The following is a 144,179-nucleotide window of genomic DNA, read 5'->3' as shown; positions in this document are numbered from 1 at the left end:
GTCTCCTCTCCATTCACAGTGATGGGAGACAGGCTCTGTTATTGAGGCTGATCTGAGTCCAAGAGGTGAGATCAGCATCTATCAAACATTTATACTTTGTCTGTGGACAAGTCATAATTGTCTAAGAATGGAATAGCCCTTTAATTGTGGGGTCTGCATTTTGGGGAGATTGTAGATTGGTTATGTTTATTAGTGAACAAGCGTGCGCTGCATTGCTTAGTACTCGATCGAGCATAGGGGTGCTTGGATATTTGCGGTTGCGAAGCTCAGCTGAGTATTGTGGGTTCTCGGATGTGTCATCTGTGAAAAATCGACCATAACGCACAGGCTTGCTTCACTGCATGATATGAGCAGGCACCCCAGGGAGAGCCATTTGCATCTCGGAATGGCCCTCCCGGGGGATAAAACAGCGTTCTTAGATATAGTGTAACCCCACAAAACATCCCAACCTCCCTCCAGCTGGAAATGTTTTTTTTTTGGCTGGCTGTTTATGTCTGTGGAGATCCAAACAGGCCAATCACTGACTTTCCATAATGCTCAATACTCGATACAACGATCTTCTCCGAGCGTCTGACCAGCTGAAATCGACTAACGAGAGTTCAAGCATTTTAGTGCTCGCCCACCACTAGTTATTTTTTATTTCACTTTCAATTTTCTCAAGAAGTAACAGCAAATCATTGTATATTATGGCCAATTTAACCTTCTATTCAATAGTTGGAGCATCTGATGATAAATTGATGATTAGATATCCAAGTGCTGGAGCTCAGTACTCAGGTATGGAGGAACTGCACACCAGGTGTCAAGATCCATGCCTGGCTCAGCCTCTGCTGAGCCTTTGCTTGTTTCCTATTATATGGTTACAGGTCATGGGGTGGGTTAATTCTATTCTGCCTCATTCCGGAGGACAGGCTGCTATATCCTGGCGCTGCTCCTCCGGAACATAGTCAGTAATAGTTCCTGCTCTGCAGCATGCATGCCTGGCTCCCGTGAGTTAACCTTGATCCGTCCTGCCTCCCTGCTACCTTGTCCTGACCAGCGTCTTCCTCTCTGTTTGTCCGTCCCATCCCCTGACTCTCCGGTCCTGTCTTTTGTTTACCCAAGTCCTGTCTGTCTGACCCCAGTCAGGACACGTTACTCGTCCACCTTTGTACGTTACTTTGATTTCCCAGCCTCTGACCTATAGCACTGTCTCTCTCTGTCTCTCTCTTCTGCTGTTTACGTGACCTCCCGGGTTCTGACCCCTGTCTATCACCTGACTGCGTCCTGCTTTTTCCTGTACTATTGACGAGACCTCCTGTTGCATACCAGGCTTGATGACTACTCATTCGCCCTCTAGTGGTTTGTCTGCTAACTGCTTTCTCCAGCTAACTTCAGTGTATCCTCAGTACAGCGTGACATCAGCAGGTGTTCATATCCTCTGTACCACCAACCTATGAGAGAAGAAGCATTACACAATTCCAGATGAAACCTTATGGGTTGTCCATGTAAAGTGCAGCCAAAATCAATTTATCCTCTACTCTGTCTAATGCATGGGGGGTCTAAACAGGGAACTCCCTCTATGTAAAGCAAACAAGCTTCTTAACTCCTGGAAATTAGGAAATTTCAGAAGACAGGTGCTCAAGTCAAAATGTCGGTTTGAGATTGATTTTCCTTCATAGCAGACCAGGTCTAAACATGGATGTTACCAGTTTATCATCTCCTAATGTCCATGCAGTTTGATGGTTTATTGGTATTGGTTACACATATCTAATGACAATGGTGACTCTACCTTATCTTACACATAATAGTAACTATGTGATAGAATTTCCTCTGCGAATCGTGTATCCTGAGCCATCGGGAACAGGTATATGCATGTTACACATCTGACAATTAGTATGGTTTGTACAGGGAAAGGAACACAATGAAAAATTGTCTGTCACCTGGAGGATTAGAGGAAACATCTCCAACAGACGCCCAGCAGAGCGGCTTGTAGTTGTAAACGCCAAGTCCAGATGATGGACCCAGCCCAGTGCAAAGAGAACAAATTGTCACAAACCATTCTTAGAACTTGCAAGAATTATCCATCCAAGAACATAACCCTGGGCAATGTACACTACGTGCACTATTATTAGGCCATTTGTATTTTTGATGATTAATTTTATTACTGAACAATTACAAAGTTGTCAGACAATCCAAAAGGTTAATATACCTGAATATTTAAGAAAGTGAGATTTTGTCTTTCTTAGGCCTCCGACACACATCCATGAAAAAACTCGCACATGTGTTACGTCCGTTTTTTCGGGTCCGTGTCCCGTTTTTGTGTCCGTTTTTTATGGTCATCTGTGTGAAGTGCGTATGCTAGCCATGTGTGCGCGTGGAATGTCCATGTGTGTGTGTGAAACTTAACTGACGTGTGTACGTGGAATGTCCGTGTGAAATGTCCGTGTGTGATGTAAAATGTAGTTGCTACATGTCGGCAGACAGCGACACGCGCTGAGAATGAACTCGGGTGAGCTTCACCTGACTTCATTGTCATCCCACGGCTCTGTCTGTGTTGCGTACTGATTAGCGGTCACCCGTGAAGGACTCACCGGTGACCGCTAATCCCCTGAGTGACTGAATTGAGCAGCGCGATTAGCGCTGCCGTCACTCAGGTTACCCGCGGCTAGCTGAATCCTCCACCCGTGACCGCAACTCACCTGTGACTTCATCGCAGTCACTCAGGCGACTTGCTGTCACAGTTGGTCGATCCAGCGGTGGCCGCGAGTAACCTCAGTGACAGCACAGCTGATCGTGCGGCTCACCTCAGTTGCTGCATGGAGCTGACAGGAGCGGTGGTATTCTTCTGCAGCTCCTGTCACCTTCATGTAGCAGAGCAGAGAGCATCGCGGGACCTCTGTGGATTACACCGGACATGGATGGGTATTTGGGGCATAATAAATTGGTGAACGAGGTTTTTTTTAGTGTTTATTATTTCAAATATAGGATTTTTCGTTGTGTGTGTTTATTTACTGTCACATACAGATTAATCATGGAAGGTATCTCGGGGAGACGCCTGCCATGATTAATATAGGACTTATTGGCAGCTATGGGCTGCTGCCATTAACTCCTTATTACCCCGATTGCCAACGCACTAGGGTAAATCGGGAAGAGCCGGGTACTGTCCCAGAACTGTCGCATCTAATGGATGCGGCAATTCTGTGCGGCTGCTGGCTGATATTGTTAGGCTGGGGCCTCCCCATAACGTGGAGCTCCCCATCCTGAGAATACCAGCCTTCAGCCATGTGACTTTACCCTGGCTGGTATCAAAATGGGGGGACCGCACGTCGATATTTTTTTAATTATTTGTTTATTTTTTTTACTGCACAGTATAGACCTGCCCACCGGCGGCTGTGATTGGCTGCAGTGAGACAGTTGTCACTCAGCGTGGGGGCGTGTCACTGCAACCAACCATATGCGCCGGTGGGCGGGGAAAGCAGGGAATACGAGTGATTGATGAGCGGCCGGCTTTTTCAAAAGAGGAAAAGCCGCTGGAGTTTAGTGAACAGCTGTGCAGCCCCCCGCCGCGTCGGGGATCGGTAAGTATGAGAGAGGGGAGAGACTGACTGAAAGACAAAGAGAGAGACAGACAGACAGAGAGAGACCGACCGACGGACTGAGGGAGATTGACCGACATACACAGGAAAAGAAAGAATGACCGACATCGCAAGAAAAAAGCACAAAACGTACACGGAGCATACAGAGATGCATCCGTGTCACGTTATTGTGCGCACATACCCATTGACTTTCATAGGGTCCGTGTGTGCATGTTCCGTGCAAAAAACGGATATGCTTCCGTGCAAATTGGAAACACATACGGATCACGGACACACAGACCTTATGGAATAACGCACGTGTGACCTCAAACATAGATTAACATTGGTGCATGTTAGTCCGTGTCTCCGGTACATACGGAAACGGGACAAACACGCACGTGTTTCACGGATGTGTGTTTCAGGCCTAAGGAGAATATCTATCTGTGCAGAATTATTATACAAATATATGTCAAACGTAAATTTTCTATCTCAATGATAACCAAACAACTCAAAATGTACAAAAATATGTTTCAGTCGTAAGCTCCATCTGTGACGCCCATGAATCTATCAGGGTGTCACAGGGTACCTGCACTTCTTTCTCCTCTGGTGTAAAGCTCAACCCCCCATGGTTCTGGGATCCTAACTGTCGGTATTGCTTCCATCAGCATCCAAATCCTAGCCACACCTCACACCACACCCTGTCAGGCACACCAGTGGGTGGTCTAGCTGGAAAAGGGGCACCTGCTTAGGGGTCAGGTAGACTGGTGGGAGGGACATAGAACAGAGTAGCCCTAAGCTAGGGGAGTTGGAGCTCCCTGGGAGACTTTGGCTAGGTCGCAGATGGTGGTCTGGGACCGGAGGAGTGGGAGACCCGGTCGCATGGTATTAGAGAAGGGTGCCCAGACTTAGTTTTAGAGAACGGTCGGCATCGGAAAATCTAGTAACCAAACTGGTACCCAGCATGGCGGGGTACTGGACCCTAGACCAGGGAGTAGCTTCACGCAACCTGATAATTAACCTGTGGAGGATAGTCTCTTTATGAACTTTCCCCAAGAGCTTAGAGATCGAAGGCACCAACATAACAAAGGGGGTAGGGCTTTCCAGCTTATGCGGCCCACTGAAATCCCAAGTGTCAGCCATCAAGAGCACAGCTCCTCTAACTAATCGTAGGGAGCGGGACCCTGAAAGCCTCAGGCTGAGGGGTCACTCAGAAAAGTCTAAACATAGTGCATGGAGGCAGGCCGAGAACCATCAGCAATGCCAATGGGGACGGATTCCCGGACGAACTTCCCCCGAGTGGCACCCAGAGACTTGATTTACTCCTGTGTCAGAGTCTGCTTAATGGTCGCACCAACATCCACACGGCCTGAGTGAGAACGCTGCGCTCCCCTGAGTCTGCCCGCCTGACCTGCACCACACTCCCCTACGCCTCCATCATCTAGAGTCCCGGGGCCTACCCTACCCATGGAGGGAACGTCATCTGGCTGCCCCGCTCCATCTCCCCTGGGTACTCACATCGGCAGCGGCGGTATTCCCCTTACCGCGAGCCACGGGTGGCGTCACGAACACTAATCCCCTGTAAATAGCCCCTTTTCATTTTCGAGTGACTGCAAGCCCCCGGGTCCGGAGAACCTGGAGCCACAGGAACCCCAGATATGAGCAGTCCGACTGCTGCAGGGGCGGTACACATCCATGGATTCTGGTCTGTTTCTCAAAAAATATATTGATGCTCTATCTTTGACATTTCCCAAGGATTGAGCATCAATATCAGCAGGGCTGATGTCAGCACCCGTAACACCCAGGCAAGTAGCCGGGAACTTGGACAACCAGGAGGCCCACTCATTGTGGTCAGGGGCGGTGATCAGTTCTGCGGTCCCCAGGCCAAGTTCCGGGAACCGCAATTCTCTGGACCGCAGCTGCACTTTCCTGGCTGCCGGCTCTGCACTTGCTCCCAGCGTTCACTGCTGAATGCTGAAGTGCATGTGTACAGAAAGGGTGCGGGTGCAGCAACTGCATGACATGCTGTGCTCATGATCCACAGAAAACAAGATAAGAATATCCAGTCATCTACCGCTCAGGAAGTAGACGGGATCTGTCTACCAGAGATGAACGTGTTTTGGTCAGACATGTGCATGTCAACTCAAGAACAAATGCAAAAGAAGTTGTGAAGATGCTGGTGAAAGCTGGTAAGATTGTGTCATTATTTGCAGTGAAACGAGTACTGTATCAACATGGGCTGAAAGGCCACTCTGCCAGAAAGAAAGTATTGCTCCAAAAGAAACAGAGAAAAAGCCATATTAATGTTTGCAAATGCACACAGGAACAAAGACATTAATTTCTGGAGACATGTCCTATGGTCTGACAAAACTAATATTGAACGGTTTGGCCATAATGACCATTATTACGTTTGGAGGAAAAAGGGAGAAGCTTTGAAGCCTAAGAACACCATCCCAACTGTAACACACAGGGGTGGCATCATCATGTTGTGGGGTTGTTTTGCTGTAGGAGGGACTGGTGCACTTCATAAAATAGATGGCATCATGAGGAAAGAAGATTATGTGGCAATATTGAAGCAACATCTCAAGACATCACCCAATAACTTAAAGCTTGGACAGAAATGGGTCTTCCAAATGGACAGTGACCCAAAGCATACTGCCAAACTGGTTACAAAGTGGCTTAAGGATAAGAAAGGCAATATTTTGGAGTGGCCATCACAAAGCCCTGATCTCAATCCTATTGAAAATGTATGAGCAAAGCTGTAAAGGCTGATGTGAGCAAGACAACCTACAAACATGGCTCAGTTACACTAGTTCTGTCAGGAGGAATGGGCCCAAATTCCTACCAGCTATTGTGAGAAGCTTGTGGAAGGAGATCCAAAACATTTGACCCAAGTCATACAGTTTAAGGGCAATGGTACCAAATACTAATGAAGTGTATGCAAACTTTTGACTTTGCAGAAAGTAAAAAAAATGTCTTAAAACATTCTCTCTCTCTTATTATTCTGGCATTTGACAAATATAAGTAATTTTAATTCCTAATTGACCTAAAACAGGAAAGGTTTATTCTGATTTCATGTCAGATAGTGAGAAAAACCTACAGATGTGTCTTTATACATAGTGGATGTAAACTTCTGGTTTCAACTATAGATAGATAGAAAGATAGATAGATGGATTGATAGATAGAGAGGTAGATAATAGATAAAAAACAATGTAGGTATCAATATGGGGAGCAGCTTGAGCTTCTGTGGAATTGATGACAAAACTGGTGGTCATTTAGGGAAAGGAGGGACAGGAGGCGCAGATTAGGATGCCCATCGGACCGGACCAAAGCAGGGTCACGTCCTGTTGTTGCACAATGGACCTTACTGGTCCGTGTCCAGTTCTGGGCCACTTTACTCACCAGAGATAGACTATAAGGCCACCACCCTTACCTTTTCTCAACAATGTGTCAAGATCATATAATGTCAACTTACAAGTAATAGTCTAGTTTTGTGATTTGTTACAAGCCTTTTGTTATCCATCTTTTGTAATTTGCAGTGTCATGTTATCCCCAATCTGTCCTCCATTCTGGTACTTGCATTTACATGTAACAAGAAGATGGAGGAACAGACACAAAATGGACAAAGGAAGGGAAATTGTGACATTACAGAGCTACAGGGAGTGAGTAGGGACAAAAAAAGGGAAAGGCAAACCTTCTATCTAACAACGGAAAACAATACAGGGTAATGCAAACAATGAATGATGTGCAGCATACCACGGGGCCTTAGGGTACTTGTCACCGGGCCAGTGGTTCCTTGGGGTAGCTGTGACTGGACTGACCCGGTTCCGTGACCCTGTCGGCTACATGAAAAACAAACAACAAAGTGTCCAGTACAAATGGGGATGGAAGGAGGGTGAAGGGCCCCTGGGAAGCGTGTCACTGGTTGCAGCGGTGACTGGGGTCTCGGCCTCCTCCGCCGCTGACCCTTCCTGTAACTAGTCCTCTCCCAGGGGCAGTACTGGATGGGGAGTGGGGATGCTTCACAGCACCACCCGTGGTATGTGGCCAGTAATTAGCCGGCGCTGCACAGTCTCTCTCCGGGGCAGGTGTTAGGTGCAGCCGGGATGGTGTTGATCCCCACGGGCAGAGTGGGGAACCCCGGGAGGTTGGTGAGAACGGGGATGGCAGTCCATGGGAGAATCAGAGTACAGGGTGGTCGCAGTTACAGAGTCACCAGGTGTGGGTTTCAGTCACTTTATTTACTAGCTCAGGTGGTATTGTGACGCCCTGGGCAAGCCAGGGGTCACAGGTCATCACACCACCACACCCTACATCCCAGTTAGGAACACCAAAGCTAACCAGAAATCCTTGTTGCCTTCCTCCAGAGGCTGATGTTCACACCAGGGGGTGGGCCAGGCGGTTGGCTCCGCCCACCGAGGAGGACACAGCTCTGGAGGCGGGAGAAACCAGTCAGTCCAGTGAGGGACATGAAGGAGTAAACAACAGAGTTTAGCCCAGGCAGGGCTTCAGTGAGGAGTAACAAGTAGAAGTGAAGGAAGTAAAGTGGTAAAGGAGGACAGCAAGAGTGGTGACAGGAAAGAAAGAGAGTGGAAAGCCTGAAGTGAGTCCAGCTGTGTGCAGGACAGGTCAGCAAGGTCAGCAACGACGGTGACTGTCCAGAGGGGTGACTGTTCGGGAGTTCCTGGAAGGACCGCGGACGGGTGGTGACCCGGCGGTCTGGAGCAGCGTGCAAAGGACAGTCAGCACCAGGGCAGGGGCCTCTCGGACCCCGGCAAGGCTAGGAGTCGCCATAATTTGCCGAATCCGTCAGTGAAGGGGACGTAGATCCCCCAACAACCAAGTCCCGATTGAAGGCAACAGTCCAACCATTAAGGAGGAACACCGCCACCGCCAAGGCACCAGTTCCTCAGGGCCAGCGTCTGCGGGCAAAGTAGAGCTCCTCCGGTCCAGCTTGAAGCCGGGGAGCGGGTTACCGGTGGGGACCCATCGCTACCAACTTAGAAACATCAGGTGCAGGTCAGAGGGACATCACCTTCACCTACTGGGAGAGCAAGTGCAGCCATCCGTGGGAACCGTCTTTCCAGCCGTGTGGTTTACCGTAAAACTGTGTCAACGTTTCAGGCTGAGTGAGTACCACAGTGCCGCAAGGCACAGCGCTGCCCCCGCGTCCCTGCGCCCACCAGGCCCTGCATCTCCCATCTCATCACCGGGCCCCGGGATCACCAACACCTACCCACGGAGGGGCAACACAACACCTGGCTGCTCCGCATCACCATCCCCGGGATCCCCCTATTGAGCAGCGGTGGTGAAATCACCACAACCGTGGGTGGCGTCACGGACAATAAACAATCCCCACACCCAACAAACCCCTTTCACTCACGGGCGAGGAGTGCCGCTCGAGAACCCCCGGGATCCGGCCTACAGCTCGAGCCACCACTGAGCAGCAACCGCCGGACCCGAGCAGAAGGGGGTGAGCGTAGTGTGCTGACACCCTCCTCCTCGCCCGCGACAACTTGGCGTCACGAACAGGATCTTACCGCTCTGCCGTTTGGTAGAGGTGCGCCTTGTTACCGCCGGAGATATCCGGCAGAAAAATTTCAGAAGCCGCCATCTTTGGCGCGAAAAGTTCCCGCTCGAGCGTCTTCTCGAGTAGCAGAGGCGCGAAGGCCAGAACCCCGCCCCGAGAGAGGAGGGGCCGGAAAGAGCTAAGGGGGACGGAAACAAGATGTCTGCGCCCGACGGAGCCGCTGGAGGAGCGGTGGTCGCAGCCGCAGCGGCACCCGCGGATGGGAATGGGCCTGCCCAGGTCCCGGCCGTACCGGCGGGAGGTGCCGCGGCCCCCACGCTCGCTCAGGTCATGCCGTTCTCCTTGCCCTATGCGCCCGGAGCTGCCTGGCTACCGCAGTATGACGGGAAACCGGATGCCTTACAGGCCTTCCGGAAAAAGCTTAACCCGTTGCTAGAGCTGTACCCCCTGACTGATAAGCAACGTGCAGCGATAGTGCTAGGCCAGTTAACCGGTGCGGCTGAGCAGGAAGCGGAGACCTGGGCCGAGGGGGACCGGCTCTCTGTAGCCACCATCTTTGAGAAGCTACAGACTGCCTTCGAGACCCGGACTGAAGCTGAGCTGAGGATGCAGTTTTACCAGTGCCGGCAACGAGCTGGGGATAGCATTCGGGACTATGCTTTACGTCTGCAGACCGCCCTCCGCACGCTGAAGCGGGTGAATCCTATTAATGAGGCGGATAGCAACAAGATGTTAGTGGAGCAATTTGTGCAGGGGATGAGGTCCCCTGAGGATCGTAAATAACTCCGGCTGTGGGCCCTGGAACACCCTGATGTGGCCTTTGCTGTGTTAAAGGAGCGGGCCATTAAAGCACTACAGCCCCCAGCTGCAGAAGTTCTGGAACCCACCCCGTGGCCCGTCGAGACGGCTCCCGTTGTGGCGGCCTCTGCCATACCAACCTCTCCAATACCTACAGCCCCGAGCAGCACAGTGGAAGAACTGGCAGCCCAGGTCCGTCGCATGGACGGAGACCTCGCCAAGATTCTTGCTGCACTACAACCTCTGACCAGATCTCAGCCTCCAGCACAGATACAGCTTGCTGACAGTCCCGAGGATGTTCCCTGGATGCAGCGGAAAAGTGCTAACAACCCGCGGAGCAGACCTCCAATCTGCTACAAGTGCCGTAAGCCGGGTCATTACTTCCGACAGTGCCCGTTAAACGAGCAACCCCTGGGGCCCCGGGCCAATCCTCAGGAGTAGAACATCGTGGTCCCCCGGACTGGCGGGACCGATATATCGGGGCCCGCCCCTTCATCTCCGTGGCTGTGGACGGCATACCAGTGATGGCTCTCTTGGACACTGGATCACAGGTAACCACCATACCGTACACGTTGTACCAGCGGTATTGGGCAATAGACGAGCTGGCACCCCCAGATAATAGTATAACGCTAATTGCCGCTAATGGACTTCCATTGACCCAGGTGGGGTATAAACAAGTAGCTATGACAGTGGGGCAAGCTGAACTGCAACACCAGGGTATGATTGTGATCATGAATGAACCCAGTGATCATAACCCGAAAATAGTGCTGTGAACTAATGTGATGGAGCACTGCATGGCTGATGTGTTGACCCTGTTGCAACAGCTAGCCGCCACAGCGGCAGGGAGCCGGCAGAGGGCTGTGCAGCGTGAGATCCGAGCCCTGATGTACCGCCAGCATGTAAGCTCAACAGGAGGGGAGATTGGTGGAGTGAGAGTGATGGATGTTGCTCCATTGACTGTGCCCCCTAGGAGTGAGATGATGATTTGGTGTAGGGCAGCAGTAGGGCCTCAGGGGCGTGACTACCCTGCTATGATGGAGCCCATGCCCTCCGAGCACTGGCCCACTGTAATGGCCGCCAGAGGGGTGGTGGATGTACAGAAGGGGAGAGTGCCTGTGAGAGTGTTGAACTGTGGGGAGGAAGAAGTCAGGCTTCCCCGGTATGCCACTATTGCCAAGCTGCTCACCCTGGATCCCCACACCATCCACAAAGCCAGTCCCTCAGTCTCCTCACCTAACACCAGCACTTCCCCGCCTCAAGGGGTGGTAAAGGAGTGGCACCAACAGCTACACGTGGGTACTGACGATACTCCTACACATCACAAAGCAGGGGTGTACAGGGTGGTGCAGGAGTATGAACAGGTTTTCAGTAAACATCCACTAGACTTTGGGCGGATCAAAGGGGTCCAACACCACATCCCCACTGGCGAACACCCCCCTATCAAAGAGAGGTACAGGCCTATTCCCCCGGCGCATTACCAGTGTGCCAAAGACATGTTGAGGAATATGAAGGAGGCAGGGGTTATTCAGGACAGTTGTAGTCCCTGGGCCGCTCCGTTGGTACTGGTTAAAAAGAAGGATGGTACCATGCGGATGTGTGTGGACTACCGGAAGATTAATCAGATAACCCATAAAGATGCCTACCCACTGCCTCGTATTAAAGAGTCTTTGGCCGCACTGAGAACTGCAAATTACTTCTCTACCCTTGACCTCACCAGCGGATATTGGCAAGTGGCAGTAGCACCGGAGGACCGGGAGAAAACCGCCTTCACCACTCCGATGGGGCTCTGTGAATTCAATAGTATGCCGTTCGGGCTGTGCAACGCGCCAGGAACCTTCCAACGGCTGATGGAGTGCTGTCTGGGACACCTAAACTTCGAGACCGTCCTATTGTATTTGGATGATGTGATTGTTTACTCCCAGACGTATGAAGCCCATCTGGAGCACCTGGCCAAGGTGTTCGCGTCCCTTGCCAAATACGGGATGAAATTGAAGCCTTCTAAGTGTCACCTGCTGAAACCCAGGGTGCAATACCTGGGGCACGTGGTAAGTGCAGAGGGTGTCGCCCCCGACCCTGAGAAGATCACTGCCATCCAAGGCTGGCCGAGACCAACCACCGTGAGGGAAGTAAGGCAGTTTCTGGGCCTGGTGGGGTACTACCGGCGCTTTATCAAAGGGTATACGAAGATGGCTGCTCCCATGCAAGATCTCCTCGTGGGACAGACCAAAGGTGGTAGACCCCTAGGGACCCCACTGGTGTGGGAGGAAACGCATGAAGAATCCTTCTGCCAGCTGAAGGCGGCCTTGACTGGGGAAGAAGTCTTAGCATATCCTGATTATGGCTGCCCATTCATCCTTTATACTGACGCCAGCAATGTGGGACTGGGAGCAGTCCTGTCCCAGGTCCAGGATGGGAAGGAGAAAGTGATAGCCTATGCTAGCCGGAAGCTTAGGCCAACTGAAAGGAACCCCGAGAACTACAGCTCCTTCAAGCTCGAGCTCCTGGCGTTGGTGTGGGCTATCACCGAGCGGTTCCGCCACTACTTGGCTGCCGCAAAATTCACCGCTTTCACGGACAACAATCCGTTGACCCACCTGGACACAGCTAAGCTGGGCGCATTGGAGCAGCGGTGGTTGGCCGGCTAGCCAACTACGACTTCACCATCAAGTACCGAGCTGGTCGTGTCAACATTAACGCTGATGCACTCTCCCGAATGCCCCATTTGTCAGAAGAAGGGGGTGAGGATGATGACCTCGAGGAGATTGAGCTGCCTGCATTTCACCAGCCACCAACTGAGAAGGTACAAATATACCAACAACGGGTGGATCTGGACCCCCGACCCAGTCAGGAATGGCAAGAAGCTCAAAACCAGGCGCCGGTTGTCCGCCTCGTCAAGACTCTGGTGGAACAAGGTGCTGTAGGAATAGACCCCGCTGCTCCAGCTGAAGCCCAACGCTTGTGGAAGGAACGGAAACGGCTTTATCTGCATCAAGGGAAGCTGTACCGGGAGCTGATCAACCCAAAGACCCATGAGAAAATTTGCCAGTTGGTTATTCCCCAAGCTGATGTGGCTACTGTTCTACGGGCATACCATGATGGTGCCGGACACTTCGGGTGGAAGAAGCTGGAGATGCTGTTGAGAGAGCGGTTCTACTGGAGTGGGATGCGGGAGTCGGTAGAAGCCTGGTGCCGAGAGTGTGGTCCTTGCACGCTGAGAAGGAAGGACGAGACCAGCCAGAGGGCGCCCCTACACCCAATCATCACACATCAACCACTGGAGCTGGTCGCCCTAGACCATGTCAAGCTCACCCCCAGCAGAAGTGGGTATGCCTACGCGTTGACCATCGTAGACCACTATTCAAGATTCATGGTGGTTGTCCCTGTCAAGGACCTAACTGGACGAACTGCTGCTCGAGCGTTCCAAGCGTATTTCTGCCGTCCACATGGGTATCCAGAAAAAGTGCTTACTGACCAAGGCCCGGCTTTTGAAGCTGAGGTGTTCCATGAGTTCTGCCAGTTGTACGGCTGTAAGAAGATCCGGACCACCCCTTACCATGCCCAGACCAACGGCATGTGTGAGAAGATGAACCACTTGGTCCTGGGACTCCTCAAGACGTTACCGCTGGAAGAGCGGAACCTGTGGCCGGAGAAGCTACCCGACTTGGTCGATATGTACAATAATATCCCGTCAAGCTCGACAAAGTGCACCCCAGCATACCTGATGAGGGCTCGTCCCGGCCGTTTGCCGGTGGACCTAGAAATCGGGTTGGAGTCCCCAGAAGCACTCCCTTCGACAGCTGAATGGGAAACTCGGCGGAGAGCACAATACCGGCAGATCCAGGAGTATGTGGAGAAGAATCTAAGTCGAAGCCGAGAACAGCAGGAGCAGCGATTCAACCAGAAAGCGTCTGCGGGCCCTTTCCAGCCAGGAGATGTGGTGTTAAAACGGAAGAGGAAGACCCACAAGCTGGATGATCAATGGGAACCAATCCCATACGTCATACAACCCACAGGGTGGGAAGATGGGAAGGCCTACCAGATCAGTCGTGACCAAGGGGGCACTTTGGCCACAGTTTCCCGGGACCATCTGAAAAGGTGCCCACCAGCATTGAGGACAACGGCTGAAGTACCAGTTCCTCCACCAGCGGAGAAGGCAAAAGAGGTGATCCACACTGTGATGGGTGACTTCCCAGCAGACTGGCCTACACAGAACGGCGCGGTGATTCTTCCAGTGATACTGTTCCCACAACCCGTGGATGAAGAAGTGGTGGAAGCGGTCGACCGTGAGCCAGAACCATTGCCAGTGCCCAGGGATGAACCTGTATCCAGCTCCCCTATGCCTCCGCCTGCCCCACACGATAGAAGGGAGGAGGAACCGGTTGTTCCCTCTGCCCCATTGCATAGCCCCACTGACCCCGGGCCCCGGAGGTTCACCCGTCCCAACCTAGGTAGACCCCCACTTAGGTACAGGGAGACTGTCCTTTAAAGAAGGGGGGTCAGGAAGTCTGTGTGAAGTGTTGTTTGTTTGAAAGTTTACAGAAAATGATAAGAAAATGATTACCGAACAGTAACCTGATTGTCTGCTTGATTTGCAACCGGCCGGAGCCGGCACCGTTGTCCCTGTGGGGACCGTTTGAAAAGTTTGCATGAGGAACTGCTCATGGACAAGCCCGTGAACTTGCAGGGCAACCACAAACGTTAAGTGGCTTGTAAATAAGTTGTTTGCCGTTACCGTTTTCCGCAATGCCGCCTCCGGAGAGGCAGGTTGGAGGGAGGGCCCTCAGCGGAGCAGGCTGGGGCCCAGCCACCAAAGGAACCGGTGGCTACCCTCTGGAGGGGAAGGACAGATCCCGCTCGGGTACCGTGTGCTGGACTGTGGGTCAAGGGGTGCTGCCTGGGCTTTAGGGGCAGCATCAGGGCCAGGTTGCTTGGGTGGGAGAGAGCGGAAACCGTAACCGTAAACCGTTATGCAACGTTTAAGAAAAGTGCCTCCCGTTATGGGAAGATTCATTAAAAATATTTTACCATGTTATACCTTTTTATGCTTTACAGAAAATAAAACCGGTGTTGGACGGGCAGCCTGCGGACGGTCTGCATTTTGCTAAGGGGGAATGTGACGCCCTGGGCAAGCCAGGGGTCACAGGTCATCACACCACCACACCCTACATCCCAGTTAGGAACACCAAAGTTAACCAGAAATCCTTGTTGCCTTCCTCCAGAGGCTGATGTTCACACCAGGGGGTGGGCCAGGCGGTTGGCTCCGCCCACCGAGGAGGACACAGCTCTGGAGGCGGGAGAAACCAGTCAGTCCAGTGAGGGACATGAAGGAGTAAACAACAGAGTTTAGCCCAGGCAGGGCTTGAGTGAGGAGTAACAAGTAGAAGTGAAGGAAGTAAAGTGGTAAAGGAGGACAGCAAGAGTGGTGACAGGAAAGAAAGAGAGTGGAAAGCCTGAAGTGAGTCCAGCTGTGTGCAGGACAGGTCAGCAAGGTCAGCAACGACGGTGACTGTCCAGAGGGGTGACTGTTCGGGAGTTCCTGGAAGGACCGCAGACGGGTGGTGACCCGGCGGTCTGGAGCAGCGTGCAAAGGACAGTCAGCACCAGGGCAGGGGCCTCTCGGACCCCGGCAAGGCTAGGAGTCGCCATAATTTGCCGAATCCGTCAGTGAAGGGGACGTAGATCCCCCAACAACCAAGTCCCGATTGAAGGCAACAGTCCAACCATTAAGGAGGAACACCGCCACCGCCAAGGCACCAGTTCCTCAGGGCCAGCGTCTGCGGGCAAAGTAGAGCTCCTCCGGTCCAGCTTGAAGCCGGGGAGCGGGTTACCGGTGGGGACCCATCGCTACCAACTTAGAAACATCAGGTGCAGGTCAGAGGGACATCACCGTCACCTACTGGGAGAGCAAGTGTAGCCGTCCGTGGGAACCGTCTTTCCAGCCGTGTGGTTTACCGTAAAACTGTGTCAACGTTTCAGGCTGAGTGAGTACCACAGTGCCGCAAGGCACAGCGCTGCCCCCGCGTCCCTGCGCCCACCAGGCCCTGCATCTCCCATCTCATCACCGGGCCCCGGGATCACCAACCCCTACCCACGGAGGGGCAACACAACACCTGGCTGCTCCGCATCACCATCCCTGGAATCCCCCTATTGAACAGCGGTGGTGAAATCACCACAACCGTGGGTGGCGTCACGGACAATAAACAATCCCCACACCCAACAAACCCCTTTCACTCACGGACGAGGAGTGCCACTCGAGAACCCCCGGGATCCGGCCTACAGCTCGAGCCACCACTGAGCAGCAACCGCCGGACCCGAGCAGAAGGGGGTGAGCGTAGTGTGCTGACACCCTCCTCCTCGCCCGCGACAACTTGGCGTCACGAACAGGATCTTACCGCTCTGCCTGGGGTGCTGGTCCTCGCCATCAGAGACTCCGGTCGCTTCCCGGGCAGGTCAGAGGCTGGATCCGGTTGGTAATCTGTGGCCTTTCTCCTCCATGCACAACTCTGTACTATCCCCGGTCCTGGCCCATACAGGCCGGTAGCCTGGGCCTCTCATGGGTCGGACCTCTGTCCCATCTCCCAGGCTCTCTCTCTGCTGCTGTGCCGCGGCCAACCTAACTGGGGTTCTGTACCTCTCTTGTGCTCAGTCCCATGCTCTGGCGACTACAGTCTTTAAGTCCACGATTACAGGTACCGGGTCCCGTCTCTCTAGGTGTTACTGGCCCCAACTTGATTGTGATGTCTGTATGGTGTTACATCCAGACAGCTCTGCCCTGCCTCCCTGAGGGCCTGGCAGCAGCCCCCAGTGAGCTACACTCCGTGCGTCTGCTCTGTCTCGTGCCCAAGCTGTTCTCCCTGGCTAAAAGTGAAACTGCAATGTTCTCTACTCCTAACTGCCCATGCCCCCACCTTTGCAAGTTGTTATGGCAACCTGGGTCTGCTAGGAATTGGCTGAGTCACTTCCTGACTGTGTTTTTAAACATTGTTAACCCTTTTCTAGTGACTGCTTCTCCCTGCTGTATGGTGGTGTGAGATGTGTGTAGAAGTTACCAGATTAACATCTTCACCTGCCTGGGGAGGATATAATGATATACCTGTAGTGACCAGTCTCAAGGGCCCTACAGATTCCCGAGTCATGGGACATGACACTTCCATTGCTGCTCTCCTGTTTCTATGTGATACATGTTAAGAAGCAGCAGTAGCACTGGGGACGTTATATAGCAGTACTGAGCAGTGTTGCTGTAAATCCAGCACTAGAGTGAAACAAACACTAGAAATATGCAAATTTTTCATTCTGCCCAATCTTTCATGCTATTCCCTCTTTTATCTCCGTAGACTTAAATAGACAGCGGTAATGACACCTCAGCCTGTTGTTTTCGCCAAGATGGATTTTAACTGTTTTGTGAGATCAGAAGGCACTGGGAGGGGAAGATGTGGAGGAAAAAAAGCAGATTTCTCTGACAAGATATAATACAAAGTTTCTTATATTCTCTTGTATTAATGATCTAAGTTTATATGAAGTACATTGCACATTTAATAATTGTCAGTGCCATATAGGAAAGAATCCGGGAATTCTGCTTTAGGTTTTGAATCAAAGTTTTGCATTAATGGACGCGGCGGTACAATGCACCTGTATGGAGTTTCCCCTGGCGGTAAACAACCACCCACTGAGCAGGTAAACCGTCCGTCACATGTTTACAGCAGCAAATGTTCAGGTAGAGAATGCAGCCTTTTTCCAAGTATGTAATTTGCTGGCAGAATCCAAGCCCAGAGGAGACAGTGGCATAATTCATCATTCTATGTCAGCGTTACTGTCATAAAGGGCGGAAGTCTCGCCGCTGCCAGTTCGCCTTAGGTTCCCCACACTGAACAGGATATGTTCTGTACAAGATCTGAAGGCAGCATTATTAACCTGGATAAAAGCGGAGCTGGAACTCACCGGCCTCTGCTATAATAGCACATTGTACTGTGCACTGCTCGGGAAAAATTCACTGTTTGGAAATACAACATTCATGCCTTAGTCAGCCAAAAATATAATGATCCAGGTGAGTTTTCAGTATCTCTGCCTGCTGTCATTGAACAGAAACCTTTTATTGTTTAATTGCAAGGGATATAAATCTGTTCTGGTTATTTTCCCCTTAAAGGGAACCTGTCACAGGTTTTTTGCCCTATAAGCTGCGGCCACCACCCGTGACCTCTTATATACAACATTCTAACATGCTGTATATAAGAGCCCAGACCGCTGTGTACAACATAAAAATGACTCGCCCGCCCCAGGGCCTTAGGTGACTCAGTGTCGGGCCGGACTAGTCCGGGGTAGTCAGCGGTGGCGGGGCCCGACTCCGTGACCCTGGCGGAGTTAATTAATGTGGCGATATGGAAGATGGTAATAAAGTTTATATAAGATTCGTGACGCCACCTGTGTATTGCGGCTTTGGAGCCGCAGCTGCTGGACGGGGCCTCCGGAGCTGGTGTTATGGCAGCTGAGGTGTTTCTTGCTCCCCACAGGTGGAGGGGGTACCCCGGGGCAACCGTTTGTAAAGTCTATGGTGGATGTTGATGGGATGCAGGATAAAGCAGACGATACGGGGCTTTGCAGTTCAGATGTTTTTACTCACAGTTGGGTCCAATACTGCAGCTGACCGGTTACCCCGTGGTGTGCCAGGATTCACTGTTCAGGGCCTCCGCCGATCCCGAATAGTTCAAGGGTCAGTACCGGTGCATCCCTCAATGTGCCTTCCCTGGCCGTCTCACTAGCGCCGACCTTCACTAGACTGTCCTGCGCCTCCGCCACTGAGCCTGTCCAAAGGGTGGCTGACCTCAGTCTTTTTATTGCTCCCCCTTGCAGGTGATGGGTGGCAGGTTGTGGCCTTGGGTGCCTGAAGCAATCTCCCAAGCCTTCGGATTAACAATTGGTGTGTGCAGGTTTTGTCTGTGAATCGGTAGATGACCCCCTTCCTACTCAGGATGGGATACCACACCTCTGGCTGAGGTGCAGTACCTCTGTGGCAACAAAAACCTCAGGGGCGCCACAAAAACACTTTATAATACTCACGGAGAAGGTCTCTCCTGTGCACAACGGTTGGATGGCTGTCTCCGTTCTCCGGGACCGGCGCCTCCCCTTTCGGCCATCTTGGTCTTCCTTATTCTGAAGTCGCGGTGCATGACGCGTCTATGTCATACACATGGGCTGGCATTGAGGTCCTGCGCAGTTGCACTACAATACTTTGATCTGCCCTGAGCAGGGCAGATCAAATTGCGCCTGAACAGGACCTTAATGCCAGCGCGTGTGTATGACGTAGGACGCGTCATGCACAGCGGCTTCAGAATAAGGAAAACCAAGATGGCCGAAAGGGGAGGCGCCGGTCTCGGAGAACGGAGACAGCCATCCGACCGTTGTGCATCGGAGTGACCTTCTAGGTGAGTATTATATGCGGTATATAAGAGCCCACTGGTGGTGGCCGCAGCTTATAGTCACCAAATCTGGTGACTGGTTTCCTTTAAAGCAGAGGTGTGCAAAGTGTGGCCCGCATGCCACAACTGGTTCTTTGGCTGTTCCTGCTTCACATTTTGATTTCATAAGGATCTAAATCCCCAAATACCTGTGAATCCAATGGCAGAAAAGGGGGCTAAGTCCATCTTATTCCACCATTCATCCTGCACATCCAAGTCCCAGCACAACAGGTGCGATGAAAACACAGCCACAGTCCACAAGCGGCTCAGAGTGGAGCAATACATTGGGGAAATTCGGCAAGGTAAGTATCTCTATTTTATATCATACTGTGTGTGGGGACCTGTGGGGGAATCACACTGTATTGGGAGCTGTGTGGTCCAGAACTGTGGGGCATCATACTGCGTGGGATGCTGTGGGTTCCATCATAGTGTGTAGGGAGCTATGTGGTCTATCATACTATGTGGTGGGCTGTCGCCATTCGTCAAACTGTGTGGGGGCTGTGGGGACATCATACTGTGTGTGGGAAGTTTTGGGGACATCATACTGCATTGGCAGCTTTGTGGTCATTCATATTGTGTGGGAGCTGTGGTGCCTATCATACTATATGGAGGGGTTTTGTGGCAATCATACTGTACGTGGGGAGCTCTGGGGCATTATACTGTGTAGGATGCTGCTGTGGTGTTAACCATAGTGTGTTGGGAGCTATGGGGGTCCATCATACTATGTGGAGGGCTGTGGGGTTCATCAGACTGTGTGGGAACTGTGGGGACATCACACTGTGTGTGGAGAGTTTTGGGCAGGACTGTGGAGTCAGAGTCGGAGTCGTGGAGTCGGTATAAAATGGACCGACTCCAACTCCTAAAATCTAATATATAAAGCTGAATGTGTGTATGTGTGTGTGTATATATATATATATATATATATATATGTGTGTATATATATGTATGTGTGTGTGTGTGTGTCCGGGATTGGCATCTGCACCGTCGCAGCTACAGCCACAAAATTTTGCACACTCACACTTCTAGACCACAAGAGCGTCATAGGCTATGTTTTGAGGGGAAATTTTAACCCCGCTCTTTACAGTTATTCACCAAAAAACTTGCCTCCATTAAAGCGAATGGACCTGGGAGCCACAGTGCAGCCAGAACTTCAGAAGAATGCGCAGCCACGCCCTTATATGGAATGTTGGCGTGTCACAAGGGAAAGAGACAGACACAGACAGGGAAAGAGGCAGACACCTACAGGGTAAGAAACAGACATAGACAGAGACAGACAGACAAAGAGATAGAGAGAGAGACAGAGAGATAAATACAGGAGGGGGAAACAGACAGAGAATAGGAGAGAAACAGAGAGACAGTTACTATCCCGGGTGTTAATAGATTCTATTTATACATTCTATCCCGGGAATGTTAATACAGTCTATTTAGTTAACAACAGTTATTAACCCGGGCGAAGCCGGGTAGTACAGCTAGTGTATAATAAATTTGGTACAGTAGTGCAATGCAATATGTACTGAATATTTTTTCATAGGAATTTGGGAAAGATATGAAATGTCCTATAAATGGCTGTTTTATTCCTGATGTAAGGCTACATTCACTCACAGTGTTTTTGCTGCGTTTTTTGAGGATACATTTTTTTAAAAAAACGCATCACCTGAAAGGTTTTTGAGCTCATAAATAATGCTTTCAATAGCAAAAGCAGGTTAGAAAAACGCCACACAAACTGATATGCTAATTCTTTGTGAGGATCCGTTTTTTAACCAAAAAAAAAAAAATCCTCACAAAACGCTGTGTCAGAATGTCATATCTTGAAACTCATTGACTTTGCTGGGATGCCCAGAGTCACTGCATTTCACTGCAAAAAAACGGATACGCAAAACGCTGTGAGTGAATGTATGTAGCCTGAGGATCTAGGCTTTGTCTGAGCTGAGAAGTCTGTGCTGCACTTGAGCACCAGTGAAGCTCCTCCTCTACAGGCAAGGGTAAAAAGTAACCACACTCCGAAAGAAGGAAGGCCGCACTCATCTCAGAATTGCTAGAGTGAACAGGACACAAGATTAAGGTCATTACTTCTTAAAGCATATTTAAACTTTCAATAAACTGTGCATAAATCATAGTACAATATAGTCCAGTATACTGTATGTTCTCTGTATGCTTGGTGCTTGTTTGTTTTTTCTTTGAGCGCATGTACTTTTGGGAGGATAGCTTCTATACAATATTTGTACAATATACAAGGAAACTTTGGGGACCATCATACAGTATGTAAGGAGTTGTTGAGTCCATCATCATGTTTCAGAGTGGTAGGGACATCATACTGTGTGGTGGGGCCCGTTTTGGACATCCTACTGTATATAGGGAGCTGTATGGACATCATATTCTGTGTGGAGCTGTGGGGACCATCGAACTGTGAGAGGGGCAGTGGGATTCAACATACTGTGGGGGTTGTATAGTCTTTCATAGTGTGTGGGGAGCTATGGGGTCCATCATTCTATGTGAGGGGCTGTGGGGTTTCATCAGATCACAAGGAGCATCATAGTGTGTGTGGGGAGTTTTGGGGACTATCATACAGTATATAGGGAGCTCATGGGTCCATCATAATGTAGCGCCCCTGAACCCCTCAGGGTGCTACAAGGTTCTGCATCCCCACCAGGATGCAGAGCCTACCCCCCTTAGGGACCCAGAACCCCAGTGCCGGTAACACCAAAAACCCAGGTAATCCCAGTTTTCCCCAACAATCCCCCATACAATGGTACCTAGCTAGGGTGGGACCATGGATGGCCACCTAGAGGTGGAGCCACTCCAGTCCACTAGTTGACCAGGTGGGAGGGGCAGACTGTGGAGAGAAGTCAGTAGTCTGAAGGAGAACGGCAGTGACAGTGGAGAGTTGAGTAGTGACTGTAAACGTGTAAAGGTATGACTGAGGAGACGTCCTGACTCGGGTTGACGGGGACCTGGTACCCAGGAGAGGTGGTTGCTGGTGGAGTACAGTGGAGTAGTCCTGGAACTACGCACCGATGGGGTACTGGACCCTAGGCCAGGAAAGAGCTTCAAGCCAACCTGTTAACACCTGCATAGCAAAGGGGACCATCAAGGACCTTGCTGACCCTAAAGAATCCGAAGAGTCAGTAGCAAAGAGAGAACCGGGGACAGGACCAGAGACGCCAACCCCACAGGGTTGACGCTACCGTCAGGCGGACAGAAGAGGACAAACCACAGACCGGGGACCCCCAGTGTTCCATACCACGGGGACCCACTTACCAGAGACAGGTGCAGGGGAAGAAGGTACCAGAAAACCAGACTGGCACTGGGACGAAGGGGACCTGGAGGCGAAACCAGCCGGCCTCGGGCAACCAGTTAACATTTCAGCAGTGAGTAAACCAGTTGCACTGAATATCTGTCTGGACTACTTCCTCCGACGCCCACTGCACCATACGCTCGCTGGGGCAATAGCCTACTTGTGGAGGGATTACCATACTAGCTGCTAATACAATCAGCCCCAGTAGAGATATTTTGCAGCGGCGGCTCCCTACATATAGCCGCAACACCGCAAGTGGCGTCACGTATAAACTCCCAGCGGGTGTATGGTGCAGTGGGCATCAGAAGAAGGGAGTCCACACAGGTATTCAGTGCAAGTGGTTTACTCACTTTTCTTGAGATGGTAACTGGGGACCCGAGGCCGGCTGGTTTCGATTCCAGGTCCCCTTCGTCCAAGTGCCAGTTTGGTTTCTCTGGTACCTTCTTCCCCTGCACCTGTCTCTGGTAAGTGGGTCCCTGTGGTATAGAACACTGGGGGTCCCCATTCTGTGGTTTGTCCACTTCTATCCGCCTCACGGTAGCGTGAACCTTGTGGGGTTGGAGTCTCTGGTCCTGTCTCCGATTCTCCCTTTGCTACTGAGTCTTCGGATTCTTTAGGGTCAGCAAGGTCATTGATTGTCCCCTTGCTGTGCAAGTGTTAACAGGTCAGCTTGAAGCCCTTTCCTGTCCTAGGGTCCTGTACCCCGTCGGTGCGTAGTTCCAGGAGTACTCCACCGGCAACTACTTCTCCTGGGTACCAGGTCACCGTTAACACAAGTCAGGATGTCTCCTCCGTCAACTCTCTCCTTTAGACTGACTACTGACTTCCTCTGTCCACAGTCTGCCCCTCCAAACTGGTCAACTAGTGGACTGGAGTGGCTCCACCTCTACGCGGCCATCCATGGTCCCACCCTAGCTGGGTACCATTGTATGGGGGATTGTCGGGGAAAACTGGGATTACCTGGGTTTTTGTTGTTACCGGCCCTTGGGGTCTGGGTCCCTAAGGGGGTAGGCCCTGCATTCTTATGGGGATGCAGAACCTTGTATCACACTGATGGTTTCAGGGGCGCTACACACCCCCATTTTACCCCAGTTTAAGGGGGGAAAAAGTGTGTCTTACATAGCGAAAAATACAGTAACTTTTTTGGACTTTTTTTTTTTTTACCGGAATGCTCCTTTAAATCAGATCCAGCAACTTTCCTTGTCTCCATTTTCCTAATTCTGGGTCATTACCTCACCGTTCTTGTGCGTTAAATCCATACGACAAGTAAGTGCTAACTCGGAGACAGGCATCAATTCGTAGAAACGAGACCAGTTATGGCCACGGTCGGATCCACACGTAGGTGCGCCTGTCCGGCTCGGTGTCCATGTTGGTGACCATACGCGGCATTTACAGCTGTTGTGTCACAAGTCACTGCCCATTTCCCATATCATACATCGTCCATAACAAATAATACCGGTAATAGAGGGAGATTCTAGTAAGATGACTTTGGGGGGTTGTATGTTGTAGGTAATAATTCACTAAGAATATTTCGGGTAGATACAGCATCGCCTTACAGAATTTCACACATAGATGTGGATCTGTATGGAGATGAAAGACGCTTTGAGGGAGTCGGAGGTAATAGTCAATGTGTTCTCTGGTAAATACCGATCCATAATGGTCGTGGTCAGTTCCATAACTAGAATAAACAGGGTGTATTTTTGTATCCCTTGCTGATGTTTGTGGCTGGGAACATAACGTTTGGCCACCACAAGAGCTCTTTATGTAGAAGTCGTAGACTTTTCACAACATTAAAGAGCAGCTTTCATGTTTATGTGTGAAGGGACCTGGAAGGGTTGAGGAGTTTGCTTGCTACACTTGGATTTGCTGGGAACTGAAGCCAATTCATTAAGTGAAGTTTAAAAGAAAAAAAGGACTTATTTTAACTGTAGGATTAAAGTGTTTGTAGGTAACGAAATCAAAAAGACCACGAGCCTGGAAGAGGGGCATTTCCTCCATTAGTCACCGACCAAAACAGACCCAAGAATTTGTGTTGGTTCTCAAAATTCCTACAACTATGTTATGAGACACGCAGATCCAATATGGTCTTAGGGGTACTTTGCACACTACGACATCGCAAGCCGATGGTAGCGATGCCGAGCGCGATAGTCCCCGCCCCCGTCGCAGCTGCGATATCTTGTGATAGCTGGCATGATAGCGAACATTATCGCTACGGCAGCTTCACATGCACTTACCTGCCCTGCGACGTCACTCTGGCCGGCGAACCGCCTCCTTCCTAATAGAATAGAAGCCAATAGAAGCAGGGGGGCGGAGATGAGCGGAACGTAAACATCCCGCCCACCTGCTTCCTTCCTCATTGCAGGTGGGACGCAGGTAAGGCGATGTTCCTCGCTCCTGCGGCTTCACACACAGCGATGTGTGCTGCCGCAGGAACGAGGAACAACATCGTAACATCGGTCCTTCCGAAATTATGGAAATGACCGACGCTACACCAATGATACGATTACGACGCTTTTGCGCTCGTTAATCGTAGTAAAAAGGATTCACATACTCCGATGTCAACAGCGACACCGGATGTGCGTCACTTTCGATTTGACCCCACCGACATCGCACCTGCGATGTCGTAGTATGCAAAGTACCCCTTAGGTTGTTTCCCCTTTCAGAATGCAGCTAATGACCCTATAGCAGAGGGGGTACATGACCTCAGCTCCCTACCCCCATCCTAAGGTTGGTCTGAATCTCACTTCACACATACATTAACCCCATATATTTTCTCCAATTGGGAAATCCAATGTCAGGGGGTGCTACAATGGCCCTGCCACTGTGGGCCCTGCACTTACCCTGACCCTCGAGGTGCCCTTAATGATAGGGAGGTCCAGATCACCACCGTAAGCCCTGCCTCCTGTTCGGCCCTGTCCTTATAACACCAACCCCGGGATGGGCAGGACCCCAGGTAACAACCTCCCAAAGGCACAGACAAGGAGTTAAAACTGAAACACACTCACACCGTAAATGACGACAGATGAGAGACAAAATGACACCAAAGGGAATAAATCAAAAGGGGTAGTAGTAATTCACACCAGGGAACTCACAAACAGAGCAGACAATAATTAGCCGGACAACAAATAGAGGCATGCCACAGATGCCGGGATTTCACCACTGGAAGCAGACACTATTTTCGGTGGAAGGAAATTAGCAACCTGGCTCTCAGCCCGCTGCTCCACAAGGATTAACTCCTGCATGACTGGGAGCAGTGAAACAACTGAGCCGACACCCAGCCGAGCTGAGCACTTAAGAAAAACCAGGTTGTCTGTCGGACTATGCAATGTGAACAAAATTTGACGCAGTAGAAGTAATCTGTGTGCATGGATACGGATGGCGCATGACACCCAAAGAGATATTAGTGTCACGGGTGTGTCACGGTTGACAGACAGTCGTGTGGTGTCCAGCAATAGAAAGTCACAGCGTTTGGCTGCACAAACCGCTCCCTAACCTTCTATTATTCCTGCTTGGTTTTTAACCCTTTCCATTTAGGATCCTGTGGCGTTGTTCAGACTCTCAGGTGCTGTTCTTCAGTACTTTCCTTGTTATCGCTTCCTATTCCTCGGTGCTGGTGAAATATGATACATCTTTATCAAGTCTTCAGTGCAAGCAGGCAGCTTGCATACATCAGGAGAATCTTGGTGGTTGTTGCAGCCTCTTTCCCTGAGACAACTGGAGATAAGTTGTTTGTGGTTTTCCCTTGTTTGTTATCCCTTGTGTCCTTTAGCACTTAGTGGGGTTGACAAAGTGCTTATCCCATCCACTCCCTACCTAGGACCCAGATCAGGGTCAGGTATTCAGCTCAGCGCATAGGTGCGGAACCTATCTAGAGCTGTGAGGGAACCCAGGGCTCAGCAGTAGGCTTGGTCAAGGGTCACCATCTTCCCCTTCCCTAAACACAGTTTCCCTTCCCTTTCGCCGTTCGCTTGGTATGTCCCCGTACCTAGCGTGACAATTAGGACGACATGATTGTTTGGGAGCATATTTCAGCCACATAGGTGACTCACAGTAGCACCAGCATTATATGGCCTGGAGTTGTCATGTTTAAAAATGGCTACTGGGAAACTTAAATGGCAGCACCAATTATCTACAATTTAACCATTCTGTATTGCAAGTGAAATTGAACGTCACATATCAAGTCTAAAGGCTGCCTCACACGCAGCGACATCGCTAGCGATGTCGCTGGTGAAAGCACCCGCCTCCGTCGGTTGTGCGTCACGGGAAAATCGCTGCCCGTGGCGCACAATATCGCTAGTACCCGTCACACATACTTACCTGCCTAGCAACGTCACTGTGGCCAGCGAACCGCCTCCTTTCTAAGGGGGCGGTTCATGCGGCGTCACAGCGACGTCATACGGCAGCCGTCCAATAGAAGCAGAGGGGCAGAGAGCAGCCGAATTACAGTCTTGCCCACCTCATTGCCGGAGGATGCAGGTAAGTTGTTGTTCGTCGTTCCCGGGGTGTCACGCATAGCGATGTGTGCTGCCTCAGGAACGATGAACAACATGCGTCCAGCATCATCAATGATATTTGGGAAAGGAACAACATGTCAACGATCAACGATTAGGTGAGTATTTTTGATCGATAATGGTCGTTCCTAGCTGTCACATGCAACGACGTCGCTAACGAGGCCGGATGTGCGTCACGAATTCCGTGACCCTGACGACATATCGTTAGCTATATCGTTACGTGTAAAGCCCCCTTAAGTGTCTACACAAATTATGAGAAGACGTGTTAATGACGTTGGGCTACGAGCCAGACATCCAGCTACATGTGTCCATTGACTTCATGGCACCCCAACTGCGGTTCTCAGAAAATAAGACAGGGCCTTATATTATTTTTTCTTCCGAAAGATTGGTTAGAGCTTATTTTCAGGGGATGTCTTTTTTTTTCCATGAACAACAATCCATATTTATTCTTGAACAAAAAAAATTCAACATTTATTCAAATATAATCATATTTTGTAACAGCAACTCTCCAAAATCTGTGTGTAACGTGTATCATATACTGTATATTTCTGTAGGGCTTATTTTCAGGGTAGGTCTTATTTTCTGGGAAACACGGTATCATGGTCAAGATGACAATTGAGGCTGGAATGGAGGTCTATCCTTTTCAGCGATAAGTGCAGCTTTTGTTTTGGACACACTGATAACCGTGAATAGGTCTGAACACCACGTGGGCAACGTCACGAAGATGCCATCATGAATGAACGTGACACCAGTCCATTCCCAGGATTATGGGGAGGAGGGCATAATGTACAGTGGCTGAACCCCTCTACTCTTTATTCCAGGTACACTAACAGCTTAGCATTACACGGATTTGTTGTGGGAACCAGTGGTGCAGCCATTTCTACAAAGTGTCCCAGGAGATGTTTTTCAACAGGTCAACGCCAGGCCGCATGTTCCTCTTGATACTGTGAGCAATCTGTGGGACCTAAACATGGCCTGCAGTGACTCTGGACTTGTCTTTCATTGAACACATTAATGCTAATCCATCAATACTTTTGTTGCTGAATTTCTGTATAATCAGATTTTAAATTCATATGCAAATTAGGTAAAAATTCCAACTTTTGCCTAGCTCCACCACTACTTAAGCTCCTCTATATGCCTGGGGGATGTCATGGGGAGTTTTTTCCTGACCTGGTGAATCATCTTGATTGCCAGAAGTGAAGCCGGGATTGCCAATGCGCATGCGTCAAATCTGGAATGTTACTAAACCCCTTGCGTTATGGAGCATATATAAGGTTATTTTTCCACACAGTGTGTCACAGCCCTCTGAGGAAGTCGTACGCGAAATGTGCGTTGGGGCCGGTGGCACACCAACCGGTACAGGGAGCACTATGGTTAAGCTTGAATTCATTGTATACTTTGCATAATTGTCTGCCTCACCTTTTCTTAGAGACATAGGAGATCCATTGAGCTTTTTTTGTCCATATTGGATCACTCTTACTAGGTGGCAGCATATATTGATATAGTTAATAGGTTATATTCTGACACTATGTGGTCCTAGCTTACCAACTCCCATTATATATATTTGCATATGTGTCGTGCGATTCATCCTTCGTGTACCACACCTGTACCTCCATATGTATTTGTATGTCATTTTAGCGATTTTTTTTTTTTTAATTAAATTGTTTAATAAAGTAATACATTTTTGATACAGAATTTGGAGCTTGAACTCTTTTTCTTTATTGGATTTCTAATCATTTTTAACTAAGATACTTGTAGATTTTTAGTACATAATAAATAATTTCCAGGGTTAGAAAAAGAAGAGCGGCTGGAGAGACAAGAATGTACGGTACATAAAAACTGTTTGACAGTGGGTGAAAAATTCCTTTAATGTATGTTCATCAAGATATCTACAAATGAGAGGAGCAAAATGACCAGTTTTGCAAAAAAAAAAAAGTGTTCACATTACTCACAATTCCGGGTATTGTAAAGTAATATTTATTTTTTTCTTTCTACACCTGGTCATCTTGCACCATTGATCTCAAGATAACTTGAGCCCAAAAATATCGAAGAATGTCCGGGAGCAAGGTACTCCCAATCTCCCAGGTGCTGGTGAAAGTCCCGGATATCAGTGCTTTTGGGATTAATCTTGCGCCAATTACTTATCTGGAAGACAGAGAATAAGACTTGGCTATGGGCAAAAATTTTCAAGCCTCTGCCTCCTGGATCACAGCTTAGGCTAAGTTCACATTTCCGTTGATTTGTATCAGTCACATGCGTCGCTTGACGCATGTGACTGATGCGCTGTTCAACGCTGTACAACGGATGACAAAGAATCTTTGTCGGATTCCGTTGTGTGCGGGGGGCGGAGTTCGGGGGCAGAGCCGAGCGGGGGGCGGGGCCAGGCGCTGAGGATGTCAGTGGAAGTGCTGCGGTCTGCATGGCTGGGGACAGGTGAGTGTATCTGTGAGTGAGTGAGTGTGTGTATGTGCATGTATGTATGTATGTATGTGTGTGTGTATGTATGTATGTGTGTGCACATGCAAAGTGCGGGAGGGGGCGGAGCCGAGCGGGGGGCGGGGCCAGGCGCTGAGGATGTCAGTAGAAGTGCTGCGGTCTGCATGGCTGGGGACAGGTGAGTGTATGTGTGAGTGAGTGTGTGTATGTGCATGTATGTATGTATGTATGTATGTATGTGTGTGTGTGCACATGCAAAGTGCGGGAGGGGGCGGAGCCGAGCAGGGGGCGGGGCCAGACGAGGGTGTCAGTGGCAGTGCTTGTCTGCATGGCTGGGGACAGGTGTGTGTAAGGCTAAGTTCACATTTCCGCTAAAATCTATCAGTCACAATCCGCTGCTCTTGTAAACAGCGGAATCCGTTTAGCGGATTCCGCTGCTCCCATAGACTTGTATGAGCAGCGGATTGTGACTGATGATGCTGCGTTGCACCCTCCGCCCGACTGATCAGTCGTGGAACGACTGACCGCCGGGCGGGAGGAACGCAGCATGTAACGTTTTTTGAGCAGCGAGATCCGTCGGATTTCGCTGCGCATGCTCTCTGGCTCCCTGCACACGTCACCAGCTTTGGTTGGTTACCCGATATTTACCCTGGTTACGGTGCAAGGAGCCAGCGCTAAGCGGTGTAGGCCCGTAACCAAGGTAAATATCGGGTAACCAAGGTAAACATCGGGTGCTTTGCTGTTACCCGATATTTAGGCTGGTTACGTGTGCAGGGAGGCCGACACTTCCCCGCTCGGCCCCGCCCCCTCCCGCACTCCGCACATGTATGTACACACACACACACCTGTCCCCAGCCATGCAGACAAGCACTGCCACTGACACCCTCGTCTGGCCCCGCCCCCTGCTCGGCTCCGCCCCCTCCCGCACTTTGCATGTGCACACACACACATACATACATACATGCACATACACACACTCACTCACACATACACTCACCTGTCCCCAGCCATGCAGACCGCAGCACTTCTACTGACATCCTCAGCGCCTGGCCCCGCCCCCCGCTCGGCTCCGCCCCCTCCCGCACTTTGCATGTGCACACACATACATACATACACACACACATACATACATACATACATACATGCACATACACACACTCACTCACTCACAGATACACTCACCTGTCCCCAGCCATGCAGACCGCAGCACTTCCACTGACATCCTCAGCGCCTGGCCCCGCCCCTCGCTCGGCTCTGCCCCCGAACTCCGCCCCCCGCACACAACGGAATCCGACAAAGAATCCTGTTCTTTGTCATCCGTTGTACAGCGTTGAACAGCGCATCAGTCACATGCGTCAAGCGACGCATGTGACTGATACAAATCAACGGAAATGTGAACTTAGCCTATGTGTGTGTGTGTACATACATGTGCGGAGTGCGGGAGGGGGCGGGGCCGAGCGTGGAAGTGTCGGCCTCCCTGCACACGTAACCAGCCTAAATATCGGGTAACAGCAAAGCACCCGATGTTTACCTTGGTTACCCGATATTTACCTTGGTTACGGGCCTACACCGCTTAGCGCTGGCTCCTTGCACCGTAACCAGGGTAAATATCGGGTAACCAACCAAAGCTGGTGACGTGTGCAGGGAGCCAGAGAGCATGCGCAGCGAAATCCGACGGATCTCGCTGCTCAAAAAACGTTACATGCTGCGTTCCTCCCGCCCGGCGGTCAGTCGTTCCACGACTGATCAGTCGGGCGGAGGGTGCAACGCAGCATCATCAGTCACAATCCGCTGCTCATACAAGTCTATGGGAGCAGCGGAATCCGCTAAACGGATTCCGCTGTTTACAAGAGCAGCGGATTGTGACTGATAGATTTTAGCGGAAATGTGAACTTAGCCTTAGAAAGTTGGCTAGTATATGTTTTGACAACAAACTATATCCACACGGTCTTAAGAAAGGATCCTGTGAAGGTTACCAAAACAAGACCAACTTACAGTGCTTGTCTTCAGATTCATTGAAGCTGTTCCCCCAACACCCCCTTGTTACTGTTTGTGTCTGGTTTAATGTTTTCAGTTTATACTTCCACTGACAGACATAGACATAAAAGGGCCCCTGTGCAAGAACAATATTAGGGCCCTTTTCAGGCCAAAAGCTCATCAAAATTCACAAGTCCACATGCTTTGGAGGTGGTAATGGCCACCCTTACCTCTGGTGCTTCTGTGCTGCTGCACAAGGTACACCAATGATATGTCTGCACCTGTTTACTTCAAAATTATTTGTTACTGCTCAATAGTGGTGTGACGCCTCTACGTTAACCAGGTGTCACAAAAATAAGGTAACAACAAGGTAACAGCTCGGATCCTACAAGACTGTGCCAGTCACTACCACACACACTAGCACACCAGGACATTTAGGGTATGTGCGCACGTTGCTTTTTACCTGCTTTTTACCTGCTTTTTTGCTGCTTTTTCTTCTGCGCTGTTTAATGCCAAAATGGATGTGTTCTTCTATTCAAGCAAAGTCTATGGGAATTTGGGTTTCTTGTTCACACTATGTTGTTCAAAATGCTGCCTTTTTGTGGCAGAACTTTGGTCAAAAACTCAGCTTTGCAGTGCAAAACCCAAATGGCAAAAACAATTGACATGTTGCTTCTTTGAAAAGCTGAGTTTTTGACCAAAGTTCTGCCACAAAAAGGCAGCATTTTGAACAACATAGTGTGAACAAGAAACCCAAATTCCCATAGACTTTGCTTGAATAGAAGAACACATCCATTTTGGCATTAAACAGCGCAGAAGAAAAAGCAGCAAAAAAGCAGGTAAAAAGCAGGTAAAAAGCAACGTGCGCACATACCCTTACACTCGCTGTGTGACGCCCTGGACCCAGGGGTCACAGAATAACACCATACGCACACACATCCCCCCTCCCCTGGTCAGGTACACCAGTCAAACAAAACCCTTGTTGCTTCCCTCCAGGGGCTGATGTCCACACCAGGTGGGGCGGAGCCATGCGGTTGGCCCCACCCACCGAGGAGTTCAAAGGCCTGGAGGCAGGAAAAAGTCAGTGAGTTGAGGACAGAGTTGAAGTTGAGAGCTGGACGTGAGAGGAGCAAAGACTGTGTGTGTCTGGATCAGAGCCCAGGCACAATCAGCAAGGTTGGCAGACAGTGGTGGCCTTCTGCAGCAGTTGGTGGAGGTCCGCGGAACCGTAGGACCGGGGTCGGGCGGTGGCCCACCGGTACCGAACCGGGGAGCAGATTGAAGCCAAGCACCAAGGCAGGGTACTCAGACCTCGACTAGGCTCGGAAGCCGCCGTAAAGGTCAAATTCTCTGATTGCGGTCTGGACCTCAGGGGTTCATTCCCAACCAAGTCCCATCAGAAGGCAACAGCCCAACCCGTCCAGATAAGAGCCACCGCCAAGGGCCAGAGATCCAAGGGCCAGCGCCTGCGGGCAAAACGGGCTCTCCTGACACGTACACGCCGGGGAGCGGACTACCCGTGGGAAGCCATAGGAGTCAAACACACACACATAGGTGCAGGAAACGACAGCCACCATCAACCCGTCCGGGGAGAGTGAAAACACCGCAGCCGACTGTGGGCCCCGTCCATCCAGCCGTTTGGTTTACCAGAGACTCTGTCCTTTTCTGCCTGAGTGAGTACAACAGTGCCATCCGGCACCGCGCTGCACCGCGCTGCACCGCAACGTTGCACCCGCACCCATGCTGCCTCCCCGCATCGGCAAATGCACCTCTACCTTCTCCCTACTCCCTAACCGGGGCCCCGGGACCAACAGCCCCTACCCACGGAGGGGTCAACACCTTAGCTGCTCTCCGCCATCGCTCCGGGGATCCCCCGTCACCAGCAGCGGTGGTGCTCACCATCACCACAACCCCGTGGGTGGCGTCACGACCGACATCCCACCACAAACCTCCCCTTTTCACTCGTGGGCGAGGAGGCGCTGCTCGAGCGCCCCGGGTCCGGCCCCGTGCTTGAGCCACCAAGGAGCAGAAGCACCGGACCCAAGCGCCAGCGGTTCCCAGGCGAGCGGCGTTCCCAACCCCTCTGCCCGCGACAGCTGTACCCGGCTGGGAGCCTCACCTAGCCAGATGACAGGGCTGGGCACTGTGAGATAACAGGCAACCAACTGGGAGGAAGAAACCAGACCTGGGGGAGGAGAAAGGGACCTGGGGAGTGTGGGTAGTGAGCAGTCGGAGAAAGGAAGTGAAAGAGGAAGGTTGTGAGTTGAGGAGAGTAGTAGTAAGAAAGGTGTCAAGACAGACCAGAGACTCTTGAGACACAGAGAGAAAGTGGAAGGAACCAGAAAGGAAAGTGAGGAGTAAGAAAGTCGGCGGAGTGGTAGTAAATACACTGCAAAGACCTAAGGAGAAAGATCAGCCACTCAGAGGAGGAAAGTAACTGCAAAGTGAGAGAGCAAGCTCCAAGGACCGAGGGATCCTGTGGGGTGGACATCTGAGTCGCCCACCTGCAGCGGTCGCCGTAGGGACACCGTTCCACCTCCAGGGATGCCGCAGGGACTTCTCTTAGGGATCTTCTCTGGTAACAGGTATGTCAGGTTATGTAGTTCTGAGTTGTGACGCCACTCTCAGTTTGCGGTCAGGGTTCGAGGTGACCACCACTGCAGTTTTAACGAGCGTCTGGGGCTGATGGGATCTGCAGTTAGGTGGTGTGGCCTCCCGAGAGTGAAGCTGGCCCCAGGGGCTCGGGTGTGTGTGTGGAACAACAGGTCGCAGAATAATTCAGTCTCAGTCTGGCAATATCTTGCAAATGGTTTACTCACTTTCAAGTGTTTCAAGCGATACCCGAGCGATGCTGAGATACACTAAGAAAAGAACCAGGTTTCCTTCAGGCTTGAATAAGGGCAACTGTTAGGTCGCCTTCCTAGCACTTCTTGTTTCGGATAACCCTCGACTTGAAGTATAATGGGGTTCATCCAGGGAAGTCGCAACTGCCTTTTCTCCCCTTTCTGGCCCGTTTGCTGGCAGCGTGGACCAAGGTGAATAGCTCAGGCTCAATTCTCCTTATGGGCCCCCTCGTTGCTGCTGATGCTCGGGCTCTGTTTTGGTTGGTGTGTGTCTTGTTGTCCACCCTACCGGCAGGTTTAGCAGACCACTAAATGGATGTCTGGCTCTAGAGGCCTGTTTCCCGTGCGTGCCTAGCCTTCCAGAAGTCTCCGTACACAACCAACTGACTTCCCTTCTTTAGCGTCTTTCTGTCCAACTTCTGGTGACCGTTCTTCCCCGCCAACAGCCACTACACATGCAGGGTCTGACTAGTGTGTCCACTTTCCTGTGTCTTCACTTCAGACTCGGCTTGCTCCTCTCCTACTCCTTCCTCTGACTGACTGCCACTGAAGACTAGCTTCCAGCATCTCTACCGCATCCCTTGATTGGATGTGGAGGCACGCCCCCTCCTGGGTCTGTCCAGGGGTCCACTCAATGGTGTGTGAGACCTGGTAACTATGTGTCTGTGCATACACACCCTATTCCAGCCTTTAGGATTACCTGTTTGCACTCATCCAGCAGAGGTGCAGTACTCAGTGGTGCCTGACCAGGTCAGGGGCGCCACACATCCAAGGCTCACAGTACTTTGCACGCAGAGGTTGCAGATCCCAGAACAGACCACGACTTCAAGCCACCTGTTAACTCTGCCAGGTGGGTGGGTTTCCAGGACTCATCTGCCACCACTAACGTCCGAGGCATCAGCAGCAAAGTGGGGACTGGGACATATTCCCTTAAATAGTCCAAGAGGCCTGCGGCAGGACCCAGACACCTGGAGGATCTGCAAGTGCTCCACATCAGGGAGGACCCACATACACCAGAGTGCAAAGGTGGAGAGCGGCACCAGGTCGGAAGGCACAGTCATCAAGGACACAGGCGCACTTGGGATCCAGTACGTCCCCAGGGCGTGAATCCAGTGAGTAAAAACCATCAAACTGCCCTCCTTGTCTGAACTGCGTTATTGCCGCACGCCTCGACCTTAACCCTTCACCTACCCCTAGGGAAAAACCCTGCTCACGGACGGCTCCACCATCCACACTGCCCCCATCCATTATCCCCAGTGGGAACCCGCAGCGGGGGCCCTACTATCCCTGGCCGCAAACCGCGAATGGTGTAGTTGGACTTTATTTTTTTATTTCTATTTTTCATTTAAAAACTGTTCGACAGTGCCCTTGGGTCCGGGACCCCTCGAGCCACGGACCGCTCGGCTGCCCCAGGGCGCGACAGTAGTTTCATGTATAGTTGGGAAGGCACTGGTTGTCATGTTACCAAGTTTTCTACAGATGTAGGTCTGAAAGACGAAGTATCCCTCAAAGAAAGGATCTGGCGCTGCAGAAGCCTGAGTGCAGTCTGTTAGGAGTTAGATATAGAACAGGTGAACTGGTTGCATCAGGCCCTAACCAAAATCAAAATTATCAAATAGGTGTTGCATTTTGGGAGCCATTGCTGGGCATGAAGGTTGTGGCAGCACCAGCTACCAGCTTAGAGGTAGAGAAGATTGCGAGTAGTGAGAAATAGGCTGCCTGTCATGATTCATGCATGGCTCTGCCGTTCCTGAGCTGGTGCATGTGTCCTGCCTCTTGGGTTTAGGTCTCTTGGGAGAGGCCTGTTTGTTCTGGCCTCATTCCGGGGGTCATGCTACAATATCTTTGTGCTGCTGCCTCTGAGATGCCGCCAGTGATATTTCTAGCTCTGCTGTGTGCTCCTTTCCTGTGAGAAGTTCTTTGTTTCTTGTCCTGCTACCTGGTACTGTTTGTCCTGACCTCCATTCCCCTTGCCTGACCTGACTTCCGTCCCTCTTGCCTGACCTGACCTCTGTCCCCCGACCTGTCCTGATCTCTGTTCCTCATGCCCGTCCGTACCTCTGTCCCTCCTACCTGACCTTTCCTCCATACCTCCCTGTTCTCCGGTCTCCAGTCCTGTCCCGTGTTTCCCTCATCTTCCCCTGTGCTTAATTGCTCTCCCGGTATTCAACCTCAGCTCTGTTCTTTGACTTTGGCTTGTTTTCTACTTGGTACAGATGTGACATACCGGCATAGACCCTGACTGATCAACTATCCCTGCTCTTGTGTTAGCGACCTCTAGTGGACTTCTGTCTTACTGCACTTAGAAGTTCTCTTTCAACCTGAGTCCCAGCACCCTCTAGTGGTAGTGTACCATCCCGCTCTCAGCAGTCGACACTGCTCGGATCCGGACCTTCGGTGGGTGGCTCGAGGGTCTCCGGACCCTAGGGGTCTCGCGGTCACTTTAATTGAAAAGGGGGTTATGGTGTATGGTATTTTGGAAAGTTTGTACGTGACGCCACCCGTGGTATGTGGTAAATGGGGTACCACCGCTGCCGTTGAGGGGACTCCCGGGGGCGTTGGGCTGGCAGCTGGATGTTATTAACCCTCTGTGGGTAGGGATGGATGCCCCGGTGCCCAGTGGGAGTTGTGGTGGTGGCAGGGATTGCAGGGAGCAGGAAACTCACAGTTAGGTTGTCCTGGTGTTGGATGAGGCTGCTTTCATGTGTAGGGTCAGGAAACACAGAGTCCAGTACTTAACCAGAAATTGCCGGTGTTTGTAGGCCTTTGATACAGGGGTGTTCGGATCCCACACCTGGTACAAGAAGCAGGGCCCTCTCTCTCTCTCCTGCATTCCAGCTAAGAGTCACCTTCTCTGTTTCGGACGGGGGAAGTCCTCTCTTTGCACAAGTTGTTAAGGAAAAAGTTAGAACCAGAGTCAGTCGAGTCCGGGATGGGAGAGAAGAAGCAGAAGGGGCAGAGTGTGGGAGCTGGGTGAAAAGGAAAGCGAGAGAAAAGAAGAGAAGAAGTGTCCTCAAGTGTGAAGCAGTATTGGTGTGGGTCCAGTCTGTGTTAGCCGGAGTGGGAGCCAGGTGAAGTGGAGTAGCCGGGCACATCCCCACTAGAGGAGACGTCCAGAACAGGTTTCCCCCTAGCAAAAGTGTGAAGTCATCTGATGTGTTTTGCCTCCGTGATGAAGAAGTGTTCAATAAACATGCCTGCTGGTTCAATCGACCTACGTCTGCAAAGTGTTTGTACATCTGACGGCGTTATCTGCACCACCACACTCTGCCCCACCAAGCCATCTCCTGTCCCAAAAGTGACGGCGGAGCCGGGGGTAAGCCTGCTAGAAAAAGGGGCCACGACTACAATCCCCGAGGCACCCCTGGCACCCCGTTACATGTGGCGTAGTCGGCAGGATCCGGATTATATGCAAGGGGTCCCGATCCAAGAAGATGGAGACCAAGTGGTGCCTAGGGCACAGGATCCGGATTATTGGCGAAGGGTCCCGATTCCATGGTGGGAAGAACAAGTGGTGCCTAAGGCGTTGGACCGGGCACAAGATGGCGGCAAGATGGCCGCCGTCTTCATGAACACAGTGAGCGCGCGAAGAATTGGCGCCAAAAGAAGAGCCTGGGGCTGGCCGGCGAAGAAAAAGAAGTACAGAGTACGCCGCCCAAAGAGGGGAGGTGCTGGCCCCAGGATGCTGATGAAGATATGTGAAGTGGGCGGCGTTACAGGAAAAAAGAAGAGCCGCCTTGGCCGGGTCGATGTGATGTGTGAGACTGGGGGTGGAGTATACCCAAGAGCGGGAAAAGAAGGCCCGCCTCCACCTTCTCCAGTATCTCCACTGTTCTCGGCGCCATTGCAAAAAACGCCAACGCAGAGACTGACTCCGAGCAAAATGGAGACTCCGAGAAAACAGCATGCTGCAGTGGGCGCGCTGGTAGCAATCAGCCTGGGCAGAGGACGCCCGAAGCAGACTGCGGACGCGGAAGGACTTGCCCTTGCTTTACCGGCTGTGCCCGAAGGACCGGAGCGGCCTACAAAAGTAACCTGGGTCACTACCTGGGATGCCGCGACCGGTGAGACCTCGACTGAAGTCCGGGCCACCTACAAGGCACAGCTACATCCGGGAAACAAAGTCCTGGGAACTCCACACCAGTGTCCGGAGGTATTCCCGCCAGTCGAGGTGGGATCTCCAACCCACGCAGCAGTTCCGGCCCCGGAAGAGTGACATGCCCGGGAGCTAGAAGAGGACGAGTGGGGATTCTTTTGGGAGCCGGTGAAGCCGATGCCCCTGACTCAGCGAAAGTCCCCATCGCCTGAACCCGATCCGGTGCAGGAGAGATTACTGACCGAGACCGTGGCTCGCGAAATGATGGCTGGTCCCCTTAGCGAAGAGTTTGAACGGCAGTGCACCGTCGGCATCGTAGTTAAATTTAACCAGAAGGAGGGCTATGGATTCATTGAGGATGAAGAGACCGGTGACCATTTCTTCTACAACCGGGTAAACCTGGACACTGAGGGCTTACCACAACGCCTTCATACCTTGTACCCGGGAGAAAAAGTGAAATTCCGGAGAGAAGTGGGATGCCGGGGCCTATTTGCAGTAGGGATGACCCGGATGCCCACTACACAAGAGGCCGCGCAGTGGCAGCAGGAAATCGAATGGGAAGAGTGCCAATACCGGAGGCGTACCCAACAGCGACCGGTACTAGCTGAGATTTCCCGGCCGAGAAGCACACTGGCGGTATCGCCCGAAGTCGTGACAGGACTGAGTGCTGACCCGGAGAAGGGGACCCCGGCGGTGTTGGCAATTCACCAGAGCCTGGTCACACACCCGGTGATCGTCATGGGCAGCCCACAGCCATCCCGTTCAGCGACCCCGTCACCCCCGTCGGGGGTTGAAGAGGAAAAACCGGAGACGGAGGCGCCAGCACCACCAGTCAACTACGAACCGTTCCGGAGATTGCGCCGCTTGCCAGGTCAGTCCCTTTCTGATTACGTGAGGGCTCAGCGGGCCGAATGGCAGCGTGCTTACCATCCCGAGTGACCCGTAATGACCGGAGGTAATGGACATGTTCATGTTGAATACCGGCATTGTTAAAGAGCCGGAGAAGTTCTACAGTTTGCAACCCTGTTTAAGCTACCGAGCCCGGAAGGAGCCTGATGCTGGACTGAGCCAGGGGCTCCTTCTGTGTTGTTAAAGAAGACTTTGTTGTTTTATGATCCTGCCTTCAAAGACCGGGAGTGCCTGCTGAAGGCCTCCGGGCACACTATCTACCAAGACCGGGAGCTCCCAGGAGGGACTCCGGGCGCCGGACTTGTGCGCCCTTGAGTGTGCCTTGATGTGGACATGTTGGAGTTTTATAAAAATTATTTTGCTGCTAACTTGTGTTTTTCAGGGTCATGCCTTGCCGGGAGGCTTAGGCAGAAAGAGGGGAGGAATGTAGGGGGTGGGCAGACCCCTTACAGGGAGGTGCAGTTTCCCCTGAAAGTAGTTAATACTGATGTTATTTAATAAAAATGTTTTACTGTTTTTAGTGGGTTCCCCTAGTGGCCGGGTGGGACGGCTGTCCCCATAGGAACAGGGTAGAGGAAAGGAGGAGCCGGCAGAAGAAAGGGGAGGGAGGAAAAGAGTTGTTAAGGAAAAAGTTAGAACCAGAGTCAGTCGAGTCCGAGACGGGAGAGAAGAAGCAGAAGGGGCAGAGTGTGGGAGCTGGGTGAACAGGAAAGCGACAGAAAAGAAGAGAAGAAGTGTCCTCAAGTGTGAAACAGTATTGGTGTGGGTCCAGTCTGTGTTAGCCGGAGTGGGAGCCAGGTGAAGTGGAGTAGCCGGGCACATCCCCACTAGAGGAGACGTCCAGAACAGGTTTCCCCCTAGCAAAAGTGTGAAGTCATCTGATGTGTTTTGCCTCTGTGATGAAGAAGTGTTCAATAAACATGCCTGCTGGTTCAATCGACCTACGTCTGCAAAGTGTTTGTACATCTGACGGCGTTATCTGCACCACCACACTCTGCCCCACCAAGCCATCTCCTGTCCCAAAAGTGACGGCGGAGCCGGGGGTAAGCCTGCTAGAAAAAGGGGCCATGACTACAATCCCCGAGGCACCCCTGGCACCCCGTTACACTGTCACCAGGTTTTTCCCCTATAAGCTGCAGCCAGCACCAGTAAGCTTTTATATACAGCATTCTAGAATACTATATATAAGAGCCGAGGCCGCTGTGTAGAACGTAAAAAATAGTTATTATACTCACCTGGGGGGCGGTTGGGTCCGATGGGCATTGCTGGTCTTGGTCCAGCACCTCCTCTTTTCCTCTATCACCATACTACTTCCCAGCTCCGTTTGGATGACGCATCCTATGTCATCCACACAGAGGCTTTCATCGTGCTCCTCCACATGCGCACTTTGATCTGTCCTGCTAAGGGCAGCGCAAAGTACTGTAATGTACTGGGGCAGGGAAAGGTCAAAGACTGTCCGCACAAGCGTACTACAATACTTTGATCTGCCCAGAGCAGGACAGATCAAACTGTGCTTGTGCAGGAGTGCAATGGAAGCCTTTGTGTGGATTACATAGGACGCATCATCCACATGGAGCTTTGAAGGAGCACGGCAACTGCACAGGGTAGATGAGGCGCCGGACTCAAGACCAGTGACATCCATTGGACCCAACCATCCCGCTGGTGAGTATAATAAAAATCTTTTTAATGTTATACAGAGCAGCCTGGGCTCTTATATACAGTATACTAGAATACGGTATAAACAGAGCTTACTCCTGGTGGGAAGTCGTGGTGACAGGTTCCCTTCAAACGCAGATATTTATGTATCATAGTATCATAGTATCATAGTTTTTAAGGTTGAAGGGAGACTCTAAGGGGTACTTTGTACGCTGCGACATCGCTGGCCGATGCTGCGATGCCGAGCGCGATAGTCCCCGCCCCGTCGCAGCAGCGATATCCTTGTGATAGCTGCCGTAGCGAACATTATCGCTACGGCAGCTTCACATGGACTCACCTGTCCTGCGACCGTCGCTCTGGCCGGCGACCCGCCTCCTTGTTAAGGGGGGCGGGTCGTGCGGCGTCACTGCGACGTCACACGGCAGGCGGCCAATAGGAGCGGAGATGAGCAGGATATAAACATCCCGCCCACCTCCTTCCTTCCGCATATCCTACGGAAGCCGCAGTGACGCCGGTAGGAGATGTTCCTCGCTCCTGCGGCTTCACACACAGCGATGTGTGCTGCCACAGGAGCGAGGAACAACATCGGACTGTCGCGTCAGCGTAATTATGGATTACGCCGACGCTGCACCGATGATACGATTACGACGCTTTTGCGCTCGTTAATCGTATCATCGAGCCTTTACACACTACGATGTCGCATGCGATGCCAGAAGTGCGTCATTTTCAATTTGACCCCACCGACATCGCACCTGCGATGTCGTAGTGTGCAAAGCCCGCCTTAGTCCATCTAGTTCAACCCGTAGCCTAACATGTTGATCCAGAGGAAGGCAAAAAAAAAACCCCAATGTGACAAACAAGTTCCAATGGGGAAAAAAATTCCTTCCTGACTCCACATCCGGCAATCAGACTAGTTCCCTGGATCAATACCCTGTCATAAAATCTAATATACATAACTGGTAATATTAAATTTTTCAAGAAAGGCATCCAGGCTCTGCTTAAATGTTAGTAGTGAATCACTCATTACAACATCATGCGGCAGAGAGTTCCATAGTCTCACTGCTCGTACAGTAAAGAATCCTCGTCTGTGGTTATGATTAAACCTTCTTTCCTCAAGACGTAGCGGATGCCCCCGTGTTCCAGTCGCAGGCCTAGGTGTAAAAAGATCTTTGGAAAGGTCTCTGTACTGTCCCCTCATGTATTTATACATTGTGATTAGATCCCCCCTAAACCTTCGTTTTTCCAAACTAAATAACCCCAAGTTTAATAACCTGTCTTGGTATTGCAGCCCACCCATTCCTCTAATAATCTTGGTGGCTCTTCTCTGCACCCTCTCCAGTTCAGCTATGTCCTTCTTATATATCGGTGACCAGAATTGTACACAGTATTCTAAGTGCGGTCGCACTAGTGACTTGTACAGAGGTAGAACTATATTTTTTTCATGAACACTTATACCTCTTTTAATACATCCCATTATTTTATTAGCCCTGGCAGCAGTTGCCTGACACTGTCCACTAAAGTGAAGTTTACCATCCACCCATACACCCAAGTCTTTTTCTGTGTCTGTTTTACCCAGTGTTCTACAATTAAGTACATAATCATACATTTTATTTCCTCTACCCAAGTGCATGACCTTACATTTATCTACATTAAACTTCAATTGCCACTTCTCAGCCCAATTCTCCAATTTACATAAATCTCCCTGTAATATAAACTTATCCTCCTCTGTATTGATTACCCTGCAGAGTTTAGTATCATCTGCAAATATTGAAATTCTACTCCGCATGCCCCCAACAAGGTCATTAATAAATATGTTGAAAAGAAGCGGGCCCAATACTGACCCCTGTGGTACCCCACTATGAACTGAGACCCAGTCCGAGTACGTACCATTAATAACCACCCTTTGTTTCCTATCACTGAGCCAGTTTTTAACCCAGTTACACATATTTTCCCCTATCCCCATTATTCTCATTTTATGTACCAACCTTTTGTGTGGCACCGTATCAAAAGCTTTTGAAAAGTCCATATACACAACATCCACTGCATTTCCCTGGTCCAGGCTTGAATTTACCTCTTCATAGAAGCTGATCAAATTAGTTTGACAGGATCGATCCCTCATAAACCCATGTTGATACTCTGTCATAAGGTTATTTTTCTTGAGATACTCCAGTATAGCATCTCTCAAGAAACCCTCAAGGATTTTACCAACCGTAGAGGTTAAACTTACCGGCCTATAATTTCCCGGCTCAGGTTTTGTCCCCTTTTTGAATATTGGCACCACATTTGCTATGCGCCAGTCCTGCGTTACCGACCCTGTTATTAAGGAATCTGTGAAGATCAAAAATAATGGTCTATCTATCACAGAACTCAATTCCTGTAGTACTCTGGGGTGTATGCCATCCGGGCCCGGAGATTTGTCAACCTTAGTGATTTCGAGGCGGCGGCGTACTTCCTGCTGGGTTAAGCAGGTAATATTCAAGGGTGAATTTATGGCATCACTGGTCATGTCATCTGCCATGGCATTTTCTTGTATAAAAACCGTAGAAAAAAATTCATTCAGCAGGTTGGCTTTACCCTCATCCCCTTCCACCATTTCACCAAGACTATTTTTAAGGGGGCCAACACTATCGCTTTTCAGTTTTTTACTGTTTATGTAGTTAAAGAATATTTTAGGATTATTTTTACTTTCTCTCGCAATGAGTCTCTCTGTCTCAAACTTAGCTAACTTAATTTGCTTTTTACATATTTTATTTAATTTTCTATAATTATATAATGCCTCATCACTACCTACCCTCTTTAATTCTTTTAAGGCTTTCTGTTTTTCTTTTATTGCTTCCCTTACAGCTCTATTTAGCCATAGGGGTTTCCTCCTATTTCTAGCATGTTTGTTCCCATAGGGTATATTTTCTGCACAAGCCCTATTCAGGATGCTCATAAAAGTCTCCCATTTGCTTTGTGTACTTTTATTACTTAGTACATCATCCCAGTTTATTGCACTAAGATCATCTCTCAACCGTTTAAAATTTGCTTTCCTGAAGTTTAGTGTCCTTGTAGCCCCTCTACTAGACATCTTACTAAAGAATACATGAAAACTTATTATTTTGTGATCACTATTCCCCAAGTAACCCCCAACTTGTATATTTGATATGCGGTCTGGCCTATTGGTTAGTACAAGGCCTAGTAGTGCTCCCCGTCTTGTGGGGTCCTGTACCATTTGTGAAAGGTAATTATCTTTCATTGTTATCAAAAATCTATTTCCTTTGCTGGAACTGCAAGTTTCTGTTCCCCAATTTATATCAGGATAGTTAAAGTCCCCCATAATAATTACCTCTCCGAGACTCGCTGCTTTATCAATTTGCTTTATGAGGAGATTCTCTACCTCTTCCATAATATTCGGCGTCTTATAATACACCCCTATCAGTATTTTATTATTCATTCTCTCCCCCCTTATCTCCACCCATAGGGACTCTACATTCTCAGTACCCTCACATATGTTGTCACGCAGGATGGGTTTTAAGGATGATTTTACATATAGACATACACCTCCCCCTCGCTTATTTGTACGGTCATTCCTGAATAGGCTATAACCCTGTAAATTAACAGCCCAGTCATAGCTCTCATCCAGCCATGTCTCTGATATCCCCACTATATCATAATTTTCTTCCAACAATATTAATTCTAATTCCTCCACCTTATTTGTGAGGCTTCGGGCATTAGTGTACATGCACGTTACGTATGACTCTGTACCTGTATTCCTGCTTACTGTATTAACTGTCCTAACCCTTCCCCCCGTATCACCCCCAATTTCATTACTTGTGCCCTGGTCACTATCTGCACTACATTCCCCTTCTATAAAGTGAATACCCTCGCCCCCCATTCCTAGTTTAAACACTCCTCCAACCTTCTAGCCATTTTCTGCCCCAGCAGAGCTGCACCTTCCCCATTAAGATGCAGCCCATCCCTAGCATAGAATCTGTAGCCAACTGAAAAGTCGGCCCAATTCTCCAGGAACCCAAAACCCTCTTTCCTACACCAATTCCTGAGCCACCTGTTAACCTCCCTGATCTCTCTTTGCCTCTCTGGTGTGGCTCGTGGCACAGGTAGTATTTCCGAAAATACCACCTTTGAGGTCCATGCTTTAAGCTTACAACCTAATTCCCTGAAATCATCTTTAAGGACCTTCCACCTACCTCTAACTTTGTCATTTGTGCCAATGTGTACAATGACCGCTGGGTCCTCCCCAGCCCCTCCCAGTAATCTGTCAACCCGATCAGCGATGTGCCGAACTCGAGCGCCAGGAAGACAACACACTGTTCGGCGATCCCTGTCTTTGTGACAGATTGCCCTATCTGTCCCCCTAATAATTGAGTCCCCCACTACCAGTACCTGTCTTGCCTGCCCTGCACTCCTATTCCCCCCCTTACTGGAGCAGACACTCCTCTGGCGTTCAGAGGTCATGCCTTGCTGCAGCAATGCTACCCCTGTAATGACATCCCCCTCATCTGCCAAGTTTGCAAACCTATTGGGGTGTGTCAGTTCAGGACTAGTCTTCCTAGCACTTTTCCCTTTACCCCCCTTTCTAACTGTCACCCAGCTACCTACCTCACCGTCCTGCCGCTCCCTACTACGATCCTCCCCCACATCTGACCCAGCAAGCTGCTGCTCAGTGAGCAGCACACTCCTTTCCATATTGCTAATGCATCTCAGAGTTGCCAGCTGCTCATTTAGATCCAGTATCTGGGCTTCCAAATGTGCAACTTGCTCACATCTCGAACAACAGTATGCACCCTCGAACGGCTTTTCAGGGACTGCATACATGAGACAAGATGTACACTGGATCGCATTAGCAATAGTGGAGCACATTTTCTAATGGGGATAGCACTAAACAAATGTTAAGTAATTAAACAACTAAATACAAACAATTCTACTCACACTTACTTTTGCTCACACTTTGCTCACTCACACTCACAACGAAGAAGACAGATGTTGCACAGAGTGATAGTGCCTTGAGTATGCGATCAGAGAATGGTATAAATGGTGGCAATTAGGACATTTATTACAATAAGAGATTCCATAATGCAGATTTACAGGGTATGCACACAAAATTATTTACATTTTATCACTACATAACAGGTATCGTCAAAGTTATCTTAATTCTAATCTCTCTATCAGGGTGGTGTCAGTGTCACCCCTCTTTCCGTCACTATCACCAACTATCTAAGTAATGTACAAAACAGCACACAGGCCCCAACAGGGGTAATGACACCACCTACTAGGCTGCAAATCCAATTTAGTTGGTAACTTCTCTCACTTAGCCCGCTGACAGGCTTCATTCACTGAAGCGTGGCACCATTCCCCACTCAGTACCATAAATCTGCACAGGAAGCAATGTCACCACACCAGATCTTCTCTTGTTTCTGGTATCTTGGAAGTATTCCCCTGAATCGAATATTAAGGGGGACTTCTCCTGGATCAGATACCATGGTGGTCTTCTCCTGGATCTGATATCACGATGGTCTTCTCCTGGCTGTATGTCTGCTCCACCTGTCCTGGTACAGGTTCCAGCACCAACTCCGCCCCTTCTTTGGGTGACCGAGCCTTTTATATTTAGAAGCTGTGCCATAATTGTCCCCTGACCTGGTGTCTTTTCTTATCTGCTCCCTATGGGACGTATACTCCACTCTTCAGTTCCTACTGTGTCATTCAAGTCCTAACAACTTTGGTCATCAGATAGTGACATGCAGAAACTGGGTTTAAGCACTACTGTGTGCGTCTCTTCACTCCTATATCCTTTTACAGATGAAAAATCTGTAGAAAGATCAATCTTGTGCAAGTCTAGATAGGTCAACCAAGGTCTTCACCACTGTTACATTGATTGTTTCAAACCATCAAGTTGCTGGACTAAAGCAGGCTTTACACGCAACGACATCGCTAATGAGATGTCGTTGGGGTCATGGAATTCGTGACGCACATCCGGCCTCGTTAGCGACGTCGTTGCATGTGACACCGCAGGAACGACTGTTAACAATCAAAAATACTCACCATATCGTTGATCGTTGTCCAGTCGTTCTTATCCCGATTATCGTTGCTGTTGCAGGTACAATGTTGTTCGTCGTTCCTGCGGCAGCACACATCGCTATGTGTGACACCGCAGGAACGAGGAACAACATCGTACCTGTGGCTGCACACAATGCGGAAGGAAGGAGGTGGGTGGGATGTTCGTCCCGCTCATCTCCGACCCTCTGCTTTTATTGGGCGGTTGCTTAGTGACGCCACTGTGACGCCGCTCGAACCTCCCCCTTAGAAAGGAGGCGGTTTGCCGGCCACAACGATGTCACTAGGCAGGTAAGTATGTGTGACGGTTGTAAGCGATGTTGTGTGCCACGGGCAGCGATTTGCCATGACGCACAACCGGCGGGGGCAAGTACGCTCGCTAGCGATATCGCAGCATGTAAAGCCCTCTTTACTCTTTGCCTTGTTCCTTCTATTCTACCGACCATAATGTCCTTCTCCAGTGATTTCTCAATTCATATGATGTGTCCAAAGTAGGCAGTTGGTGACTTGGTGATCCTCGCTTCGAGTCACATGTCTGGCTTCATTTTTTAAAAAATTGATTTGTTTGTTCTTTTTTGCCATCCATGGTATTGCTAACACCCTTCACTTAGTACCACAATGTCAAGGTGTTGATTATTCTTCTGTCTTATTCTTTATTGTTCAGGTTTCACATCCATACGATAAAACAGAAAGCACCAAATGATCTATGAGCCTCGTCTTCATTGCTAGAGATATTACGGGGAAAAAAAATAAAAAAAAAGAGTCAAAATGATGTCAAAATACAAAAATATTTCAACAATTTGATTGAAAATTAATTTTTTGTGTCATTAAATTTAAGAAACTGTCCACTTGGAACAAGTCACTCTCCGAAGGCGGCTGGTGATCCAATCTAGCTTCATCGTCATTAGTTTTAGAGAGAATAAGGAGCAAAAGCAAATCATTTTATATTAGATACTTTACAATTGTTTGATCAATTGATATCTCAACTTTATAAATAAGGGTCCAACAAATATTAGGTTATGTATGAGTCACTTCGTTATCTGCATTAATGAGTCGAGCAGGAAGGTACCTGTAATGGAAAAACTAATAAAGCCATTGCTACAGCAACCTAACAACAAAGCTATCACATAATACAGCCAATGCTCCAAGTTTTTTTGTGAATACACTTTGTTTTTATCCTAAGATTAATGGTATTTTCATTAGCTAGCTCAGCACATGGACACAATAGAAGGAGCAGAAGTTCCTGAAACGTTGACAATCATGCTGTATTATGAATGTATTTTCTCCTTGAAGCAACATGGGAGAATTAGATGCCATACCAATGCAAAAGATGTTGCCTTGCAATGGCAGATGGCCTCACACATTGATCAATATGTCCCTTTTTACGTGTGTCTTGACGCACCCCAGGGCTTTGGGGTACTCGGTCCCGGGCAGTATATTTACTGGGACAGTTCACTGGGTGGCTGTTGCCCAGTTCCGTGACCCTGGGGGCTGCTTGAAAGGGGTTATGTACAGGGGAATAGTAATAAAGGTTTTGTCGTGACGCCAATTGAGGGTTGCGGCTATTTGGATGGAGCCGCCACTGCACAGTCTTTTACTGCTGGGGCTGATGTTAATGGCAGCCTGGATGTTGTGGCCCTCAGCAAGTAGGGCTAGGCCCCAGGGGATGAATAATGGTATTTGATGTTTAAGTCCATTAACAGTACCAGGGAACAGAAAGAAGGTAGACCAGACGAGGGATTGCAGTGTAACTGGTTCTTACTCACGCTAGTGATGCTTGCAACCCGATGGAGGCTGGTTCTCACCACTTAGTTCCAGTGCCGGTGTGGTGACCTGGTGGCTTCTTTCCCCTGCACCTGTCTCTGGTTGGTGGGTCCCCGTGGCTTAGAGCGTCTGGGGGGTCCCCTCCTGGTAGTCTTTCAGTCTTAGTCCATACGGCGGGTAGTTTGAACCCTGTAGGGTCGGTACTCTGTTTCGGTCCCTAGTTCTCCCGTCACTGCTGGTTCCCCGAACTTTATGGTCGGTGAGGTCCTGGATGGTTCCCTCACCGTGTAGATTTTATCAGGTCTGCCTGGAACGTTTGCCTGACCTAGGGCTCTGCACCCCGTTGGTGCTATGATTCCGAGAGCACTCCACCATACTTCTTCGAAAACCACACAACTGAGCCTGACAGGTCACTGTTACACTCTCTCGTCAGTACGGTTATGTCTGTCTCCTTTCACTTCCACTTCCTGACTGTCTCACCCCTCCTCCCTAGTTGTCATCTAGTGGACTGGATCGGTTCCACCCCTAGGTATCCATCCATTGGGTCCAACCCTAGCCTGTCACCAGTCCTTGGGCAAGGGAAAAAGAGGGAATATTTTCATATTACCGGCACTGGTCTTCTGGGTCCCTGTGGGGTAGAGAAAAAAGGTATTCAGCTCACCCATGTAAGGTCCTCCAGTCTGCGGTTGATGCACGTAGTCCTGCGGACAGGCAGGTCCAGCTTCAGAGTAAACGGTAATAGAAAATGAGTGGGACTCAGCACCAATATGGATGAATAAAAATCTTCATGCTTTATTTGAGAAGTTTAAAAATAAAGAAAAGGGTCACAAATCATCCAAAATCGCCATGCGACTTGCCGTGCGGCTTGACGCGTTTCGGACACAAAAGGGGGAATTTAAAAACAGTCCTTAATCATAACCCCTCCTCCCTAGTTGTCATCTAGTGGACTGGATCGGTTCCACCCCTTGGTATCCATCCATTGGGTCCAACCCTAGCCTGTCACCAGTCCTTGGGCAAGGGAAAAAGAGGGAATATTTTCATATTACCGGCACTGGTCTTCTGGGTCCCTGTGGGGTAGGCCCTGCATGTTTGACAGGATGCAGTTCCTTGGAGCTCCTGATGGCTTCAGGGGCGCTATATGTAGCAATAGTAGAATCCATGTATATGATTACAGGGTACTTTTGCATAGCGTTGATATACAGTTGTGCTCAAAAGTTTACATACACCAGCAGATTTTTTCTTGGCCTTTTTTTCCAAGAATATTAATGATAACACAAAATCTTCTTTTTCACTCATGGTTAGTGGTTGGGTGAAACCATTTATTGTCAAACTGCTGTGTTTTCTCTTTTTAAATCATAATGACAACCAAAAACATCCAAATGACCCTAATCAAAAGTTCACATACCTCAGTTCTTCATACCGTGTATTGCCCCCTCTAACAGCAATGGCAACTTGAAGTCTTTTTTGATAGTTGTGGATGAGGCTCTTTATTTTCTCAGATGGTAAAGTTGCCCATTCTTCTTGGCAAAAAGCCTCCAGTTCATGTAAATTCCTGGGCTTTCTTACATGAACCATGCGCTTGAGTTCTCCCCAGAGTGGCTCAATGATATTGAGGTCAGGAGACTGAGATGGCCACTCCAGACCCTTCACTTTATTCTGCTGTAGCCAATGACAGGTCGATTTGGCCTTGTGTTTTGGATAGTTGTCATGTTGGAATGTCCAAGTACGTCCCATGCGCAGCTTTCGGGCTGATGAATGCAAATTTACCTCCAGTATTTGCTGACAACATGCTGCATTCATCTTTCCTTCAAGTTTGACCAAGTTTCCTGTGCTTTTGTAGCTCACATATCTCCACATCATCAGCGATCCACCTCCGTGCCTTACAGTAGGAATGGTGTTCCTTTCATAATAGGCCTTGTTGACACCTCTCCAAATGTAACGTTTATGGTTGTGGCCAAAAAGTTTGATTTTGGTTTCATCACTCCAGTCACTCCTCACGCCTTGTTCCAGGAGTTCGGAGGCTTGTCTCTGTGTTGCTTTGTATTGTAAGAGAGATACTTTGTGGCATTTACGCAGTAATGGCTTTCTTCTGGCGACTCGACCATGCACCCGATTTTTCTTCAAGTGCCTCCTTATTGTGCATCTTAAAACAGCCACACCGCTAGGTTTCAGTGAGTCCTGTATTTCAGCTGAAGTTATTTGTGGGTTTTTCTTTGCATCCCGAACAATTTTCCTGGCAGTTGTGGACTAAATTTTTGTTGGTCTACCTGATCGTGGTTTATTTTTTTACAGAGCCCCTGAATTTTCATTTACTAATCACAGTTTGAACACTGCTGACTGGCATTATCAATTCCTTGGATATCTCTTTGTATCCCTTTCCTGTTTTATACAGTTCAACTATCTTTTTCCCATAGATCCGTTGACAGTTCTTTTGCTTTCCCCATAATTCACAATCCAGAAACATCAGTGGGTAGATGAAAGATGCAAGAGTCTGTCTGCATCCCAAAAACTTGCTCAGCTTTTATGTACACACACTGATTACAAGCAAGGACAGGCATCTTGATAATAATTTAAGCTATATATCAATGAGAAAATTAGAAGAGATATCTGAAGTGGAGACTAGAAGATTGCAAATAGATGAGTTGGAGCGATGAGATGAAAGTCAATAGACTAAGCTCTGATGGGTGCAAATGCGTCGAGGAAGTAAAGGAACTGTTAAGCTCAGTCAAGGAAGCCTAAGGATATGGGGTTGTCTGACAGCCAAAGGTGTTGGAGACCTGACCATAATTGATGGTGGTGTCAAAGCTGAGCTATATGTGAGTATCCTGCAAAACAAAGTTTCTTCACACATTCGAGTGACCAGAAGCATACGTTGAGATTGGTGAATCAAATGATGGCGCTAGATTGGCCCCACAATTCCAGGACCATGACCCATGCTGGAAGGAGGATCGTGCGAAATGCCTAACAAGGATAGTGACCTGTGTTTCTCTTTTCTTGATAAATCTTCTTCATGGCTGCTCCTCAATTTGAACCAGTGACCTTTCGCTTGGGAGTCAACCTAATAACACACTGAGTTATTAGGGAATGTAAGAACAGGTTGTAATTTGTAGTATACAGGAAGAAAAAGATTTTTCCACCACCAGAAGCAAAACAGTAACAATGCTGTAACATGATGTCTTGGTTGTGACAGGGTAATATGGAGCATGATGCAAGATACAACACAACACAAGTGGTACACTTTAACAACAGAGGGCCCTAGTACCATTGAGAGGGAAGATGGACACCTCTTCCACTTACCTGCCGCCGTACCCTGCACTCCTAGCCAGTCCCTATGCAGGCTCCTCACCTGTCACCAAGCAGGAACCTAAAGCCCTGAAAGACAGTACAATAGTCACTGGCTAAGGAGTGGGCAGGTAAGGGATGCTAGGTCCCCCCCCCCACTGCATAGAAGCAACACACCAGGAAAGGAAGACAGACAAGGGGGAAACACACCAATAGACACCAAGACTGCAGCCTACACACCAACTTGAAGAGAGGGTAATGAAAATGCTTGCTGGCAAAGAATACTGACATCAACCCTCTCCTACACCCAAACAAGGAAAGGAAACTACCTTTAAATACAGAAATGAACACGGCAATGGCTTTCTAGTCCTGAATCTGTAACAAGTCTCAAATGCAAGGAGACAGCCGTGACACATAACAAGAATCGGCATAACTAATCTTATGCTAAATTGTTGCAAGTCAAATTTATGAATCAGATAGCCAAGATGATTATCTATAAAATGAAGGTAGTCTCACACTCCAAGATGTAGTGGAGGGTGAGATATGGAGCCTGAAAGTCAAAAGTTCAAAACATTGTTACCCTTTTGCTTGTAGGTGTAAGGCGTTTTTGCAGGCTTTTTGCAGTGTTTTATGTCATGAGTTTTATGTAAATTAAAAGCTGGGGTTTTTTTCAGTACAAGCAAAAGCGATGAGATGTCATAAGTGTAATGCACACTGTCACGAACCACCGGGGGGGTCACTCAGAAATCCCCCGCGCTGGCTACCAGTACGTCACGATCGGGGGGGTAACAAGCAGGAGTCAACCCTCCTTTATACCTCCCGACCGACAGACAGAGCACGTGACGCGCTCTCTAGCGCCCCTCTTATAGTCAGGCCAATTATGGAATTGCCCGACAATAAGCAAGGGGGCCGCTATACTACTTATGCCGATTATTGAAGGGTCCCCGGTGAGAGTAGGGTATATATTCCCCCGACCTCCGCGGGCGGAATATATAAAACCTCCCCGAATCTCACTGGCCTCCCCACAATAATCCTTGGCACAACTCGCTGCCACCAACCGCTTCACGGTAACTATTAGCCGAACACACAGACGTGGGATTCAAGATCGAGATAACAGAACAGCCCAAGATTAATTATATAATTTAATCAGCCTAAAGCACACTAGAAACTACAATATATACAATAGGGAATCTACAGAATATACAGTTATGTCAGAGTACAGTTACAGATAAAGCATGGTTTACAAACAGGCATACACAGTTCCAGCAGTTACCTTGTGCGTCTGGCCACAGGGGGGCGCTGTAGACCAGGTTTCTAGGATCCTTCCCACAGATGTTTCCTACACGTGACCCCCGGCGAAAGAACCCTGGAAAATGGCCGAAGTAGGGTTATCAACCTGGGCAAATCCAGGTCCCCTCCTACCTTAGTGACCTCAGAGGGAGCACTGCTCCACCCCTGGCATGGAGTCACAGTAATATCCCAAAAGGGGCTATTACCTGCAACTCCGGACTGGGAGGTCCGATCGGGATGGTTCTGGTGCCATCAGATCCGCCCGGGTCCCCTCTGCATTTTGAGTCCAAGCACGACTCATTTACCGGACTCCTACTAGCAGTTCTCTATATCTCGCCGCCCCAGGGTGCCATATACACTCCGATGATATGCCCAGATTCGGCTCGAAGTCCCGATTCTAACGATGTAGGGGGTGTATGGCTGAGACGCACGGTAATATCATAACTGGGTATGATATTACGGAGCCAGCAGTATGCTCTCCTGTGGTGATTAGTTTCCCTTTGGTTTTGCCAGGTCACTGTCCACTTTCTTTGATGAGCGGACACAGCTCCCAGGGGCTCTTCCTCTCTCTCTTTGGTTTAGAGGCCTGAGGGAACACTAATCTCCATATCACAGGACATGGCCATGGATTTGTTGCTAAACCAGTTGTGTGAAGGGAAGGGGGTAGTGACACCAGGAGAGGGCTTCCTGACATGACTTGAATGTCATGATTTATCGTCATATCTCCGGATTTACCTCACACCTCCCCCCTTTTGAGGGCGCTAGGGGGCAGCACACTCCGGTGTTCCCCCGTGCGCCCGTCCGCGACCTCTCCTTGTCGGGACAGCCCGTCTGCGTTACCGTGGTCACGGCCCCTTTTGTGGCGAATGGTGAAGTTGTATTGCTGGAGCGCAAGGCTCCATCGCAACAATCGCCCATTCGTCCCAGAGACGGTGTGCAACCAGCTGAGGGGATTGTGGTCCGTCTCCACGATGAAGTGGCGCCCGTATAGATAGGGTTGCAGACGCTGCAGGGCCCACACTATGGCCAGGCACTCCTTCTCCATTGTAGAATAGGCCACTTCCCTTGGTAACAGCTTCCTGCTCAGGTACAAGACTGGGTGCTCTTGGCTCGCAGAGTCCACCTGGCTGAGCACCGCACCGAGGCCGAAGTCACTGGCGTCGGTCTGTACTACAAACGGCCGCGTGAAGTCGGCTGCCTGTAGCACGGGCGGGCTGGACAGGGCGTCCTTTAGGGCCCGGAAGGCTGTCTCGCAGTCCATTGTCCAATCGACTGCAGAGGGCAGCTTCTTCTTGGTGAGGTCCGTCAAGGGCTTTGCCAGGCTACTATAGCATGGAACAAACCTCCTATAGTACCCAGCGGTCCCCAAGAAGGACATCACCTGCTTCTTGGTCCTGGGGGTGGGCCAGGATGCGATGGCCTCCACTTTCTCAGGCTCGGGCTTCAGCGTTCCCCCACCTACCCGGTGACCGAGGTACTGGACCTCGCTCATGGCCAGCTGACACTTTCCCGGCTTGATGGTCAAACCTGCCCGGTGGATCCGCCTGAGCACCTGTGCTAGATGCTCTAGGTGATCTTCCCAGGTGGGACTGAAGACGGCAATGTCATCCAGGTACGCGGCCGCGTACCCTTCAAGTCCCTTGAGCAGGGTGTTGACCATCCGCTGGAAAGTGGCAGGGGCATTCCTCATCCCGAATGGCATCACCGTGGACTCGTACAGTCCAAATGGGGTAATAAAGGCAGAGCGTTCCCTGGCCTTGCGAGTCAGGGGGATCTGCCAATATCCCCGGCTCAGGTCCATGATGGTCAGGTACTGAGCCCCGGCCAACTGATCGAGCAGGTCATCGATGCGTGGCATTGGGTACGCATCGGCGACCGTGACCGCATTGAGCCCCCTGTAGTCCACGCAGAACCGAGTGGTTCGGTCCTTCTTAGGGACGAGGACTACAGGCGAGGCCCAAGCGCTGTTGGATGCCTGGATCACCCCCAGCTCCAGCATCTCGTCAATCTCCTGGCGCATGTGTTGCTGCACCTCCAGGGAGACCCGATATGCTGAACGCCGGATCGGGGGATGATCCCCAGTGTCCACGTGATGGACAGCCAAGTCAGTCCTTCCGGGCTGGTTGGTAAACAACCCCCGGAAGGGGTGTAGGGTGGCCCACAGCTGGGACCGTTGGTCCTCCAAGAGCTGGTGGCCAACCTCCACATCCTCAATGGATCCGCCTGCCCTAACCTGGGCTAGCATATCCAAGAGGGTTTCCGCTTCTCCCTCCTCGGGCAGGTTGCACACGGGGAGCGCACATGCCTCCCGCTCATGATGTGCCTTCATCATGTTCACATGGAAGGGCTTCCGCCTTCCACGGGCAGGGTCCAGGGTGACCAGGTACGTCACAGGGTTGAGCTGCTGGTACACGAGGTATGGGCCTTCCCAGGCTGCCTGAAGCTTGTCCTGTGGTACGGGGACCAGTACCCACACCTCTTGACCCACTTGGTAGGTCCTCTCACAAGCGTTCTGGTCGTACCAACGCTTCTGATCGGCCTGGGCTTGAGCCATATTGTCGTGTACCAGTTGCGTCAAGGCCTGCATTTTGTCCCGGAAGCGCATGACATACTCGATAACCGACACTCCAGGGGTGGCCAAATCCCCTTCCCAAGCCTCTTTCACCAGAGCCAGGGGGCCCCGCACACGTCGCCCGTACAGGAGCTCAAACGGTGAGAATCCTGTTGAGGCCTGTGGAACCTCCCGGTAAGCAAATAACAGGTGTGGGAGATACCGCTCCCAGTCACGCCCATGGGAGTCGACCAACATCTTAAGCATCTGCTTTAAGGTGCCATTGAACCGCTCGCACAGGCCATTAGTCTGTGGATGGTACGGGCTGGCCACCAGATGTCGCACCTGGACTTGCTTACAGAGGGTCTCCATCAGCTGGGACATGAATTGGGTCCCCCGGTCAGTGAGCATTTCCTGGGGAAAACCCACTCGGGAGAAAATCTCCAGCAATGCGGTGGCCACCTTGTCAGCCCGAATGGACGACAAGGCCACTGCTTCTGGGTACCGGGTGGCATAGTCCACTACCGTCAGTATGAAGCGTTTCCCGGAGCTGCTGGGGATGGCCAGCGGGCCGACCAGATCCACAGCCACCCTCCTGAAAGGCTCATCGATGATTGGCAGAGATACTAGTGGGGCTTTGGGGTGTGGCCCCGCCTTCCCCACTCTCTGACAGGTTTCACACGAACGGCAGTAGGCAGCCACATCGGCCCCCATTTTTGGCCAGTAGAAATGCTGGTTTAACCTGGCCTTGGTCTTAGCGATCCCTAGGTGTCCGGCCATCGGAATCTCATGTGCGATCCGCAACAACTCCGTCCGGAACGGATAGGGTACCACCAACTGTCGGTCCCTGGGCCACGCCTCCGGTGAACCCTGCTGGACCGTGGCCCGGTACAGCCGTCCTTGGTCCCAGACCACTCGCTCCGGGTCCGAGTCCGAGGGAGGCTGTGCCGCCTGCTCCTTTAGAGCTTTCAGGCTGTCGTCAGCTTCTAACGCTGCCTGAAACCCCTGACCAGATGTGGCCAGAATCGACGAGACTGTCACATCTTCGGTCAGTACCCCGGGACCTGTGTCCTGGCCTCCACCTGACTCGGCTGCCACTTGGTCAGAAGGGGAAGAGCTATCGGACCTCCGGGAGGCCCCTTGGCTTCCAGCACTCCCACTGCGGGTGACAGCGGCCACAGCCGCTGCGACCGTGGGTCGTGCCTGCTCCTCCTCCGTTCCTGACCAAGTCGCCGGTTCAGGCAGACCTACCTGGCTTCCTGACACCCCGGTTGTGGGGGAACCATGCACCGAGATCTTACCTGGGAGCACTTCCGCTCCTGGACCGGCCCCAATCTCACCTGCCTGTTCCCCTCCTGCAGCAACAGAACCCCGCTGTGAAATCTCTGGGGACCCCACATTTGCTGTGGTAGCCCCCACCCCACACACTGGTCCTCCCCCTGCAGCACCCTGCTCTCTGCTTATCCCTGCAGAGGGCAACAGATCCCAGATCACTGGCTGATTACTTGTAGAGGCATTGTCACACCTTTCTCTGACCCCCTCCCCTGTCACAGCTGCAGCTGAGTGTGTGTCTATGGTGTCTATGCAAGCAGAAATATCAGAGTTCACTCCCCCCTCTCTCACATCATTCATAGATAACACATTAACATTGTCCGGAGGCCTGTCAGTACTGGCTGAAGGTTCAGCCCTTGGGGGGGGCCCAAACTGGGAGGTTATTTGCCCCAAATCTGTCCCAAGTAGCACGTTTGCAGGGATCCGATCAGTTACCCCCACCTCCCTCACCCCTCGCCCTGCGCCCCAGTCCACATAAATGTCAGCAACAGGCAGCGCCGGGTCAATGCCTCCAATCCCGGAGACAGCGAGGGTTTTTCCAGGGATCAAGTCTTGGGGGGACACCATCTCAGGCCGCACCAGAGTCACCTCCGAGGCGCTGTCTCGCAGTCCTATGGTCACAGACTGGCCGACGGTGACAGGTTGGAAGCTGTCCAGGGACCTACCACCACCCCCACCCACACAATACACCTTGGGCGGCCCTTGGGACGGGGACGGAGCCGGGGCCTTGGGACGCTGAGGGCACATGGCCTTGAAGTGTCCAGGTAGGTTGCACTGGTGGCACCGTCTTGGTTCTGCCACGGGCCTGGAGAGGGGAGTTGAGGGGGACACCCCCTGCAGTCTAGGGGCAGGTGGGGCAGTCGCAGAGTTCATCTTACCCCCTCTCCAGGTGCTGCTGGTGGCTGCTCTCCTGGCTTCAGGAGCCCGATTGTTGGTGTAGTCATCTGCCAGGGCAGCTGTAGCCGTGGATCCCTTTGGCTTCTGGTCTCGGATGAACTGGCGGAGATCCTCAGGGCAGTTCCACAAGAGTTGCTCCGTGATGAACAAGTCCAGGATCTCCGGTCCGGTGGAAAGCTGCAGGCCTTGGGTCCAGTGGTCGGCAGCTCGGGCAAGTGCCCGCCGGTGGTCAGCCCAGGAGTCCTTTGGTCCCTTCTGCAGCGTCCGGAACTTCTTGCGGTAGGACTCCGGGGTGAGGTTGTACTGTTGGATCAGGGCCCGCTTGATGGTGTCGTAGCCCTGATCCGCCTCAGCAGGCAAGTCCCCAAGGATATCCAGGGCCTTACCCCTTAAACGGGGGGTCAGGTATTTGGCCCACTGGTCCTTGTTCAGATGATGCTGCAAGCAAGTCCGTTCAAAAGCAGTCAAGAAAGAGTCCAAGTCTCCATCCTTCTCCAGCACTGGGAAGTCCTCAACACGGACCTTTGGAAGTTTGGTGTCTTGAAGGTCACGTGCGGCTGATGAGGGCCGGAGCTGAGCTAGCTGCAGCTGGTAGTCACGCTCTGCCTGGCGCTCTTCACGCGCTGCCTGCCGCTCTGCCCTGCGCTCTGCCATGAGTATCTCGTAGGTATCCCGGTCTCCAGCCTGGAGAAGGGCCATAGCCATTTGAAGAAGGCTATCCGAGCCTCCCAGGCTCGGTGGAATGGCACGTGGTGATCTGCGGCCCGCTGCGGAGCCTGGTGCTTCACTGTCCACTGCAGAGCGGAGGGCTGGCATCTGGCTCGTTGAGGAACCTTGGGCGAGCTCCTCCTCATCTTGTCCAGCAGTGCAAGGTTGTGCGATGTCCTCTGCAGAGCTGTTCTCTGGCGTCGGGCTCCTGGAGGACTCGTGGACAACCTCCTCATCGTCTCTGGCCTGAGCATCGGCCATTCCTTTGGCTTTGCTCCTGGTGCTCTCAGCCATTCTTGCAGACTTTTGGTCACTGACACAGAACTGACACCTGATGCCTCCACACACCTTACAGTATCTGCACTCTGACACTCTAGTGTTGAGCTAGTCTGAAGACCCCAGCAGCCACAGCTGCTGCAGGCAGTCTTTAGTGTCTGGGAGTATGGGTCTCACACTCACACACACTATTATCTCGATCCCACCGCTTGCCACCAATATGTCACAAACCACCGGGGGGGTCACTCAGAAATCCCCCGCGCTGGCTACCAGTACGTCACGATCGGGGGGGTAACAAGCAGGAGTCAACCCTCCTTTATACCTCCCGACCGACAGACAGAGCACGTGACGCGCTCTCTAGCGCCCCTCTTATAGTCAGGCCAATTATGGAATTGCCCGACAATAAGCAAGGGGGCCGCTATACTACTTATGCCGATTATTGAAGGGTCCCCGGTGAGAGTAGGGTATATATTCCCCCGACCTCCGCGGGCGGAATATATAAAACCTCCCCGAATCTCACTGGCCTCCCCACAATAATCCTTGGCACAACTCGCTGCCACCAACCGCTTCACGGTAACTATTAGCCGAACACACAGACGTGGGATTCAAGATCGAGATAACAGAACAGCCCAAGATTAATTATATAATTTAATCAGCCTAAAGCACACTAGAAACTACAATATATACAATAGGGAATCTACAGAATATACAGTTATGTCAGAGTACAGTTACAGATAAAGCATGGTTTACAAACAGGCATACACAGTTCCAGCAGTTACCTTGTGCGTCTGGCCACAGGGGGGCGCTGTAGACCAGGTTTCTAGGATCCTTCCCACAGATGTTTCCTACACGTGACCCCCGGCGAAAGAACCCTGGAAAATGGCCGAAGTAGGGTTATCAACCTGGGCAAATCCAGGTCCCCTCCTACCTTAGTGACCTCAGAGGGAGCACTGCTCCACCCCTGGCATGGAGTCACAGTAATATCCCAAAAGGGGCTATTACCTGCAACTCCGGACTGGGAGGTCCGATCGGGATGGTTCTGGTGCCATCAGATCCGCCCGGGTCCCCTCTGCATTTTGAGTCCAAGCACGACTCATTTACCGGACTCCTACTAGCAGTTCTCTATATCTCGCCGCCCCAGGGTGCCATATACACTCCGATGATATGCCCAGATTCGGCTCGAAGTCCCGATTCTAACGATGTAGGGGGTGTATGGCTGAGACGCACGGTAATATCATAACTGGGTATGATATTACGGAGCCAGCAGTATGCTCTCCTGTGGTGATTAGTTTCCCTTTGGTTTTGCCAGGTCACTGTCCACTTTCTTTGATGAGCGGACACAGCTCCCAGGGGCTCTTCCTCTCTCTCTTTGGTTTAGAGGCCTGAGGGAACACTAATCTCCATATCACAGGACATGGCCATGGATTTGTTGCTAAACCAGTTGTGTGAAGGGAAGGGGGTAGTGACACCAGGAGAGGGCTTCCTGACATGACTTGAATGTCATGATTTATCGTCATATCTCCGGATTTACCTCACACACACCATTGCTGTTTTTGGGTGGGGGGCACTGACAATGGTGCTTAGTATAAACATAAAAAGGAGTAAATTTTTTTTTTACAAAAGATGATAAAATTATGAATATTGTAAACTATTTGCTGTTATGTTTATTATTCATGATTAAGATAATGAATGTGACCATTCAGGACAAACTAAAAATATAAGATGGCATAGATGAACTTGACATTCTTGAAATGCCTGTGTACACTAAAATAGTTACACTTTGACTTCTTGTAGAAAAATGGTGTGTTCAGAAAAAGAGAATTCACATAACAGGATATAAATGAATTCTACACTGATAGACTGTAGCTACTTTATTGCTACTTGTTTACAAAAATATCACTAAAATAATGTTACCTCTTATGTACCAGTATAAATACTTTAATACTGCCTCCTATGTACAAGAAAATAACTACTATAATACTGCCTCCTACATACAAGAATATAACTACTATAATACTGCCCCTATATTCAAGAATATAACTACTATAATAATGACTCCTATATACAAGAATATAACTACTATAATACTGCCCCTCTGTACAAGAATATAACTACTATCATGCTGTCTTAGTTTCATAGTTTCATAGTTTTTAAGGTTGAAGGGAGACTCTAAGTCCATCTAGTTCAACCCGTAGCCTAACATGTTGATCCAGAGGAAGGCAAAAAAACCCCAATGTGTCAAATAAGCTCCAATGGGGAAAAAAATTCCTTCCTGACTCCACATACGGCAATCAGACTAGTTCCCTGGATCAACACCCTGTCATAAAATCCAATATACATAACTGGTAATATTATATTTTTCAATTAATGCGATCAGGCTCTGCTGAAATTTTACTTGTGAATCCCTCAATACAACATCATACGGCAGAGAGCTCCATAGTCTCACTGCTCGTACAGTAAAGAGTCCTCATCTGTGATTATGATTAAACATTCTTTCCTCAAGACGTAGCGGATGCCCCCGTGTTCCAGTCGCAGGCCTAGGTGTAAAGAGATCTTTGGAAAGGTCTCTGTACTGTCCCCTCATATATTTATACATTGTGATTAGATCCCCCTAAGCCTTTGTTTTTCCTAACTAACTAACCCCAAGTTTAATAACCTGTCTTGGTATTGCAGCCCACCCATTCCTCTAATAATCTTGGTCGCTCTTCTATCTACCTGTAAGATTATGCTATTTATAACCTTCTATACTTTTGCTAACAAGAAATGCATCCATTCCTCTCTTAAATTCATTCAGTGAGTTGGCCATCACCACTTCCTCAGGAAGAGAGTTCCAGAGCCTCACTGCTCTTACCGTGAAGAACCCTCTTCTATGCTGATGTAGGAATTTTCTTTCCTCCAATCGAAAAGAATGCCCCCTTGTTCTTGTCATAGTCCTTGGTACAAACAGATCATGGGAGAGATCTCTATATGGCCCTCTGATATATTTGTACATATTTATTAGGTCTCCCCTAAGTCTTCTCTTTTCTAGAGTAAATAGACCTAATTTTGATAACCTTTCCGTGTATTGTAATGCACCCATTCCATTTATTATTTTAGTAGCCCGCCTCTGAACCCTTTCAAGTTCAGTAATGTCTTTCTTCAGCACCGGCGCCCAAAATTGCACACAATACTCCAAGTGTGGTCTGACTAGTGATTTGTACAGAGGGAGAATGATGTTTTCATCTCGTGCCCCCAGACCTCTTCTAATGCATCCCATCACCCTATTTGCTTTGGTGGCTGCTGCCTGACACTGGGCACTCCAATTTAGATTCTTATTCACTAAGATGCCTAAGTCTTTTTCCATGTCTGATTTCCCCAGCAGTTTCCCATTTAGTAAGTAATCGTAGCATCTGTTTCTCCTTCCCATGTGCATAACCTTACACTTATCTGTGTTAAACCTCATTTGCCATTTTTCAGCCCAATTCTCCAATTTACTCAAGTCCATCTGTAGTTGCAAACTGTCCTCCTTTGTGTTAACTACCTTACATAGTTTTGTATCATCTGCAAATACTGATATTTTACTCTGTAAACCATCCACCAGATCATTAATAAATATATTAAATAGTAGGGGGCCCAATACAGACCCCTGTGGCACCCCACTAGTAACCCTGGCCCAATCTGAGTATGCACCATTAATAACCACTCTTTGTTTTCTACCACTAAGCCAGCTACCTACCCATCTACACACATTTTCCCCGAGCCCAAGCTTTCTCATTTTACTTAGCAGTCTTTTATGTGGGACAGTGTCAAATGCTTTACCGAAGTCGAGATAAATGACATCCAATGATTCTCCTCGGTCCATTTGAGAGCTTGCATCCTCATAGAAGCTGATCAGGTTAGTTTGACAGGAGCGATCCTTCATAAATCCATGTTGATATGGAGTTAAACAGTTATTAACATTGAGACATTCCATAATAGTATCCCTTAAAAACCCTTCAAACATTTTACCCACAACAGATGTTAAGCTTACCGGCCTATAGTTTCCAGGTTCCCTTTTGCACCCTTTTTTGAATATTGGTACCACATTTGCTAGCCGCCAATCCAGTGGAACAGACCCAGTTTCTATAGAGTCTTTAAATAAAAGGAATAGAGGCCTGTCTATCACATTACTTAACTCCCTTAATACCCGAGGGTGAATGCCATCAGGGCCTGGTGATTTGTCAATTTTAATGTTACTAAGTCGGTTCTGCACTTCTTCCTGGGTTAGGCAGGTCATACTTAATGGGGCATTTACATGATCACTCTGCATTTCCCCTGGCATATGCTTTTCCTGTGTGAACACAGTTGAGAAAAAAGTATTTAAAACATTTGCTTTTCCCACATCGCTTTCTATGATTTTACCCTCATTATTCTTTAAAGGGCCAACACCATCAATTTTAATCTTTTTTCTGTTTATATAATTAAAGAATAGTTTGGGATTTGTTTTGCTTTCCTTATATACAAGAATATAATTACTATAATACTGCCTCCTATGTACAAGAAAATAACTACTATAATACTGCCTCCTACATACAAGAATATAACTACTATAATACTGCCCCTATATTCAAGAATATAACTACTATAATACTGCCCCCTATGTACAAGAATATAACTACTATAATACTGCCCCTATGTACAAGAATATAACTACTATAATGCTGTTTGTTATATACAAGAATATAACTACTATAATACTGCCCCTATATTCAAGAATATAACTACTATAATAATGACTCCTATATACAAGAATATAACTACTATAATACTGCCCCTATGTACAAGAATATAACTACTATAATGCTGTCTGTTATATACAAGAATATAATTACTATAATACTGCCTCCTATGTACAAGAAAATAACTACTATAATACTGCCTCCTACATACAAGAATATAACTACTATAATACTGCCCCTATATTCAAGAATATAACTACTATAATACTGCCCCCTATGTACAAGAATATAACTACTATAATACTGCCCCTATGTACAAGAATATAACTACTATAATGCTGTCTGTTATATACAAGAATATAATTACTATAATACTGTCCCCTATGTTCAAAAATATAACTATTATAATACTGCCTCCTATGTGCAAAAACATAACTACTATAATACTCCCCTCTATGTATAAAAATATAACTACTATAATACTGCCTCCTATATACAAGAACATAATTTCTATAATACTGCCTCCTACATACAAGAATATAACTACTATAAAACTGCCTCCTATGTACAATAATATAACCACTATAGTACTGCCACCATGTATAAGAATATAACTACTATAATACTGCTCGTATTTACAAGAATATAAGTATTATAATACTACCCCTATTTGTAAGAATATAACTACTATAATATTGCTCCTATGTACAAGAATAAAACTACTATAATACTGACCTTATGTATAAGAATATAACTACTATAATACTGCTCCCTACGGTATGTGCAAGAATATAACTACTATAATACTGCCCTGCATGTACAAGACTATAGCTACTATAATACTGCCCCTATTTACAAGAATATAACTACTATAATACTGTTCCTATGTACAAAAATATAATTAGTATAATACTGTCCCCATTTGTAAGAATGTAACTACTATAATACTGCCTTTTATATACAAGAATATAACTACTATAATACTGCCTTGTATAAACAAGAATATAACTACTATAATAGTGCCTTCTATGTACAAGAATAAAACCACTATAATACTGTCCCTATGCACAAGACTATAACTACTATAATACTGCCCATATTATACAAGAATGTAACTATTACAATACGGCCTCCTTTGTACAAGAATATAAATAATATAATACTGCTCCTATGTTCAAGAATATAACTATTATAATACTGGTCCATTTTACAACAATATGATTAGTATAATTCTGTTCCTAAGTACAAACATATAACTACTATAATACTGCTCCTATGTACAAGAATATAACTACCATAATACTGCCCCTATGTATAAGAATATAACTACTATAATACTGCCTCTATGCACAAGAATATAACTATTATAATACTGCCCCTATGTACAAGAATATAACTACTATAATACTGCTCCCTATGTACAAGAATATAACTACTATAATACTGCTCCCTATGTACAAGACTATAACTACTATAATACTGCCCCTATGCACAGGACTATAACTACTATAATACTGCCCCCTATGTACAAAAATATAACTACTATAATACTGCCCCTATGCACAAGACTATAACTACTATAATACTGCCCTTCATGTACAAGAATATAACTACTATAATACTGCCCCTATATATAAGAATTTAACTACTATAATACTGCCCCTATGTACAAGACTATAACTACTATAATACTGCCCCTATGTACAAGACTATAACTACTATAATACTGCCCCTATGCACAAGACTATAACTACTATAATACTGCCCCTATGCACAAGACTATAACTACTATAATACTGCCCCTATGCACAAGACTATAACTACTATAATACTGCCCCTATGCACAAGACTATAACTACTATAATACTGCCCCCTATGTACAAAAATATAACTACTATAATACTGCCCCTATGCACAAGACTATAACTACTATAATACTGCCCTTCATGTACAAGAATATAACTACTATAATACTGCCCCTATGTACAAGAATATAACTACTATAATACTGCCCAATATGTACAAGAATATAACTACTATAATACTGCCCCTACATACAAGAATATAATTACTATAATACTGCTCCTATGTACAAGAATATAACTACTATAATACTGCCCCTACATACAAGAATATCACTACTATAATACTGCTCCTATATATAAGAATATAACTGCTATAATACTGCCCCATGTATAAGAAACAACTATTATAATACTGCCCCTATATACAAGAATATAGCTGCTATAATACTGCCCTCTATGTGCGGGAATATAACTACTATAATACTGCCCGTATGTAAGACTATAAATAGGCTGATACCATTCCTGTGTTATCCCACTGAAATAAAGAAGGAAGCGTCCGGCACCAGGTGTGAGTTCGCACCTTCCTGACTCAGCATTTTTGCTTTTCATCTCTGTACATTGTTTTCTGACATCTCAAGTCCAAGAAGCCCCAGGGAAGGTCGCACAGGGAGGGAGTCACATCATTTTATGTTACACCATATGAGCTATACGTCAGACAACATGCGGCAATTATCCACAAACATTGCACACATCACGGCTCTATTCTCAGTAAAAGATCCCATACTGCCCATAATGTATACTCCTATACCGTCTGGTGCACGGTATGTAATGTTTAATGTATCCAAGATGCCATTAGGAAATAACAGGTTCGGTGATGGCAATCCAGTCTTGAACAAATAAACTTTCCCCCTTCTTTTATAGGGAGAGATACGCTGCAGGCGAATATTGTAGCCATGCATCTGATTTAATTAACTAACATTTACTGGGATTGGAACCAGTTCAAGCGCACAGTTTGGGAAACAAAAGCCTCAGTTTTCCGGCAAACAAAAGCATCAGCACTTTTCATGTGTGAGGCGGTAATAAAGCAGATAGGCCATCTATACATATACAGTATATGCTCTGCATATTGCGCTGGCACGGATCCTGGCCGCAGTGAACGTTTCTTATTACAACTAAACATATCTGGGCCACATCTGATGAAGTCATGGAATATCTTCTAATTTTAAGAAGTACAACAATGCCATTAACATTTACATAGAACAATGGATTTCCACACACAAAAAAAGACACATTGAGAAGAAAATGTACTGAGACTAGCTTTTAAGCTTAAAGAGAATGTGTCATCAGGAAATCACGACCTATTGTTTAAATCAGGTTTCTGTGTTGCTTGTATTTAAAGCATCACTCAAACGGAGAGGGGGGAAGGTTTCAGCGCTGGAGTGGCGCTGTCACGGGTATGGGATGAAAACCAGGAGTTTGGGTGCCTAGACTGGCCCTCAGACTAGGGATACTACACTGACTCTCCTCCCAGAGGTAGGCCTGATGGTGGTGAGGTCTGGACCCCCAACGTAGCCCTAACTTGTCTGTAGCCCTGTGCTAATACCCCCTCCCCCAGGGGACAGGGAAAAACCAAAGCTCAAACTCACTGCTTGCACACACAGGGTAGAAGACAATAAATATTCAAGGAGAAAGAAAGTACAGAGAGGAAAGGTTATTTCCACCACACACCCAATAGCATACAACTGTTCACCCCAAAGGATCACCACACAGAAGGGCCAGTATTGGTGGAGCAAAAGCTAGAGCTATAATCGGCATGTGAGGCTGAGTTTCACCATCTTTTATTTGGCGGTTGCGGCTGTGATAGGAGATCAGCAGCCTGTGACCCCAGCAGCAATTCACCAGCCAGCAAGTATTAACTCCTGGTATACCGATGACCAGTGAGCAGTAAACAATCCGAGTCTGCTGCTGAGCAACTAAGAAACATCAGAGTTTGAAGTTGCTATGACACCTAGTAGGTGGGAAGCAAAACACTGCATGACAAGCGCTTTAAATCTAAAGGCCGCTTTACGCCGCTAACGAGATATCGCTGGGGTCACGGAATTCGTGATGCACATCCGGCCTCGTTAGCGACGTCGTTGCGTGTGACACTTACGAGCGACCGCTAACGATCCCAAATACTCACCAAATCGTTGATTGTTGACACGTCGTTCATTTTCAAAATATCGTTGCTCGTTTGGGAAGCAGGTTGTTTGTTGTTCCTGAGGCAGCACACATCGCTACGTGTGACACCCCGGGAACGACGAACAGTAGCGTTCCTGCGTCCTCCAGCAACGAGGTGGGAGTGACATTCATGCGGCTGCTCTCCGCCCCTCCGCTTCTATTGGTGGCCTGCTCTGTGACGTCGCTGTGACGCCGCACGAACCTCCCCCTTAAAAAAGAGGTGACGCTTACCTGCGATATTGTTCGCCACGGGCAGCGATTTGCCCTTGACACACAAACGACGGGGGCGGGTGAGATCGCTAGCGACATCGCTAGCGATGTTGCTGCGTGTAAAGTGGCCTTTAGTCCCCTTGCCAATTTCGGCATCATCACCTTTTCCCAACGCCGCTCTGGTCCTGCGGTGCCATATTGAGACAGTAATTTCCGATTGGCCTGAAGTCAGAAGTTACGCCACAAGTTCCCAATCCAAGTCTGTGAGAGCCAAAAGAGCCTGGACCAGGCATTTCATGTAGTGTGCTGGATTGTCCAGAGTCAATCCCTCGCCTGCTCCGCTTTACACCTTAACAAAAAGTGAGCTACCTGTCGCTGTTGTCTATTGATTTTACAGGCTTTAGATAAGGTCTACTGATTCTCAAAGTTACAAAACCATAAATCTTTCTCTATAATAGATAGACTGTAATTGACATCCTGGAGGGAGGAGGCCTTGACAAAGAGGATCAGTATGTGTTGAGGTCTGGATAATGAGAGAGACTGACACTCTCTTTGTATAAAGAGACAGCTTGATATGGTGTCATAACAGCAAACCCGTGATTGATCTCCTAGGAGCCTGGGCCTGGTGATCAAAGGTTAGTTCCTTCTCTTCCTGAGGGTCTGCAACTCATCAGCATCAGCTAATGTGCAGGCATGGCATTTATATCAAGGTCTTAACTACTTCCTGTGAAAGGATTGAGACATTTCAAGCTACTTCTAGACAAGACCATGTTGTAGGCTGATCGTGATCAGTGGCATTTACAACGTGATGAATGTTCTACAAATGTGGATGAAATCAAAACACACACACATGTTAGGACATAGTATGAGATATGTGTGATTCAGGAGGTGTAGGTACGGGGGAGGGAATATGCCGTTGGTGCTAGATACCGATGGGGCACCAAGAAGGTTCTCTATGCTCCAACTCTACTTTCCTATTGAACACAGTTAATGACCTTCTGTAGTTTCTGATTCCCAATACACTTTTGATAGCTGAAAACCTGTTTACCCACCAGCTATCTATTCCTTGTTTGGCCAAGTATCCATGTTTTCTGGATGAAAAGATGCGTTTTTAAGGAAATTCATCGAACTGTCTGAAGTAGTGCATTCCAAAGAACTGATGCAGCATGAGAGACGTTTTGGAGGTGCGAGTGGGAAGTTCAATGTGACATCTGCCCGGGACCACAGACTCAGGATGGCTGTCATGGACAGACTAGAGACTAGCCACCCACCCAGCAGGATAACGAGAACCCCAGAACCCTTTAACCCCTGTACAGGGATCAGGAATTACTACAGGGTCCAGGAGGTTGCTGCCTATGGAAAGCTGAAATCCAGAGAAGAGTAGTCATCAGGCAGGGTCAAAACCAGGGCATACAAAAAGGGGCAAAATCGGCAGACAAGAGCATAGTCAGGAAATCAGGCTGAGGTCAAAACCAAAGATGGCAGCGAGGTACAAAAAAGGCAGGCAGGAGAGTCGTCAGTAAACAGGCAGAGGTCAATAGTACAGAGCAGGATGTGAACCAGTGACACAGAGAGACTAAATCTGGGAGCAACCAGCAGACAGGAGGGGGAATAAGAAGGGTGTGGTGCCTTCCCATTGGCCATGGCTGAAAGGTGGTAACTTCAGCAGGAAGATGCACGCCACCACATTCAGCCAGTGGTACTGAAGGTCCAAGTGAAACCCAGCTTAGTGGATGGTCAGAGCCTGCGCCCACCAGATCTACTGGTACTGACTCCTCCCCTATCACCAGCACCGCATACGGCGGGAATACGACAGTGCCTGGTGAGCGATGCAGAAGTCACAAGAGCGGACTCTGGTGGAGACATGATATTTAAATTATAGAGGATTACAGAGTATTAGATCATTAGCAGAAAAACAACAAGGGTAGTGTGGCAGACAGCGATGATAAGGAAGTCAGCAGGGTGTACTTTGGTCTTTATGTCCATTTATAATATCTACAGTAAGGTCAGCTTTACTGTACTCTGTTCTGGCTGTATTGATTCCCCCAATAATGGGCATATTAAGTTATTTCTTTGACTCCATTTGTTTCCCAGTAATCTAATAGAAGACCTATCAAAGAACAGATTGCATATGATCAGCCTAGGATGAACATCCACCGGACCCTGTAGGCACGCATAGGCACTGGTGTGTACGGCTGTCTTTAATCTGCTAGCATGGGAAACTACTATGATGTCAGCTGCAGTTAATTGGAGGTTAGGGGGATAATGGGTAGGGTCTTCTACTCATGACCTCCTACCTAACCCCATCTATTAAGTAAACATTTGAGAAGAGGTAGTCTAAAAGGAGTATGTAAAAAATTCTGTAAGGGTCAAAAAGAAAATGATAACACACAGCGGTATAGACTATAACATTTAGACCTAGTGCAAATGTAACCAGCTGTCTGGATCAAGCTAAGGGTCAAGGGGAAGTGATTAAAAACCAGTGTCTGCCAATGAAATGTTAAGGAAGTCATACTAAGGCAGGCTTTGCACACTACGACATCGCAGGTGCGATGTCGGTGGGGTCAAATTGAAAGTGACGCACATCCGGCGTCTCAGGCGATATCGTAGTGTGTAAATCCTAGATGATACGATTAACGATCGCAAAAGCGTCGTAATCGTATCATCGGTGTAGCGTCGGCGAATTCCATAATTACGCTGACGCAATGGTCCGATGTTGTTCCTCATTCCTGCGGCAGCACACATCGCTGTGTGTGAAGTCGCAGGAGCGAGGAACATCTCCTACCTGCGTCACCGCGGCTACCGTCGGCTATGCGGAAGGAAGAAGGTGGGCGGTATGTTTACATTACGCTCATCTCCGCCCCTCCACTCATATTGGCCTCCTGCCGTGTGACGTCGCAGTGACGCCGCACGACCCGCCCCCTTAATAAGGAGGCGGTTCGCCGGCCAGAGTGACGTCGCAGGTCAGGTAAGTGCATGTGAAGCTGCCGTAGCGATAATGTTCACTACGGCAGCTATCACAATGATATTGCAGCTGCGACGGGGACTATCGCGCTCGGCATCGCAGCATCGGCTAGCGATGTCGCAGCGTACAAAGTACCCCTAACATTTATAAAGTCTCCATGCATTCACTGCAGTAGCACTGGGCCCACTCTAGTGTAGTTCATGCTGGGGTTGCCAAGTTACCCAGTAAAATCCTTCATCACCCAAGGACTTGTAAAGTCCCCTTTACACACTGCAACATCGCTAGCGATATCGCTGTATCGTCACCGGTTTTGTGACGTAATAGCGACCTCCCCAGCGACATTGCAGTGTGTGACACGCATCAGTGACCTGGCCCCTACTGTGAGGTCGCTGGTCGCTACAAGTCGTTCAGGACCATTTTTTGGTCCTTTGTTTCCCACTGCGCAGCATGCATCGGTGTGTTTGACACCGTTACAAAGACATCGTTAGTGACTTAGAACCCAGCCCGTAGGCGTGCTATAGCATTCCCTTTCCCGCCCCCTTACCTCCGATTGGTGGTCGCTGTTGCTTTCTGATTGGGCGGCTTTCACTGAAAAGAAGGCAACTTAGCGCTTCCGTCCTTTGTTGCAAAGCTACCTTGCTCCTGAGCGTGCTGGTTTGCGGATCATTAGAGAGTTCTCCAGTCTGCAATACTATAAAGCTCAGGAACAAGGCTCAGAAGCTCAGGAACAAAGGATATACAAGCGCGACTTTTGCCAATCTTTCCAAGCTCGGGGTCGCCAATAAGAATGCACTAGCGTTCACCAATCGGAGCTGAGGGGGCGTGTAAAAAGGACACTGAGGTGGCTTCAGCGCCAAACACCAGGCCCCTAACATAGGCCAGGTCGGGATCGCTGGTGGGATTGTTAGAAAGTCTCAGTGTGTAAAGGGGTCTTAAGACTGAGTAATACTTTGCATTCAATAATTATGGGTAATTCTGGAGTTTGTTTTAAAATCCATTTCTATCACTGGCTAATCATCTCTTCAGTCAACTCCTGCTCTTTACTATTTATTTGCGTTTGTTTTCTGGTTCAGACTTGTGGTTGGCCATTCGTCTGCTGTAAGCAAAGTGCTCTTGTTTGATATCCTGGTACTGCTCACATAACAATGCTGCTGTAACAGTGTGTAATCTTTTCTGCATGCAATTACCCATTTTACCTGTTCATTGATACTGTTAGGCCCTGTGCGCACACTGCGTTTTTACCTGCGGTTTTACCCGTGGTTTTGCTGCAGAAATTTCTTGAGAAATGTTTGTAATCTTTCTGCAGACATTTCCCAACAAAACCTATGGGAAAAAAAATAGCTGTGCGCACACTGCATTTTTTTCTGAAAAAAATCCTTTCTGCAGAACTTCTTGAGAACATTTCTTGAGAAAATGTGCATGTCACTTCTTTTCCGCAGGTACCTGCGGTATTTCACTCCATTCACTGTAATGCAATCGCGAAATACCGCGGATATACCCCAGGTAGCAAATGATGTGCGATATACCCTCGGTATAGCCGCGGTTTACCTGCGGTAATGTTCATCATTGCCTGCGTTTTGCAGGGAAGTGATGTCATTATGCCAGGAAGAGGAAGCCGTGCAGAGAGTAAACACACACACATTACACTCCCTAGACACCGCACGGAAGCACTTCCGTGTGACCTCCGTCGGGTGCCCTTGCAGTCTGTGTCCCGCTCCAGCCCCGCGGCTGCCCGCACTGCAGTATCAGCAGCTTCTCACGCTGCAGTGCTGTACCCTTTAGTGACTTTCATGTGGCACTAAAGGGTGCTTAGCCTATGTATGTAGCCAAAAAATTAATAAATAATTAAAAAAAAACGACATGAGGTCCCCCATATCTTTTGTAGCCAGCTAGGGTAAAGCAGATGGCTGCAGCCTGCAGACCACAGATGGCAGCTTTACCTTGGCTGCTAATCCAAAAAAGAGGGCACCCCATGCTGTTATTTTACATTAAATAAATAATTTAAAACAAAAAACGTGGGGTCCCCCCCAAATTGGATCACCAGCCAAGTTAAAGCAGACAGCTGTGGTCTGGTATTCTTAGACTACGGAGGTCCACCATTATTGGACACTCCCCAACCGAAAAATAGCAGGCCATAGCCACCCCAGAAGTGGCGCATCCATTAGACGTGCCAATCCTGGCGCTTTTCCCCAACTCATCCCATTGCCCTGGTGCGGTGGCAAATGGGGTAATTTATGGGGTTGATGCCAGATGTGTAATGTCACCTTGCATCAGGCCCTGGGGTTAGTGATGTCAAGCGTCTATCAGATACCCGACATCACGAACCCAGTCAGTAAGAAATAAAAAATAGACAACAAAAAAAGTTTGATTTGAAAAAACACTTCCCAAAACATTCCCTCATTCACCAATTTATTGAAAAGAACAATCAATTCCAGGTCCGGCGTAATCCAATAAGGGGGTCCCATGACGATCCATACCATAGTCACTGTCCCAGTCAATGAAAAACAAAATGTTCCCCATTGACTGGGAGAGCAGTGCAGTGACCTGAGCTAACATCAATAGGTCAGCCCAGGTCACTGCAGGGGATGAAGAGCGGTGCTGTGAGGAGGTTAGATGAGATCTGTCACTGACTTCTATGCCCGCCGCGTTCACAGCAAAGAATCGCGGGAGCCCGTGACATCAGCGCTACTCACAGTCTCGGGCTGCATTGGAGACGGGCATAGAAGGCAGTGACAGCACTGACGTCAGGAGAGCAGGAGATCGTCACAGCAGGTAATGATCTCCTCCTGCTCTCCTCCATACAGATAGGCAGCAGACAGCAGCTGCAGAACTACAAGGCTCAGCATACTCCATCCAGGACTGTATGCAGGAGTTTTTTGCTCCCCAAAAAATTACGTGGGCTTCGCCATGTTTTTGTATGCTAGCCAGGTACAGCAGGCAGCTACGGGCTGCTCACAACCCCCATCTGCCTAGTTGTACCTGGCTGGGAACCAAAAATATAGGGAAGCCCTTTTTTTTTTAATTATTTCATGAATTTCATAAAATAATTTAAAAAAAAAATGACATGGGCTTCGGCCAATTTTTGTGTCCAGCTAGGTAGAACTAGGCAGCTGGTGATTGGAATCCGCAGCTCAGGGTGCCCAAGCTTTCTGGGCACCCCTGCTGCGAATTGCAGTTCGCAGCCGCCCCAGAAAATGGCGCTTTCATAGAAGCGCCATCTTCTGGCGCTGTATCCAACTCTTCCAGCTTCCCTGGTGACAGGTGGCTTGCTGGATAATAATGGGGTTAGGGCTAGCTTTTTATTATCAACTGGCCCTAAGCCCGAAATTCATGGTGTCACGCCAATATTAGACATGGCCACCATGAATTTCTAGTACAGATAAAAAAAAACACAACACACAGAAAAATATTTTTATTAGAAATAAAACACAACACAATTAGTGACTCCATCTTTATTGAAATAAAGAACCCCCCTCTGCAGTAATCCTTGGTCAAGGGTCCCGTGCCGTCCAATCCGGATCCAATATCATCTGATCGGTTTGCTGGAAGGCAAAGCGATCAGATGATGTGTCAGGTTCAAGGGCTTGAATCACATGACACAGCAGCTGATTGTATAAACGGCTTTTATACAATCATCTGATGCATCAGTGGAAAAAAAAAAAAACAAACAAACTACACACTTCAGTGCAGACTCCTGTCCGACAGCAGCAGCTGATAGTTTAGCCGGCCGGTAAAAAGCCGGCCTCGCCGCTCGACTTATAGTGTCAGCTGATGCCGCCAGGTGACCGCATCAGCTGATCATCGCCAGGTCTGAGAGAGAGAGAGAAAGAAGAGAGAAAGAAGATAGAGAAAAGAGAAAGAGAAAAGAGAGAGAGAAAAGAGAAGAGAGAGAGGGAGAGAGAGAGAAGAGAGAGAGAAGAGGAGAGAAGAGAGGGAGAGAGAGAAGAGAGAGAAGAGAGAGAAGAGAGAGAAGAGAGAGGGGGGAGAGAGAGGAGAGAGAAGGGAGAGAGAGAGAGGAGAGAGAATAGGAGAGAAGAGAGAGAGAGAGGAGAGAGAGAGAGAGAAGAGACAGAGAAGAGAGAGAAGAGAGGGAGAGAGAGAGGGAAAAAGAGAGACTGAGAAAAAGAGAGAGAGAGAAAAAGAGAGAAAAAGAAAGAGGGGAAGAGAGAGAGGGAGAGAGAAAAAAAGAGAGAAAAAAGAGAGAGAGAGAGAATGAGAGAAAGAGAGAGAGAGAGAAAGAGAGAAAGAGAGAGAAAGAGAGAGAGAGAGAAAGAGAGAGAGAAAAAGAGAGAAAAGGAGAGAGAGGGAGAGAGAGAAGAGAGAGAGGAGAGAGCAATGCAGCCTCATTCCATGAACTGCTCTGATTTTAGAGGTGTGTCCCGTGGCTCACAGTTGATGTCTGGCTCCTCCCCTCAGTGCATAATTAAATTAAATTATAAATAAATAATAATTCTAATTTAAAATTAAAAATAAATTAAATTCTTTACTGGGGCGGCCGGGACTTGAACTCGTGAACTAATGCTTCTTAGGCCAGAGTCACACTTGGGCGTGCCTCGCGTGTAACTCGTGCGAGTCTCTCACTGAATCACCTGGCACTTACTGGCACTCTCCTGACAGGAGCGGGTTGGTTGCATGTATGTCTATGCAGCTGAGACGCTCCTGTCCGCAGAGTGTGAGTCCATGCCGGATGATTCAAAGAGAGACTCACGCGAGTTACACGCGAGGCACTTGCAAGTGTGACTCTGGCCTTAGGCAAAAGCTCTAACCATTGAGACACTGGCTCTAATAAGAAACATAGGCAGATTTGGTAATCATTAGCTCTATACTGCAGTAGAGAATCTAGAGCAGATTGTTCAGCTGCAAGGATGGATGGATGGATGGGCGGATGGTCGCATGGATGGATGGCTGGGCGGATGATCGGATGGATGGCTGGGCGGATGGTCGCATGGATGGATGGATGGGTGGATGGTCGGATGGATGGGCAGGCAGATGGATGGATGGATGGGCGGGCGGATGGATGGATGGGCGGACGGATTGGCGGACAAACACCGGCAGTACCGCACTCCTCACCGAACACACGCAGGCACTACAACCCCTATCATCCTCCCCTCAGTGCATAATTAAATTAAATTATAATTATAAATGAATAATAATAATTTAAAGTAAATTAAATTTTTTACCGGGACGGACGAGACGTGAACTAATGCTTCTTAGACGAGAGCTCTAACCATTCAGCCACTGGTTCTAATGAGAAACATAGGCAGATTTGGTAATCTTGACGTCTGCATTGCAGACTGAAGTCTCTGGTGACAGTGCGATTCACTTCAGGTGCTACGTGGAGATGACACAGCGCTCGTGTTCTACGGTGCTCCCTGTTATCTACATGTAGCAAAGCTGACATTGTCGTGTGGATTGCTTTGGACCTGGAGGGGTATTTGGGGATTTTAATAAAATGGTGAAAGAGGGGGGGTTTTTTTGTCTTTTATTCCAAATAAAGGATTTTTCGTTGTGTGTGTTTATTTTCTTTCACTTACAGTTTAATCATGGAAGGTATCTCGAGGAGACGCCTGCCATGATTAACTCCTAATTACCCCGATTTCCACCGCACCAGGGTAATTCGGGATGAGCTAGGTAGAGTCCCGGGACTGGCAATTCCGGGCGACTGCTGGGTGATATTTTTAGGGTGGTGGGCTCCCCAAGACGTGGCGCTCTCCATCCTGACAATACCAGCCTCCAGCCGTGTGGCTTTATCCTGGCTAGTATCAAATATGGGGGGAACCGCATTTTTTTTTATTATTATTTATTTATTTTACTGCGCGATATAGACCCGCCCACCAGCGGCTGTGATTGGTTGCAGTGAGACAGCTGTCACTCATCATGGGGGCGTGTCTGACTGCAATCAATCATGGGCGCCGGTGGGCGGGGAAAGCACGGAATAACTAATTGAATAATGAAGCGGCAGCCATTTTCAAAAGAGGGAATGCCACTGGAGATTTGTGACAGCCGTGCAGTGAGGCGCCCGTGATCGGTGAGTAGGAAAGAGAGAGGGATGGGGACGCAGGACGCATGCAGATACAAAAGGTGCGAACATACTTACTGTGAAAAGCCACGCTTTTGGTGCTCGAACCGTTCTCGAACTGCCGAACTTTTACCAAATCGTTTGAGTTTGTCGAACGACTCGAACACCCCCCAAAATCACTCTAACATGAAATTGGCAAACCTCGAACATCGCTCATCTCTACACAGCACTGGATCAACTTCCATAGTAGTGGACTTCTTTATCTTCCCGCACAGTGGGCACCTGAGGATATAGAAGTCATCTGGTGTAGTTGGTGCTCTTGGATTTGTGAACCAAGTACGTTATGGTAGCTGTATCTCAGATCTGTACAGCGTGGCTTGTGCATTAAAATGTACAATCTTGACCATCACTTAGGATTCGTGGGTGGAAAGAATAAAAAAAACATTATAAAAGCAGAAATTTGATATAATAGACAAGGTCTTAGTGACAGGCTATGAACAAGCCAAGGGCGGCCAAATAGATGGAAGTGATTACATATTCAGGAACATGATACAATACATCAGTAAATACATCATAAATAATCTAAACCTTTAGCCTTGAGCAAACAGCGTCTACGCTAATTTCGTATTATATATATGTCTATATGCCAGAACTCTATCAAATAAGAAAACATCATATATATATATGCAATTTCATCCTTAATTCATCTCATAATGGCACAGAAAGGAAACTTGACAATGTATATGAGACGTGACCCTCGCAGTCAGGTCACACCTGGCTCTAGTTTATTTGTCCATTTAAATGGATGTAATTTGCAGACTGCCCCCAGTATAAAGGCCGCTTCAATGGTTTGTGGAACTAGACAAAAAATTCTAAAGGAAAGCAAAGGAAAAAAATAAAATGAGGGTAGAAGCAAGTTCCAGTTTTCTCACACACGCTCATTCATGCTGTGCTCATAAAGTGACATGTAAAAGTTTGGGCACCCTTGGTCAAAATTACTGTTATTGTCAACAGTTAACCAAGTTGATGATGAAATGCTCTCTAAAAGGCATAGAGTTAAAGATTACATATTTCCTTTGTATTTTAGCCAAAAAATTTTTTTTAAATTTTTTTAACCCCTTAACGACCACGGGCCGTAATGGTATGTCCTAACCTACATAGGTGTAATCACCAGTGGCTGCTGCGGGAAGATGCCGACGATCCACGCACATGTCAGTAGATTTGACATGTGTGCTTCACAGGCACAAATGGATCTATGATCCATCCGCGCCTGTTAACCCCTTAGCTATTGGATTTTTCATGTCAGTATTCACACAGCAGTTTCTGCTTTTCATATATTCCCCTTACATAGTCACTAGTGTGTATACCTTCTCTCCATATAGTGTAGATGTTTTAGGTTTTTTGCACCCAGTTCAGACGTTTCTTAATTGTTAACCCCTTAAATCATGATGTCAAAATGTGACATTGCAATTTAAATCCCCGCCGCGGTAAATCTTCACTTACCTAGCACCATCAGTGGCGTTGTGACGTGATCACTATGAGCCAATGATTGTCATGGTTGCACAGGGTCATGTGATGACTCCTATAGTTATCATGACTCACTTCCGGTTTCACCCGGCCGAGTACTGTCTGCTACAAAAGATGAGCATTTCTGGTGATCACAGCTGTGTAGCTGTGATCAACAGAAATGAATGAGCGATCAGACAGCTGATCCTTATAGTCCTCTAGGGGGACTGGTAACATAAAAAGTAAAAAAAAAAAGTTTTAAAAAATAAAAACAAATACAAAAATACTAAAAGTTCAAATGACCCCCATTCTCCCCTTTGAAAATTAAACAGTTTAAAAAATAATATATATATAAATGCATTTGATATTGCTGTGTTCAGAAATGCCCGATCAATCAAAATATAAAATCAATTAATCTGATCGGTAAATGGCATAGCAGCCAAAAAAATCCAAATGTCAAAAGTACATTTTTTGGTCGCTGCAAATTTTGCACAAAATGCAAGAACAGGCAATCAAAACGTAGCATCTGCGCAAAAACGGTACCATTAAAAAATTCGGCTCGAGACACAAAAAATAAGCTGTCACTGAGCCCCATATCCGAACAATGAAAACGCTACGTGTTGTGGAAAATGGTACAAAAAGTGTGCCACTTTTTTTGGACAAACTTCTGATTTTTTTTAACCCCTTAGATAAAAGTAAACTAATACATGTTTGGTATCTATAAACTTGTACCGAATCATAACGATACATCAGTTTGACCATATAGTGAACACGGTGAATAAAATATCCCAAAAACAATTTATGCAATTGCACCTTTTTTTTTGCAATTTTTCTGCAGTTGTAATTTTTTTGCAGTTTTCCAGTACACTATATGGTAAAACTTATGGTTTTATTTTAAAAAAATGACTCGTCCCACAAAAAACAAGCCCTCATATGTAAGATTGGCAGAAAAATAAAAAAAATGACAGCTCTCGGAAGAAGGGGAGAAAAAACAAAAGAAAAACAGAAAATCGTCTGGGATTGAAGCGGTTAATGTTAACAAAAAGGGAAAATAGGCCGATGCAAAACTTTGGGCATCCTGCATGGTTTTTCCTTAGTAACATTTGGCAAGTATCACAGCTTGTAAACATTTTTTATAGCAGCCAATTGTCTTTCTACTCTTGTTTGAGGGATTTTCATCCATTCTTCCTTGGGAAAGTCTTCCAGTTCTGTGAGATTCCTGGCTCGTCTTCCAGTTCTGTGAGATTCCTGGCTCGTCTTGCATGCATGGCTCTTTTGAGGTCTAGCCACCGATTTTCAGTGATGTTCAGATCAAGGGACTGTGAGGGCCATTGTAAAATATTCTGCTAGCTGATTACAGAAATATATAAAATTCCTGATTTCTGTCTATAAATATATTATAAATTAATAAATAAATATTATAAATATAAATTATAACAGAAAATAGTATTTTATTTATTTTGGTTTATAACATTTATTTTGGTTTATATATATATAATTATATTTACTAACACTAGCATAATGTTGACAATTACATTTTATTCTGAACAATAATACGAAAGCCCTTAAATTTTATCAACGCAGGTGCTCAAACTGTTTCCATTACAATTTGCACAGCTTTGAAGCCTCTTATGCTTCGACAAACATATTTGCACAAGTCTCTTTGGGTATTAATTTCTTGAAATGCATCTCTTATGTAATTTTTCAAATCACTGACACTTTTTGGTTTTCGACTATAAACTTTGTTCTTGAGTATTCCCCAAAAGAAAAAATCCATTGGGGTCAAGTCTGGTGAACAAGCCGGCCAATCAAGTGGACCTCTTCGGCCAATCCATTTGGTAGGAAATGTTTCTTCAAGATATTCGCGGACTAATCTTGAATAATATGGAGGGGTCCCATCTTGTTAAAAATAAAGGTCATTTGAATTAGGCTGTAGCTGTAAGCAGCCACCACGGGGAGATAGGAGCCAACACAACAGCTAGAGAGTTCTCCAGTAGGAGAGGAAGGGAGCAGACGGGTTTTACTGGTGGCTCTGGTGGTATGCAGGAGTTGATACAGTCGCCGAGGGGAGAGCTTCATTGCTCCCTCGGGACCGGCGCAGTGCAGGGTGCAGAATCCTAGGGTGGAACAAACTTCAAGCTGTATCACCAAAATCTGCAGAAGAGGGGGATTTTAAGTCCCTCTGGCGACCACAGTTCCTGGAGCACAGTGCTGCATAGGGTCTTGAGTCGTGATTTAAATCAGGCCCCACCACGGACCCGCGGCACCTGCATACGGAACAGGAGTTCACTTTTCAAAAACCGGGGTCCCCAAGTAGCTTCAGGCCATGGGGATCCAACTCTAAAGGTGCAAGGAGGAAGGGCCCACCATCCACCGTAGCGGATCTGATCTCCAACGGATCCGGGATCGACTGGGGCTCATCACAGCGGTGACCGGTGTCTCCCAGGCAATCTAGAACTGTGAGTACAGACACCTTGACCCACAGAGACTATGTCCGCCTTTCCTTGCCGGCTCTGGCACCCCGAGCTTCGGCGCCAGCGGCCACTACTCCCCTCATCATCCTCCCCAGGGCCCGATCCACCTGTGGGGAGCAGAAACATATTAGCTACTACAACAATCAGCCGTGGAGGACAGCGATAGCAGCGGCGGCTAATCCCTGGCCGCATACTGCAGGTGGCATCACGAGACAAACTATCCCCATCATCATCTCCACCACCATCATCCCTCCCTTCTCTTTTATTGTACGCCTCGGGGCCACGAAGTCAGGCAGGGCCACCTGTGACATCCCCAGACCCGACATCACCCGGCCAGGCGACGAGTAAATGTTTAACCCCTTGCCACATGGGTGCTACAGGTACACTTTCATACCTGGTTCCCTATCTGTTTAGATCTGACCGCTGGCAATTTTTTGATGGTCCCCCAACAGCAGTCTTCATACATTGGAGTTTATACAAATTTTGATATAGTAGGTATCTTGGAGATTGTAGGATTGCCGCTCTAAAATCCGAAATGCTTATTTACGTGTAAATAAAAGCTCCGTCTGTTTCCCATGGAACAGCAGCCGCGCGGCCCAGACACAGCTGCAGTGTTTCTGATTAATATCCAGTGAATACAATGTGTAAATGAATGTGATATTCCTCATTTATGGCAGTTCAGAGACCTGTGCGAGCGCTGACCCCGCGGTAATAATATTCTCACACCGTGTATACTGTGCAAACACCAATAATACAGAGACATGGCACTATGTGAAGCTAATTCACAACAGTTTTCTGACAGCTATAAAACTGTGGAGCTGAAGTTTTAAGAAAATAAGTAATGAAGCTATAAAAGAGGTGTTAGCGAGCAAAGTGATGATGGAAAACAGCGGATCCAGTACACAGGAATTATTATTATGCAAAGTCAACAATGTGACAGCATCTATTAGTGTAATAATTAAAGCAATATTGAGGGGTTCAGTATTAATAATCAGTCCTTAGGATCAGCCACCAGCATTTGATTAATGGAGATCCAACACCATGATCGGAGCTACCTCTGATTCTGGCCAGTTAGCGCCTTATAATAGTGACTGTGGCTCCTGTACAATTACGCAGGTTGCTGTGGCAGCCAGAAGCATTTAATGACCTTCAGATCTATTATGAATAGCAGCACCTAAAAGGCTGCATGTCAGGAAAACAGTACAGAAAACTAACAGGTAGGCATAATACATCATATTACGGTGTTAAAGAAAGAGAAAAAGACATAAAACTGATTTTTAAGAAAAAATACATTATTATTAGTGATGAGCAGACACTTCCATGCTTTGGTGCTCAGTACTAGTAATGGGCGAACCCCTCGATGTTTGGGATCGGGAGACTCGCCCACGCTTTTTGTAAAGTTCAAGTTCGGAGCCAGAGATAATGTGAACTTGAGTCCGAACCCCGAGCTTGGACTTTACAGTTTTGGGATGGGGCGGGGGGGGGGGGCTGTAAAATAAAGAATAAAGATAATAATAAACATTGTCATTATTCTTACAGGTCCCGCGACGTGTCCTGCAGACCCGCTATCTCCTGGTCGCTTCTGCTTCCGGGTCTGATCAGTAACTTCCGGAGGTATTCACAGCACTGCTCGTCACGCAGCAATCTTCGGCTTTTTTTCGCCGTGTTCGCGGTGACGTCAGGGTTCACCCGAGACCATGGCTTAGCCATGGACTCAATTGAACTTTGACTATCACTGCCAGTGTCAGCCTGCTTCTCACTCTGTAGAGACGCTTGTCTGTACAGAGCAATGAAGCAGAACTGACATTGCTCTCCCTGTGGACTATGTTGGACTAAGGATTTTTTTTATAATAAAGATGGAGTCTCTAAATGTTTTTTTTTGTTTTATTTCTAATAAAAAAAAATTCTATGTGTTTTTTTTTTTTACTGTTTACTATAAATTTATGGTGGCCATGTCTAATTTGGCGTGACACCATGAATTTCAGTCTTAGTACCAGCTGAGAATACAAAACTGGTATTAACCCCTTTATTAGCCAGCGTGCCACCGCCATCAGGGCCACTGGACGAGCCGGGTAAAGCGCCTTGAAATGGCACTAAGAAACAATGCGCCATTTCCATAGGCAACACTATTCAAAATTGATTTATTTTCATCAATAACATCTTTTTTTATCAAATTTTATTCCATTTAAAAAAATAAAAAAGAGAAAGAAAAACAACCTCAGAATTGCTGCTTTTGTGCATCAAAAAAAATGGAATAAAAAAAAAAGCAAAAATAGCTAAAAGTTACACACAGGTGCATCAACAGAAAATAAAAATAACGGGTGTCAGAATAAGGCTATGAAAAAATAAATTCTTTTGAAAAAGCAATGTTATCATGCAAAATTATTAAAAGAGAAACTATACAAAACTTGGTACCACTATCACTTAACCGTGCAGTAAAATTAGGTTAACATCAATTATATTGCAGTAAATGCTGTAAAAAAATCACAAAAAAGAAAAACAGTGCCAGAATTGCTATTTTATTGTTTAATAATAAATGGTACATAAAGTCAAATTTATATCATGTCTCAATTTTATTTTGTGCAAAATTTGTAAAACATAACAAAATAATGGCATTAGGGTAAAATGCTGAATAAAGCCAACAAATTTCTCCGCACGAGGAATAGTGAGATATTTAAAAAGAATGACCAAATTCCTTTTTTTTCTGTACCCCCAGAAAGAGTTTTTAAAAGTTAATCATTAAGTTATACATACACTAAAATGGTGGCAATGAAAAATACCATAACGTCGTGTCAGGCCTATTAATCAGATAAGGCAGGTATAAGGAGTTGCCGGCAGGTACAAGGAGGGTCGCAGTGATGTGGCTGCAGGACAAGGCTCCTGTAAATCATTTTTCTGAGGTTTAATATATAGTATTACATAAATTATGTGAATGAATATGAAATATTTATTTGAATAGTTAGAAGGTTAAGTGGCCGATAGACACGTCCCCCAGTCCCATCCTGGCTGATGACCCTAAAGCGGGCTTTACATGCTACGATATATCTAACAAGATGTCGGCGGGGTCACGTCGTAAGTGACGCACATCCGGCATCGTTAGTGATATCGTAGCGTGTGACAGCTATGAACGAGCAGAAATACTCACCTTCTCGTTCATTGTTGACATGTCGCTCATTTTCAAAAAATCGAATGTCCGGTTGTTCATTGTTCCCGAGGCAGTACACATCGCTCCGTGTGACACCCCGGGAAAAATGAACTGCAGCTTACCTGCGGCCACCAGCAATGCGGAAGGAAGGAGGTGGGCGGGATGTTTACGTCCCGCTCATCTCGGCCCCTCCGCTTCTATTGGCCGGCCGCTGTGTGACGTCGCTGTGACGCCGAACGTCCCTCCCCCTACAGGAAGTGGATGTTCGCCGCCCACAGCAAGGTCGTTTGGAAGGTAAGTCCGTGTGACGGGGGGGTTAACGACTTTGTGCGACACGGGCAACAAATTGCCTGTAACGCACAAACGATGGGGGCGGGTGCGATCGCACAAGAAATCGACAAATGTAAAGCAGCCTTTAGGGTATCCGTACATGTTAGACTAAGATTGACCAATTTCAACCCTAGCATACTTTCATTGAAGGCTGTTTAACGAAGGAGAATTGTAGAGCCTGGGGTGTGGTAGTCGAGGGCAAGGATTGATTCCAGACACCCCGGTACACTACATGAAATTTCTGGTTCTGGCCGGGTGGGTGGACTTTGGCTGGCCGGCTGGGAACCCATATAGGCTGTCTACTGCTGATGGATTCGGCTGGATATGATCAGCTGACAACTCACGCACACAAGGACCAGTAAGTCCCAGTGGGCCAGTTAGGACCCATTGAAGCACAGTGTCATGTAAAACGGCGGTCGTCCACAGCGCTGTTCTCATTCTCCTGCATCCATGGTGTTTAAGCAAACAAAATAAAGCTCTTTTATGGATTGGTGAGAGACAGCTATTGCTTCTACACTCGGCTCAGCTATACAGTCAATTTGATGGTTGAGCACCTCTTTCTCCTGGTGGCCAGTTAGTGCACATTGTACACCTTTTTTGTCATATGAAGAGTATGCTGGTTTAATAGTGCTAGATCTGTTTCAGTGTTTTTCTGTGGTTATTGTAAAACCGACATCCCCTGCACTAATTGGTAGGGACGTGGAAGTACTCACCGCACTGCTCTCCACCCACTCCAGCTACTCATCCCGCCGTAGCTCCCAGCTTCCAGGACCTGCACTCACTATGTGGGTTTCCTGGTTATGTGCTTATGTCACGCACACGCGCTCCCCCCTTCTTAAAGGGCACCTGATGTGTTCCCAGCTTAATGTTGATTGAAATACTATGTCCCAAGAATGACAAAAGTATATTAGGAGTGATACCTTTATATAGGCTAACCAGAAAAATTATATTAGCAAGCTTTCAGAGCACAAAGGCTCCTTCTTGTTGGAAAGTACCAGGTAAGTCCATGATTGTGTTCCCTGCATATTGTTGTGGAGTACCAGATATTTAATGCACCCTGCCCTATTGGGAGTGGCCTGTGCAACATTGTTTCCTGTAGATAGTGTGCCCTGTGGATGCAAGTTCCGTTGTCTGGTCCCTGGATCCTGTTCCAGATTTGGTACTTGCCCGTCTGCCCGATTATGTTTGTGATTCCATACCCAAACCTAATCAGAGTGTCTGAACCTGCTCCATTGTTCCAGTTCCTTCCTGAGTTCCTGATTCTGTTTCTGGTTCCCGATTCCAGCCCAAAGCCTGAGTTCCTAATTCAGGTCCTGGTTCCCAGTTCCAGCCTGAGTTCCTGATCCGTGAGCGTATCCTGATGCCAATGTGGCGCCCCTGAGTGTCAGGTGCCACAGGGTACTACATCTAACTCTAGATTCCTGAATTACCAGTGACGGTAACCACCACAACACACACAAATCCACGCACTTTTCCCCAGACTGGCTAACAGGCTAGCGATGGAACTGATGGATGGCCACTTATTGGTGGGGACTCATCCAATCCACTAGTCAGAAACCAGGGAGGAGGGGCTAGTCAGTGAAGTGGACAAACGACGGATATCTTGTCAAATAGTGAAAAGTCAAACAAACAGTCAGTCAGAAGTTGACGTACTGACGGAAAGTGTGAAGTGACTTACTGAGTAAAAAGGAATATAGTTGCCTGGGAGAGTACGGTGTGAGTACTCACTGGTCCGAGCACCAACGGGGTACAGAGCCCTAGTTCAGGAAGATGCTTCAGGCTCACCTGATAACAATCTGTACGGTGAGGGGACCATCAGGGACCTTACCGGCGTTAGTATCCGGGCACAGCAGCAAAGAGGAAACCTGGTAATGGAGACAGAGGTCCGACCAAAGAGAGGTTCAAGCTGCATGCCATACGAGCCAAGACAGTAATGAGAGGAGTGGACCCCAAAACGCTCCAAGCCTTGGGGACCCACCAACTACAGACGGGTGCATGGGAGTAAAGCTCACCAGGTCACTACACCGGCACTGGGACCAAAGAAATACTGGATTGGTAGAGACCAGCACCAGCCGGGTTGCAGCAACTCCAAACCAATGAGTAAAGCACAAGTTAAAAAGCAGCCCATGTATTGTCTGAATTCTTCCTGCACATCTGCATCAGTATACTACTACCACCATCATCCTCTCCTGGGGCCTATCTCTACTTGCGGAGAGTCATCACATCTAAGCTGCCTAATACCACCAGCCCCCGCAGTGAGAGACTTTGCAGTGGTGGCTTTTCCCATACAGCCACATACCGCAAGTGGCGTCACGAAGAACACTTCATTTTTATCTTCACTTGTACAAAATCCCCTTTTAAGTGACCCCCAGGGTCACGGAACCGGGCAACAGCCACCCAGTGAAATATCCCAGTAATATACAGCCCAGGACAGAGTATCCCAAAGCCCTGGGGTGCGTCACCATTCTGTGTTCCTGTATTCTGAATTTTTGCCTGTGTCCTGGTGCCAGTGTGACGCCCTGGCACAGCCAGGTTGTCACATAAAGAGTTAATCCTCCTTGGTAATATGATCTCACACTGGTGCAGCCAAACAAGCACAGCCCCCAGTGTAAGGGAAAAGCAGAGGAGAGGGGAGGGGCTGGAGCAGAGAGTGTGAGGAGAGCAGACAGGACAGAGGTCTGAAGTGGTGGCTCCCAGTCTGGGAGGGAAGCGTGCTCTGAGAGGGCCGGGACAGGCCGTAGTGAGGAAGGGGCCAGAACAGGTAGCCGGAGCTGGGCGGTGGCCCCTCGGTACCTGGGTACCCGGATCACTACAGGGGAGAGGATTCCCCGTTCCCGGCTGAGGAGACAGAGGAAGAGAGAGGAGAGAAAGGCACCTGGCTGCAGGGAGAGAACAAGGGCTGCTGCACCGTGTGTGGGACACTAACACCCCCGTACCGGAGGCCTCGGACACCGGCAATTCTTAGTTCACCAGTGACTCCGTGTGACTTTCTTGTGAGTACACCCGTGCCCTCGGGCACCGCACTGCAGCGACTGCGCCCTGTTCCCTGCTTACCCCATCACCGGGCCCCGGGACAACCAACCCCCCTACCCACGGAGGGGACATAACAACTACGCTGCTCCCTGTCATCGCTCCCGGGATCCCCATCCAAAGCAGCGGTGGTGTTCCAACATCACCACAACCGTGGGTGGCGTCACGGACAATCTCCCTTACCCAAATCCCCTTTTACTGTGGAGCCTGGGATCACAGACCGGGTCACGCCATCGTGATACCCACAGAAGTGACTCTGTGGCCCGGATCTGAGTACCCCCTGGTCCCCGGGCGAAACACCAGCCTACAGTATGTTCCTGTGTCCGTGCCCGTGTTCTGGTACAAGCCTGTGTTGCTGTATCCTGAATCTGTGTCCTGGTGCCAGCCTGTGTTCCTCCATGCTGTTTCCGTGCCCGTGTCCTGCCTATGTTCCTGAATCCAGTTCTGTTTGTACCTGTACCAGGTTCTACGCTGCCAGTTTTTCTGATCCTGTCCCGACAGATGCTCTACTAGTAGAGAGTCTACTCCATCAATTCGGAGACTGCATTGGAGTGGTGCCTGGCGGCTAACTGCAGCACAAACCTAACCTCACCACCAGAGGCTCTAGAAAAGATCAGGTAGCCACTTAGTCACACCCCTCCAGGGTAAGCCATCAACCCACGATCCAGGGGATCCACATCCTCGTCCACGCCAGATAGGTCATTACCGTTCCGCCCGCAACAGTTAGTCTCAAACAGATCTTTTGTTCTATGTTTGTGTCATTAATAATGTATTGCTGAGTGCTAACAATATGGACCAAAATACGTAATCTGAAATGATTGTTATTTAACCATCAATCAACTTCTAATGCATATGGCCGCCTTTACGTTAAGGCTGCTGCAGCTCAGAGACTGTAGAAAGTGTCATTCGCACATTTAGACATTTGTTCACCCATCAGGTTACTGGTGCTGAGAAAATCTGTAAAAGGTGAGTGGCAGAAGGAAACAGAAGAAATGAGGCGTGCAGAGCTATGTGGAGAGATTAGTAATGCTATCCATGGGTGGAGCAGCGCGTACAATGACTGAGTGCTTTATAATATCACTTTGATATAGTAATCGGCGGCGGGAGCTGGAACACCACACACTTTTATGCCATGTAATTAGTGGATACAAGGTACTTTATGAGCAATTGACAATGTGTTAATTAATTGAGGCATTATGCCAGTATTTGATGTTAAAACATACAGGAAGTGGTGTAGCTAAAGGCTAGTGGGCCCCAGTGCAAAACTTGGACCTGGGTCCCATCTGCATGTTGGTCAGGTGTATGGGCCCTTGTAGCATTATAGATCCTATAAAGACATATGTGCTCGCCCACCACATAAGAATGTCCCCCATCCAGGCACTTTCTCCTAAGTGTCCCCCATTCTGGTCCCCTTTTGCTATAATTTTCCCCATTCTGGGCCCCTAGCGATGTCGCAACGTGTAAAGTACTCCTTAGTCTTTGTATTGACTAGTTCAGTTCCCAATCCTTGGTGTCCACCATTGTAAGATGGTGTTCTGTGCTGTAGATGTTATCCCTGGAGTCTCATTGTTACCAGTCTCACTCTTATCTTTGGATTTCAGTTTTCTTCACTTCCTGAGATTTCCATTTCTTACAGATTGAAGTAGTTGACATTACCTTCATTTTCCGTTTTTTACGCTATCGTTTTTTATCGTTATCGTTTATCGTTATTTTTTTCACTCAATATACTGTAGATATATGAGGGCCTATTTTTTTGTGGGATGAGTTGTGGTTTTGCTCTACTGAAAAACATTACAAGGTAGGTGAAATGGGGAAAAAGGGATGCAATTCTGAATTAATTTTTGTGGAGACACGGGGATCAGTAGGTGCTCTTGTCCATTGGCCCGGCCGCCTTTAGAAAGTAGAATAGGGTTTATGGCACACTTGGAGATATGGGCGCTCAAGAAGGGTTCAAACTCATCATAAAATGTAGAAAAAACTTGGCACACCAAAATTAATATGTCTTTATTATACAGGCAGTCAAAAAATCCAAAATGTAACATTTCGACTTGTATATTTGGGTCTTCATCAGACACAATAGATTCTTGATTAGGAATATGCCTTTATGATTGTAACACAAGCAAAATTTCGTAAGATCTTTTGAAAAATCAGATTGCTGTTCTGTATAGATATAACGGTGCCATTATATCTATACAGAACAGCAATTTGATTTTTCAATAGATCTCACGGTGATTTTGACTGTGTCACCATTATAAAGGCATATTCCTAATCAAGAATCTATTGTATCTGATGAAGACCCAAATATAGGGGGCGAAACGTTACATTTTGGATTTTTTGAGATTGCCTGTATAATAAAGTCCTTATATTCATTTTGGTATGCCAAGTTTTTCCTTTATAAAGACAGCATGGACCTGGGCTCATCCCAACTGAATGCCTGAACTCCTTACCCGTGGGCAGAACACTACTCAGACAACACAGGGTGCGGGAACCACAATAATTAGACTTCATTGGATCCCCAACAGTCATAGGCATATAACACAAAACCATGAAAACCACACAATGTAACAGGCAATAGAGTCTCACCCTTCCGCTGGTTCACCAGAGATTAGAATATTCATGCCTTCGGAGCTTCCAGGGCCACATACCCCAAACCAGCAGCACCCTGCTTTTGGCAGGCACCCTCCGAGAATAGAATAGTGACAAGCGTAGGAAGCTTCATGAGCACAGAAATGTCCATAGTCAGGTATCCAAATCATCCCAATCTGGGTTTCTTCCAGCTAAATCCTAGAATCCTCGACGGTTCTGCTGCACAATATAATCCAGTTTCTGATCCCCTAACCGGCGCAGAAGTGCCTAGGCTGGGCAAAGGACTTCTAACCAGGACCAAAACCCCTAGATTGAAGCCATCTAGCAATAGAACACCCTTTTTAGATCTGCCGGGCACTCATCCCAGGGTATTGTGGTCTTACCGGATTGGTGGAATAAGAGTGTGATCCTGAGTGGCATTCCAATCTTCATAGTTAATTCTATTGTATAATTCTCCTCTGAGTGAGGTAGACAGAGAGGCTGAGGGGATTTAAAGTAAATTAGTAATACACAACCTCAGACAATGGGAGGCTCTGATGAGTCCTGTGAAAAAAACAATGACTTAACAAACACAAGATACCACATAAAAGGGACCCATGTCGGGCCAAATTAAGAACATTAACCCCTGACAGATATTGAACAGGGCTGTGTTGTCACAGTTTTCTAGGTTTTGTTTTTTATATCGTTCAAAATGCAATAAAAATTACTTGGAAATAGGATTCTCCATATCAGAATATCTTGTAAAGCTTTTGGCTTGTTTCGCCTTATCCCGAAAACCATATCATTTTAATTTTTCTGTTGATAGGGCTATATGAGTAGGGGGGTTTTGAGTGTTGAGCTGATTTTTTTATCGGTACCATTTTTAGCTAAATACGACTCTTACTTTTAAATTGGAAAAAGGAAGATGATTCAAACATTTACCGTATTTTTCATTTTATAGGTCACACTGGATTATAAGATGCACCCCAAATTTAGAGGAGGAAAATAGGAAAAAAATAATTTTTACTGTTAAAATGAGGGTCCGTCTTATAATACTAGTGCCTCTTATATTAGCTCACCAGGGTGGAGCGGCTCAGCTAGGTCAAAGCTCACCAGGGTTTCGAGGCTCAAGAGAGTCAGTCTGCGGAGGGTCGCCAATACTGCGGGCTCATGGGGTATCACGGCGGTGGGCACCATTGATCTGCTGGGGGGGGTCGGAGGAGGGAGTGTTGCAGTTCAAGAGGGTCAGTATGCAGCAGGGGAGGATCGGCGATACTGTGGGCTCGTGGGGTGACGCGTCTGCGAGGGCCATTGATCTTCCGGTGGACTGTGGACTCCATTGAATCGTCGCCGGTTGATGTGATGGACTTCAAGAAAATGGTGCGCGTGCGCAGAATGGCCTCCCACTGCTATTTTCTTGAAGTCCATCGCATCAACCACCGGTGATTCAAAGCAGCCCGCATTCCGCCGGCAGATCAATGGCGCCCGTCTCTGAGACACCCCACAATTCTGCAATATCGCCAACCCTCCAGTGCTGCACACTGACCCTCTTGAGCTGCGACACCTCCTCTGAGCCTGCCGTCAGATAAATGGCTCCCGCTTCCTTGTCACCCCATGAGCCTGCACTATCGTTGACCCTCCGCTGCTGCACACTGACCCTCCTGAGCTGCTCCACTGCAGTGCTCCCCCCACCTAGCCCCCCATATCACCGACCCTGCGTCACCATTGCCGCCCTGGTAAGCCATATGCAGTTTATAAGATGCACCCCCATTTTCCCCCCAGTTTTGGGGGAAAAAAGTGCGTCTTACAAACCAGAAAATACAACACTTTTTTTCTGCTTAAAAGCTTAATTTTTCTTACTTTATTTTTTAGATCCCTTGAGGGGCTTGAACCTGCAACCACACAGTGTACTGTAGCATATAGAGAAACTGATGGTTTACTATGGGCTTCACAGGAGTATCAAAATGGTGGCCTTGTACTACTGAACCTGTTTAATACACCCACCCCCGATGTCATGAAGTGGTTAATAATGCGCTAATTACCTGATCTTGTGCTATATGTGTTGGAACAATGCACAATATATCACAGTAACAATGCAGTATTCATATAGAAAAGGTTAATTAACTAATTAACGCACTTTTTTTTTCTAAAAACAGCGCCCCAACTGTCCGCAGGTTGCATTTGGTATTGCGGCTCAGCCTCATTCCACTTCAATGGAACTAAGTTGCAATTCCAGACTGAACCACAGACATGAGTGGCGCTGTTTTTAGAAGAAAGAAGCTCTGTTGCTCTAATCCTGGACAACGCCTTGAAAGCCGATCCCTTGTACACAGCTCAGCTATAAACTCTTCATTGTTTGCAGTTTCTCGAGACCTCAAATCATTGAAAACATTTGTTATTTTGGAACATTTTACATTTCTCAAAGCTCAAAATAAAGTCAATAAATCAACAGACCTGTCTCCTCTGCCAACCATACCGCGGGCACCGCTCCGTGAACATAACCATAATGAGCAGTCAGGGATATTCTAGGATTTGGAGGTTTTTCACTAATTAATGCTTTCAACTTTAGAGTTTCTGTTAAAAACAACAGTTTGGCTATGACCAGGAGAAAGTGGTATTCTGCAAAGCAAATAGCAGATAAAAGGAAAACAGCAATTCTGATACTGAAAGAATTTTTTTACACCTCGTTTGTATAAGTTTGGCATATCAATTGGAAAATTTCCCGATGTAGAAGTCAAAAAAGATTTCACACTATGTACTGTATATGCGAGGGGCTGCTGATAAGTCTTTGGCTTTACCCAGAAAGAAATGAGATAGGATGATGAAGCTTTACATTTATTCCACATACTCTCCACTGATGTCAGCACACTTCTTACATTTGTATTCCAAGTTCTGTAAGCCTAGCAAAAAGAAGGATTTCGGTTGTGCCTCAAACCAGGCCTTCGGAGCATCCATGTCATCAGAAATTTGGTACCCTTGAGGTGTTTCTTCAGGCTTTGAAACAGATGATAGTCGGAGGGAGCTAGATCTGGTGAATAAGGTGGGTGGTCAATCAGCTAGAAGTCCAGCTCTGCCACTTTTGCCGTGGTCGCTTGTTCAGTGTGAGCGGAGGAGTTGTCCTGTAGGAAGAAGATTCCTTTGCTTGCCGCACCTTTTGGCCTTCAGAGCTGCCTTCAATTGGTCCAAAAGTTCAATGTAATACCTTGCATTAATGGTGGAATCCTTTTGAAGGTAGTCCACTAGCAGCATGCCCTCCTTATCCCAGAACACTTAAGCTGATTTTTGCACCTTGAACTTCTTTGGAAGAGGAGAACCGCTGTGCCTCCACTCTTTTGACTACGCCTTGTTTTCAGGGTCATACAAATAAATCCAGGTCTCATCCATAGTGACCAGTCAATCCAGGAAGTTCTTATCAGTCTGGAAACGCTGACAATGGAGCGGGAGGTTTTCACACTCATGCTTCTCTGATCTGTTGTCAAACATTTGGGGACCCACTTTGCAGATCGCTTTCCCATGTTCATGGATAATGACACAAACACGTTCACGGGAAATCCCCATGATGTCTGCTATTGCTTTAGCTGAAATTCCTTTATTCTCCAATATGAGGTTGTGCACAGCATCGACGATCTCCGAGACAACAACCACTCTCGGTCGTCCAGTATGTTCCTCATCATTGATGGTGAAGGGGCCCATTTTAAATTTGGCAACCCAGTTCTTAACTATGGGATATGAAGGGCATTGATCCCCCAATGTCTGCGATATATCACTATGAATATCCTTCGCAGATTTTCCTTGCAGAAACAATAATTTTATCACTCCACTGCTCTCAGTTGCTGTGAATATCAAATTAGACTCCGCCATTGTGTTTTCCCGCATGCATAGAACATTGTTGGTTAACACTTTCTCTTGAGCCTACGTCATACAGGCCTTAAGGCCCCGTCACACTAAGCAACATCGCTAGCAACATCGCTGCTAACGAACAACTTTTGTGACGTTGCTAGCGATGTTGCTGTGTGTGACATCCAACAACAACCTGGCCCCTGCTGTGAGGTCGTTGGTTGTTGCTGAATGTCCTGGGCCATTTTTTAGTTGTTGCTGTCCCGCTGTGCAGCACAGATCGCTGTGTGTGACAGCGAGACAGCAACAACTAATGTGCAGGAAGCAGGAGCCGGCTTCTGCGGAGGCTGGTAACCACAGTAAACATCGGGTAACCAAGAAGCCCTGTCCTTGGTTACCCGATATTTACCTTTGTTACCAGCCTCCGCCGCTCTCACTGTCAGTGCCGGCTCCTGCTCTGTGCACATGTAGCTGCAGGACACATCGGGTAATTAACCCGATGTGTGCTGTAACTAGGAGAGCAGGGAGCCAGCGCTCAGTGTGCGCTGCTCCCTGCACGTGTAGCTCCGTGCGCTGGTAACCAAGGTAAATATCGGGTTGGTTACCCGATATTTACCTTAGTTACCAAGCGCAGCATCTTCCACGCGGCGCTGGGGGCTGGTCACTGGTTGCTGGTGAGCTCACCAGCAACTCGTGTAGCGACGCTCCAGTGATCCCTGCCAGGTCAGGTTGCTGGTGGGATCGCTGGAGCATCGCTTAGTGTGACATCTCACCAGCAACCTCCTAGCAACTTACCAGCGATCCCTATCGTTGTTGGGATCGCTGGTAAGTTCCTTAGTGTGACTGGACCTTTAGTGTCCTACCGTATGATAAAAAAATGTATATCATACGTCGTTAAGGGGTTAAATAGATCGCTTAGACCTTATGAGGCTTGTGTATATACTTTGAAAATCCACATTAGAATGGTTGTGTGTTTCTAATTTTAAGTTGAGCATTTTATCATCCGATTTGTGAGCTCACGCTCATGAGTCCGTGGAGGAAAGACATTAAGGAACTGTCCATCAAACCTGGGGTCATGACTGAGCAGCAGCAGGGAAAGGGACATTGAGTTGTCGATCAGGCTTGGTGGACAGAGATTCAGCAATGGAGGGGGGCAAAGAAAACTATGGATATAGCCTGAGTTTAAACTTCAAAAAATTAATACATTGCCATTCTGAGCTGGATTTTTAGTTAGCACTCCAGCTTCATCTGGTCTAAGCTATCTTTATAATAATATACAGTTAGGTCCAGAAATATTTGGACAGTGACACAATTTTCGCGAGTTGGGCTCTGCATGCCACCACATTGGATTTGAAATGAAACCTCTACAACAGAATTCAAGTGCAGATTGTAACGTTTAATTTGAAGGTTTGAACAAAAAAATCTGATAGAAATTGTAGGAATTGTACACATTTCTTTACAAACGCTCCACATTTTAGGAGGTCAAAAGTAATTGGACAAATAAACCAAACCCAAACAAAATATTTTTATTTTCAATATTTTGTTGCGAATCCTTTGGAGGCAATCACTGCCTTAAGTCTGGAACCCATGGACATCACCAAACGCTGGGTTTCCTCCTTCTTAATGCTTTGCCAGGCCTTTACAGCCGCAGCCTTCAGGTCTTGCTTGTTTGTGGGTCTTTCCGTCTTAAGTCTGGATTTGAGCAAGTGAAATGCATGCTCAATTGGGTTAAGATCTGGTGATTGACTTGGCCATTGCCGAATGTTCCACTTTTTTGCACTCATGAACTCCTGGGTAGCTTTGGCTGTATGCTTGGGGTCATTGTCCATCTGTACTAAGAAGCGCCGTCCGATCAACTTTGCGGCATTTGGCTGAATCTGGGCTGAAAGTATATCCCGGTACACTTCAGAATTCATCCGGCTACTCTTGTCTGCTGTTATGTCATCAATAAACACAAGTGACCCAGTGCCATTGAAAGCCATGCATGCCCATGCCATCACGTTGCCTCCACCATGTTTTACAGAGGATGTGGTGTGCCTTGGATCATGTGCCGTTCCCTTTCTTCTCCAAACTTTTTTCTTCCCATCATTCTGGTACAGGTGGATCTTTGTCTCATCTGTCCATAGAATACTTTTCCAGAACTGAGGTGGCTTCATGAGGTGTTTTTCAGCAAATTTAACTCTGGCCTGTCTATTTTTGGAATTGATGAATGGTTTGCATCTAGATGTGAACCCTTTGTATTTACTTTCATGGAGTCTTCTCTTTACAGTTGACTTAGAGACAGATACACCTACTTCACTGAGAGTGTTCTGGACTTCAGTTGATGTTGTGAACGGGTTCTTCCTCACCAAAGAAAGTATGCGGCGATCATCCACCACTGTTGTCATCTGTGGACGCCCAGGCCTTTTTGAGTTCCCAAGCTCACCAGTCAATTCCTTTTTCTCAGAATGTACCCGACTGTTGATTTTGCTACTCCAAGCATGTCTGCTATCTCTCTGATGGATTTTTTCTTTTTTTTCAGCCTCAGGATGTTCTGCTTCACCTCAATTGAGAGTTCCTTAGACCGCATGTTGTCTGGTCACAGCAACAGCTTCCAAATGCAAAACCACACACCTGTAATCAACCCCAGACCTTTTAACTACTTCATTGATTACAGGTTAACGAGGGAGACGCCTTCAGAGTTAATTGCAGCCCTTAGAGTCCCTTGTCCAATTACTTTTGGTCCCTTGAAAAAGAGGAGGCTATGCATTACAGAGCTATGATTCCTAAACCCTTTCTCCGATTTGGATGTGAAAACTCTCATATTGCAGCTGGGAGTGTGCACTTTCAGCCCATATTATATATATAATTGTATTTCTGAACATGTTTTTGTAAACAGCTAAAATAACAAAACTTGTGTCACTGTCCAAATATTTCTGGACCTAACTGTATGTAGTTTATGTAGTGAAATCTGATGACACATCCGCTTTAGCAGATTATGAGGTTACTATATGCTATACAGTTTTATGTGTCAGCCATTGTAAAAAAAAATGGTGCAGGATCCCCAATAAGAAAAAGAGTATTCCTACTCATAAGGGGGCTTTACACGCTACGATATCGTTAATGTTTTATCGTCGGGGTCACGTCGTTAGTGACGCACATCCGGCGTCATTAACGGTATCGCAGCGTGTAACACTTACCAGCGACCTTAAACATCCTCCAAAGTGGTGAAAATCGTTCCTCCTAAAAAAGAGGTCGTCCTAAAACCAAAAATTGTTAATGGTTGTTTATAGATGTTGTTCCTCGTTCCTGTGGCACCACACATCGCTCCGTGTGACACCGCAGGAGCGAGGAACCTCACCTCCTGCGTCCCACCCACAATGAGGAAGGAAGGAGGTGGGCGGAATGTTCGTGCCGCTCATCTCCGTTCCCTCCGCTTTGATTGGTCGGCCGCTTAGTGACGCCGCGGTGACGTCACCGTGATGCCGAACGCACTTCCCCCTTGAGGGAGGGATTGTTCGGCAGTCACAGCGATGACGCCGACCAGGTAAGTGCGTGTGACGCTGCCATAGCGATAATGTTCGCTGTGGCAGCGATCACACGATATCGCATACACGACGGGGGCTGGTGCTTTTGCGTACGATATCGCTGGCAATTGCTAGAAATATTGTAGCGTGTAAAGCCCACTATAATGTCGGCATGAGCATCAAAAGAAAATTTGTTAGGTCCATTATAAACTATGGATACAGTCCACATTCACAAGAACACTCATAAAGATGAGGCCTAAAGGCCCTGTTACACACAGAGATAAATCTTTGGCAGATCTGTGGTTGCAGTGAAATCATGGACATATTGTTCCATTTGTACACAGCCACAAACCTGGCACTGATTGTCCACAATTTCACTGCAACCACAGATCTGCCGCAGATTTATCTCTGTGTGTGACAGGGCCTTAATAAATCATATGACAATATTATATTTAGCTTTTATCCCTGTATGTGATGTACAGTTAGGTCCAGAAATATTTGGACAGTGACACAATTTTCGCGAGTTGGGCTCTGCATGCCACCACATTGGATTTGAAATGAAACCTCTACAACAGAATTCAAGTGCAGATTGTAATGTTTTATTTGAAGGTTTGAACAAAAATATCTGATAGAAATTGTAGGAATTGTACACATTTCTTACAAACACTCCACATTTTAGGAGGTCAAAAGTAATTGGACAAATAAACCAAACCCAAACAAAATATTTTTATTTTCAATATTTTGTTGCGAATCCTTTGGAGGCAATCACTGCCTTAAGTCTGGAACCCATGGACATCACCAAACGCTGGGTTTCCTCCTTCTTAATGCTTTGCCAGGCCTTTACAGCCGCAGCCTTCAGGTCTTGCTTGTTTGTGGGTCTTTCCGTCTTAAGTCTGGATTTGAGCAAGTGAAATGCATGCTCAATTGGGTTAAGATCTGGTGATTGACTTGGCCATTGCAGAATGTTCCACTTTTTTGCACTCATGAACTCCTGGGTAGCTTTGGCTGTATGCTTGGGGTCATTGTCCATCTGTACTATGAAGCGCCGTCCGATCAACTTTGCGGCATTTGGCTGAATCTGGGCTGAAAGTATATCCCGGTACACTTCAGAATTCATCCGGCTACTCTTGTCTGCTGTTATGTCATCAATAAACACAAGTGAACCAGTGCCATTGAAAGCCATGCATGCCCATGCCATCACGTTGCCTCCACCATGTTTTACAGAGGATGTGGTGTGCCTTGGATCATGTGCCGTTCCCTTTCTTCTCCAAACTTTTTTCTTCCCATCATTCTGGTACAGGTTGATCTTTGTCTCATCTGTCCATAGAATACTTTTCCAGAACTGAGCTGGCTTCATGAGGTGTTTTTCAGCAAATTTAACTCTGGCCTGTCTATTTTTGGAATTGATGAATGGTTTGCATGTAGATGTGAACCCTTTGTATTTACTTTCATGGAGTCTTCTCTTTACTGTTGACTTAGAGACAGATACACCTACTTCACTGAGAGTGTTCTGGACTTCAGTTGATGTTGTGAACAGGTTCTTCTTCACCAAAGAAAGTATGCGGCGATCATCCACCACTGTTGTCATCCGTGGACGCCCAGGCCTTTTTGAGTTCCCAAGCTCACAGTCAATTCCTTTTTTCTCAGAATGTACCCGACTGTTGATTTTGCTACTCCAAGCATGTCTGCTATCTCTCTGATGGATTTTTTCTTTTTTTCAGCCTCAGGATGTTCTGCTTCACCTCAATTGAGAGTTCCTTAGACCGCATGTTGTCTGGTCACAGCAACAGCTTCCAAATGCAAAACCACACACCTGTAATCAACCCCAGACCTTTTAACTGCTTCATTGATTACAGGTTAACGAGGGAGACGCCTTCAGAGTTAATTGCAGCCCTTAGAGTCCCTTGTCCAATTACTTTTGGTCCCTTTAAAAAGAGGAGGATATGCATTACAGAGCTATGATTCCTAAACCCTTTCTCCGATTTGGATGTGAAAACTCTCATATTGCAGCTGGGAGTGTGCACTTTCAGCCCATATTATATATATAATTGTATTTCTGAACATGTTTTTGTAAACAGCTAAAATAACAAAACTTGTGTCACTGTCCAAATATTTCTGGACCTAACTGTACATGTATGATCAATATTGGATAAAGTGGGCTCCGGAGCCCAGACTGCCCCATATACGCCTCACAGATAGAAATGAGGAAATCTACCATGCCTCAGAAAAGTCCCCAAAGAAGTAGACAGCCTCCGACATATAAAGATTACGGTGATAAAGGAAAACACGATGCACAGGAAAAATAGATTTGGCAAAAGCGAGGCCCGACTAACTAGATACAAAGCAAAGGAAAGGAAACTGATTGTGGTCAGTAAAAAATCCCTGCATAAAAAAATACCAATCTCCTGATAGTAAAAATGGCCCTGGAGGTCAAACGACCTCACCCCACTATATCAGGTACTCTTGTAAATAATGGGAGAACAAAATACCAAAAAGAACACAAAATACAAAAGTGCAAATAATCAAGTTAGACAGTGAAAATCTCCCTTTTCTTGCAGCAGAGCTAGCAAAGGGGGAACCCCCATGCTCACCACACAAGAGAAACAAAACTTCACCTGCAAGAAAACAGATACAAAAAAAACCCAAGAAAAACAAACACCCTAAGGTGTAAACCAGGAAGCAAGGAAAAAACTAACAAACTTATCTGCAGCAGTCTTGCTCGGGGAAACAGGGAAGGACAGAACTCAAAGCCAGGTTCAGAGACTGAGGAAAATTCAATTATAACCGGCACCAGCAAGGTAAAAAGTGCCCTCCTATATACACCAGGCTTGTGTGCATTAGGACTTCCTTATTTTTCAATTAATGCTGACACCTGTCTGAGTCACAGACTCAGACTCAGCTCCACTACTAATATTAAGGATGACAGCGTTCCTCTGGGTGAAAAAACATGCAATTCTTTATTCCATCAGTTATGTAACAGCAACGTTTCGACCTGGTGGTCTTTGTCATGCTTGACAAAGGCCACCAGGTCAAAACGTTGCTGTTACACAACTGATGGAATAAAGAATTGCAAGTTTTTTCACCCGGAGGAACGCTATCATTCTTAATATTGGTATGTTATTTCAAATGATCCCTTGATCTTGGCGTGCGCTCCTGAGGTGCTGATTGTGCTGTTGCACAGGCACATAAGTTTTTTTTAACCAAGGTGATGTGGACTTTTCTTCTTTGGGTCAGCTCCACTACTATTGCTGGCCACCAGAGGGAGCTCCAAAACAGCACCCACACAGACGACATTCACAACACCCCCGGCCTTAAGCGGGCTTTACACGCTACGAGATCGCCACAGCGATCTCGTTGGGGTCACGGAGTTTGTGACACACATCTGGCCGCTGTAGCGATCTCGTTGTGTGTGACTCCTAGGAGCGATTTTGGATCATTGCAAAAACGTCCAAAATCGCTCCTTGTTGACATGGGGGTCCTCTCCCAATTATCGCTGCTGTCGCTGGGGCGAAGTTGTTCCTCGTCCCTGCGGCAGCACGCATCGCTAAGTGTGACGCTGCAGGAACCAGGAACCTCTCCTTACCTGCCACACGCCAGCAATGAGGAAGGAAGGAGGTGGGCAGGATGTTCGTCCCGCTCATCTCCGCCCCTCCGCTTTGATTGGGCGGCCGCTTAGTGACGTCGCTGTGACGCCGAATGAACCGCCCCCTTAGAAAGGAGGCGGTTCGCCGGTCACAGCGACGTTGCCGAGCAGGTAAGTACATGTGACGCTGCCGTAGCGATAATGTTCGCTACGGCAGCGATCGCCACATATTGCCATAACAAAAGGGGCGGGTGCTATCACGCTCGCCATCGCTAGCATCGGCTAGCGATGTCACAGCGTTTAAAGCCACCCTTACTCTATGTATTGTTGGTTGCAGAATGAGTTAACTAAGAATCAGTCAGTGAACCCGCTATGATGGTGTGACTAAAGCCCGCTTTACATGCTGCAATGTATCTTACAATGTGTCGGCGGGGTCACGTCGTAAGTGACGCACATCCGGCATCGTAAGGTACATTGCAGTGTGTGACAGGTACGTGCGATTGCGATTGAACGGTAAAACGTTCATTGTACGCACATTATTCATTTCTCTAGAATTGAACGTGAGGTTGTTCAATGTTCCTGGGGTAGCACACATCGTGTGACAGTGTGTGACACCCTGGGAACATTGAACAGATCTTAACTGCGTCCTGCGGCTCCCGGCCGGTAATGTGTGGCGCCCCTGAGGCTTCCGTCGCCACAGAGACATTGCACTTCAGCCAGAGGTGTGATGTCCCATCCTAGGTAAGGACAAGGGTACATACCGGTTCACAGGCAAATCTACACAAACACTCATTGTTAGGCACATACAGGGACCAGAGATAGTGGCAGCTACCCCCATGCTGTAGTCAGGGGGGCCGCAAGACCCATCTCTCCTCCCATGGGGTGCGGGCCTAGAAACAAGGAAAGTGGGAGGAGCCAACTGAAAGTAAGAGTAGAAACAGGAAGTTCAAGTTAGTCTAGTTGGTGAGAGGGAGAAGGAGAGGGAGGTAGTTACCTCAGGAGAGTGAAGAGAAAGTGACAGAGAGAGAAGTTTCGTGGTGAAGATCCTGGGGCCCAGCTAGGCCCAGGTGACACCACAGACAGAGAAGAGAGGATCCCAGAGCCACGGAAGGGCATATTTGCTCGTGGCCTGCTCCACAGGAAGATCGAGTGGAGGGATCTGGCTGCATTCGGGTACGGTCCCCAGACAGAGGGAAGAAAGACATTTCCTCATAAAGTGACACCGAGGCCCAGGGTGATTGCAAGCGCCCAGGGCACAACCTGCCGTAGATCCCCTGGGAAGAGGGCAAGATTCCAATCAGGCAAGCCCCCTTGACCAGATTCTTTGGTAGAGGCCAAGACAAGTTCATCTATCAAAGTCAAGGCTGTGAAGCCAGTCGAGGAAAGAGACATAAAAGTGGTGCACCAGTATTTACCCTAAGAATTACCTGGGATCGGCGGAGGTCCCTGACAGTGGATCCCAGCATACCATTGGGCAACTGGTTTGTCGACAACTGGACTCAGAAACAGTGAGTAAAAGACCTTGAAACTGTAACTCCTGGTGTTGCCTCTCTTTTGTTCTACACCGCACCACCATTGCATAGACTTCCATAAGCACCAACGGTTGCCCCAGGGTACCGCTCCACCTGTGGGGAGCAGAACCATCCCAGCTGCCATTACATCAGCCCCGGAGGCCCTATCCAGCAGCGGCGGCTCCATAGCCGCAATCCACAGGTGGCGTCACGAATCTTCCATAACCTTAATTATAATCACCATCCCCGCAGTCGTCATATTAGTTGACCCCGCCAGGGTCACGGAGCCGGGCCCCACCACCGCTGACTACCCCCGGACTAGTCCGCCCCAGCACCGGGTGTCCCAGAGCCCTGGGGTGGGCGAGTCAAATGCGGAAGGAAAGAGGTGGACGGGATGTTTACGTTCCGCTCATCTCCGCACCTCCGCTTCTATTGGCCGGCTGCCGCGTCGATGTGATGCCGAACGTCCCTCCCACTCCAGGAAGTGGACGTTCGCCGCCCACATCGAGGTCGTATGGAAGGGTAAGTACGTGTGACAGGGGTTAATCGTTTGTGCGGCACATTCAACATGCCACACATACAATGGGGGCGGGTAAGATCGCATACGATATCGTATGCGAAATTGCAACGTGTAAAGCAGGCTTAAGAGTGTGTAACTCTTTTATTTGTTTTTCTCTGATCCCTTTCAGCTGATTTATGCCACATTTAATTATTTATACCACAGACTACATTAAAGTTACCGTAATTGGGCAAAAAAAAAAAACAGAGCTGGTAAAAGCCAAACTGTGCAAAATTTTTAATAAAAATCCAATTGAAAAATTATTTTTTATTTTATCTCCAAATCCATGAATTTAAGTAGACAAATTCTTTATGCTTAAATCTCTACGCCCCCTTTAAAAAAAACATTAGCTACGTAAAATCAATCTTTTTTTCCACTTGTGTCACGTTTTGTTACAGGTAAGAGATTAGGGGTTATTAAAAAGAGATTTAAGCAGTGAGCCGCTCGGATTGTCCCAGCCATTTCCCGTCACACAGAGGTGATTTCTGACAGATGAATCAGATTGCCGGGACATAAAACAAAGTCTTGGTGTAATACAAGTTAATGCGACAAATGTTAGCGTGCGCGCCCGGCCTCCTGTGCCGTGACCCCGCGTTCACACGCTCGCTTGTCTACGTCCTAGGTCCAGATGAAACGGCTCAGGCTTCAGTCCCTGGGCTTTGATGTGGGGCCGCCCGGTAATCAGATCCAGTCCTCGGCCTGTGTGATACGCTTTATATTGCTGGCAGGACGCACAAAGTGGCTCCCAACCTCCGCAGCTGCACTTCCTATTAATTATCAAGCAGGCTTAATATAGGGCACCGCCATTGTTGGGGCTGAAATGTAAAACCTCATCATGGCTGATGAATGCTCCGGTCCGATATATAGACCATTAGTGCCACACAATATATGTCATTCGGATGCATCTGGGGATGTAAAAAATGAAAATTGCGGCATCGAAGAGAGGACAAAGTGCAGTTCTGATGGAAACGTCTTGTAAAGTGCTGACAATCAGTCTCTCTGCCGTTGGCCTTGTAGACAAAGCAAATGACACACCATCCGACCTGAATCATGGCCTGGAGGTGGAATTTTCTCCATGTGATATCATTACTGATCATTCCACTTGCACCTCATACATAGGCCCATCCTACAACAGGTCATAAAGTAAGCAGAAGTGCCTTATCACAGTGCTGACCCTCCCTCTCTGCGCCCCGGGTATTACACCATGGCCATGACTCACGCTTCCAGGGGAGCACCCATATGAGAATCTGACTCAGTACACCAGAGTAAAGATTAATCACCGGCAAGCTTCCACATGATCTTATTCGTGTGAGATCCTATACATGATTAGTATTATTACCTGGCCATCCCGGTGGAGCAATGCTGACACAATGAGGTGTGTGGAGTGGAGGACATGCCATGGGAAGTGCAGCAGACTCAAGTAGGTGCTGCCAGAAGAGGTTGGTGATGGCCATGGATCCATTGTTGGTCAGTCCAGTGGTCTGCTGCATTTGCGTGATGCATACAAATACAGTCATATTAAAAAGTTTGGGCACCCCATTAATGTTAACCTTTTTTCTTTATAACAATTTGGGTTTTTGCAACAGCTATTTCAGTTTCATATATCTAATAACTGATGGACTGAGTGATATTTCTGGATTGAAATGAGGTATATTGTACTAACAGAAAATGTGCAATCCACATTTAAACAAAATTTGACCGGTGCAAAAGTATGGGCACCCTTATCAATTTCTTGATTTGAACACTCCTAACTACTTTTTACTGACTTACTAAAGCACTAAATTGGTTTTGTAACCTCATTGAGCTTTGAACATCATAGGCAGGTGTATCCAATCATGAGAAAAGGTATTTAAGGTGGCCACTTGCAAGTAGTTCTCCTATTTGAATCTCCTATGAAGAGTGGCATCATGGGCTCCTCAAAACAACTCTCAAATGATCTGAAAACAAAGATTATTCAACATAGTTGTTCAGGGGAAGGATACAAAAAGTTGTCTCAGAAATTTAAACTGTCAGTTTCCACTGTGAGGAGCATAGTAAGGAAATGGAAGAACACAGGTACAGTTCTTGTTAAGCCCAGAAGTGGCAGGCCAAGAAAAATATCAGAAAGGCAGAGAAGAAGAATGGTGAGAATAGTCAAGGACAATCCACAGACCACCTTCCAAAGACCTGCAGCATCATCTTGCTGCAGATGATGTCAATGTGCATCGGTCAACAATACAGCGCACATTGCACAAGGAGAAGCTGTATGGGAGAGGGATGTGAAAGAAGCCGTTTCTGCAAGCACGTCACAAACAGAGTCGCCTGAGGTATGCAAAATCACATTTGGACAAGCCAGTTACATTTTGGAAGAAGGTCCTGTGGACTGATGAAATAAAGATTGAGTTGTTTGGTCATACAAAAAGGCGTTATGCATGGAGGCAAAAAAACACAGCATTCCAAGAAAAGCACTTGCTACCCACAGTAAAATTTGGTGGAGGCTCCATCATGCCGGCACCGGGAATCTTGTTAAAGTTGAGGGTCGCATGGATTCAACTCAGAATCAGCAGATTCTTGACAATTATGTACAAGAATCAGTGACGAAGTTGAAGTTACGCAGGGGATGGATATTTCAGCAAGACAATGATCCAAAACACCACTCCAAATCTACTCAAGCATTCATGCAGAGGAACAATTACAATGTTCTGGAATCGCCATCCCAGTCCCCAGACCTGAATATCATTGAAAATCTTTGGGATGATTTGAAGCGTGCTGTCCATGCTCGGCGACCATCAAACTTAACTGAACTGGAATTGTTTTGTAAACAGGAATGGTCAAATATACCTTCATCCAGGGTCCAGGAACTCATTAAAAGCTACAGGAAGCGACTAGAGGCTGTTTTTTTTGCAAAAGGAGGATCTACAAAATATTAATGTCACTTTTATGTTGAGGTGCCCATACTTTTGCACCGGTCAAATTTTGTTTAAATGCGGATTGCACATTTTCTGTTAGTACAATAAACCTCATTTCAATCCAGAAATATTACTCAGTCCATCAGTTATTAGATATATGAGATATATGTTGCAAAATCCCAAATTGTTATAAAGAAAAAAGGTCAACATTAATAGGGGTGCCCAAACTTTGTCATATGACTGTATAAAATAACTGGGTCTGTGCACACGTCCGTGTTTTCTCAGTGACTATGTGTCCCTGTGGAGCACACATGTGTCTGTGTGTTCCACACGGCGACATTTCCATTTTCTTCTGGCAGCACGAATGTGATCCGTGTAACATCAGGGTGACACAAACCGGAGAAAACACAGGTCACATAAACATAAAGGATTTTATACTTACCTGTCTCCGGCGCTGCTGTTTCAGGGCGCAGCTGTATTTGGCGCTACTGTTTCCGGCGCTGCTGTCTCCTGCGCTCCTGTCTTTGGCGCAGCTGTTTCTGGTGCTGCTGTCTCCTGTGCTGCTGTCTCCGGCGCTGCTGCCTTCTTTGCTGACTGCTGTCTTTGGCGCCGCTGTCTCCAACAGTGCTGTCTTCGGCACTGCTGTCTCCGGCACTGCTATCTCCTGAGCTGCTGTCTTCAGCGCTGCTGTCTCAGAGTGCAGCTGTCTTTGGCACTGCTGTCTCTGGCACTGCTGTCTGCGGCACTGCTGTCTTCGGCGCTGTTGTATCCAGCACTGCTGTCTCCGGTGGTGCTGTCTTTGGCACAGCTGTCTCCGGCGCTGCTGTCTTTGGCGCTGCTGTCTCTGGCACTGCTCTCTCCCGTGCTGCTGTCTTTGGCACTGCTGTTGCTTCTGGTTCCCGCTCATTATGCTCATTACATATTCACTGCACTCACCGCGGACCCGAAAGTAGCAGCAGCGTGGGAGACAGGTAAGTATACCAACTCATGCTGTCCGTGTGCTATCCGGATGTCACACGGATACCACAGACACGGCACATGTGAAACACACGAACACACACATATGCACCTTCACCACTATGTTTTGCATGGAGGTGTGAAGGAGGCCTAAGATAGGCTCAAGCCAGATTTGTCAATGGTAGCTTTATTAAAAAAGTTGTATAAAAAGCAGAAGGGATCTACCTAAAACTGTGCCAAGTTTCCCAAGCATTGTACGACATTTTGAAAAATTTGGTGCAAATAAAAACATTGCAGCCTCCAACCAAACTGAATTAAAAAAATTCCAATCATAATAAATCTTCATCATCACTTGTGGTTTTACTAATGAAGAAGTGAGTATACTTCAAAACGCATTTAGAAATAAAATCGCATGCTCTACTCTATCTCCAGTACATTCTGGTATTTTTATCCGTCGAGACGCCAGTAGTGCAGCATGTCCTCTCCTACACATCTCTTCAAATCTTCATCAATCTCTCTTTGTTACTTGGGTGCACTTATTCGAAAGGGGCAAACGGCATAGCCAACTGGTACATGTGGAGGACTCACTTGAGCACTGCAATTCAGGAATGGATCGTCTCCTCTATGGCAGCAATGTCAAAGACCCTTTATGGCCATATTTGAAGGCATTTCACCATCTAAGGCCGGCGTCACACGGTACGATCTATCGTGCGATCGCACGAGCGATCGTACCCGCCCCCGTCGTTTGTGCGTCACGGGCAATTAGCTGCCCGTGGCGCACAAAGTCGTTAACCCCCTGTCACACGCACTTACCTCCCGGATGACCTCGCTGTGGGCGGAGAACATCCTCTTCCTGAAGGGGGAGGGACGTTCGGCGTCACAGCGACGTCACACAGCGGCCGGCCAATAGAAGCAGAGGGGCGGAGATGAGCGGGACGTAACATCCCGCCTACCTCCTTCCTTCCGCATAGCCGGAGGGATGCAGGTAAGCTTTGTTCGTCGTTCCCGGGGAGTCACACGGAGCGATGTGTGCTGCCTCGGGAACGATGAACAACCGGAGCACAGAAGGAGGAAAGACATTTTGAAAATGAATGACGTGTCAACAAGCAACGATAAGGTGAGTATTTTTGCTCGTTCACAGTCGTTCGTAGCTGTCACACGCTACGATATGTCTAACGATGCCGGATGTGTGTCACGGAATCCGTGACCCCGACGACATATCGCCCGATATATCGTAGCGTGTGACGCCGCCCTTACAAAATTATGATTGTTCACAGAGGAATCTTCTCGTTGCTGTAGGTATGACTGGCAGACACAAGGTACCAATTACATGCCTTATATCACCTTCCCTTACTCAATCCATAAGATTTTCACAATGCACCTGTACCGCCCCAGGGCTCGGCCGGCTGCCGACCTGCTCGGATCCGTGCTTGTCGGTGGGTGGCTCGAGCTCCTCCCGGACCCGGGGGTCACGTCGCTCTGAAGGGAAGCTGGTGCTACGTGTAGGGACTCCGGTGGGGAAGGTTCACGGCCGAGGCCGTGGCATTTAGGGATGTAAGTTCGTGACGCCACCCACTGGTTGTGGTGAATGTGGACACCACCACTGCCGTTGACTAGGCTCCCGGGGACGGTGTTATGCAGCCAGATGTTGACCCCTCCGTGGGCAGGGGATGATGGTCCCGGGGCCCGGTGGTTGTGAGGTGCGGGCGGGATGGTGCAGTGCGGCGCGCGGCCCGAGGACACTGTTGTACTCACTATGACAGATAAACCGGAGTCTCTGGTAAACCAAAAAGGATGGTGGTTGGTGCTTGCAGCCGGCTGCGCTTTTTCCCTTACTCAGGTTGGTGGTTCCCGCCTTTCTCCTGCACCTCTGTGGTAGAAATTGACTGCTTATGCTTCAGCAACGGTAGTCCGCTCCCCGGCTTTATATGTGTCGGGGAACCCGTTTGCCCGCAGGCGCTGGCCCGTGGGATCTCTCTGCCTGTGCGGTGGCTTTCTATCCCCCTCGGTGGGCTGTTGCCATCTTTCGGGTCTTGGGACGGGAAAGGACCTAAGGTCCAGACCTCAATCAGTGAATTTGACGTGGTCCAGTGGCTTCTGGACCTCGTTCTGGGTCTGAGTGCCCTTCCTGGTGCTCCGGTTTCCAGTTTGTTCCCCGGTTCGGTACCGGCGGGCCACTACCCTGTCCCGGTCCCTTACGGTTCCACCAGCTGTCTTCCCAGCTCCTGCAGGCGGCAACCACCATCTGCTTCCTGGTCACAGGGTATCTGGGCTCCTACCCAGATCCCTGACAGACGTTGACACACTCCTACTACTCTCCTTCACCTCCAAAACTCATCTGTTTGTGTTTTTCCTGCCTCAGGCTATCCGAACTCCTCGGAAGGTGTGGCCAACTGCCTGGCTCCTCCCCCTGGTGTGAACGTCAAGACCTGAGAGGGGCGACTCAGGGTTTTTAGGTTGGCTGGTTACACCTTTTTAGGGGCTGGTGTTTGTGCAGGGGGTCTACCTGTGACTACCTGGCTAGTCCAGGGCGTCACACACCGACCACACATCTCTGGATTCATCCGATGGTTTACTGGTAGCCCATACCCTTACACTATAAGATGACCACCAGCACCATTCTAGAAATGTTGAGGATTAACCAGTGGCTAAAGGCCCTGTTACACATAGAGATGTCGTTAGCGAGATCGCTGAAATGTCACAGGTTTTGTGATGCTACAGCGACCTTGCTAGTGATCTCGCTACGTGTGACACATAGCGGCAACCAGCCACCTGCTGCGATATCGCCGATTGTACATGAACGTCCTGGTTCATTTTTTGATCGTTAGTGTCCCACTGGGCAGCATGCATCGCTGTGTTTGACGCCATAACAACGACGAGCAATCTCGTTGGCAAGCCTGGGTGGAAACACTACGCCTCTATGGAGGTCTGAGTCGTCAGAATACATGCTGTGTGACAGGGTCCCATCCACCGCCGAGGTCGTTATACGGATCGCTGTATCGTTGCTGCGTCATTAATTAGATCTGCCTGTTTGCCAGCTCACTAGCGACCATGTAGCGACGTACCAGGGATCCTGACCACATCGTATCGTTGTCGGGATTGCTGGAACGTCACTACGTGTAACGGGACCCTAAATCTTGTAGTCCGAATCAAAACGAACATAATCTTGTGTTGATCAGTTTGATTTTTGTCTGGTGGAGAACAGAATAATACTCTTACCCTTGAAGAAAGGGTGTGTCTACTGTAAACATTTCAGAGGGGGGAGGACCCTGCTGCAGGCAATTGTCTTACAACTACACACAGTACAGTCAGGAAGGGGAGGTGGAATAGCTGATCTCCTGAGGCACAAATTAGAAGTAGTGTAAAAGTCATTTGGCTGTAAGAAAAATTGGTTAACATGTGTCACATGTAACTGTAAGGTAAAAAGAAAAAAAAATATCAAATTCCTCTAAAGAGAATAGTTCCAGTATCTTACTTATAAGTAGCACCACAGGACCATAGGCTATACATGAATGTGGAACATGCAGGTCATGAACTGCCATGAAATCTGGGCAAGGACAGGACAAGATATTTGGTGCTCCAGGCAGATGAGGCACATTGCACCCAATCACTTGCACCAGAAGAAAAAATGGCGGGCATTATGCTCTGTACAAACGTTTTTCCTTGCACATCAATCAACTTATGTTGACTTTTAGTGTATACAATCCTATTCCTGACACCCCAAAGAGAATGCATACCATATCGGAGACCCACTAAAGAAATACAAACCACACACAGAGGAGTAAGTTGCTGTATGGAGTAATAGGGGAAGACATTGCAATAAGTAATGGAATAATAAGGGAGGACACTGTATATTATATTAGGGGAACATACTAAATAATAAGGGAAGACATTGTATTTAATAAGGGGCACTAATGCATGTAATATTAAGGGACAGAACTGAATATAATATTGTGTTAATGATGGACACTGTATTTAATAGAAGGAGGGAGAGTATAAAAGACACATGTCCTTGCTAGATCAATCACACTCCAACCTGTCCACCATGGCTAAAGCTGGGTTTACACACTGCAACATCGCAAAGGACATCGCTGTAACGTCACCGGTTTTGTGACGTAACAGCGACCTCCCTAAGTCTCTGTTGAGTCTCTGGTGAGCGTTCAAACAGGCAAACCTGGCCAACAACTCAACAGCGATCCGGACCTGCAGAGCGACCTAGCTGGTTGTTGGGGACGTTGATAAGCAGCCTTTTGAAAGGGAAGTTGCTAACAAAGTCGCTGCAAAGTCTTCACACACTGAAACTTCATGCTGCACAGCGGGAAACAAAGGACCTAGGAATGGTCCTGAACGATTTGTAACGATTACAACTTCACAGCAGGGGCCAGGTCGCTGATAGGTTTCACACACTGCAACATCGCAAACAACATCGCTATTGCGTCACAAAACCGGTGACGTTACAGCGATGTCGTTTGAGATGTTGCAGTGTGTAAACCCAGCTTAAGACCATTGGATTCAGCTCGAAGGGTGATGTGGAGATAAACATGAGTGGGTCCCTAATCAGGTAACCATGTTTACCACTATGGTGGCCCACCCTAATTTTGAGTATTGGGGAACTTCAGCAGAGGACTATTCTGTTACTGAAAATAAATCAGTGCTCCTCTAAAGCCAGCTTTACACGTTGCAATTAGTTGTACAATCTCATATGCGATGTGACACGCCCAGGTTGCATATGGGATCTTATGAGATTGCATGTAGGTCGTTAATTTGCTATCACACGTGTGTTAGTAGTCTATGTTAAATTGATCAATTTTGTGTGCGATCCTTTAGATCATGTGTTCTGTGACGTATGTGTGACGCCCTGGGCAAGCCAGGGGTCACAGGTCACAACACAACACGCACCCCACATCCCTGCAGGTACACCGAAGTCAAAACTTAAAATCCTTGTTGCCTTCCTCCAGGGGCTGATCTCCACACCAGGGGGTGGGCCAGGCGGTTGGCTCCGCCCACCGAGGAGTTCACAGCCCTGGAGGCGGGAAAACCAGGCAGATGAGTGTGAGAGTGGAGAGAAGAAGGAAGTGGTAAAGGAGCAAGAGAAAGTGACAGCAAAAAGCCTGAAGTTGGTCCGGGTGTGTGCCCCGGACTGAGACAGCAAGGTTGACAGACGGCGGTGACCGTCTGCAGGCGAGACTGATCAGAGGTTGCCGAAAGGACCGTGGACGGGTGGTGACCCGGCGGTACCGGAGCGGTATACAAAGATTAGTCAGCACGAGGGCAGGGGCCTTTCGGATCCCGGCAAGGCTAGGAGTCGCCATAATTTGACAAATCCATCAGTGAAGGGGACGACTGTCTCCCAACAACCAAGTCCCGATAGAAGGCAACTGTCCGACAGTTAAGGGGAGACACCGCCACCGCCAAGGCACCAGTTTCCCAGGGCCAGCGCCTGCGGGCAAGAGAAGGGCTCCTCCGGCTCATATCCAAGCTGGGGAGCGGGTTACCGGTGGGAACCCATCGCTACCAACTGACTACACATAGGTGCAGGGAAGAGACCGTCACCGTCAACTGCAGGGAACATCAGCACCGTGGCCATCCGAGGGACCCGTCCAACCAGCCGTTTGTTTACCAAGAACTGTGTCGTGTTTACTGGCTGAGTGAGTACCTCCGTGCCGTGCGGCACAGCGTTGCCCCTGCGGCCCTGCACCTCCACAGGCCCCATAACCCGCCTGTCCACCATCCCAATCCCATCACTGGGCCCCGGGACCACCAATCCCCTACCCACGGAGGGGCAAATCAACAACTGGCTGCTCCATACCACCACTCCCGGGATCCCCAGCCAGAGCAGCGGTGGTGTCCACATAACCACCACAACCGTGGGTGGCGTCACGGACAATAAACAATCCCCACAACCAAACTCCTTTCACTCACGGGCGAGGAGCGCCGCTAGAGTCCCCGGGATCCGGCCCATCGCTCGAGCCACCGAGCAGCAGCAGGCCGCGGCAGCAGCGGCAGCCGGACCCGAGCAGTGGGAGAGCGCGGCGTCCCCTCCTCCGCCCGCGACATATGCATTGGGCACCCTTTTTTTTTTATTTATTGACTTGCCAAGCGTGTGTAATGTGTAGGGATGCGTTTTTACTATGTCATCTGCCATCCAGCTCTGCTACATGGCCGCTAACAGCAGACACAGACAGCCATGTAGCAGAGCTGAATTGCAGATGACAGCAGACACAGAAAGAGCCGCACGATCAGAATGAACTCGGGTGAACTTCACCAGACTTCATTGTCATGCTGCGGCTCTGTCTGTGTCGCGTCCTGATTAGCGGTCACCCGTGAAGGACTCACCGGTGACCGCTAAACTCCTGAGTAACTGAATTGAGCAGCCCTCTCTCATATACTCACCGATCCCCGATCACCGGCGTGGCGCTGCACGGCTTTCTCACTGCTCCGGCGGCTTTTACTATTTTGAAAAAGCCGGCCGCTCATTAAACAATCTCGTATTCCCTGCTTTCCCTGCCCACCGGTGCCTATGATTGGTTGTGTGAAGCCCCACAGGTGTTGTATCGGTGCATACCTTCAGGGACTCCACGTAGCTGGTGCTGGTCACAGGTAGGGAATCTTCAGTTTTGATCGTGACGCCACTCTCAGTATTGCGGTCAGTGGGGACCGCCACTGCAGGTTAGGGGACGCCTGGGGCTGATGGTGGGTGCAGTCGGATATAGTAGCCTCCTGAGAGTGAGGCAAGCCCCAGGGCCCGGTGTGGGTTTGTAGTACCACAAGTCGCAGAATGACTCAAACACAGTCCAAGAAGTCTTTTAACGTGTTTACTCACTGTTTGGAGGTCACGGTGAGATGCCCGGGCGACACTGTGATAACCAGGTGGAACCAGGAATTCCAGGAGGCCGTTCTGAGGGTAGCTGTCCACTCCCCTTCCTTGCACTCTTTCTGTTTTAGGAGGATCCTTTGCTTGAAGCGTGGTAGGACCCCTCCAGGGAAGCTGTTACCACCCTGCTCCCCTCTCTCTGGCTCGCCTGCCGGCAGCGTGGCCTTGGTGGGATGGCTTCTGGCCCTGTCCCCTTATGGGCCTGGTGTGCTGCTTGGCTCAAGCTCTGTGTAGTCGTGGTGAGGGCATGAAGTACCCCCCCAACCTGTAGGTTAAGCAGCTCTGGATGATCTGCTGCCTGTACTGGGGACCTAGTTCCCCTTGTGTGCTCGGATACCGGGATCTCCGTACTCAGCCACCCCTCTTTCTCTGGATGCTCTTCAGGCCGACCCACAGTACTCCGTTCTCCTCCGCTTTCAGCTACAGCACTCCTCAGGACCTGTCTGCACGGGAGCTTCTCTGCTCCCCCTCCATACACTTCAACTTCTTCCTCTCGACCCCTCACTTCCTCTCTCTCTCTGCCCTGCTTCCTAGCAACCAGCCCCTGAACACACCCCTAGCTGGGAATTGAAAGTTAACCCCTTCTGGCTACCCAAGGGTCCCCTCTGGTGATGTGGGAGGCCTGGTCACTATATGTTTGTGTGTGCACCTCATCCTGGCCTTTGGAGATTACCTGGAAGCATTGCTCCCGCATGGGTGCAATACTCTGTGGCGCCTGACCAGGTCAGGGGCGCCACATTCCCCCTTAGTTATCATCAGCACGTCCTCGGGCTGCAAAGACAAGAGAAAGAAAAAAGGTAATTACAAACTTTTCCCACACAGGGGCAATTATTTACATTTAAACATGCCAGGTACCATTCCACCACCAACCACCCACATGTCCAAAACCCACCCAAAAACCTTCAGGAGGTAGGTCACCGGTCCTTTTGGTAACCAGGTCTGGGCCATCACATTCCCCAGACCTTTCCTCCAATCTTCCTCTCCTGAGGGGAGTGGTGTAAGGTAGGCCCCATAAACAGGCGTACCCGCTTCCGAGTGTTGGAGGGCAGGCCCCATAAACAGGCGTGCCCCCTTGTTGGTGCAGAGCCATGCCCCTCAACAGGCAGACCCTGTGGTTGGTACCAAGAAGGCAACTTTTTACAATGCAAAGTTTGTGGTTAAAGCCAGTTCATAACCAGTGGTCTAACATTTTAAGGAAGTCTCACAATAGTCCTTGTGGGCACATTTCGCTTAAACGTTGCTTAACTATAACAGGTTAAACATTACACTTCATACCGTGACTTTCAACTAAACTGTACTTTGTCTATAGCGTAATGGGAGCTGACCAAAGTTGCTGCGGGTTGATCTACGCAGTACTATACTGTCATCTGTCTGAGGTTGTGTCCTCCCACCCGATGTATGTGTCTCAATGTGAATTCTGGGTGTACTGGGTACTGATACCAATGCGTGGTTTTCTGCTTCAGCTACATTTGGCACTTCTAGGTTCTGAACAGGTGCTTCTAGGTCTCCTACTTCTCTAGATTGAGTGAATGTAATGACTGGAATAACAACTGCTCCATTGTATTGAGGCCAACTTGCTGGAAAATCTCCAAGCGCAGTATGGATCATCCTTTCTTTTGGTTCTTGAACTGGCACAGGGTTGGGAATTTCTTCAGGGATTCTTAGTTGTTCAGGACATTTCTTTAGGCGATCTCTAGAAACGACAGCTGTTGTTTTTCCTCCATCTTTGCTGATAAGGCATGTCTTTTCATTGCTAAGCGTTGATGGTAACACAGTATAGGGTTCTTCTTCCCAGTGATTGTCAAGTTTATGACGCCTTCTCTTTCCCTTGAGAACTATATCTCCTGGCATCAAAGGAACAGCAGGTGCTTTTCGATTGTAGGCCTTTTCTTGTTTCTCACGCTGCTGAGTCAGGCTTCGCTCCACACACTCTTGTACTTTCTTGTATTGGGCTTGGCGGTTGGAATCCCAATCAGCACCTTGTAGATGGTCTTCAGGGGTCTCAACTCCCATTTCCAGATCTACTGGCAATCTCCCTGGTCTGGCCCTCATCAGGTATGCCGGTGTGCAGTTCGTGGAACTCACAGGGATGTTGTTATACATGTCCACTAGATCGGGCAGCTTTTCCGGCCACTGACTTCGTTCTTCTAGTGGGAGCGTCTTCAGAAGATCGAGAATGATGTGGTTCATCTTCTCACACATGCCATTGGTCTGAGGATGGTAAGGCGTAGTACGGATCTTCTGGCAGCCGTATAGGTTACAAAACTCCTTAAACACTTCAGCTTCAAAGGCTGGTCCTTGGTCAGTGAGCACTTGATCTGGATAGCCATGTGGTCGACAGAAGTGTGTCTGGAAAGCTTTGGCTGCAGTTTGACCTGTCAAGTCCTTGACTGGTACTACCACCAGGAATCTGGAGTAGTGGTCAACCATAGTGAGAGCGTAGTTGTAGCCTTGTCTGCTGGGTGCCAACTTTACATGGTCCAGGGCCACGATCTCCAGGGGCCGTTTAGTTTGGATGGGCTGGAGTGGTGCTCTCTGGCGGTGCTGGTCTTTTCTTCTAAGATTGCAAGGCCCGCAGTTTCGACACCACTTCTCTAGGGCAGATCTCATGCCCACCCAGTAGAATCTTACTTTAAGTAGGGCCTCCAGTTTCTTCCAACCAAAGTGGCCTGCACCATTGTGATAGGCTTCTAGCACCATCCTCGTATCCTTCTGTGGTACAATCACTTGCCACACCTTCTCATGCGTCCTCGGGTCAATGATGCTCCTGTAAAGTTTGTCTTGATAGATGAATAATCGACCCCTCTCCTTCCATAGGTACTGTGCCTCAGGTGGGGCTCCTTTGTCAAGGCTGGCGCCAGGCTGGCTGATCAGTTTCTTTACCAAGCCCACCGCTGGATCATTTTCCTGGGTCTCCTTCCAGTTGTAATGAGGTAGTGGGTTCAGGGTCACCTCTTGGCGGTTGGCACGCGACTGCCGACACTGTTTTGCTCCATGGCGATGGAACGCTGGCAGCTCAATCTCTTCCAGATCATCTTCATCTTCACCCTCGTCTGCTAGGTGAGGCATCCTGGACAGAGCATCTGCGTTGCCGTTCTTGCGGCCAGCTCGATACTTGACAGTAAAGTCATAATTCGCCAGTCGGGCTACCCAACGCTGCTCCATGGCACCCAATTTAGCAGTATCCAAGTGGGTCAGGGGGTTGTTGTCCGTGAAGACAGTGAATTTGGTGGCTGCCAAGTAGTGCTTGAACCGCTCTGTGATAGCCCATACCATGGCCAGGAACTCTAGCTTGAATGAGCTATAATTCTCTGGGTTTCTTTCGGTAGGCCTGAGCTTCCTGCTGGCGTAAGCAATCACACGCTCTTTGCCTCCCTGCACCTGTGAAAGCACTGCTCCCAGTCCCACATTACTGGCATCTGTGTACAGTACGAATGGCAGACCGTAGTCAGGGTAGGCTAGGATCTCTTCACCCGTCAAGGCCCCTTTCATTTGTCTGAAGGAGTGTTCTTCTGCTTCTCCCCAGTGAAATGGCGGGCCGGAGATCTTTCCTCTCTTCTTTGGGTGGCCTACCAGGAGCTCTTGCAAAGGCGCCGCCATTTTCGTGTAGCCCTTGATGAACCTTCTGTAGTAGCCCACCAAGCCAAGGAACTGACGTACCTCCCGGACGGTAGTAGGTGTGGGCCATTCCTGGATGACTGTGACCTTCTCTGGGTCCGATGCTACTCCTTCTGCACTGACCACGTGACCTAGGTACTGGACCCTTGGCTTCAGTAGATGGCACTTGGATGGTTTCAGCTTCATTCCATATCGGGATAGTGCTTCAAAGACTTCAGCCAGGTGTTTCAGGTGGTCCTCATAGGTCTTGGAGTACACGATGACATCATCCAGGTAGAGCAGGACGGTTTCAAAGTTGAGGTGCCCTAGGCAGCATTCCATAAGCCTCTGGAAGGTCCCGGGGGCATTGCAGAGTCCAAATGGCATGCTGTTGAACTCACAGAGGCCCATTGGGGTGGTGAAGGCCGTCTTCTCCCGATCTTCTTCTGCTACAGATACTTGCCAGTAGCCACTAGTAAGATCTAGGGTAGAAAAGTAGTTAGAGGCTTTCAAGGCAGCGAGGGATTCCTCTATCCTTGGCAAAGGGTAGGCATCCTTGTGTGTTATCTGATTTATCCGTCTGTAATCCACACACATCCTCATCGTGCCATCCTTCTTTCTTACCAGGACCAGGGGAGCTGCCCAGGGGCTGCAACTGTCCCTTATGACTCCTGCCTCCTTCATGTCCTTCAGCATGTCCTTTGTGCGCTGGTAATGGGCTGGTGGAATAGGCCTATGTCTTTCCTTAATGGGAGGATGACTGCCTGTGGGTATGTGATGTTGCACCCCTTTGATCCTACCAAAGTCTAGTGGGTTCTTACTAAAGACCTGCTCGTATTCCTGCACGACCCTGTAAACCCCATGTTTCTGGTAGTCGGGTGTAGAGTCAGTCCCCACGTGTAGTTTCTGGCACCAGTCCTCTAACTGCTTTTGGGAGGTCTCGCCCTCTTTTGAGTCAGCTTGTGTCAGGGGACCTACAGGTGTTATGGCGTCATCTGAGCATGTAAACAGTTTGGCTATGGTAGCGTACCTTGGTAGTCTGGCTTCCTCCTCCCCACAGTTCAACACTCGTACAGGCACTCGTCCCTTGTGTACATCAACTACCCCCCTGGCTGTCAGAATCGTGGGCCAGTGGTCTGAATGAGTGGGCTCTAGTACAGCCTGGTAATCCTGTCCTCTGAGACCTACCGCTGCTCTACACCACATCATCATTTCACTCCGTGGGGGTATCACAATGGGGTTTGCATCCATCACCCGTACACTACCAATCTCACCGCCAGTCTGTTTTACCTGTTGCTTCCTCAGAATGATTCGGATCTCCTTTTGCAAGGCTCTTTGCGACCTGCCGTCAGCACCTTCAACAATCTGGTGAAGCAACAACAACACTTCCCCTAGGCAATTTTCTATGACATTAGTGCCTAAAATCATTTGCGGGTTCCTTTCTCTAACATCAGTGTCCACAACAATCAGTCCTTGTCCCTTCATTTCCTGCCTTCCCACCTTTATGGTTACCTCTTTGACCCCGATCTGGTCTATAGGTTGTCCGTTGGCAGCATAGATGGTGAGGGAGGGGTCCGGTGGTCGGAGATCGTCGTCCGACCAAAACCTCCGATAAAGGACATGCGGGATCGTGGTGACCTGAGAGCCGGTGTCCAATAATGCCGGGGTAGGGATCCCGTCCAAGACGATGGACAGGACAGGACGTCCACCCACGTACTGATCACAGCAGCGACTTGGGCCTGATCTTCTTAATCCTGAGGACTGGCCCTCGGCCCCAGGTTTGACTCGTTTAAAGGACAGGCCCTTGCATAGTGACCTGCCTTCTGGCAACGACGACAGATGGGTTGTCCAGCTGAGTCATAGCGATCACTGCTCCTGCCTCGAGTTGGGGGACCCCTTCTCCTCCGCATCCAAGGGACGTCCTCTGGGTTGTCGGCTAGCAGGATCTGATGAGGGACTTTGGTCTCTGAGGGCAACTGCATTGCTTTCAGGATTTGTGCGACGTCCTTAGTGAGCTGCTGCACTTGAGAGGATAGCGTACTTATGGTCTCTGCTGGCGCGTTGAGTCCTTTTGCAGTCATCAGGGCCTGCGTGGAGGATTCCGCTCCTGCAGACGTGGAACTGGCAGGGTCTGTGTCCACAGGGGGTTGGAGTGCTTTCACTGCCCGGTCTTTCAGAATGGCAAAGTCCACGTCGGGGTGTTCTAGGGACCACAGCTTCATCTGCTTCCCATCCTCAGGAGAGCGCAGGCCCCGCAGGAATTGTTCCTTCATCATCTGGTTTCCTTCCTGGTCACTGACAGGGTCCACCAGCTTGAGAGCCCGTAGTGCCGCCTGCAGCCTGAGGGCATAGTCTCTTATACTATCTTGGGGCTTCTGACGGCAGTGATAGAAGTCCGTTCTCAGCTCTCCCTCCGTGCGGTGTTCAAAAGCAGCTGCTAGTTTGGCAAAGATGGTCTCAACAGAGCTCCGGTCATCATTGGCCCAGGACTCAGCTTCCAATTCTGCTGCTCCAGTCAATTGTCCCAGCACCACAGCGGCCCTCTGTTTACCGGTCATCGCGTGCATGTCTAGCAGGGTGTTGATCTTTTTCTTAAACCCGGTCAGCGTGTCTATTTTACCGGCGTATTGAGGCAGCCATTGCGCCCCTGGGGCATACAACAAGGACACTGGCATTATGGGGGCGACCTCGGCCGGCGCAGCTGCGACCGCGGCACCGGCACCAGGCGCTGCGGCGTCCAGCGCGACAGGGGCTGGCATCGCTTGGGCTGCGTCGCCCTGACCAGGGGCATTACCTCCTGCAGCGTCCATTTTTCTTCAGAAATCTGCGCGCTCCCTTTCCACTTCCTGGGTCAGAACGCTCTCTGAATTGTGGGGATTCTGGGGCGGCCACACCTCTTCGTGGGCGGTGCTCTTCTCCCTCGCGCGGGCTGCAGCGCGCGCTTTTGAAGATGGCAATATGGCGGCGGTTCAATTTTTGCGGTCGGACCTCTGAGGCACACGGTCACCTGTCTGAACAGGTCTAGTCCTTATCCTGTTCGTGACGCCAGAAGATGTGAAGCCCCACAGGTGTTGTATCGGTGCATACCTTCAGGGACTCCACGTAGCTGGTGCTGGTCACAGGTAGGGAATCTTCAGTTTTGATCGTGACGCCACTCTCAGTATTGCGGTCAGTGGGGACCGCCACTGCAGGTTAGGGGACGCCTGGGGCTGATGGTGGGTGCAGTCGGATATAGTAGCCTCCTGAGAGTGAGGCAAGCCCCAGGGCCCGGTGTGGGTTTGTAGTACCACAAGTCGCAGAATGACTCAAACACAGTCCAAGAAGTCTTTTAACGTGTTTACTCACTGTTTGGAGGTCACGGTGAGATGCCCGGGCGACACTGTGATAACCAGGTGGAACCAGGAATTCCAGGAGGCCGTTCTGAGGGTAGCTGTCCACTCGCCTTCCTTGCACTCTTTCTGTTTTAGGAGGATCCTTTGCTTGAAGCGTGGTAGGACCCCTCCAGGGAAGCTGTTACCACCCTGCTCCCCTCTCTCTGGCTCGCCTGCCGGCAGCGTGGCCTTGGTGGGATGGCTTCTGGCCCTGTCCCCTTATGGGCCTGGTGTGCTGCTTGGCTCAAGCTCTGTGTAGTCGTGGTGAGGGCATGAAGTACCCCCCCAACCTGTAGGTTAAGCAGCTCTGGATGATCTGCTGCCTGTACTGGGGACCTAGTTCCCCTTGTGTGCTCGGATACCGGGATCTCCGTACTCAGCCACCCCTCTTTCTCTGGATGCTCTTCAGGCCGACCCACAGTACTCCGTTCTCCTCCGCTTTCAGCTACAGCACTCCTCAGGACCTGTCTGCACGGGAGCTTCTCTGCTCCCCCTCCATACACTTCAACTTCTTCCTCTCGACCCCTCACTTCCTCTCTCTCTCTGCCCTGCTTCCTAGCAACCAGCCCCTGAACACACCCCTAGCTGGGAATTGAAAGTTAACCCCTTCTGGCTACCCAAGGGTCCCCTCTGGTGATGTGGGAGGCCTGGTCACTATATGTTTGTGTGTGCACCTCATCCTGGCCTTTGGAGATTACCTGGAAGCATTGCTCCCGCATGGGTGCAATACTCTGTGGCGCCTGACCAGGTCAGGGGCGCCACATTTGCAGTGAGACACGCCCCCACGCTGAGTGACAGGTGTCTCACTGCACCCAATCACAGCAGCCGGTGGGCGTGTCTATACTGTGCAGTGAAATAATTAAATAATTAAAAAAAACGGCGTGCGGTCCCCCCAATTTTAAAACCAGCCAGATAAAGCCATATGGCTGAAGGCTGGTATTCTCAGGATGAGGAGCTCCACGTTATGGGGAGCCCCCCAGCCTAACAATATCAGTCAGCAGCCGCCCAGAATTGCCGCATACATTATATGCGACAGTTCTGGGACTGTACCCGGCTCTTCCCGATTTGCCCTGGTGTGTTGGCAAGTCGGGGTAATAAGGAGTTATTGGCAGCCCATAGCTGGATGCGGCAAAAACCGCACGCGGCGGCCGGATGCGGTTTTTGCCGCATCCGGCGTCCATAAGCATGCATTGAAAAATGTGCTGCAGCGGCCGGATGCGTCGCGATGCGTTTTTTTTGCCGGAGCAAAAAACGTTGCAGGCAACGTTCCATCCGGCTGCGGCATCGGCTAAATCTGCTGCATGCGGCAAAAACCGGACCGAACGCAAGCCCATGCGGCACAATACGGCACTAATGTAAGTCTATGCAAAAAAAAACGCAACCGGCAGCAAAAAAAACGGTTGCGGTTTTTCTGCAGAGCGCCGTATTGTGCCGCAGAGCAAAAACCGGATGTGTGAAAGTAGCCTTACAAAGTAAAATGCCTCATTTGTACCACTATGGGACAAAGCTGCCCCCGAGAAAATGTTAGTGCTGCGTGCAAGTGCCCTAGAAAAAAGGGCCCACATTTCCTTCCCTAGAAAGTAATAATGCCCCCTCTGTGCAGCAATAACAGTCACAATACTCTGTGTGCCCCATATAATGCTTTTTAAGTGCCCACTTAACATTAGAGTTGAGCGCGGTTCGCGGTTCGAGGTTCTCCAGTTCGCGGCTCGAGTGATTTTGGGGGCTGTTCTAGATCGAGCTAGAACTCGAGCTTTTTGCTAAAGCTCGATAGTTCTAGATACGTTCGAGAACGGTTCTAGCAGCAAAAAGCAGGGCTTTTTACAGCTACAGTGTGCAGGAGCCATCGCTGGCAGCCTGCCAGAAGCTGGTAACCAAGATAAACATCGGGTATCCAAGCAAAGTGCTTTGTATAGTAACACGATGTTTAACCTAGTTGCGTGCAGGAAGCCCACACTTCCCCGCTCAGCTCACTCCGCCCCCTCCTGCACGCGGCATGTACACACACACACACACACACTCACCTGTCCCCAGCCAAGCAGTCCACGACACTGACGTCCTCAGCGCCACCCACTTCGCACTCCGCCACCAGCACACATGGCTCCGCCCACCTGCACTCTGCACACATGGTCCCGCTCGGCTTACCTGCGGTGATGAAGTCCCGACCTCAGCGCTGTCACTGTCCTCCATGGCCGCCGCTTGTCACATCACCTTCTCTCGCTTCCAACCCGAGACTGACTAGCGGTGACTTCACGGGCCACTCGCGATACTTGGCTGTGAAGGCGGCGGTCATTGAACTCAGTGACAGGTGCTGTCAGCAGTGCAGGAGATCAGCGCAGGTAATGTACCTCGCTGACAGCAGCACTTGTCATCCCCTGCAGTGACCTGGGCTGACCCATTGATGTTAGCTCAGGTCACTGCACTGCTCTCCCAGCCAATGGGGAACATCCTGCTCTTCATTGACTGGGACAGTGTGGATCGTCATGGCAACCCCTTGGATTACACCAGACCTGGATTTGTTTTTCTTTCTAATAAATTGGTTAAAGAGGGAATGTATTGGGGAGTGTTTTTTCAAATAAAAATGTGTTTGTCGTCTATTTTTTTTTATTACTGACTGGGTTGGTGATGTCGGGTATCTGATAGACGCCTGACCTCACCAACCCCAGGGCTTGATGCCAGGTGACATTACACATCTGGTATTAACCCCATATATTACCCCGTTTGCCACCGCACCAGGGCGCGGGATGAGCTGGGGCGAAGCACCAGGATTGGCACATCTAATGGATGCGCCACTTCTGGGGCGGCTCCGGCCTGCTATTTTTAGGCTGGGGAGAGTCCAATAACCATGGACCTCCCTAGTCTGAGAATATCAGACCCCAGCTGTCTGCTTTACCTTGGCTGGTGATCCAATTTTGGGGGGACCCCTACGTGTTTTTTTTTTAATTATTTATTTAATTTAAAATAACAGCGTGGGGTGCCCTCAGTTTTGGATTACCAGCCAAGGTGAGGCTGCCAGCTGTGGTCTGCAGGTTGCAGCCGTCTGCTTTACCCTAGCTGGCTACAAAAGATATGGGGAACTTTACGTCATTTTTTTTTTCATTTTTTTGGCTAAATACAAAGCTAAGCACCCCTTAGTGCCACATGAAAGGCACCAAAGGGTGCAAAATTACAAAATGCAGGAGAGTGGGACATTATGTGTCTTTCTGCCATTATAATGACAGAAAAGACTGATATGAAGTGCACAAGCACAGGAAAATAACCAGAGCGCTCTACGCTGTGAAAAGCAGTAGAAAATGGCACTGGAGTGAACATGTGACCGCCTCATGTAGGATGAAGCTATGGATCCTGGGTAAATTTATGCATTTTCCCTCCTTCAGTTTTTTTGCAGTACACAAAAAAAACGGAAGGCACACGGATGACAAACAGATGACATACGGACCGTCTACGGAACGGAAACGGATGCCACACAGATGCACCCGTAAAAAAAAAACGGACTGTTTTTTGCAGACCGCAAAAATGGATCGGTCATGTTAATGTAGCCTTATTCTGATCTGCCGTTTATAAACAGCAGGCAGAAATAAGTGAATAGCGCCCCCCAGCGTCAGAAAATCTCCGGGGTCTCCCTGGAGATCATGATTCAGGACGGTTTTTCCGGTCCCCGCTCACGTGATCACAGGTATACAGCGTATACCGATTATCACGTTATAGTAAATGACAGCGTCGGTAAAAAATTATTTATCTCCTATCTGGCATGAACAAACATGATAAATCTCCTCTCCGGTCCCCTCCGGTCCCCCGGTGTCGCCAAAGTGCCCCCCCTGATGCCCTCCCAGAAATCCAAGATGGCCGCGCGCACAGCAGCGCGCCGGCCGCATTCACCCTACTCCTCTGATTTCTGTCGCATGTGCCATGACACATGCAACAGAAAACTCCTCCCCAGGCCCTGCCAGGTCACCCCCTATAACCCCACCGGTGTTCCCCGGTGTCCCACGGTACCTGTGCAGCGTTGATCCCCCCACGGCCCTCTCCTTCACAATAGACGCTGCCGCATGCACAGAGCGGCTGTCAGCTCAGCTTCCTGTGTTCAGACACAGTGAGTGGTGGTTATGCATCTGTAAGCTAAATGGGCAGCACGGTGGCTCAGTGGTTAGCACTGCAGTCTTGCAGCACTGAGGTCCTGGGTTCAATTCTCACCAAGGACACCATCTGCAAGGAGTTTGTATGTTCTCCCCGTGTTTGCGTGGGTTTCCTCCCACACTCCAAAGACATACAGCGCTATGGAATTAATAATGCTATATAAATGAATAAATTATTATTATTACTGCAATGCCCTGCTCATGAGGTAAGGAACATAATTGATCAGGAGAGCTATACTACATTTCCAAATGGAGGGATTTGCTTTTATAGTTTCCCTGCTGAACGACTACCAAACATGAGAGTCCGTTATACGCCACAAGAAAACACATCTAAATAGCGAGCTCTGTTGTTAAGTATTCATTCAGCTGGATAACTGGACTTAAAGGCGTATTCCATCTCCAAGATCTTACCCCAATATATAGTAGGTGGAATAGCAATAATATCAGCAAATACCAATATTTGGAAATGTAGAATAGTTCTCCTGATTAGGCATGCCCTTACCTCATGAGCAGGGCATTGCAGCTTTGGTAGCAACCATTACGACATGGACTCTGCTGCTGTGGACCCGGGGAGAGTGAGTGCAGATTCATTGCACCCACACTCCTCACATGAAGGGTCTGCACTCCTAGAAAATGGGGGATACGTTCCCTGAGTGTCTCCCCCCCATATTCTAGACGGTCCAGAGTCGTCGTGGGACCCCTTTATTTTTTTTCTTACAATAAATTGGTGAAAGAGGAAATGTTTTGGGGACTGTCTTTTCAAATAAATTTCTTTTGTCGATTTTTTTTTGTTAGTACTGACAGTTTATGATGTTGGGTATCTAATAGACGCCATGACATCACAAACTGCTGGGCTTGATCTCAGGTGACTTTACAGCTAGTATCAACTCGATTTATTACCCTGTTTGCCACTGCACCAGGCCACGGGATGAGCTGGGGTGAAGTGCCAGGATTGGCGCATCTAGTGGATGCGCCACGTCTGGGGTGCCTGCGGCCTGCTATTTTTAGGCTGTGAAGGCCCAATAACTATGGACCTTCCCACCCTGAGAATGCCAGACCACAGCTGTCTGCTTTACCTTGGCTGGTGATCCAATTTGGGGGGGACCCTACTTTTTTGTGTAATTATTAATATTTATAAAATAATTATAAAAAAAGAGCCTGGGGAGACCTCCACATTGGATCCCCAACCACGGTAAAGCTTCCAGCTGTGGTTTTCAGGCTACGGCCGTCTGCTTTACCCTAGCTGGCTATCAAAAATGGGGGGAACCAACGTCATTTTTTTTTTAACTATTTTTTAAATAGAAAAAATTAATGGGCTTCCCTGTATTTTGATTGCCAACCAAGGTAACGGCAGGCAGATGGGGGTGGAAACCCATAGCTGTCTGCTTTATCTGCGCTGAGAATCAAAAATACCGCGGAGCGCTACGTCATTTTTTTTAAAGATTTATTTTTACAGCACTGTGATGTCCAGCAATCAAAATACAGGGAAGCCCATTTTGTTTTTAGTTATTTAAATAAATAATTAAAAAAAATATATATGGGCTCCCGCTGCATTTTTTGTATTGCTAGCTAAGGGTAATCCAAGCAGCTACTGGCTGCTAACCCCCACTGCTTGGTGTTACCTTCACTGGCAATGGAAAATCCAGGGAAGCATTTTTTATTTTTTTTGCCAAAAAACTACAAAAAAAGGACGTGAGCTTCGCCATATTTTTGTATGCTAGCCAGGTATAGCAGGCAGGTGCTGGAAGAGTTGGATACAGCGCCAGAAGATGGCGCTTCTATGAAAGTGCCATTTTCTGAGGCGGCTGCAGACTGCAATTCGCAGTAGTGGGGCCCAGAAAGCTCAGGCCAAACTGTGCTGCGGATTCCAATCCCCAGCTGCCTAGTTGTACCTGGCTGGACACAAAAATGGGGCGAAGCCTACGTCATTTGTTTTCTAATTATTTCATGAAATTCATGAAATAATAAAAAAAGGGCTTCCCTTTATTTTTGGTTCCCAGCCGGGTACAAATAGGCAACTGGGGGTTGGGGGCAGCCGTACCTGCCTGCTGTAATTGGCTAGCATACAAAAATATGGCGAAGCCCACATAATTTTTTCAGGGGGCAAAAAACTTCTGCATACAGTCCTGAATGGAGTATGCTGAGCCTTGTAGTTCTGCAGCTGCTGTCTGTCTGTATGGAGAAGAGCAGACAGCAGCTGCAGAACTACAAGGCTCAGCATACTCCATCCAGGACTGTATGCAGAAGTTTTTTGCCCACCAAAAAAATGACGTGGGCTTCGCCATATTTTTGTATGCTAGCCAGGTACAGCATGCAGCCACGGGCTGCCTCCAACCCCCAGTTGCCTATTTGTACCCGGCTGGGAATCAAAAATATAGGGAAGCCCGTTTTTTTTAATTATTTCACTTATTTCATGAAATAATTAAAAAACAAATGACGTGGGCTTCGCCCCATTTTTGTGTCCAGCCAGGTACAACTAGGCAGCTGGGGATTGGAATCCGCAGCACAGGTTAGCCCGAGGTTTCTGGGCGCCTCTGCTACGAATTGCAGTCCGCAGCCGCCCCAGAAAATGGCGCTTTCATAGACGCGCCATCATCTGGCGCTGTATCCAACTCTTCCAACAGCCCTGAAGCCGGGTGGCTTGTTGGGTAATAATGAGTTAATACTAGCTTTGTTTTACTAGCTAGTATTAAGCCAGAGATTCTTAATGTCAGGCACGTTTGACCCGGCCATTAAGAATCTCCAATAAAGGGTTAAAAAAAAGACACCACACAGAGAAAAAATACTTTAATAGAAATAAATACACAGACACATTAGAGTCTCCATCTTTATTACCCCCTGTCAGCCCTCCACGATCCATGGTCTTCTGTCTTTCTCGTTCAACAAATGCAGCTCTGCTCCATCACTGCTGCATGGGGGAAGACGCTGCTTCCCGTGCAGCCTTCACTCCGTGAGAGATCAGTGCTGCTGGCTGTTAGCGGTAACAGCGGTAACGCTGACAGACGCGTTACCATAGCAACGGTGCTCCGATCATGTATTTCCCGGAGCCGCGGTTAGCGGTGACGTCACCGCTAACTGCGTTGCTATGGCAACGGTGATCTTCGTTAATGACCGGCTATGTCAGCCGGTCCCTATCGGAACGGGGAGTCGACCGTGTTCTAGAGCATGTCGCCGGTACACGGCGATACACAAATGTGCACCGTGTACCGGAGAGTGCAATGACAGGACCTAGGACAGGACATGACGTCAAAGCCATGTGACCAGTCTGTAGCCAATGAGATAATAGCCACGTGACTGGTCACATGGCTATTTTGACGTCACGATAGGTCCTGCATCTCTGCTGGCAGTGCTGGTCACCGGGAGGATTCAGCGATCATCGGATGGAATAGCGGCAGGAGACAGAGTGCAGGAGGGATCGCAGGGACCGGTAAGTGTTATGGCAATGTTTATTAACTGTATGTGTACATTTATAATGTGTTTTTATGTGTTTGTGATTGCCTCCCATTATTTCCTATTGGTTCGAGTTCGGTTCGTCGAACGTTCGCCGAACTGAACTCGAACGAGACCTCCGTTCGACGAACTGAACTCGAGCCGAACCATGGCCGGTTCGCTCATCTCTACTTAACATTTAATAATGTTCCCTCAGTCCAACCTATTTACAGTAAAAATTTACGGAGTCGACCATTTACAGTATTGATGATGTCTTATGAGTTCCCCCATGTAGAGCAATATTATCCCCAGAGTTCCCCCATGCACAGCTCTCCTTTGCATAGTGTGATGCTCCCACAGCTCCCCTATACAATTGTGATGTCACCACAGATCCTTTATGCACAGTATGATGGACCCACAGCTCCCCTATACACAGTATGATGGACCCACAGCTCCCCATTACAAAGTGTGATTCCCCCACAGCTCCCCTATAAACAGTATGATGCTCCCACAGCTCCCCTATACAATTGTGATGCCCCCACAGCTCCTCTATGAGAGTATGATGGACCCACAGCTCTGCTATACAAAGTATGATTGGCTTACAGCTCCCCTATACACTGTATAATGCTCCCACTGGTCCACAGTATACAGTACTGTGATGGGATCACAGCATCCTATATATAGTATGACGTCCCCATAGCTTCCTGTATACAGTATAATTCCTCCACTGCTCCCACATGTACAGTATGATACTCCGACAGCTCCCCTATACACAGTATGATGGACCCAAAACTTCCCCATACACAGTATGATGGACCCACAACTCCCTTATACACAGTAAAATGGGCCCACAGCTCCTCTATACAAAGTGTGATGCCCCCACAGCTCCCCTATACAAAGTATAATGGGCCTAAAGCTCCGCTATACACAGTATAATGACATTACAGATCCCCTATACACAGGATAATGCTCTTGTGACGCCCTGGCAAAGCCAGGTTGTCACAGAAAGAGTTAATCCTCCTTGGTAACCTGATCCCACACCAGTGCAGCAGGACAAACCACTTCCCCCAGTGTAAGAGCAAAACAGAGCAGGAGGGGGGGGGGGCTACATACTGAAGGCTGCGGACTCCGGCAGTTTCTGGTTAATTCCTGACTCTGTGTGAATTCTCTGGCATCACGGACAATCTCCCTTACCTAATCCCCTTCTTACTGTGAAGCCTGGGATCACAGACCGGGTCACGCCACCGTGATACCCACAGAAGTGACCCCGTGGCCCGGATCTGAGTACCCCTTGTCCCCGGGCGACACACTCTCACCGCTCCACAGTACACAAATGGTCCCCACACTGTAGGATGGCGCCCACACTGTATGGATATGGATGTCCCCATAGTTGTCCTCTTCAGAGTATGAGGATCCCACAGCAGCTTCCACACTGAATGAAGGCCCTCAATAGTCCCCTACAAATGCTATTAAAATTAAGAAAAAATATCACATACAGTACTATTCTGTCAAGTCTTCCGGCAGATAGCGGTAAGGCATGGGTAGACCAAATCAGTGATGTCATTGTGCCGAGACATGCACAGGACATTTCAGAGTCCCAACTCTTGTTGACTTTTCCCATTCTGCAGGCTACAGGCTACTAAAGCAACCAATCTCACTGCTCTATCTATTCCAACTGAATGTATCTGCTGCACCAGCCTCACCTTTCCGTGCTGCTTAACAAATGCTCATCCAAATGGAGTGGTTGAAGGATCCGTGGCGCCCTGGACTAGCCAGGTTGTCACAGGGACTACAACACAACACCCCGCACCCCGAGATAGGCACATCAGCTAGACACAAATCCTTGTTGCCTCCCTCCAGGGGCTGATGTCCACACCAAGTGGGGTGGAGCCAGGCGGTTGGCCCCACCCACTGAGGAGTTCACAGTCCTGGAGACAGGAAACTATAGTCAGTTCAGCTCGGGCAGAGCTCGAGTGGAGTTAGGGAAGTGGTAGGAGAGGAGCAAAACTGACCGTGTCCGGGTACGTGGCCCGGGCACCGAGAGCAAGGTTGGCAGACGATGGTGGCCGTCTGCAGGAGAGGCAGATCAACGCGGAACTGTAGGACCGGGGACGGGCGGTGGCCCGCCGGTACCGAACTGGGGAGCGAAGTGAAGCCAGCACAAACCGGCAGGGCCTGTGGACCCCGACCAGGCTTGGAGTCGCCGTTAAACAGGTCAAATCCATCAGTGACCGGAACCCCAGGGGTTTCCTAGCAGCCAAGACCCGATTGAAGGCAACCGTCCAAACAGCAAAAGGGAAATACAGCTACCGCCACAGCTAGAGTTCCTAGGGCCAGAGCCTGCGGGCAAAAGGGCTCCTCCGGTGCATATCCACGCTGGGGAGCGGGTTACCGGTGGGAAGCCATCGGGACCGAATACACACAAAAGGTGCAGGGAAAGGCAGCCACCACCAACCGTCCGGTAGAAGCCACAGCAGCCGGCTGCGGGACCCGTCCATCCAGCCGTTTGTTTTACCAGAGACTGTGCATCCATTCGTGGCCGAGTGAGTACTACCGTGCCGACTGGCACCGTGCTGCGCAGTCCAAGCGACCCTGCACTTTGCCAGCCCTGCTTCCCCGTCACCTCAACCGGGCCCTGGGACAACCAACCCCCTACCCACGGAGGGGGGAAACATCTCAGCTGCTCCCTAACAACGCTCCCGGGATCCCCGTCACCAGCAGCGGTGGTGCCCACCTTCACCACAAACCGTGGGTGGCGTCACGGACCAAATGCCCAAACCAAACCACCCCTTTCACTCACGGGCGAGGAGCGCCGCTCGAGTCCCCGGATCCGTCCCACCGCTCGAGCCACCGAGCAGCAGCAGCAGCGCTGGACCCGAGCGCCAGCGAGAGCGCAGCAGCGACGGCTCCCTCCCCGCCCGTGACAGATCCACCTCACCAGGTGATATATAACACCCATAAGTGAATCCAGAATACATTCTGCAAGGTAGCCCGAGCCTGGAACTACACTCTACACGACCTTTCTCGCAGTTTTCTTATAAGTCATCTCCTACTTTAAATTTACGAGCTCTGTAAGTGCAACATGACACAACATCTTCCGTGAAACACTTACATAAACCATTGTGTTGGCCATTATGTGTTTTATAAGATCCCATGTTCGATTCTCAATAACCTTTTTACCATGCGGCTTATGTGCAAACAGGCAGCTGTGAAGAAAGGGCTGAGGACCGGCTTTATGGGACCGCTGGGCGAAGTTTACTGCACTAACTGTAAAATAATTAAAACCACTGCGAGGAATACAGGGGATTTAAGCCTGTTCATTGTTCTTTGCCTCATTAACAGCAGATGGTTACGATCTAAATCTTGTATATTTAGAAAGAACATGAACAACCCTACAGTTTGTTAAATTCATTTATGTAAAAGTTATTCATATGTTTTGGGGGGTTTTTTCACAAAAAAAAAAAAAAATTGGTCGACACACAAAAATCAAGACAAAGTGGAGAAAAAAATTGGTAACTATTTGTTGTCTTCTTTTGGTAGAATATTTCCCCTATAATATACTGATAAGAGGATATCCTGCAGCTGGGACCCCCACAAATCAATGGTAATGTGTTGGTAAATTTGGTTGCAAGGGCTCAACTTCCTCACAGTGCCCCCAAAGGCAAAATGAAGTATTACACAATATTGATTTAAATAATTGAGCAGTCAAATGGCTGCATGGAGGTTTGTGGTCCTCCAGGGCAAAAGATCCTCTTTATAGCTGACTCGCCTATCCCAGGGCCTTAGGTGACTCGGTGTCGGGCCGGACTAGTCCGGGGCAGTCAGTCAGTCAATTAAAATGTGGCGGTATTGGGGAGGTGATGATAATGTTTATATGAATATTCGTGACGCCACCTGTGGTAATTTGCAGCTATGGAGCCGCAGCTGCTGGAAGGGACCTCTGGGGCTGATGTTATGGCAGCTGAGGTGTTTCTTGCTCTCCACAAGTAGAGCGGGTACCCCGGGACAACCTTTGGTGCTTGGTAAAGTCTATGGTGTTTAATGTTGATGAAGTGCGGGATAAACCAGACAACACAGGGCTTGCAGTTAAGATGGTTTTACTCACTGTTCAGTCTCAGTACTGCAGTAGACCGGTTACCCACGGAATGCCAGGATCCACTGTCAGGGGCCGCCGTAGATCCCGGATAGGTCAAGGGTCAGTCCCGGTGTACCCCTTTGTTGTGTGTGTTCTTTTCTGACTTGCTTCCTACCTTTCAACTGTTTTAGCTGGTCTTGGCCTCCACCACAGGGCCTGTACAAAGGGGGCTGACCGCAGTCGTATCTTGCCCTCTTTATCGCGGGATCTGTGTCAGGAAGTGGCCCTGGACGCTTGCAACGATCTCCCAGGCCTTCGGTTTTACTTTTGAGGAATTGTCTTCCTTCCCTTTGTTTAGGGACCATCCCTGAATGCAGCCAGATCCCTCCACCCGATGTTGTCAGTGGAACAGGTCACGGGACAATTGCCCTTCCGTGGCCCTGGAATCCTTTCTTCTTTTCTTTCAATGTCACCTGGGCCTAACTAGACCCCAGGATCTCCACCAGGAACCTCCTTCTATCTCTGTCTTCTCTATCTGCTGTCTTTTCTTGACAGCCCACCTCCTCACTCCTTCTCTCTCACTGCCTGACAGGCTGACTAAACTTGAACTTTCTAGTTCCCTTTATCTACTCTCTCTTTCTGACTCCTCCCACACACCCACTGACTAGGCCACACCCACACCATTGGGACCTGAGATGGGACTTACGGCCCCATGAGCTAAACATCTATGGGGGTTGCTGCCACTATCCCTGACCCAGTGTATGCCTACCAATTGGTGTGTGCAAGTTTTGTCTGTACACCGGCAGTTGACCCCATTCTTACCCAGGATGGGATATCACACCTCTAGCTGAGGTGCAATATCTTGTGTGGCGACGGAAGCCTCAGGGGCGCCACATAGCCGCTCTCTACTCTCTAGGTTTGAAGAGAGCCCTTAGCAGGAAGACCACTACTATTAACTCGGAATTCATAAATAGGTTTTCTAGGTCTATAATAACAAAATTTAGTATAAAAAGAAAAATAAATGTGTATATGTATTACTCTGGTTTATATAGTATCAACATATTCCATAACACTTTACAACCATCATGTCACACTAAGTACGGGGAAGTACCAAACGAGTGGCAAAAAGTAAAGCGGGCTTTACACGCTACGACATCGCTAATGCGGAGTCGTTGGGGTCACGGAATTCGTGACGCACATCCGGCCGCATTAGCGATGCCGTTGCGTGTGACATCGATTAGCGATTTTGCATCGTTGCAAAACAGTGAAAAATCGCTAATCGGCGACACGGGGGTCCATTCCCAATTATCGTTACTTCAGCAGTAACGAGGTTGTTCCTCGTTCCTGCGGCATCACACATCGCTGCGTGTGACGCTGCAGGAGCGAGGAAGCTCTCCTTACCTGCCTCCCGGCCGCTATGCGGAAGGAAGGAGGTGGGCGGGATGTTACGTCCCGCTCATCTCCGCCCCTCCGCTGCGATTGGGCGGCGGTTCAGTGACGTCGCTGTGACGCCGCACGGACCGCCCCCTTAGAAAGGAGGCGGTTCGCCGGTCACAGCGACGTCGCCGGACAGGTAAGTATGTGTGACGGCTCTGGGCGATGTTGTGCGCCACGGGCAGCGATATGCCCGTGTCGCGCAACAGATGGGGGCGGGTACGCACACTAGCGATATCGGGACCGATATCGCAGTGTGTAAAGTAGCCTTAAGGGAAGAAGTTCCCTGCATCTAGGGAAGGGAGAGATGGTGACAACTGACCAAACCTACAGCTGGTCCCTAGGGTCCGTCACCGCCGTATATAGGTTTTGCACCTATGCACCAAGCAAGATACCGGACCCTAGGTATCCATAGTGCTGTACCCTAAATAGGAAATGGGTGGGATGAGCTCTTCATCAACCTCACTAAATGCTACAGGAAGACACAAGGAGGACATACAGGGGAAAAATGCATGAACTACTTATCCACAGATGACACAGGAAGGAGGTCAGCAAAGCTCCAGCAACAATGCTACAGATGAGAGCAAGCTGAAGCAAAATTTCTCAAAGGTGCATATTGAATTTAAAACCGGGTGTGAACAGTCTCCACCACTACCGGCTGTACATGGGACCACTCCATGGAGCATGCAGACATGAGAAAAAAGGAGTTTCATGGTCAATACAAAATTACAAATTTATTTAGACAATGATAAAGAGAGTCAATAGTATCAATACAAACATGAATGAATAATATAAAGGACAAAAACAACACATAAAAATGAATGGTGGGAATGGGCACCCTGGGACACAGCCCAAAAAGAGAAACAGGTTACCAATGGAGAGTTCTGAATTCCTCATACAGAGTTATGCCACTATGGAAGCAGTAGTGCACATACAAAGGGGGAATTTAAGCATAACACTTTCCTCATTATTACGCATATGACTGAACGCGAAACATACGTAGAGGTCTGAGGGTATATCTAGAAAAGTTTGTGAGCATCCCTGGTTCCAGCCTGAGAAAATTGTTGTTACATCTTTTGGTATGTTATTCTGGAATTCCCCCTTTGTATGTGCACTACTGCTTCCATATCGGCATTACTCTGTATAAGGAATTCAGAACTCTCCATTGGTAACCAGTTTCTCTTTTTGGGCTGTGTCCCAGGGTGCCCATTCCCACCATTCATTTTCATGTGTTGTTTTTGTCCTTTATATTATTCATTCATGTTTGTATTGATACTATTAACTCTTTTTATCATTGTCTAAATAATTTTGTAATTTTGTATTGACCATCAAAGTCCTTTTTTCTTTTGTCTAGATTAGAGTTGAGCGCGGTTCGAGGTTCGAGGTTCTCCAGTTCTAGGCTCGAGTGATTTTGGGGGCTGTTCAAGATCGAACTAGAACTCGAGCTTTTTGCTAAAAGCTCGACAGTTCTAGATACGTTCGAGAACTTTTTACAGCTACAGTGTGCAGGAGCCATCGCTGGCAGCTTGCCAGAAGCTGGTAACCAAGATAAACATCGGGTATCCAACCAAAGCGCTTTGGTTAGTAACCCGATGTTTATCCTAGTTACATGCAGGAAGCCCACACTTCCCCGCTCAGCTCGCTCCGCCCCCTCCTGCCCGCGGCATGTATTGTACACACGTACACACACACACACACACACACACACATGGTCCCGCTCGGCTTACCTGCGGTGATGAAGTCCCGCCATCCCGACCTCAGCGCTGTCACTGTCCTCCATGGCCGCCGCTTGTCACATCACCTTCTCTCGCTTCCGACCCGAGACTGACTAGCGGTGACGTCACGGGCCTCTCGCGATACTTGGTGTGAAGGCGCCGGTCATTGAACTCAGTGACAGGGGCTGTCAGTGTGCTGGAGATCAGCGCAGGTAATGTACCTCGCTGACAGCAGCACTTGTCATGCCCTGCAGTGACCTGGGCTGACCCATTGATGTTAGCTCAGGTCATTGCATTGCTCTCCCAGCCAATGGGGAACATCCTGCTCTTCATTGACTGGGACAGTGTGGATCGTCATGGCAACCCCTTGGATTACACCAGACCTGGATTTGTTTTTCATTCTAATAAATTGGTTAAAGAGGGAATGTTTTGGGGAGTGTTTTTTCAAATAAAAATGTGTTTGTCGTCTATTTTTTTTTATTACTGACTGGGTTGGTGATGTCGGGTATCTGATAGACGCCTGACCTCACCAACCCCAGGGCTTGATGCCAGGTGACATTACACATCTGGTATTAACCCCATATATTACCCCGTTTGCCACCGCACCAGGGCGCGGGATGAGCTGGGGCGAAGCACCAGGATTGGCGCATCTAATGGATGCGCCACTTCTGGGGCGGCTGCGGCCTGCTATTTTTAGGCTGGGGAGAGTACAATAACCATAGACCTCCCTAGTCTGAGAATATCAGGCCCCAGCTGTCTGCTTTACCTTGGCTGGTGATCCAATTTTGGGGGACCCCTACGTGTTTTTTTTTTAATTATTTATTTAATTTAAAATAACAGCGTGGGGTGCCCTCAGTTTTGGATTACCAGCCAAGGTGAGGTTGCCAGCTGTGGTCTGCAGGCTGCAGCCGTCTGCTTTACCCTAGCTGGCTACAAAACTAGGGGGAACCCTACGTCATTTTTTTTTTCATTTTTTTGGCTAAATACAAAGCTAAGCACCCCTTAGTGCCACATGAAAGGCACCAAAGGGTGCTCCACTTTTTCTCCACTTTTTCTCCATTTTTTCTCCACTTTTTCTACATTTTTTCTCCACTTTTTCTAAATTTTTTTCTCCACTTTTTCTCCACTTTTTCTCCACTTTTTCTCCACTTTTTTCTCCACTTTTTCTCCACTTTTTCTCCACTTTTTCTCCATTTTTTCTCCACTTTTTCTCTATTTTTTTCTCCACTTTTTCTCCACTTTTTCTCCACTTTTTCTCCATTTTTTTCTCCATTTTTTTCTCCACTTTTTCTCCACTTTTTCTCCACTTTTTCTCCACTTTTTCTCCATTTTTTTCTCCACTTTTTCTCTACTTTTTCTCCACTTTTTCTCCACTTTTTTCTCCATTTTTTCTACACTTTTTCTCCACTTTTTCTCCACTTTTTCTCCGCTTTTTCCCCACTTTTTCTCCATTTTTTTCCCCACTTTTTCTCCACTTTTTCTCCATTTGTTTCTCCACTTTTTCTCCACTTTTTCTCCGCTTTTTCCCCACTTTTTCTCCATTTTTTTCCCCACTTTTTCTCCACTTTTTCTCCATTTTTTTCTCCACTTTTTCTCCATTTTTTTCTCCACTTTTTCTCCACTTTTTCTCCACTTTTTCTCCACTTTTTCTCCACTTTTTCTCCATTTTTTTCTCCACTTTTTCTCCACTTTTTCTCCACTTTTTCTCCACTTTTTCTCCATTTTTTTCTCCACTTTTTCTCCACTTTTTCTCCACTTTTTCTCCATTTTTTTCTCCATTTTTTCTACACTTTTTCTCCACTTTTTCTCCACTTTTTCTCCACTTTTTCTCCATTTTTTCTCCACTTTTTCTCCACTTTTTCTCCATTTTTTTCTCCATTTTTTCCTCCACTTTTTCTCCACTTTTTCTCCGTTCTTTTTCTATGGTCGGTCTACCCATTAGCTCTGCCATGCATACTGTAGCTCTACACCTACTGCACATGTTACTTTATGATTGACATCTCTTTCGTACCAGAGCTGTCTAAGTCTACTCTGACCCCATATTTGTCATTACTATATTGTCCTTGTACTGTATTATGACATTTGTATCATGTGTTTCATTTCTTGCTGTGTTGCAATTTTTTTGCTGCATCCCAATTGTACCTCTACATTGTTCGAGTTTATGTTATTGTTCTCTCACTCTTATGTGATACTGATTATTGTCATTTTTCATGATTACATTCAGATAAGTCCAATCTGACGAAGGCTCAGGCCGAAACGTCATTTGTAACTTGTTTTGGACAAAAACATATATGCTTATGAAAATTTTTTTTTTCTTAATACGGACCAATAAAGAGTGATTTTGCATTACTATCCGTTGTGACTTACTGACTTAGTCTGGGAGATTTAGAGTGCCAAGGTTACTCACTAATTTTATCTATTATTACCTCTGAGCACCTATATACCAGTGAGCAGAGCTTCCTCTACAGTAGTTCTCCTGATTAGGCATGCCCTTACCTCATAAGCAGGGCATTGCAGCTTTGGTAGCAACCATTACGACATGGACTCTGCTGCTGTGGACCCAAGAAGAGTGAGTGCAGATTCATTGCACCCACACTCCTCACATGAAGGGTCCGCACTCCTAGAAAATGGGGGATACGTTCCCTGAGTGTCTCCCCCCCATATTCTAGACGGTCCAGAGTCGTCGTGGGACCCCTTTATTTTTTTTCTTACAATAAATTGGTGAAAGAGGAAATGTTTTGGGGACTGTTTTGTCAAATAAATTTCTTTTGTCGATTTTTTTTTTTGTTAGTACTGACAGTTTATGATGTTGGGTATCTAATAGACGCCATGACATCACAAACTGCTGGGCTTGATCTCAGGTTACTTTACAGCTAGTATCAACCCGATTTATTACCCCGTTTGCCACTGCACCAGGGCACGGGATGAGCTGGGGTGAAGCGCCAAGATTGGCGCATCTAGTGGATGCGCCACGTCTGGGGTGCCTGCGGCCTGCTATTTTTAGGCTGTGAAGGCCCAATAACTGGACCTTCCCACCCTGAGAATACCAGACCACAGCTGTCCGCTTTACCTTGGCTGGTGATCCAATTTGGGGGGGACCCTACTTTTATTGTGTAATTATTAATATTTATAAAATAATTATAAAAAAGAGCCTGAGGGGACCTCCACATTGGATCCCCAACCACGGTAAAGCTGCCAGCTGTGGTTTTCAGGCTACAGCCGTCTGCTTTACCCTAGCTGGCTATCAAAAATGGGGGGACCCAACGTCATTTTTTTTTTAACTATTTTTTAAATAGAAAAAATTAATGGGCTTCCCTGTATTTTGATTGCCAACCAAGGTAACGGCAGGCAGATGGGGGTGGCAACCCATAGCTGTCTGCTTTATCTGCGCTGAGAATCAAAAATACCGCGGAGCGCTACGTCATTTTTTTAAAGATTTATTTTTACAGCACTGTGATGTCCAGCAATCAAAATACAGGGAAGCCCATTTTATTTTTAGTTATTTAAATAAATAATTAAAAAAAATATATATGGGCTCCCGCTGCATTTTTTGTATTCCTAGCTAAGGGTAATCCAAGCAGCTACTGGCTGCTAACCCCCACTGCTTGGTGTTACCTTCACTGGCAATGGAAAATCCAGGGAAGCATTTTTTATTTTTTTTGCCAAAAAACTACAAAAAAAGGACGTGAGCTTCGCCATATTTTTGTATGCTAGCCAGGTATAGCAGACAGGTGCTGGAAGAGTTGGATACAGCGCCAGAAGATGGCGCTTCTATGAAAATGCCATTTTCTGAGGCGGCTGCAGACTGCAATTCGCAGCAGTGGGGCCCAGAAAGCTCAGGCCAACCTGTGCTGCATATTCCAATCCCCAGCTGCCTAGTTGTACCTGGCTGGAGACAAAAATGGGGCGAAGCCTACGTCATTTGTTTTCTAATTATTTCATGAAATTCATGAAATAATAAAAAAAGGGCTTCCCTTTATTTTTGGTTCCCAGCCGGGTACAAATAGGCAACTGGGGGTTGAGGGCAGCCGTACCTGCCTGCTGTACCTGGCTAGCATACAAAAATATGGCAAAGCCCACATAATTTTTTCAGGGGGCAAAAAACTTCTGCATACAGTCCTGGATGGAGTATGCTGAGCCTTGTAGTTCTGCAGCTGCTGTCTGTCTGTATGGAGAAGAGCAGACAGCAGCTGCAGAACTACAAGGCTCAGCATACTCCATCCAGGACTGTATGCAGAATTTTTTTGCCCACCAAAAAAATGACGTGGGCTTCGCCATATTTTTGTATGCTAGCCAGGTACAGCAGGCAGCCACGGGCTGCCTCCAACCCCCAGTTGCCTATTTGTACCCGGCTGGGAACCAAAAATATAGGGAAGCCCGTTTTTTTTTAATTATTTCACTTATTTCATGAAATAATTAAAAAACAAATGACGTGGGCTTCGCCCCATTTTTGTGTCCAGCCGGGTACAACTAGGCAGCTGGGGATTGGAATCCGCAGCACAGGTTAGCCCGAGGTTTCTGGGCGCCTCTGCTGCGGATTTCAGTCCGCAGCCATCCCAGAAAATGGCGCTCTCATAGAAGCGCCATCATCTGGCGCTGTATCCAACTCTTCCAACAGCCCTGGAGCCGGGTGGCTTGTTGGGTAATCATGAGTTAATACTGGCTTTGTTTTACTAGCCAGTATTAAGCCAGAGATTCTTAATGTCAGGCACGTTTGACCCGGCCATTAAGAATCTCCAATAAAGGGTTAAAAAAAAACACCACACAGAGAAAAAATACTTTAATAGAAATAAATACACATACACATTAGAGACCCCATCTTTATTACCCCCTGTCAGCCCTCCACGATCCTGCTCTTCTGTCTTCTTTCTTTCTAGTGTAGTAGTAGTGACGATTGTAGTGAGGATGAGGTTCACCAGCTCATCACTTGGGGCTGGGGAACCTCATCCTCACTACAATCCTCACTACAATCGGGAAGCAGCGTGCAGCCTTCACTCCGTGAGTGATCAGTGCTTGCTGTCAGCGGTAACAGCGGTAACGCTGACAGACGCGTTACCATAGCAACGGTGCTCTCGGAGCCGCGGTTAGCGGTGACGTCACCGCTAACTGCGTTGCTATGGCAACGGTGATCTCCGTTAATGACCGGCTGTGTCAGCCGGTCCCTAACGGAACGGGGAGTCGACCGTGTGCTAGAGCATGTCGCCGGTACACGGCGCTACACATATGTGCACCGTGTACCGGAGAGATGCACTCGCAGGTCCTACATGTCGCATCATAGTCATGTGACCAGTCTGTAGCCAATGAGATAATAGCCACGTGACTGGTCACATGGCTATTTTGACGTCACGATAGGTCCTGCATCACTGCTGGCAGTGCCGTCACCGGGAGGATTCAGCGATCATCGGATGGAATAGCGGCAGGAGACAGAGTGCAGAAGGGATCGCGAGGACCGGTAAGTGTTATGGCAATGTTTATTAACTGTTTGTGTACATTTATCATGCATTTTTATGTGTTTGTGATTGCCTCCCATTATAGCCTATTGGTTCGAGTTTAGTTCGTCGAACGTTCGACGAACCGAACTCGAACGGGGCACCCGTTCGGCGAACCGACCTCGAGCCGAACCGCGACCGGTTCGCTCATCTCTAGTCTAGATGAGAGCAAGCCACCTACTTGCAACCAAAGCTAGAGTGAACTGAATAATATCACCAACACCACTCCAGGGAAGAAGGGAGTATTTAAGCACCAAAGGAATACTGATGATCAGTAGCTGGGTGGAAGGTGAACTCCTGCTGGGTCTAAAAAGGGGAGAGAAATGAAAATCCAGCAGGAAAGCTACCTATACCAATGAATACTGACATCAAAAACAGTGGAAAGTCAGGCATCATTTTGTGCAGCCAAACGCTGTCACCTTCTATTGCCAAAAAACCACATGGCTGTCTGTCATCCGTGACACAGTATCATCACTGTCCCAATCGGGGTTCAAAGTCTAAATTCCTTATTTTTAGGAAGAAACCTGACAACCACAGAGGAAAACCATGCAAACACAAATAGAACATACAAATTCCTTGAGGATGGTTTCCTTGGTGAGATTTTAACCTAGGACACCAGTACTACAAAGCAACAGTGCTAACTACTGAGCCACATTTCCTACAGTGCTAACCACTGAGCCAACTTGCTATTGGATTTGTTAGTGTGGGCAAGTGTTCCTATCATAATGCCCCTGGGGATTCTCAGTGTTAAATGTCGTCATTGGGGATACAGAGTTAGGCCTCTGCCACACCTATGTGACAAAACGTAACGTTTTTGTCACGTACGTGTTAAAGGGGTGGTTTGTTCCCCGTGTGCCGTGTTTATGGCATGTACGTGTTCTCCGTGTGTTATACGTAATAACACACGGAGAACGGAAAGCCCCGCCTTACCTGATTCGTCCGGAGCTGTCTGCGGTGCTGAATGACAGTGTCCGGCCAAAGCCACGCCCCGCTGATGCTGCATCCGGTCCCCAGTGAAGGAGAAGCGTTGTTAAAATTCACTGGGAGACGGATGCAGGTGACAGCCGCGGCAGAGACTGCAGGGCTTGTGGAGGTGTGTGTTTTTTTATTTTTTACCTGACACGTGTGTTTCTCCGGTGCGTGTCACACGGAACTGCATCCACACTACATCCGTGTGGTACGTGTGCGGGCCGTGTGACACCCGTGCTGCTGGAGCAACACGGACATGTCAGCGTATGGAACTCACGGACACACGTAAGTACGGAACGGACACACGTTCCGTTCCTAAATACTTACGTGTCTCCTAACCATTGGGATTACCTAGGTCCCCGTGTGTACGTGTCTCCGGTACGTGTAAAAAATGGCAAACACGTACTGGAGGCACAGATGTGTGACGGAGGCCTTAAACCTTTTACAAATGGCTTGAAACTTGAACTGCTGGTCCCTCAGAGGAGTAACTTGTTTAGAATGATAGAAGAAACAGGAGGGAATAACCTGGCCTTAACAGGCTATCAAGCATTATTTAGTGTATGTGCACACAGTATTTTTGGAGTGGGTATGTCCCAAAACATGTGTGAAAAATCATTAAAAAAAGACTCTTCCTGTTCATTTTTGTTGTAAAACCACTTTTCAGTATATAAGTTGTTTTTTGAGCATTTTTGTCCACTTTAGGTTCTGAAATAATCCGGGAGGGAGAAAAGAAGCGACTCCTGATGGAATCTGCTACAAACTATTCAAAAAAGGTTGAAAAAAAATGTTTGAGGAAAAAACTGTTTCAAAACTTTTCAAAATCTGATCAAGAAATGAAAAACTCCTCCAAAAATTTTCCAAAGATGGAAGCATTTTCCGAAGCAGTTTTCACTAGAAAGCTCATTTTGACCGCTTCATAATAACTCCATGTGCGCGGGGTATGTGCACACTATGTATTGGCGTTTTGAATTGCTTTTTTACCCCCATTCATTTGAATGGATGAAAAATGTTGCAAATCAGCTACGAGAATTGACGTGCTGCCGATTTCATAATACACCTCAAAAGCTTAAAATCTGCAAGGAAAACAAATGAAGTTTCTGAGATTTCGGAAACCTCTTTCACTTTTCTGGTACTGTAAAAAACTTTCTACAAGCCCTTAGGAGTTGAAACTCCAAGTTTTTAATATGTAAGTTGAATTTTGAACACGTTTATTTTGCTACAAAAAAACCACCCTGTTTCTTTTTCATTATTTTTTGAACAGAAATCATAGCAAAAAAAGGTACAAAAACCTCAAAAAAATTAACATACACTTGTTTTGCAGAAACGACTTGCCGCTTACATGTTCAGGCTTTGAAATGCTTCTCTTCAGGCTTTCTAAGTGGACGAAAGAAACAACATATCCATGCTATCGGTTTTTTCATTAGGGACACCCTCAATACTTTACAACAGAAGTATGTGGGAAGGCTAAAAAAACAATGAGAAGATGCCTGGGCATCTTTTTTAGCGCTTGTTTCAAAAACTACTTGCGTTTTTTTCATTGTCAAATGTATTTTTTAAAAAACACATAGAGGCCTCTGCCACACTTCCACAAAAAAGACGTGCGTGTGTCGCGTTCCGTTTTTCGGGTCCATGTTCCGTTTTTTTATGTCCGTTTCGCCGCTACGTGTGACATCCGCGTGATGGTGTATGCTCGCCGTGTATGCGTGTGGAATGTCCGAGTATGTGTGAGATAGGTGCGTGTAATGTCCATGTGCTATCCATTTGAAATGATCCGTTTTTCAGTAAAAATGACGTAGACAAAGCATCATCATGAGATACTGGTGTGTTTAATTGGATTATTAGCTGCCATAATTACAACTAATTGGGAAACATTTAAACTCAGTAAAATGGGTTTATTTTGCTCAATAGACATACACAAAGATGTCTCTGTCAAATGAGTCGACTATGTATCTACTATGGTTGATTTCAAGGAGATTTGGTTTAAGGCGCCATATGCTAGAATGGAATCCGACCTGAGGAAGCTGAGATGTGCGACGCGAAACGCGCGTTAGATGGGTTTGTTTGAATTGTGGGAC

Source organism: Anomaloglossus baeobatrachus, chromosome 3 (genome assembly GCF_048569485.1).
Source record: "Anomaloglossus baeobatrachus isolate aAnoBae1 chromosome 3, aAnoBae1.hap1, whole genome shotgun sequence".
Classification (NCBI taxonomy): Eukaryota; Metazoa; Chordata; class Amphibia; order Anura; family Aromobatidae; genus Anomaloglossus; species Anomaloglossus baeobatrachus.
The sequence above is the reverse complement of the archived record's forward strand: the minus strand, read 5'-3'. Positions refer to the sequence as shown.